The sequence below is a fragment of the Oenanthe melanoleuca genome, chromosome 2 (assembly GCF_029582105.1).
Source record: "Oenanthe melanoleuca isolate GR-GAL-2019-014 chromosome 2, OMel1.0, whole genome shotgun sequence".
Classification (NCBI taxonomy): domain Eukaryota; kingdom Metazoa; phylum Chordata; class Aves; order Passeriformes; family Muscicapidae; genus Oenanthe; species Oenanthe melanoleuca.
This window is the reverse complement of record NC_079335.1, coordinates 11,671,769-11,812,491: the sequence shown is the minus strand read 5'-3', so window position 1 is coordinate 11,812,491 and position 140,723 is coordinate 11,671,769. Positions and strand designations below refer to the sequence as shown.

Sequence of the window (140,723 nt, the reverse complement as noted above, 5' to 3'; positions counted from 1 at the left end):
CTGTTCTGGTGTAGTCTTCCCCATGCCACGAACTTAACTTCTGAGGAGAAGGGGAAGGACAAGAGCATTGTGTATGCTGCATCTCCTCCAGCCACACCTAAACCTGTAGTTTTGGATGCTGGGTGTTTGAAGAGACTTGTGCATGTGATGTCTTACCTGTGTGCTTTGGCTAAAGATGTTTTTGACTAGGAGCTTGAAAGAAATGAGACAGAAATTGTTTATGAAAGGTAATGCAGGCTGGGAATTCATTTTAGCTGTGTAACTGCAATGAATCTGATGTCAATATGAAAAATACAGACCTGGATGGTGAAAGAAACCAAATAACCTCCTCCTGTGTTTAAACCTTCCTTTATTCTGGATTTTCTTGAGAATGTGTAAAACTACCCTTTTATATGTTTTTCCTCTTCACCATTTGTTCCACTTGAACACTCCCAAATCTTGTCTTTGTCATTGTGATAGACCTCAAGGCTCCTTTTGGACCACAAAGAAATGTATTTGGTTTTACTGTGCAGCACTTGAAGTTAACGTTAATCCTTCCCCCAATCCCCTGGAACAAAGCCAAGCTTCTTAATGCTTCTTGGAAAAGGCTTTGGGTGACTTTGATAATCAAGATTGCTTTCTTAGGAGCTACTTGGTACAAAAGATGCCTTTTGGAAATGGTCCTCCTGGTGAAGGCAGGTTGGGGCTGGGCAGAGTGTAGGAATGGAGCTGGGCCTGGGAACAGAGTCCTTGTGGATCTGCAGTGAGGTGCTGAGCTCAGGGGTGGCACAATGGCCTCGGGTGATGCCAGCCTGAGTCTCTGCTCTCAGCTACACAGGCTTTAGGGCTTCAGGGCTGCACATTCCTTTGTCCTTGATTCTGCAGAGCTGCACAGAAGTGAATCGATAGTATCACGCTGAACCAGGGTGATGGAGGTATTAGTTTGTGTCAGCTTTAATATTATATTCAACTGGGAAAAAATGGAAGTGAGAAGAAACTAATGATGAAGGGGAAAGAAAAATAGTCTAGAAAAAGTGTTGTGAGAAGTGGGGGAAGCATCTTTCTGACTTCTTAGAGCTTGCTCTTAAGAGAATAAAGAAATAGAAATGCATCTCTTAATTACCAGTGTTCAAGTACCCTTCCCTGCCAAAATGAGAAGGGAAAGAAGCTAGATGCAGAAATGAGAAGTGCCAAGGTTGTGAGTAGAGTGGGAAGTGGGGAGCAGAAATGGAACTGGAAAGTACTCTGATAGCTTCTTTTTTCTTTCTGAGCTTCAAACAATCCGCATTAATTTGCCTGGATTGTATGTTCACAAGATATATTTTAAAAAAGTTGAAAAAGTGTATGAAGTATTACTCCAGTCATTTGTAAATTAATTCTGATCGAGTAGCTGTTGTACTCTGAAGCCATCTGCGTGTTTAACTACCACAGTGAGTGATGTAAGACTTAAGCAGAACGGGTTTCTAGACACACAAATGTCCTGTAGGTGTCAGCACTTCTCTTGCTATTTTCCTGACTTGCAGCAACAGCACTAGCAGGAAAAAACAGTGGATTTTTTTTTTTGGTTGGTTGGTTTTTTTAAAATTAGAAGTATTCAAGTGGATATTCTTTGCTAGTGAACACTTTTGAAGCAAAGTTTTATATAATTAACAGGAAAATCTCATTTACTGGATAAAGAGGCTTCAGAAAATTGACTTGGTTAAAATGCTACTTGCAGAGTATCCTATAGCTGTTTATAAAACTGTGTAAATGATAGGACTAAGCCTTTGGCAAATATTGAAACAAATGACACTCAGCAGTTGTAATGGGCTCTGCCATATGTGACAGCGTCTCTGAGGTTAAGCATTAGCTCCAGGCAGAGTTCTGACTGTTGTCATGAACATCAAATGAGACATAGGATTTACATACAAGAGGTTCACATTCGTGTTTGTCCATCTGCTGTAAATCCAACAAGGGCAGGCTTACTCCAACCCAGCCTTCCTGGAGCACTGGAGTGCAGCTCTGGAAGGGTGACTCAGCAATGAGTAAATGTGTGTGACAAGTGTCAACATGGAGAGCTTGGGTCAGAGACACCTTGAAAGCAGGAGGATAAACATGGTTTAGCCCAGTTTAGCCCTGTTTACAGAAGATTTATTTTATAATCATGGTTGGGAGGATGGAAGAGTTAATTTAAGCCATCTTTTTGATGCATAGGAAGAAAATAGGCATGGAGTACCCTCTCTCTTGGACTTGGTACTCTCAGCAGTCTGGCAAGTCTGATGATACTAGCATAGCCATTTGATTCAGAAAGAGATTTCATATTTGTGTTTAGAAGACTGCTGAAGCTCAGTTTTGTAGCATTCCATGCTTTTCTTTCTCTACATTGAGCATGGTTAGCAATTTTCCTAGGTTGTCTGTATTTCTGACCTCATGAATTACTAAAGAGCTCTTTTTCCTGACACTTGTTTCCAAGGCAGCTCAAGAAAGTATTGATAGCTGAATTTCCATGCAGCTCTTTCTAAAGTATTGGTTTCTTTGGCTAAGGAGTGTGATTTTGGCTCATATCCTTCATTAGACCAACACTTCTTGCCCTCTTCCTAGAATTATGTAGAATATGTTCTGAGGGGACTGAATGGATATAAGTGACAAAAGGTTTATCCACATGATAATATTTCAGAAGGGGGAATTATCCTGCATTTTCATCTCTAATCTTCAGCACAGATGCATCTGAGATCAATTATTGAACAGATGGCAGGATCTATAATTCAAGCATTCTGTGCACTTGTCTTCAGGATGCCTGTACAGAAAGTAAAGGTGCCATGAGGTATGAGTGAAGCAAGATAAAATAGAGCCAGTTCCTCAGGACAAGATGGTCTGGAGATTATCTTTTTACTTGAGCTTACACATTGAAATAATTAATTTATTTATGTCATGCCTGCAGATTGAGTTGGTGGAGCCAGTAGTTCCTGAGGAGGTTACTGTTTTCAGTGAGGTGAGTTGGGCAAAGGCAACCAGCCCTGTGCAAAGCCAGCAGCAGTGAAGAGCTTGGTCTTGGCTACAAAATAGGCCCATGAGGCTGCATAAATACCTGAAGTGCCCAAGCCAACTTTACAAGCAGTGCTGCACAGGAAAAATTGCTAAAAGGGAAGAACTATGTGGCCCTGAGATGCCTGGATCCTTTTGACTGATGATCATCCATTGATGATCAGACTTAGTCATTGCTCTGAATCAGGTGTGCCATTACTCTGAAGTAATATAATCTTCTTTGCTGTAACTATTATAATTCATATAAATATTATGGAATAAAACTCTGACGCCAGCAATTAGGAAAAAAAAATCAGCATGCCATGTAGGAGAATTGTTTATAGTCCTGGCTCTGAGTTGGGCAGAGCAGCTGCTTTGTTTATCAAGGGGGAAATCTAGCTACTGCTTTCTTAGGCTGCAGAACAACCTGACACTTTTTTTTTAAAATTGACTGCAGCTCCTGGCTTGGCTTCTCTTTGTCTCGCTTTTCCTTCATCTTTACAGGTGCTGCAGGCTGCCATGGCTGTGTGCTGGTGTGTGCCTGCAGCAGTGACCCCTCACTGCCCACCCAGGACCCCAGTGGGTGCAGCCTGAGCTGTGTCCCCACCTGGCCAAATGCCTTCTCTCAGGAATGACCAGCCCGTGTGTTCAGGGTCCAGCTGCCAACAGCTGTGTGTGCTGCAGTCAGTGTTTGTACCCCCATGGGGTGAAAACCATCACTCCCTTTGTGCTTAAAAGGGCCCCCTGGACTATGTCAGCAGCGTCCAACCCTTTTGGACCATCCCACAATGGGATTCACATTTCACTGCTGCCTATTACAGTGGGGAGTGGTTGGCTGGCTCATTGCAAACCCAGCTTGGGGCCATAGCCTGATGGATTAGCTTATTTGTAGACAGGTGTCCCCTGGTTATGCTTTGCTTTTTTGTGGGCTAACAGTCAGGTAATATTTTGTGGGAGTAGGGAAGGAGAGAGATGAGATGGGAAGAAATGATTCTTAATGCAAGGATCTTATTAGGGAAAAAACCCAAGAATTTTTAACGCTCCTAATAGATTTCTATGTGCTTGAGTAGAGAACAGCTTAGGTGGATTTCTTGAAATATAAATTTATTTATTTATTTATTTTTATAAAATATATAAAACACTATGTGGTCTGCTGAAGCTTTACCATGAGGGAAGAAAATCAAATGTGTCCCAAACTGCTCCTGAGCATCTTGGGGCCCTGTGGCCTCAGAAATGGACCCATGGTTGGAAGGGACAGCTGATCACTGGGCAGCTGTGGCCACTGGGGTGTTTAACAACCAGCAGAGAGGACTCAAAGAAGTCTAGTGTCTCCTAAAGGTGTGCACTGAGAAAGGAGGATTTCAGAACTACAGAGCTTATGTAGTCATTACATTTTAAAAGATTGCTCTACGCGCAACAAAAATTAAAAGGTTGATGTTGTCAGAAGCCTTGCAAAGTGTTAGAAAGGGGGGTTATATGCATGGAAAAAATGCAGCAAGCTTATTTTTAACTCTATACCCTTTTTAATTGTTGTATTTGCATCTTTGAAATAAATCTTTCCAATAATAATCACTACAAAGTTTCAATTTTTCTGGAGCAGAGAATTGAGTGGCATATCAGGAAAGGGGTAATTATTCTTGAAAGAGGAGATGTCATTCTGAAACAGGGTTATTTTTAACCTGGGATTAGGTGTCCCCATTGGGTGTTACAGTGCCATACCTGAACTGCTGGTCACTCTGCTGGAGCATTGCTTGCCCCTTCCTCTGTCCTCATGTCTTCTTACAGGTTTCAAATGCTTAAATTTTGCTTTGCTATACATTATAGTCCCTGAGGTTTAAAAGTGGAGCTAAATTAATAGCAAGCTTCAAACTGCCAATCCAACTTTACATGCAAATGAAGGGAAAAATGACAGAAAATGCTCAAGTGCTTCAAAGATGTCATCAGATGAGCTTACCTGTCAAGGGTGTTTTTAATCTCATATGTGTCTGGTAAAGACTGTAGCTATCCTCCAGGGTCAGGCTTGGCTTAGGAAAAAAAAAGAAAAAATACTTTGCAGAACCAGGCTCCTACCTCCAAACTAGTTAGGACTTTTGCAGGTAAACATATTGAACTGCATTGACACATGGGATACAACCACCTCTTTCTGTCTCCCATCCTGTGTTCCTCAATAAATGTCTGCCCCAGGGGTCTCTGCAGAGGTTGGACACCCTGCAATTTGCTCACTGTGCAAAGCTGCTCTATGAAGACCCTTCTCTATGCAGGGACTGGCTGAGCTCAGCTGATTTAAACCTGATTTAAGGGATCATTAAGAATGAGGCTTCGGCTTCTGGGCTCACCTGGTTGTGAGTCAAGGCACTGGAGAGCCTGGAATGGAAACCATGTAGAGTTTGGGGGCAATGCTTCATGGATAGCATGGCCACAGGTGACTTTTGGGGTTGAAATGCTTGTGTTCCCTGTTCCTTCCTTTTATAGTCTTTTATCTTAAAAAATGTTTCAAACAGGAGGGAGTGAATGGTGTATGACACTGAAGTAATACTGGATATCACATCCCACTTGGGAATATTCCCTGGGGTTTTTGGCTTTTTATAGCAACTCCAGTGAGCCAGTTTGATGTCTTCACTTCTCTGACACCTGACATGTGCATACAGCAGGGAGATGGAAAGGTTTCCTCTTGGGTTTCACCAAACTCCCAGAGGAATTTGTGTATCCCTGTTCTGAGCATGGTTTAGAAATACATTTAAAATGTTCACTGTGAGGATATATATCTCTCATCTCCTTGCCATGATCCTGTAACCAGATACCTAATGGTCCCCTGGCTTCAAAAGTCAGTCCCAGAAAAGTGCTTTCTTGAATTATCTGGGACTATTTAGCAATTACAGCCTTAGCATGTTTTACCTTGACAAAATGGTCAAAAATTGCATTTGGGGAATGTCGTGCAACTTTTACTTGCTCTGATGTGAATGATGGCACTGGTGTTTTATACTGGAGGGGAATGAGACTCCTTTGAGACTTATTGCTCTGCAGAAAAAGAAAATGTTGTCCCCAGAGTGGATTTACTTTTTTTCATGCAGTGGGTAGGGGGAAGCTGTGGTGCTGCCTTTGGAAACATATGCTTTGGAGCAACTCAGGAATGCTCAGGCTGTCTGTGCCCAGCCCTGATCTAGATGCTAACATTTCTCTAGGTAACGAGTACAACCACCAGGATCCCAACAGGCTTTTTATCTCCTTCTCCAAACACATCTAAATTCCCATGTAATTATGAAGCTATCGTGCTAATTACAGCTGTGAGAAAAGGTTGTCCCTATCTGCCAGCAGTTCACCTGTACTGCTGAGGCACAGGTCAGGCTCAGGAAGAATTAATTTCACTGTGTTTAGTCACATTAGCAGTTCTAGGCTCTATTACTACAACAGCACAGACAGCCTCTGACAGCTCATTGTGCTGCTGTGTCTGTCACACCTGGGCCTGGGGCTTCAGGGCTTCCAAGGCTGTGTGAGGCTGTCTGTGAATGGGTGATGTGGGGAGCAGGCTCAGGACAGGGACTGCAGCGTTGGGGATAGGAAAGGATACTTAAACCAAATGAAAATGGATTAAAGTCTTCTGTGGTTTGGGATATCTTATTAATATTTAGAAGTAGAGCTCCTAGCTCCAGAGGTTACAGAACAACGCTGTGTATGAAGTAATTTTGCTGCAGGCTTATCTTTGCTCTAAGTGAGACAGAAGACAATGACTGTGACTTAATTTTGCCTTTTTATTTTTAAATAAAATAGGCCACCAATGACTTTGCTATAAGCAATATGTATCTTCTTATTAATAATTAAAAAAAAAAGCTGCACCCATGAAAGTGGCATTTTTAAGGAGTTATAACAAGATCAGAGAGATCTTCTAGCTGCCAGTGCCTGGTACCTACATGGTATCTGCAGAACAGAGTGTTGATGTTCTAGAACTGACTTAGCCCTTCCCTGGGTTGCTGCCAGGGCTCTTGCCAGGGTTTGAGTCAGCAGGAGGTCAGCTGTGGATGAATGGAGGGAGATGAGCCAGGAGGTGTTCAGCTTTGCCCTGTCTTTGTGCTGGGCTGTGTCTGAAGAGCACCAAGCCTCAAAGGAATTAATTTTCTGTAGATTTGCAGACTTGACTGAACTTTTATCTTTAATTGCCCAGAAAGCTGCTGGAAAGTTGTTCTGCATCCTGCATGGGAAGCACAGCCTTGTCTTTGGTGTGGAGAGCTCCCATGTAATGTTGCCTGCTGCTACTGAAAACCAGGAGTGCAGTGGGTAGTTCTGGAAAGCTGGTAGGGAAGCTGTGTATCTGTGCAGTGTGTGAATTCAGTGCCACATTTCTGTTCCTTTCTTCTATGCCCTCTTTCCCTTCTCTGATGTGTCCCCCTGCCAAGTGCTTCAGGAGGAAATGCTCTCAGGTGGGTCTGTGTGTCAAATGCAGAAATGCCTCCTACCCTATCACCCTGCCAGAGACCCTCCCAAGGTATCCACATTGTCTCTTTCTGTCTGATGCAAAAAATCATCAGCAAAAAATCATCTTTGTCCCACTTGATAAGCTGATTAAAACTCCTACACTGAAATGCTGAAGAGCAAAGAAAAAAGAGGTGTTAATGAATAGGCTGGAGCTAATTAAAATCTAAATCTGGTAGCACTGTGGAAAAAGCATAACTTTCTGTTCTGTTAGATTCTGCTTCATTTCAAGGCAGATGATTCCCATGATGTGACTAAAATTGGCCAAAGTGGTCATTGTTCCACATGCTGTCAGACACTCAGCATTTGCATGTCCAGCCAGCCAACATGAATGTCCCCAACCTGAAAAAAGTTGTAAAATATTAAAAAGTCTTTACTTTAATGGATTTTTTTATATTTGAGTTTATTTGAGTTTAGAATCAGCAATATATGCTCACATCATGGGCAACAAGTAGGTTTTCTAAACCACAAAGATGAGAATCAAGCATAGTTACGTGGCTCCAGGAGGAAACACCAAAGTCCTTTTTATCTGTGGCATCAATTCTCCTGCAAGACAGTTTTCTGAAGTTTTCAGCAATAAAAAATGGTTAATTGTATTGCAAACAGCAAAGACTATAAAACATCAATTCACAGCCAAGATCCTTATTTTCTTAACTTCAAAGAGTATAAATTATTTTAAGAAAAGGGGAACTGACTTTTGAAGGTATCCTTTTCGTTCTCCAGAACTTTCTCTCACTAATTCTTTAAATACTTTGCACAGTCAATTAAAATCATTATAACATTATAATCATTATAATTTATTATGGTTCAGCAGCAAAATACACAAGTGGGACTGTGATGGCATGAAAGTGCCATTAGGTTTGGAAGCAACAAGTGAAAATTTGCAAATATGTCTGTGTGATATTCCTAAAATGGCAGCTCAGGGAGACACCCTTTAAACTTTTGAATGGGTTTGGTTGAATGCACTCAGGAAGGTAGCAAGATTAGCAAAGCTGAGCTGGGGCTGTCCAGGATGAGGAGCTGTGTGAATGGTCAAAGCAGGAAGCAGATCTGAAGCACTCATCTGAGTATGGGGCTGAGGCTACATTGATGAACAGGATTTTGTCACTGTATTTTGGAAGTCTGCCATAGTATCTGCAGACTCCAGCTGAGCTTCATGGCATTTTGATGTCATATTTAATCTTTACTTTTTTACCATATTTTTTTAACTTCCTAGTGTGATTTTGTGAACTCTGCCCTGCACTCAATTTGATATTTTTAGCAGACCATGCTGGTGGAGAAATAATGGGAAATAAAACTCAACCCAAATATGTATGAAGCATAGTCATACTATAACAATTTATATCTTTAAAACCTATTAGGCTGCTGTAGACAGAGATTTAGTATAGCTTTATTTTCTGCACAGAAATATTAACTGGTATTACTTGTTTTAGCAGCTCTGGATGGAGTTGCACCTCTGAGAATGTAATGCAGAAAGGATTGGAGGGTTTAGTACCTGCCTGCTAAAAGAGTTTTATTTAAGTGACTGTCTTCCCTGGCATGTAATCCCTGCCTAACACCTGCTGCCTGGTGCTGATGTAGTTCTCTACAAACTATTCAAGATTTGCACAGGGTGCTGGGATTTCTGTAAATGGATCTTAGTTATCTGTTATGAAGAGGTTGAAAAGTCACTGAATTAAGAACTCTAGAAGAGCAGTTCTTAGTTTTACAGATCATTTGAGCGTGACACACACTTTTTTCAAAAAGGAAGGTACCTGAGATGAAAATTATTAGAATAATGCAATTTTTTATTTTGAACAAAGAAAATTTAAAATTTTAAAATCCAAATAATATTTTAAAATTAGACACAAAGTTTTCAATCTTTAGAAATGTATTGATTTGTGATTGCAAACAATGCTTTCTTATGTGTTTGGAGCAGATACTCAGTGCTGAAAACCTAGAAATGTGTTTGTGAGCCTGAGTTGCAGTTGATGGTCTGTTGGCAACAGTGATTCTTTTATATTTGCTGCCACTGAGTGAGGAGGTGAGAAAGGCCATTTTCAGCACAGAGTTTTCTGCATGTATTTAACTGTGTGTGTGTGGTGTCCTGAGTGATGTTGGAATGAAAATCCATCCCCATGGTTCGGTTAAACCCCACTCACCGTGTGAGCTGAGCCCTGGCAGAGCTGTGCTCTGCCCCTGAGAGCTCAGCCCTGGGAACCTCTACTAAAACATCCCCTCTCTGGGCTGTCAGGCTGATGAAGGGTGTCTCATGCCATGGCCAGAGAGGAAAGCATGCAGCATTCCAGATTTGGAGTGCCATAGCAGCGAGGTGAGGGGATGGCAGGGTGTGTGGCAGGGAGCACAGGAGGCTTTCCCACTGGGATGGGGCTGTTCTTCCTCCTCCCCAGAACAGGCAGGGACTGGGGCTGCTCCTCTGTGAGGTAGAATGTCCTGTTTTGGGTATTCCTCTCAGGGGGATGCTCTTGCTTTGAGCTCAGTTCAGCCCTCACCTGCCACAAACAGCAGCAAATCTGCAGTGAGCCTGGGCTGCTGCCTGCCTTGGGCAGAGCCAAGGGCAACCAGCTTGTCTGGTGGGTTTTGGAGCAAACCACACAAATATTTTATTGGCCAAGATGTTTGTGGGCTCTTGCTAGTGTTGTGTTTGATGCCCTTTGGGTATTTTTAGCATCCTCAGGTGAGACAGAGCAGTGGATGGGACAGCATCAAGTACATGAATTATCTGGTCTATGTTTTAGCTGTGATTTCTCTCTGCAAAGCTCCCTGCCTTGGGATTTATGGCTGAAAAAAAATTTTAGGAAAAGTTCAGTAGACTGTTTGTGCTTAGGAATATAGGAGGTTTCATTTTAGTGTGCTGTGAGCCCTGGGACACAAAAATCACTTGAAGGTCTTCCTTTGATCATATTTTATTTATTCTGAAATAGGTAGAATTTCACTTTTGCAGCCTGTCATCCCAAACTCTGAAGACTGGAGTAGTTTTTGCAGCTTCCTGGCCAGATATTGAGGAAGAGATCCAGCAGCCATGCCCTACATATTTTCTGCTGTGCTGCATACCTCTCACATGTGTCCTCCACAGGCCTGGCTTTTGGCAGCTCTTCCTTGGGATAAACACAGACAGTAGGACAAAAAATTAATTTTCTGTGTTCTGCTGCTCGAATTTATCTTGAGATTTCACACTCAGTTGATTAAAAAATTTGCAAATCAATCTGCAGTTCTGTGCAAGGAATAGGATGGCAGAAAGATTCATGCCTGCACCAAGCTCTAATCTGTTTTTATCACTTGCTTCAAAGAGTACAGATAAGTGGTATTTTCTAGAGAAATGGAGTTGATATTTTCCTGCATCAGATATAAACCAGAAGTAAACAGAAAATTGATGAAGAATTTTTATCTAAGAAAAGGAAAAAAATACTTACACTAATATCAAAGTATGTATTTACAGAAGGATGTTATGGTTTATGATCATCCCTGAAAGAATCGTAGTTTTTAAAACTTCAGGCTGAAGGGTCACCCCATTTCTTTCCTGATGCAAACAAGCCTGTTAAAACTGCAGACTGGAGCTGAGACACTTTATTTAAATGACTTTATTTGACAAGTAGTGTCGTTTGCCTGTTGAAAAAGTTCAAATGAAGCAGTCTTCTTTTGCTGAACTATTTGCAGATTTTATCTAATTGTATGCCATTGTGAGATATTTTGCCTATGTTTAAACTTTGGGGGAAAAAAACCGAAACCAAAACTGTTCTAAACCAGGTGTTTGATTCAATTTCAAACTGACCAAGGTTATATTCTTCACTTCACCAGCAGAACCAACCTGCTCCTCTCCTTTAGGTTGGTGACACAAAGGACACAGCTGCAAGGCTGCTGTGAGTGCCCTGTGGATGGCCAAGAGCTGCAGTGAGGCTGTAACTAAGTCAATAGGTTTATCTGAAAGAGGTTTTAACTCTGTTTAATGCCTCAGTTTTCTTGGCTTGCTGAGCACCAGTGCTGCTGATACCTGAAACAATAGTACCACAGCATAGGGAGTGAAGAGCTGGATAAAAATAGGACAGAAGTGAGGTCTTAATTACTGTGGTCCCCACCAGCCTCTTAGGACTGATGCATCAGCTTCACCATCACATCAGTGATATGGATGGCATTGTGGTGGTCAAAAGTTCCTTTTGTTAAGAGGAAAAGAGCAGAAATCTGTATCATTAAAACGGGGTGAAGTGGAAGGACTTGTTTATTTCCTAATTGTGCTGAATGCAAGATTGCTGGAACACTCCAAAGCTAGTATGGTTATCACAATAGCGAGTTCACCAGCAGCAACCCACCTAATCTGATCTGTGACAGTAAAAGAGGTGAAGTGTCTGAAGTGTCTTGGCTTTCAATGCACCAAATTTGTTATGAAAATGCCACACAAATTCCTGGGTAAGGTAGTTCCAAATACAGCTGTTTTTGTGTACTTTGGAATGGTTCTTTGGCAGAGAGAATTTCCAAACAGACTCACAAAATGCATAATATCCTGCCTTTCTGGCAAATATTTGGTTAAATTGGATTTTTTTGGGAATGTGCCCTGTACTGCTGTTGTTGACACTAAGGATTTGTCATTGCAAGTTAGAGGACAAAATGATGGGATGGTTTGAAACCATAGGATCACAGTAGTTTGGGTTGGAAGGGACCTTAATGATCATCTACTTCCAGACCTCTGCCACAGGCAGGGACACCAACAAGATCCACGTACCTGTCTCTAGTGCTGTTTGAAGTAGTTTTATCCCACTGTCACCCAAAATGGGAATTTTATTCCTGCTGTATACTTGAATTAGGATAAACCCTCCCCCCCCACCTCCCCACTAATACTGTTGAATTTGCTGCTGCAGTCATTGCAGTATAACCAGAGAGATAACAGAAATGCAAGGTCTGGCTTCAGCTCCTCTGACCTGTATCTATAGGGACCTTTGTAGTCCTGAGTTATTCAGGCATCTGCTGCCAAGACTCAACCCTGAATTTGTATTATAAATCTGCAGGAGCCTTTAAAACCACAAGAGACGAGATAACAGAGGCTGAAGAAAATCTGGAAAGAGAACTGGGCAGGCAATGGCTCAAGGTTTTCCAATCCAAGGGTTTGCTTTATGGGAGCAGCCTGCAGTTGAATACATCTGCAGAACTGTGCTAGTGAAGGAGACTAGAACTGTGCAGTGGGAAAGCTCCAGCAACCTGGGAACTGCTATCAGAATAAATAAAGATGGTTTTATTGTTCTTAAAGGCAAACTGGTTTTGAGGGTAGCTGACTAGAAAATAAAACAGGAGCCACTGATACCATCCCTCAAAGTCCTGCCTTTGCTCAACACTCAGCCCCTGACTGCCTGCTCGTGTGCTCTGCTGCCGTGGTGCCTTCCTGGGCTGCCCCAGGCTGGGGATCTGCACCTGAGGGATGGGTTTGGCAGAGACCTGAGATCTGTTTATTTTCTGTTTTGGTCGGTTTGGAGAACGTTTGCCTGCAGGCTCTGCACCCAGCACAGCTGAGGGCAGGAGCCCATGGCCAGAGCAGTCACAAGTTTGTGTGCTGGCTCACGGAGCTGCTCCCTGCTGCCACATCAGGGGAGGAGATTCTTCATATAAAGCAGAACAAGGTCAGGAGAGACCAAGAGTCATGTTTACTGTGAGGCACTGGAAAAGATTGTCCAGAGAAGTTGTGGCTGCCCCATCCCTGGAAGTGCTCAAGGCCAGGCTGGATGGGGTTTTCAGCAACCTCTTCTCATGGAAGGTGACACTATCAGCGGCAGGGGAGCTGAAACTAGATGGTCTCTAAGTTCCCTTCCAGCCCAAACAAAGTTACTGGCTTTATTCTGTCTCTGCTAAGTGGATATCTGGCTCCTGAATATACATATATATGATGAACAGATATAGATATGACATTATTTGCAGCCCGTGGTCAGTGTGTTCTGATGCTGCAGCTGAGTTTCTGTGGTGGAAATGAATCTCTAAGAAATGGGTTGAGAGTTCTGCTGGTGCAGCTTCTGAGGGGAAAGGGAGAGAGCAGGAGGGATTCAAGCTCTGCTTATCAAGGGTTCTTTACCAGGAAAGAGAGAAATTAAGTGACAAAGGATTTTGGTTATCCTTTGCAAAAAAGCATCAAGCTTTCTTCCCTCCAGTTCTGTTCTGTGTTTGGGTGAAAACATAATGGCAGTTAAATGAGCTTTGCTAAAGCTTTCATAAACCACATTATCTGTGGAGGAAACAGAGGAGTTAAAATAAAGTCTAGTGTTTTTCCTGCAGACTTTCTTGCAGAGACTCCTACAGATACCAAGGTCTGCAAGTCTATGACTCCTAAATGCAGTTGCTCATTTTGCACTCAGAAATTCCTGCAAGTGGCTCTTTTCAGATAAATCTCACAGATCCTGAATTTTCCTCTATTCCATGTGCAGTCATTTTCACCCAAACCAGTTCTATCTGAAGTTCATTTTGTCAAATTTTCTCTAAATTTTCTATAAAAAGAGCAGAGTTTTTTTTATTTATGTAGCTGTAGCAGCATTTTCAGGTGTACAGTTCTTTTCATGAAGGATCAGTTAGTTATTTTAAAAGGAACCACACAATGAGAAGAAGGAGGCTTTTGGGTGTAGCTATAAATTTCTTAAATATTCCCATTTCCTGGATATAAGTGGTTTGATAAACTACCCCTGCATATAAAACCCTGTATGTCTCCAGGTCTGTATTTTACAGAGATCTTGCAAAAAAGCCAAGGCTGTATGTGCTCAAATGCTGGTGTAAATTATATTGCAGATGACAGAGAAGAATTTCCAATTTTATGGGTTTCACAGTGCTGCTTGGATTTGTTTTGTACTAATTAAATTTTATTACATCTGAAATTTCTGTTATCTTTTAATTATACTAAAATCTAAATTCATATTGAAAAGTGTAGCTTACCAGCCTACACACTACCTTTCACAAAATTGAATTAAATGTCTTGAAAAAAATATAATTCATGTTTATCAAGATGAATGACAAAAGAGCTTATCACCTCTCTCTCTGCTTTTTCTTATTTATATTCCTAGATGCTGATTTTATCTGGCTTTCAGATCCCCAGTGTAGTGGATTTTTCTGGTATAAAATAGAGCAATCTCTTTGCAGGCAAACAAATGTTTTTCTAAATAAGAAATATAAGTATTTGGCTTTTTTACCTTACTCATCAGAGCTGATGCTGTGAGGAGGTTGGGCTGCTTTTGTGTTGATCCTGGCAGTGTTGCTGTGTTCAGTATCTGGGCATTTCTGCTGTGACTTATGGCAGTTCAGAATATTAAATATTATCCCTAACTTCATTTTCTGCAGAATAACTGTCACAAAGCAATGCAGCTTTTTGTGTGCCTCCTTCTTTAACCAGGGCTATAATTTTTGCAGCATGTGTTTGGTGTGGGAAGACAATTTAATGGAGACATATTTCCTCCCATTTTCAAATCAATCCCTTGTGATAAACAATGACTCAAGTCACAGGGAGCTCAGGGAGAGGTCGTATTTCTCGTATCATTTTCTCTTTGCTAGGTCATGGGTGATTTGAGGCAGCAGCTCTGTTTTCCTGTCTCTGTCAGATGAAGCTCAGCAGAATGTTGGCTTGAACATCTCATAGAGTGATATAAAATGAGCATAGAAGAGGTTTGTATAAGAAGTATAATTCACTTTTACCTTTACCATTCATTTTTACTGTATTTTTAGTATAGTATGAGGCAGTGCTCTTAATGAAGATGCCAAACTTGCACTGTGAAATCATCCTGCAATCAGACTGTGTACTTGGTGTTTGGAGACAGATGGAATAGTGTATCCACATTCAAGCTCCTTTTAGCTCTTGGTTTGGGTTTAAAACTCCTGATTAAAGTCCTGGGACCAAAATGCTCTTTTCTGTTCTTTGAACTCTCAGCAGGGAGAAGATGCTGCCCAAAGAGAACTTGGGCCCATGTCTCAGCTCTGTTCAGGCAATTAAAGATCACCATCACCAACTGAGAGAACAAAATCATGCAGGGTGTGAATGAACAGGAGTCTGGTTATTACAATTATCCCTGTTAAGGCTCAGGGTCCCTTGGGGCAGGTTTTGGGAAATGCAAAGCAAAGGGGCAGTCTCTGCCTCACCATGGTCCCACTGTCCATGGGTCACAGCCTGGGTTCACTGTCCCTTGCTGACCCCTCCAAGGCCATCAGCAGAACCTGCTCAAGTTCCTGCCCTGAGGCACACTGGTGCTTCTGGCATTTCTACATGCTTCTGCTTTTTCTGCACCTCAGTATGGAGCTCTGGGCTGCCTCATTCATTCTCCAAAGTGGGAGTTGAGTGCTCTGGGCTCAGTCTATGTGACCATACTCACCTCCTGTTTGCTTGAGCTCATTTTTTTCCAGTTTGTAGCTTTGCCAATCAGTTTTATACTTGAGTGACATGAAAGTGATATGCAAAGAAAAGCCAATGAATAGAAGGCCATGTCTTAGGGTCTATTTATATGGCAGTGCACTTACTGAAGCAGGCCCTGTTTGCTCTGGTTTTTAAGTTTTTTGGGGCAGGATCTATTCCTCTGCACAGGTCTGAAATGGTGTTAAGATAGTGCAGCCAAATTTTGAGTGGGATCTTTAAGGAGTTGTCACTTTTGCTGAAACTGAGACACTCAAGCACTTAGCCATTGCTGAGGCTCTTCAGGGAGATGTAAAATGCTTGTGTTTGTCCAACAGCAGCATCTTTTTGAGAAAGAAGTTTGTGTGACCAAGGAAAAGGTATGAAGTGCAAACATGGAGCCAGGAGTTAACCACTAGGGGCAAGGCTGGTGAGATCCACAAGCACGACTCTGCTGGGTGATGTTTGCCAGCCTTGCCATCTCCTCTGTGCCCTGATAAGGAAAGTGGGTTCTCAGAGTCAGAGAAATCCCCATCCTTGCTTTGCATATTCCATTCTGGATTTGCAACTGAAATCCTGACTGACATACATTTGACAAAAGCACAAGGAAAATTCTCATAACAGTGGCACTAAAATAACAAGGTAATTCCTCAAATTCAGCTCCTTGTTCAATATTGACTCACCTGTGTCACAACACACAGTGTACAGGGGTGTTGACACAACAACCAACTTGGCAGAGTTCTACATTATAGCCAAATTTTATATTTCTGCCTGGTAGATTTGATATCCACTATTCCTGCATAATTTGCAATAATTATGTCATATTCTCTGATTTCTTAGGACTGATTTGACATGTGGGAGCATTAAAAACTGCAGAGCACCTGGAATGGAGTCCCCCAACGGATAAGATTTGGAGTTATTCCTTTTATTTCTCAGCCTGTAGGTGGTTTTGGTGGTTCGGACATGTGGATGGGTTTTGCTTTGCAGCCAAATCATACTAGAGGTGGAGAGGAGTGTTTCAGAAAAGGCTGAGATTCTTGGATTATATTAATCCAACAGTTCAGGCTATTTAAAAAAAACCAAACACAGTAAAAAATGTAAAAGGAGACTACAATACTTTGTTAGACCTTGAATGAGAAAATAATTGCAAAATCAAGATAAACCCAGTCATGGAAATATTTGTGGGAAACTGTGTAGCATTGATCCTGTCCACGTAATGACCTTGTGCCCTACCCACTAGGTAAAAAAAGACAACAACAAAAATGCTTCCAACTTGTCGCTTTGATATCAGAAAAAGTGACATCTCTTCATCATTTTCTTTGACTGAATTAAGCTAGTATTGACTGAGTGGTTTGCAAGAGCTAATGAGAGCTGAACACCATTTGGGATGCCTAAATCAGGGCCAGGTTATCAGATACTCAGAAGTGTCAGTGTGGCTATTTGTGAAGGTATTTGCCATGCCCAAAAGTTAACACAATCATTTGGAAAGCTTGTTTGGAGAGAGGCTCAAGAGGCAAGGTGGGGGTTCCCTGGCCCAGGATAGAGCTCTGGGCAGAGTTCTGGGCAGAGCTCTTCATGGCAGGGCCTCTGCCTCCTTATAAAATCAAATGAGAGGGAGAGTGGCACATCATAGTGGTAAGTGGGGCCACACGAGAAGTCTTTATCAACAGTATTGGGAAATGTTTTTGGGGCTCTGAATTGCTGTGTTTGGGTGACTGGGCATTTTGGGGACTGTAGTGCCTGTACTGGAGGCTGCTCCTCAGACAGTCCCTGGAGCTGCTCTGCAAGGATTCAGCAGGAGAGACTGCTGCCTATTGCTGCTGTGATCTCTTGTTTAGGACCTGCATGCAGCTTTGAAGCAGAGCCACATGGAGACATCACCATTCTGGCCTCATCCTGGTTTGAGACATCACAGAAGAAAATTAAATTAGGAGATAATATGAAAACTGCTTTACAAATTATACTGCTAGTATTTTGAAGGCAAAGCAATGCAGATAAAATACATGGAGCAATTCCAAATCCATTAGCAACGGATGTGCTTAGAAGCCCCATGCCTATTATGGAAATTTGTGGGCAGGTGTCCATAAATTGATAAAAATGCATTCTCTAAGCAATGCTCACAAAGCTGAGGCTGGAACAGTAATGGGGAAGCTATGCAAGGCATCAGCAATTACTATTCTCCATAGCCATACACAAAGAGAAAAAAATACAAAGCTGGTAAAATCAAAATTAATGGCAATCTAACTTTACAAGGAGAAGTGAACGTCTCACAAGTGCCTGTAGAAGAAATTCAATCTGCTTAATGCAGAAATTGAGAAATAAAAATTCATGGGATATAATCAGAGGCTTGGTCTGAGTCAAAGCTAAGTGAAGCACATTTCAAAGGTGTGGCTGTCTTTGCCTTATCAAACCTGTGCTATAGAATAAGGTTTAAATAAAGAAGCATGTGATGTTATATGTTGCATTTTAAGGCTATAGAAGCAGTGAAAAGGACAATGCAACATGTTCCTCGTGTAATGGAGAAGCAAGAGAGAGAGGTTTATTTAAAGAAACACTACACTTTATAGGGTAGTATGTGCAAAACAAAAAAGAAAAGACTCATTGGTCCAAGAAGTCAACATCTCTTTGAAAACATGCTTTAAGCAAAACATCACATCTCTCACACACCCTGCAGGTGCACAATTATTGTTATAATTTCTTATCCTTGAGCAGCTTGAGAAAGGCAAGGCTTCAAGGCTGCTTTTTCCCTGATTCCCAGCAGTATTCAACAACAGTTATAGATTCAGTAACTACCTGGTCTGGAAGGGGAGAATGTATACAAATAATTCTATGGACAATGTTAGCTTTAAAGAGACTTGCTTGTAAAAAATTAGGATCAACAGAGGACAGTAACAGGATAAATTTTGGAAAGGGGAATGGAAGATTACTGTGGGTGATGCTGTGTGAGGTTTTAAAGCATAGAACACATCCTCATGCATATGACCAAGCCACTGAGGCTTGGACGCTTGCCTAGAGGTGGGATTTGAATTATGGACACTGCTGACAGAATTCTGTATAAAGTTGTTTCTGTTGAAATGAAAAAACCAAACCCAAAACAGATGTCTGCTGACATATGGGCATGAAAATGTCACCCACAGGATTTCAGATTCAATTTAAATGAATAAGCTTGTTGTGGATTAAATAAACCAACGGAGGGTATCTGAATGGAATACTAAGAAGTGCACATATGTAAAAAAAATTCTTTCCCTTTTCTAAGGCAACATATCTGAGGAAGGAAGCAAACCAACTTCACCATGTTTTTAATTACAGTTGTGAACCCACAACTGTTTGAATGGTTTATACAGAATTGTTTCACAGAGGGAACCCAAAACATCTATTACTGAGCTGCAGGGGAAGCTGTAAGTATATAAACAAGGAGAATGTTATTTGATTCACATGGACAAAATAAATTCCAGTCTCTTCACACTATGTATAAAAGTGGGAAAGAGATGCATGTGAAGCAGAGATGTCTCTTTGTATGTTACCTTTGGTAGGAAATACTAATTTAAAACATTGGGGAATCCAGGTACAAGCCTTTTTAAGCTGTTTTTGATCTTGTTTTGAGGGCTAAGTGAAGGACATGGAAGCTTTGCCTGTGGAGCAGGTGGATAAGGTGTCAGTGAGCATGCTGCAGGACAGGTTAGCCTGGTGTGTATTTGTGTGATGTCCTTTCTACTTGATACCAGAATCTATCATGGCAGAGTTCTTAATGGTGTGGGGACCTTGTTGGCAGTGGGACTAGCATGGCCTGATGTTTTGAGCTTGAGTATTGAAGAGGAGCTACTCCCTTCATGGTGTTTGTTATTAGCTATGTCTTCTATGCCATTGAGTGTAATCTCAGTATCACACAACTGGGAAGGACTTTTGGGTCTTTATTCCACCCTCTTTGCTGGGCCATGGCTGCAAATGTTAAGTCTGGACCTGACAGGAGAACTGAGGGGATTCCCTTGCTGGATGTCCACACCTGCATGAGCTCTTTGGAATGTGTTAGGTCAGCTAAATGTCAAAATGTTTCTCTACTTCCACTGACCAAGACATCAACATTTAGTCTGCAGACACATGGAGTTAGGAGAGATGAATCTCACCTCTGTCACCCACGTGTGACCTAGAAAACTGTGTGACTTCCAGCACAACTCCCTTCTGAGAGGAAAGAGGAGAGGAAACAGCAGAAGAAAAGTAAGAAATTTGACAGCAGGTTCAGTTCCTCCTTTTATGTTAGAGTTAGCTTGTGCCTAATTGTCTTCCCTTTGCAGCTTTTTTATTAGGTTAGTGGATAAGAGAGGAAATGGATTGTTTTAAGATGGGGTAAGCTGATAAATAAAGTAAAATGAAAGAGAGCCTCCTCCCAGTTCAGCTGCTACAGACAAAGAAAATCCATCTCTGGGGGGTTTGGCCCCCTTCTCAGGGTTTCTCAGGAGTGTGCCCTGCCTCCATTTCCCAGCAGATATTCCTCTTGCTGCTGACTAATTCAGAGAAAAGCAGGGAAGGCTTGGGTCTCCAGGAGACCTCATGCCTGAGCAACTTCCAGCACAAGCTGTTCCAGGAGAGGATGTCACAGGCTTATGCTTTGCCCAGGCTGTGTTAGCCAGGGATGGGCTGCAGCCTCCCTGCTATGCTCCAGACTTCACACCAGCTTTGTTTAGGCAGCATAAAATGTTATCTGTGTGCCTCAGGGGTTCCTGTTCTGAAAGCAGACAGAAAGAGGCCATCAAACTTTGATGGCAGACTGTAGTTGATTTACATGAGAACTCTTCTTCCATTTCAGAGCATGGAAAATGTTTTTATATTCCATATTCTTCTATTCCAATTCTTCTACATCAATAACTGTCTTTTCAGGACTGAATTTATTTATGAAAATTCCACAAATTTTTCCAATAAGCACGAACTGCTAGAGAAGCCAAAGATGATGATCTATTACTGTGAATTAAAAAAACCCCTGTTCTTTAAAAACAAACTGTATTTGAGAACTTTTTGCTCTGTGCTCTGAATGGAGTTATTTTACCCTCAATTTCTCCTGATACCTCAGTGTTACACGGTCATGTGCTAAGTAGCAGAGGCTGAATGGCTTCGTCTGTTCCCACTGCAAAGATGTGTCTTATGGAAAACACTTCTTCAGTGATAAACTGTGAACAAGTCTTTCCTGCTCATCTTTGCCATTCCACTAATGATTTTAGAGGCCTGATGATGAGTGGGCTCATTTGCCTTTTTCAAGTGTCATGTCCAAGCTGTAACTTGTCTGGAAGGCACCCCGTGCCCTTGGTGACCTCAGTCACTCTCCTCTGTCCCCTGACAGGTTTTATTGACTTCTTTTGGGAAAACTGCACAGCATGTTAGACTGCAGAGTGTAAAACTAGGTGTTTAGTGTGGCATAACCCTTTTTGTCACAAAATGAAGAAATGATGGATGCTTCATCCACAAAAGGGACTCTCAGACATGGCCACTGCATAAATAAAATGTTCTTATAATTAAATCCCTGAGTGAATATTCTCAATGAACCTTTTAATTTTTCCTTCTTTCCCCTTTCTGAAGTGTGTAAGAAACTCTGCCAGCTTTGCATCTGCCTGGGTGGAGCCGTTTTCCTCATTGCCTCATTTTCCTCATTTCCCATTTCTGTCCAGCAATGTGCTTTACCCAGACTTATTCTCCTCAGCATTTTAGTGCACCACATTGCATTACCCAAACCCTCCCTTGCTCTATTCAAACTAATAATGATAACCATATAATGAGAACCAGCCACACCTTGTGGCTGCTCTCAGCTAAACTCTCAAACAAATTGCCTTGTCTGAGGTTTGGGACATTGGTGGGTAAACATTTATGAGTCACAGTGTTTCTGCAAGACAGCTGCCTGGGAAGCAGGAAAGTGCCCATGTAATCCCTCAGGCAGGGGGTCTCTCCAAAGAGCAGTGCATTGCTGGAGATGGGTCCAGACACACCTGCTTTCATCTTTCCCCCAATTCTGAAAGAGCAAAGTTCTCCACATTCAATCTTGGGGTAGCTGTTGGGGGGTGGGGGAAGTTAATATGTTCTTCTTGAGTTATTAGTGTCAATTAAAACAAACCCAAATTCCACTGTCTGAGGGCTACAGGAGCCCCAGTGTGGATTTCCAATGGTGTCAATCATTATTTCTCATTGCCAAGACTGTGCTACAAGATACCCTGATATTTCTGTGAGAATGTATTATCCCTAAGATATCAGCAGACTGAAAAGCCTGGTATTTCCTTCCTGCAGACAGCAGACCTTCACTACAATCCCTGCTCTTCAGACCACAGTTATGTTCTGCAGCTTCCTCTGCCCCCATGGTGTTCAAGTGGATCAGACAGACCTCACTGGACTCCTGCACAACCTCCTCCAGGGCATTGAACTGTGCCTCATTTCACTTTCATTTATTTCATTTCCAAACTTAAGGAAATCAAATTAAATTACCATCACAGTAGTTCTAAGCACATGTTTCTACACAGAGATGAATGCAGTTGACTTTGTCCACTTTAAACATTAATTCAGAGTAACTCCTGCCATACAGCAGAGCCATCAGTGGTCTCCCATAGAGCCAGGAGACTGGCATCTTTCAGGGAATTAGAGAAATAAAACCACCTAGGGTGAGATTAATGTCACTTGACCTCATGAAGGCCTCTGCAGCTCTGCTGGGCTCCTCTGCACAGCCACATTAGAAAGGCCCCTGGAGGCTGAATTGAGGACAGCTGAGGATGTCTGTCAGCATGAGAGATGATTCTCCCACCTTAAGATAGGTCAGTATCCTAAATGTAAAGGAAACTACATCAATTCTGTAAGGTAGTGGAGGGGCAGCTATAATATCCACTGAGCTAACTGCCCCAGAAAAATGCCCAAAATAATAAATAATTATGAAGGAAAAAGCTGTGCCCTGTGAAAGACAAACTTTCTTGAATATGGGAGCTGGATTGATTGATATCACCCAGAATGGCTTGGAATGACTTTCAAAAACATTGAGTTTCCATATTTTCTTTTATTTCATTCAGTTTTCAAACTGAGCCCTGCAGCATTACCTACCAAAAATGAGTGGGTCACACTCAGTCCTCCTGAAGTGCTGTATCACAACTCAAATTGGAACAGCATAAACACAGGATCTTGTGCCATTAGAGATGCCATGGAGGCCAGCCCCCACAGGGTTGGTAAGTACAACACAGGATCCATGACACCTACCTATTTCTGGAGCATGGAGGGAGACCAAACAGGGTGTCCTGAAGATGCAGATGGCACTGTCTGCCCCTCTTGGGCTGCACTGCTTCATTTGCATCCTCATTTCAGAGTCTGGGTCCTCTCCTGTTTCCTGATGAGCATTCACCTAAACATACCTAGACCCTTCCTCAGAACTAATTTGTCAGGATAAACACATAACATAACTGGGTAAATAAATGAGGAAACTGCTCACCTGACACCTTCACAGGCCACACAAGGGAACATGTGAGTGGAGAAAAATTGCTTAAGGTTGTGGTTTCATCCAGATCTGAGCCCCCCTGACAGCTTTATCTGCCCTGCTGTCTCTGTTCTCAACTGCTTGATGGGTCTCACTCCTTCCCTCCTGGCTCCAGACTCTCTGGTTCCTCCTGGAAATCAGTTCCAAATTGTCCACTCCTCAGTGGGTACACTGTCTCAGAGGAGTTGCTATAGTTGGTGTCACATATGCATCAGGTTGAGAGCAAAAAGGGGACTGGTAAATGGGAATAATGTCCTCATCCCTTCTCAGCAGCACAGAGCTGTTAAATGGACTCAGGTTGCCATATGAAAACCCATCAATGATAAATGCTACACTGTGGGGTATGAATGTGTCCCTGTGAGTTCTCCTTAGCACTCAGAGCATCTGTGTGAGTAGCCAAGTGATAAAACAGCCATAAGTCCTAAAAAATCATTTAAGAAAATACTAACAAATGTTAAAACTCTTTACTGTTTCCCTCTATCATAATCTGTTTTGAAGAGAGAGCAGCTCCTGTTTGGAGAGACCTGAATTAACCTTCATGATGTAAGACATTCCTCTTTCCAAGTAGCCAGGCTTTTCTTTTCTTCCTCATTTATTCCTTAATACACTCCTTGGCAACATTTAGACATGAACTGCCAAGCTACTGGATAGCAAAATGACTGCATATGCAATGGACTGCTCAGTGAGACAGGTCCCCTCTTTTTGTGCTAATTTTATTAATTAGAACAGTTTCTTTATTCTTTATTAATTTCATGCATTTTTCAATACAACAAAGATTTTTACTTCTGCAGAACCATGGAGCACAGTGTAGCATATGTATGTTATTTATATGAAACATTAAATGATGAGCTAGTTGACACCTTGTGTTTTTGGTCAGCAAGTTGTTCATGTAGTTTAATTAAGTTAAGCAAGACATTGCCTAAACTATGCCTGTGCTTTGTCCCAAAGCCTACACTTGTATCACTTCAAGGACTAATGGAAATATTGCATTGGTTATATTGCTGTGAGACAAGAATATCATTTGCCATATGAATAATTTTAAAATGTTATAGAATGCCTGCAAATGCCCTAGGGAAATAAGAAATTAGAATATACAGCAGCTGCAGAAGCTGTAATTCAGAGAAGATGTGTGACCAGCACCTCTACAGAGAGTAGATTTTATCCTCAACCCATGCTGTAAATCCTGATATGCCTCCACACACCATGCTCAGTGTCAGAATATAGGATCACAGCATGGGATCAGGAGAACAGACCAAGGGCCTTGGGTGGGCTCCAGTTCAACCTCCTGCTCAGAGGAGAGTGATCCATGAGTGCAGACCAGATTGCCCAGGGCTTGGTCCAACCAGGGTTTGAAAATCTGCCAGGACAGAGATTGCACAGACTCTCTGAGCAGGTTCTCATAATCGAGAATTTTTATTTTTTTAAATGTATACAGGGAGCAATAACTCTGAACCATGGGAGGACCTAAACTAAAAAAAATATTGTACCTATCTACTATACCAGTCTCTGATATCTTGGCCAAACTCCCAAGATTCTGTTGATTTTGATGGGATAGTTGTACACTGGGGAGAAAAGTCTGGACTGGTAAATCTGGAGAGAGGTCTATGCATGCAGAGAAGGAGCAGAAGTTGAGTTAGTGCAGCAAATACCTGGACCACACGAAGCCTTGTGAAAGGATATATCACCTCATAACCCAAAAATCCCCAGAATACCCAATTTTGGCATTGTTGCACCCCAGAACATCAGGCTGTTGTGCCTCTGGAGGTTTTTTTATGAGCCAAAACACTGGCTGAGCCATGAGCTGATCCCACCCGACTGCAGCAGCATGGCAGGAGGAGGAAAAATGTCCCTGTAAAGGAGCACTATGAGCCAAAACTTTTGCTAGGCTTCAGTAAGCAGCTAACTGCTCTTGTACACTCCAGTGCTTTGGGAAGCCTTATCTGCAGTGTCTGTCATGAGCATAATGAAGTGTTTGAACAGCCTCACCCTGCTGTGGCGGATCTCGGCGGGTTAATCATAAACACAGGCAGAATCCCTATGGCAGCCACAGCAAGAAGGCTGGGGTGACTGGCATGTGTGGCATGAGCTGCTGAAGACCAGCTTGACACCAGACAACAGGAAGGTGTAGGAGATGGAGGACAAAAAGCCCAGGTAATGCCTTTATTTTTATTTTATTTTATTTATTTATTTATTTATTTTATTTTTTTGGCAGTGAAAATATAAGACATCTGCAGTTAGAAAAAATAAGGTTTAGGAATACCTAGAGACCTAGAATTTCAACATTAAGGTGCTTGCATGAGGGTTTTATTTGAGTCAGCAAGTTATGTATAATTTTTTTTTTTGTTTGTTTGAAAGTCTTCAAGGGAAGACCATTAATTCTACTGAGCTACAAATGGGAAGAGATGAACATCTCTGGCAAGCATATTTTCTCATGTCTTTAGGTCTTTCCTTTCTTGTCCACTTTTTCTAGAATTTCAGTGTCTTCAGGATCACTCTTTTTCACACTTGGTGTGCATGACCCATCAGTGCAAGTTAAGAGAACAGAAATCCCTTGGTCACCCTAGTCCAGGACTATGGGGTTTGAATGTATAGGAGTAATTTCTGTGTCTCCATCAGTTGGCTTAACATAACTGGGACATCTCCCTGTACTTTCATGTTTCTGCCCTGAAGAGGTACTTAGAAACAGCATTGCTGTGTTTCATAGGTAGATACATGTATGCATCAGTTTATCCATTGAGATCATATTTTGATTTCAACAGGATGCATCTAGAAGCAAAATACAACACTTAAACCTTTTAATGCTCAGGTGCAGCAGCTGGAAATAATCTTACTTTCATGAAATTGATTTAATTAATGAGCTAGGGATTAGCTCTAGTTTTTGAAGTGCTTGTTTTTCATAAGGAAAGGTTACTGGCTTTTTGCTGAAAGAGAACAGAGGAATATGAGGGTGTTTGTGTCTTTGAGCATAAGCATGTATACATATATATATATTTTTTTTTTTTCATATGTTTCTGTATTTCTGTTAACAGTAAGGCTATTTAAAAAGGATATCCTGCTTGTAACATATACTCTTGTTTCTACCTCCTTTTGCAGTGGAGCTGAATGTGGATCTAGAAAACAATTTTTGCCTTGGCTGTAGAACAAACGCAGAATTTTTAATGGTTTTTGTAGCTTCTCTGCAGGCTCACAGATGTGGAACTGAGACCAAAGCTTGGCCAAAGTTCTTAGAGAATTTGCCTCAGAATTTTATATAGTTTATTTGAATAGTAAATAAATGGTAGTGATTAAATAAATTTAATGTAGTGATAAATTTTAATTTGTGCCTCACCCTAAATTCAAGGACAATTGCACAAGATTTTTTTGTGTGTAAAGAGAAAGTCATGTTTTGCTTTAATGATTTGCTTCCTTCATTGAAACAATTTAATAATACCTATCTAAAAGTAAATTACATTAGCTCTGGTAAGATTTAGATCAATTTTTCAATTTCTTCTGCTGAAACGTATTTGTTCTGATGAGATATATATATGTGATTTTGGAGTCCAAGTCATTTAGTGTTCTGTGGGACTGATCCTGCAGACAAGGGATATCTCCATTAGAGAAGAAAGAATTTCCAGTTATTATCACATAGATATTTATTCTGCATTACTCTGGAATACCTTTAAAGTTAATAAAAGTAAGTGTTTTCTGAGAAGGGTTTGTCACAGAAGAAAGGCAAGAGGAGGCTGGATAGGATTATTTGGATTAATTTTAGGTGTTGTGTTGTATCCAGGCTGCTTGATGTCCTTGAAGGAAGTATTCCTCCTGAAAACAATTCACATAATACCACATAAGCCTTTGTGGCTAAATGCTCCCTGGAAGAGCCTGTCTGTCTCCACTGGTGTGAGCAAACCCTGGCTCCCTCCCTCAATCCCAGCAATGGTGAACATAGTGGGGGCCTTTATTTCAAGTTTGGAGCTTTATTCCTATCCACTACAGCTCAGCAGCTCTGTTATTATTATTTCCCTGTCAGGGACTGCAGCACAAGGAGAAGCAAAGCAGTTGTGCTAGGGATGAAAAGTTTTGAAATATTGGATATGGAAAATTGCTCCAGGGGTATATTGCTTTCCTCTTTGAGTCACACAAATACCCTCAGCAGGTTTGCAGACAACACAAAGCTGCAGCTGATCCACTTGAGGGAAGGGATGTCATCCAGAGGGGCTTGAGGAGTGAGTCTATGCAAACTTCATCAAATTCAACAAGGCCAAGTGCAAGGTCCTGTACATGGGCTGGAGCAATCCCCAGTATCAGAATTTCAGAATGAGTGAGCTGGGAGCAGCCTTGAGGAGAAAGGTTTGGGGATGCTGGTTGGTGAAATATTGGACATGAGCTGACAATTTGTGCTTGTAGTTCAGAAAGCCAAGAATGCCCTGGGCTGCACCAAAAGAAACACAACCAGCAGGTGATTCTTCCCCTCTGCTGTGCTCCTGTGAGAGCCCACCTGGAGCCACCTGCCCCCTCTGTGCCCAGCTCTGAGGTGCTCAGCATGAGAAAGGCTCTTGGAGTGGGTCCAGAGGAGGCCACGACAATGATGGGAGGCTGGAGCAACTCTCTGGTGAAGGAAAGCTGAGATAGTTGAGGTTATTCAGCCTGGAGAAGAGAAAGGTCAAGGAGACCTTATTGCAGCCTCTCAATATATAGAATAACAGAGAAAGACTTTTTACCAGGGCCTTTAGAGGCAGGTCTAGGGGCAATGTTTTAAAACTGAAAGTCAATAAGTTTAAATTGGAAGAATTGTTTTGATGAGGGCAGAGAGACACTGGAGCAGGTTGTCCAGAAGAGTTGTAGATACTCCAACCTGGGAAGTGCTGAAGACCAGGCTGGATAGGGCTTGGAGCAACCTGGTCTGTGGTGGGGGAGTTGGGCTTAATAATTTTCAACCCAAACCAACCTACTATTCAGTGATTCTGTGAAAAGAAGATTAATTATTCCTCTATATGTTTACATGCAAAGGGGAATATTAGTAATTCCTCCAGAAATCTTTCTTCATATAATAATCTTTATCTTTTTTTCATGTTTGTTTGCTTTTCTTCTTTATTAAATAGTCCTGGTAAAATATGAATGAAATTTGATGCAGACCTAATTCCTCACAAGATGACCAATTGTTATGTGGGGAGAGGCTCCTTGCCAGACTGGTATTTTTGACTGGCCATTTCTATCTCTGATAGTCAAAAGGCTTGTGGCAATTGCAGTTTCTTGGCTGCTTCCAAACATCTCGAGAAATACTGCAATAACCAAAAGAAATTCAACTAAATGTGCTTTTGGTTGACAAAGTGTGAATCATACCCCCAAACAGCAAACTCCTTTGATTTCCACCCTGTGAAGGAGGATGCTCTCAAGGACATTGATGAGACAGAAATATTGAGACATAAAGATGTTACTGCAGGCATTAGTAGGGTTCTAGACATTTTATACAGCCTTTATTTGAGCAGCTTCCCTCTAACAACAGTGAAACAAAGGAGCAATATTGATAAACAATGTTATATTGATGACTGTGGTAAAAGGTGAGAGAGAAGATAACTTGTCCAGAACTTTCAGACCTTCTCTTTTGAAAGATAAAACTGTCTTTGAATTAAGATGTGATTTTGGGAAAGTCTGGACTAATCACACACCTTCTTTTTACAAGTTTTTATTTTCTGGTAGCAAATGGAAAGTGGGTTGCTGCAGCACCAGAGGAGGCTGATTTCCAGTCTAGCTTAAAGGCATTTTTCAGCATCAGTGTGAAGCACATACTCCTAGTTTCAGCTGGGATTTTTTTCCTAGTAGCTGGCACTGTGCTGCAGGATTGAATTTAGGGTGGAGAATAATGTAAAACACAGATGTTTTAGTAGCTGCTGAGCAGTGCTTACACTCTGTCAAGGACTTTTCAGCTTCTCACACTGCCCTGCCAGTGAGGAGTCTGGAGGTGCACAAAAATTTGTGAGTGACACAGCTGGAAAAGCTGATCCCAGCTGATCCAAGGGTATTTCACAGCATAGGGCACCATGCTGAACAATAAACTGGGGGAATTGACAGTGGGTGGTGACCTGCTGCTCAGGAACTGGCTGGGCATCAGTCTGTGGGTGGTGAGCAAACTGCATTGTGCATAATTTGTTTTGTATATTCTATTATTATTACAATCAATAATAATAATAATAATAATAATAATAATAATAATAATAATAATAATAATAGTAATTTCCCTTTCATTTTTGTCCTATTAAACTGCTTTTTTTTCTATTCTCTCCCCCACTCCACTGAGGGGGAGTGAGTGAATTGCTGTGGTATTTAGCTGCCTGCCAGGGTAACCCAGAAGTGTAGTGTGGCACTGATCAGCACTTCCAGAGGGTCACTGCTGCTGACTGACAGCAGCCTTGTGACCAGCTCATTGCCTTTGAAAGCTCCCTGGGATTTGGCTCAGGCAATTATTCTCATGCTCTATAAGTAATTGTTCAAGGTGTTATTATTTTTCTCTCTCTCTTTTATGACTGGTTCAGGACTGGAGACCAAAGGAATTTATTTGGCCTGGTAGGGTACAGGCTATCCATAGTGGAAATCAAGTCACCCTGAAATGATTGCTGTCTGGACCAGAACACAATTACTGCAGCAGCTATTCCATAAAATACTCAATTTAAACTTCATATCTATAGAAATGCTGAAGGCAGCATCCACTCTTCTGGTTTTCAAAAGATATGTCTGTTAGGAAGATAATCCTCTAAAATCATACTGAAGATTAATTTAAAAGTTTAAAGATTAAAGGAGGTTATTCTGGAATATGTGACTGGTAAGCTTTAGCATTTCACAGCCCCACTGAGCCAGAAATAAGAGTCCTTTGCACTTTAAGATAAGTGGGATTTTCATTCTGTTTCAAGAAATGTCAAAATCACAAGCTACTTGTTTCTTCATCTGGGTGCATCTTTTATGTTGGTCAATGATGGTCTTTTCACTTATTTGGACTGGGACTGAAGTAGGGACAATAAGGACAGATTTATAATGGAAGAATAATGGAATTATAATGGAAGAATAAAAAGAGAGATCTAATGTTAGCAGGGTGGGATCACAAGGACATAGGAAGTGAAAAAGTGTTGTCAGTCTGTGAGCAGTGCAAAAATCATAACTTTAATCTCATAGGCATTTGTAAACAGAGAACTGTATTATGTGATCAAGAATTGTCAGTAGCTTTTGGCAGAACTCTGGGAGGACAATGTACATTCCTTATCCTCCACGTTTACCCACCAGGACCCCTGCTCCTGGATGCTGTACTTGTCTTGGTAAGGTGAGCTACAACCTTTCTGAGGCTGGAATAAAAAAGCAGCTCTGTACCAGGTGTAGTGACTTCTGAGCTGCTTTGTGCTCACAGCATTTTGTTTATGGAAACCATCCTGCTTGTCCTCCTGAGCAGTGTTTGAGCTTCATATCTCAAAGCTTTCTCTTGGTAAAGAATCTCACTCTGTGTGTGGGATAAGCTGAGATGCTGAGCACTTTCCTCAGCAAACAGCCTGGTTTTGTTGCTGTGTCAGAAAGGATTTATTTGGGATTAATACTTCCCTGCCCACCTGTCAATGGTTACGTTCCAGTGCAAACAATCTGCTGATAAAACAGAAGCATCTTTGCAAATGTCACTGCTTAATTGACATTCACAGTATATTTATTGTATTTCATCACTGGAGGGTGAAGACCCAGCCAGCAGTGTTGGGGCTGTATTGGTGGGCTGTGTTTTTTGGCCATGAGTCCTGATAGATGCACTGGGCAGAAGGCAGAGCCTTGCTTCCCCATCAGAGCATGCTGCTGTTGGAACTGACAGGGTTTGGTACAAAATAGGGCAGCCCCAAGTGTGTTTGATATCCAAGACCCAAGCAGCCTGCTATAACCAGGAATGGGAGGGGGGAAAGGAATTAAACCACTGTGATTTAACTCATACCTTGACAAGAGACTGACTTGGGGTTGACAGCCACATCCAAGGCATACATCATATTGTGGGCCAAGTGCATCCAGATGGGATTTATGATTCTTCTCCTTTTCTAGCTCCACAATAATTTGCTAACAAATCTTGCTAATGGACTTTGGAAAGTCAAAGACTAAGTATACAGTGAATACTGTAAAATAACAAGCCCTTGGCTGCAAAGCTTGGGCTGTATACTGAGATCTGGCATGGCCTGGGAAGGGTTGGGCCACTGCCTGTGAGAAACAGCTGGGCAAGGGATGCTTGTCTGCCTGGCTTCACAGAGCAAGGCTTGGTCAGGAGCAGCTCCTGCCCCAGGCTTGTTTTAACACTCACTAAGTCAGGTATCATCACTGACTATAGCAGATTACAGACTGACCTGGCAGTGAGACTGCTCTGGGACTTGGCAGCTGAGCAGGTTTCTTTTGCAGACCAGCATAGCCCTAATTCTGTCACTGATGCTTCATTACTTCTGCAGATAAAGTAGTTTTTATGGCTGCAGAAGTAGAACCAAAGGCAGTAGCAGGGTCTGAGTCACTTTGTGCTGCCTGAGCCACTCTGCAACACCTGCTGTACAAGCAGGGGATGGAAGGGGAAGCAGGGGCACAGAGACCTGCCAGCAGTGCTCACCTTGAGCAAAGCTGGGATTACAATTCAGGGCTATTGAGTACCACTCCCTGTGGCCTTTTGTATGTCTTTATCTCCCTGAAATAAAATTTTTTAGTAAAGCAAGTGCTAAAGGTTTGAGTCAGGGATGGTATCAGAACACTGAGGTCCCCCTCAGGGCACTGAATATAATACTTCACTTCCACAAGCACATATTATGTTTCTCAAATTTGAAATATTTTTCTTTATATCAAAGCATCCATCTATTCAATATTCAGGAAGAAATACACTCACTGAGGGTAATCCAACAGCATTGTCCCACACCAGCCAGGTCTTGCAGAGGTTCACAGAGACTCTTCATCCCTGTGTGACCACCTTGCAACCTGCTCCCCAAAGCTGTAGGAAGCATTGGAAAAATGCTCTTGCTATGGCCCTGTACAGCCACTTCCATATCTGCACTTCCCTTGACCCTTGTTCAGCTTTCATTATCACTTACAAAAGTGAAATTCTCTTTATACTTGCTCTTTATACATGCTCTTTATACTTGGCTCTATCAAACCTCTTTATTTTCAGCTAGATGCTTCTGCATTGTTTTTGACATATGTATTTTTCCCTGAAAAATTAGAGAAATCCCATTTATAGGGTTACCCAGTCACTGAGAGAACACCTCAATTTACACTTGCTGAGGACATAGCCTATTTAATGTCATTTTCTAACCAAGTATCACTTTCTTCAAAAGCAATTGTTCCAATACTTTGAGGACTCCCTGCCAGCAGATGATTTATGCTTCTTGTTCTCTGACTTGCCACAAGATGAAGTCATGACTGCTTATAGCTGCTTGCATATGGCAGCAACACACCCAGTTTTACCATGTGGAATCATAGAGTGGTTTGGGTTGAAAGAGATCTTTAATGGTCATCTGCTCCCATTACCCTGGCATAGGCAGGGACACCTTCAGCCAGGTCTGGGTGCTCAGGGACCTGTCCAGTGTGTCCTTGAATGTACAGATGGGGCATCTACCACCTGTCTCAGTGGAACAAATGGCACCAGGTCCCTCAGGGTCTCAAAGGTGACTGAGAACAATATTCTGCACCCATTAAAGAAACTGAACACAAAACAAGTGGACCATTAACTGCCTGGGGTAGCTGGAATGAACCATTTTGTCCTTAGATGCACCAGCCCATCTCTATAAATGCTGTGGTTTTGATCAGAGCACTTTTCAAACCACTGAAGTCTGACACTCTTCCCAAGGGACAGGCAAATCTTTTAAATCCATTAACTGAAGAGACCACTCAAAACTGCACAGCTTTATTGTTATAGCAAGAATGAGACTGGAAATAGACTCTGTATCTTGACTTTCTTCTCATCCCTGACCTTCCACTGGAGGCTGGACTTAGCCCAGGTTTGGTCTATTTCTTTTTTTTTATGACAGGAGAGGGAAGAGGGACTGAGTTACATTTTTAACATACTGACTATTGAAAACCTCCCCTTATGTAAGCTTTCTATTTCTTGACACTCCTAAGTTCCTAAGTGTCCCATAACTTGGTGCCAGGCACAGCCCCCACCTTGATTTATCAGGCAGCTCAGAGAAACACCCACTCTGTAAATACATGGGAGTTTCTGTTCAGCCTCAGATTCATAAAATGAACTTGCCAGCAGGTTCTGTCCTTCTGCTCCTGTGGCACAGAGCAGCCCATCAGGCAGAGGGACCATGTCCTGTGCTGCCTGCCTGTGGGTTGAGGCTCACAGCTGGTGCAGGGCTGTTCCTGCTGGCTGAGAGTGGGAAATGCAAAGTGAACTTCGAGCATGGTGGGGACAAAAAAGAGATTTTAACAAATATTGCTGAGGTCGGATTTACTAAGGGAGGAGAGAAAAGGGGCAAGGCTTGGGAAAGTGTTCCCCCTCATTCAGTGCTTTGTGATGTGTTTTGTGATCTGTGATGGGCAGCTGGTCAGGGCAGGGCTCCTGTGGGGCTCTTTGCTGCTGCTTTCCTGTATGAGCACCACAGCTGGAAACAGCCCCCTTTGTTTCCACCAATTTTAATAGGGTGCTGTTAATCACCTGCTGACAGAAGTTTCACTTTTGGCTAGCACCACCCTGAATCCTGTTCTCCCAACCACGGGGACTGTGCCCCTCAGCCAGCACTTACTGGGTGCCACAGCAATCACCAGGATTATTATGGTGACATTTTTCATTCCATCATTTTGATACAATGGCACGTAAAGACCAGGACCTCACTGTGTATGGGTCAGAGTATGCTCACAGAAAGTCTCAGAGTCTCACAGAGTCTCTGAAAGTCTCAGAGAAAGCCTTGAAGAGTTTTTAGTTTCACTAGCAAAGGATGAGAGGAATGGAATTGTCAGTGCTATGGTCATACAGATAGGAAGTATCACATGGTCTGATTTCACTAATTTAAAGTTGAGCTTCTACATGGCAGCCATGGCTTTTCTAGTGAGTTGTAATAAATTAAAAGGGTGGTTCCTGGAAGAAGACTCTCCACTGTACCATGTGCTCTGCAAACATGGCTTGATTTCAGAGTATTTATAAATACACCCATGGAGTCTGCTTCTGCCCTACTTATTGCACAGCAGCTCTGGAAACATAAACTTCAGGAAACATGGGCTGAAGTTGCACCTGGAACGTGGTCCTTGACAGCAACAAGAACAGGAGATACCTCCCAGCCTTTCCCTGCTGTTACAGCACTCACTTATAAAACACTGTGAGATTTCTTGCCAGCCTTGCCAGTCTGGATGCACATGGACTGAGGAGCAGTGTACATGTTTACATCCACTTAAAAAAGCCCTGCTGGCAGCTCAAGGCAGGCATCCCATATGGCCTGAAGGCTGATTTACACCTCTTTACACACTGAATCTTAACTGTTAAATTTCTTAAGTCTGTAAACGTTTTCTATAGAAAATGAAGCAGTCAAGACAAATTTGCTCTCTGCTTTCTCCTTCAACAAAGTGTCTCAGAAGGAAAAGAAGAGAGAAGAGAGGAGGAAAGGGAAAGGGAAAGGGAAAGGGAAAGGGAAAGGGAAAGGGAAAGGGAAAGGGAAAGGGAAAGGGAAAGGGAAAGGAAATAAAATTAGGTCAGGGCACCTGCTGAACGGTCACCTCAGCTTTTGGCACTAATTGATTCCTCAATGCAGAGCCACCATGTCCAGCTGAGCAAAGGGGATGTTATTGGGTTGTTGGATTGTTTCAGGTCTTATGGGAAGCTTTGCCCAGTTAGAAAACAAGCTGTTTGAGACCTGGATGGTGTAGGGGCTTGCAGCATGGCAAAGAAGCTCTCTGCAGAGGAAAGCAGAGTTGGTGAACATAGGATTGACAGGATGTTGGTGAACATAACTGATCATCCATGGGTGTGTTCTTGGGTGCCCAGGATTCTCTCTCTCTCCAATAGCTCTTTCCTGCTGAGCTGCCAGCTCTGCATACTTGGCTGCAATTTCAAGGACAGGGTAGTGAAACCATTCTGTGCAGATCATGAATCATTTGTCAATTCAGCCTTGCAAGAGAGAATTTTTATTTTTATTTTTATTTTTAATTTTTATTTTTATTTTTTTAATTTTTTTTTTTTTTTTTTTTTTTTTATTTTAAGCCACCCCTCCACTGAAAGGGCTCACTGTCTGCTCCTGGTTTAGGATTTCATGTGGGACCAGGGTGCTTCAAAACCTCACTTTGGTAAAGTGCTTTGGAAAGGCTGTGCTGTGTGGGGTGTCCCAGAGGACCACACATTCTGCTGTCAGCCCAGTCTGCCTGGACTGGGTGTGCTGTTATATGCTATTATCCATGTTCTAATTCCTTCCTTAGCTCATGCTTTTTAATGAGAAAGTTATTAAGACTTTTAAGGGAAGTAGATAGGTAAAGCAACAGGAACTGCCTGTAGCATAGGCATATCATTACCCAAAACTGTGAAAGACAAGGTAGATGAGAAAATATAAGAAAATAAATTGAAGAAGAGTATCCCAGTAAAAGCCAGCACAAGAACTTGGGACTAATTGCAAAATTCAGAAGGATGAATGAAAAATAAAGCCATAATTTTCTGCTCCAGTGGAGAAAACAGAATTTTGCATATGCTTTTTAAAGATACAGGAGCATATGTGATATCTGATTTAATTACCATTTCTCCTCTGAGCAGAGCTGTGCTCAATCACTCAAGTCAAACAAGAGTGTGATGGATGCTGGTGAAGGGCACAGCAGCTTCTGGGCAGCTAGGCTGGGATCTTCTTTAACAGAAGAGCAAATAATCCTGACCTGCAGAGGCAGCCATCTCCCTAAATTCCACTGAAAGAAACAAAAGAATAGAGAATTTTGACCCTGGTTGATTGCTTAGGTTAAGCTGCCTATTGCAGTCTAATTTCTCTGCATTTTTCACTCCAGCAAAAATTACTGATACCTTACATGCTTCAGGTACTTCATCACTGCAGGGAACTTAATTATGTATTTTGGGAATAATGAATCCTCCTGCTGGGGTTCAAATGTTTAATTCCAAAGGTGTCCTTAACAAGATGTTCACCTCCCAGTCATATAGTGTCCTCTTTAAAGCCCAGCTCCCATCAGACAAGGTTAAGAGCAATGTGAAAATGGCCTTTGAGAAGTGCAGAACAAAAGTGGTCTTGTGCCTCTGTAATTTATTATCAGCAAGGACTGAAGTATGTCCAAGAGGAAATGTCAAGGAAGTAGCTGTATTTGCAAGGCTAGAGGCAAGAGCTGTGGCTAATATGATGGTTTATTAACTAAGAATAACAGATATCAAGCCTTTGAACCAGGGAGGTTGGAGGAGTAGAAGGGGGTACCACAATCCAGAGCCTTGTACATTGAGCTGCAATAGAGAGAAGTTAGGCAAGCTATAGGTGGAAAAAGAGAAAAAGAAATTATGTCCTTATTAAAAAATAAATGAGTGCAAATACAAGAATCCTTTAGATAGGCCTATTTTTCCAGAGAGTTGTTGCTAAGACTGTCTGAAATCTAAACTTTTTCAAGGTGCCTTGGTGGGTGTGGTAAGCCTGGTGGGCTTTTAGCTTGGAGCTGCTGTTCAAGAGCATTGCATGGCTTCCACAACAGACTGGCTCCTGCAGATTTCTACAGAGCAAGAGGAGTCAATGTTTGCACTGAGATAAATCTTTATTCTTGTTCAATGTTTACCAGACTGACTAACCAGGCACAACTCTTACTACAGCAAGAAGCAAACTTAAATGTAAATAGAACAAGAGGACACAGCCCCAAATATGGCCAGAGGAGGTTTTAGATTGGATATTTAAAAAAAAAAAATCTTCACTGAAAGGATTATCAAGCAGTGAAACAGGCTGCCCAGGAAAGTGGCTGAGTCACCATCCCTGGAGATATTTAAAAGACGTGTAGATGTGGCACTCAGGGACCTGGTTTGGTGGTGAACTTGGCAGTCACAGGTTAATGGTTAGACTTGATGGTCTTAGGGGTCTTTTCCAATCTAATTGGTTCTAAAAGCTTGGAAAGCCCATTCACAATGTAAAAGGTAAAGACTGAAAAAACCCAGCAGGATGGAGCCCTCAACAGTGGTACCTCAGGCCCACAGGTATGTCTAATACTCTCTGGAAATTATTCCAAGTTTTAAATTAAATTCAGCTAATTATATTTGAAGACTTTTTCTTGAAAGAAAAGAAAATCAACAAGTCCTTTAAGGTTTGTTTTAGCTGCTTCTGGGGTGTGATTATTATTTCTGGTAAGATCTAGTCTATAATGCCTTGTGCTGTCTTTAATAATTTCTAACTGCACAAAGTAATGGAAAGTCCTTCACAGCTCAGCAGGTGAGGGGTCAAGACCCCTGTAGAGAGTAAAGAGCTCTAAGAGGTGCAGGAACAAAAGAAAGGACCTCTCTGCATGTAACAACTGCATTCTTTATTTTGTAGGCCTGTGTTACTATTTAGTAGATCTGTCACCCAGCTCTTGTGTATTGACATAGGAAAAGCTGTTGAATATGACCACTGATTTGCATCTGTTCAGGATGTGGCTTCCTTACTGACATGATTCATGATGCATGAGGATGCTAAATGTCAATAAAAAGTCGCTGGTTTTCTGCAGAAGGGACAGGGTTTGGAGAACCAAGGCAGTGTGTGCCAGGGTAAATGGTCAGGGTTTGCAGAGCTACATTTGCTGTGGTGCTGCTGTTCCTGAAGCCTTCTCAGAATTTAGTTTGAGATCATTTGTGGCAGAAAGTTCAAATTATAGGTTGCTCAGAGTGCATATCAGTATATCTTGTATTTCTTCTTCTGCCTCTAGAGAAATCATTTTTTAAATTAAAATGCTGAAAAACATAGAAGCAACTGTGCCAAACCACTTTCTGCCTCCCAAGAAGGGCTAAAGGCAGATAGTTGGAAATACAGTTTGTGAAACAAGTATGAGCAAGGCCCTCAGTAGTTTCATACCCTTAGAAAGTTTATGAGCTGGATGGGTATCAGACCCTCTGTCCACAAACTCCATGAATGTGTCTGAAGTCTCTTTGAATTCTCCAGCTCAACCACCTTCTTTGCAATGTGTGATGTATGTGTCTCACTGAAGAGTACCTCCTTTGTTCACACCCTTATTTGTTTTAAACTTTTTGCCTGATAATGTCATTGAACACTGTGGTTTTGTGGCCCAGAGAGTGAAACTCCTTTTCTACCCATCTTTGCATGTCAGTCATTATTTTATAGCTCAATTCCAAAGGACACTTCAGTGTGGTTAAACAATACAGTACACCCAGGTGCCTCTCAAAGACATGGTGATCACATTAGATGTGATAACTGGGAATGAATTCACCTTCCTGCTCAAGTGTGCTCCAACAATGGATTAGTTTTTTCTCTATCAGGCTTTATGCTGAATTAGGCACAATTTTGGCAAAAGCCTGTGCTGTGTGCTTTGATCATTCAAACAGAGACATAATAATGAACCTATATCTGTTTCAAATCCATGCCAGGTGACCCAGCCATGCACAGATTTGGTATTTGTGATCAGAGAATGACCAGAGTAGGAGAAACATCCTATGAGGTCAGATCCCATGTCCATCTGGCACTGTGCTCTTCTCCAGCAAAAGGATGTGCTCCAGTGGCAAAAGGATGGGATATTCAGGGAGAGCACATGAGCCTGGGCACTTTCTGTGGTCCATTCCCCTTAGCATCAGAACATTTTTATCATGAGTGTTAATGGATACATCCCCATCCAGTCCTTTTAGTATTTTCAGTCTTGCTTCATCAAGTGTATCCTCATTCTACTGTTGTGTTATGCTAAGAAGCAGCTCTGCTTTCACCCTATTTGCCAGTTTAAATTTACAAAATTCCATCCCATTCCCACTCAGTCATCTCCTCTGCAGATGAAGAGTTACAGCTGTTTCATTCTGTCATAAACTGATTTTTCCCACCTTTTTTCTATGTCTTCTCTGACCCTGTTGACTTATTTGAGATATGGAGACCAAAGCTGCACACAGAATGTGAGATGTTAAACTGGTTTATTCTGTGATCCTGTGTAATGACCTTGTGGAGGTTCACCAGTGCTTTAGAGACAAACTGGCACTTGCTCCTTTCTTCCTGACACCCACCCTGACAACACCCAGCACAGTGTGGATGTTTTTAACTGAGGCTGCACACTGAGCTGCTGATTCAGAGACCACCAGGGATGACTCCAGGATCATTTTCTCGTGTTTAATTGTCAGTTCAGCACTTCTCAGGCATGCTTCATTATTTTTACCCCACTGCACCATCTGAAAAACACAAGCTATCATCTCTTTCTCAGGCTGAGATTCTGCCAGGACCCTCTTTTGATCACACTTCACAGTGTTTTCTCTGCATTGCTGAGTTTTAAGTTCTTTTTGAGATGGGAAGACAAAGCAGCAAGCTGTAGCCAAAATGCAGTAATTTAGTGGCATAAAATGTTCCCTGACATATTTTTATTTAATTTCTTATGCTTTCTAATGGCTGGTTTCAGGTTTTGACTGTTGCAGTGCAGAAGTTTTACACAGAATTATCTGCAAAGAAAGCAAAATTTCTCCTGAACAGCTATTTTAGAGCCTGTTCTTGAATGCACAGAGCCAGTGTGTAGCTAATCCTGACTACTGTGTTGTCAATTTGCAATTTTTTTTTCTTATCGATGAGATATTAATGAGGTGTTAATAGTTGAGACAAGACATGTAAAGTCACAGTTTCACATAGATATGAAATCCCCCAAGATTCAGGGCTGATACCTGTGGGTGTGCCACAGCTGTTTCATAAATTGCAGCTTGTCATACAGGATTCTGTATTCACCTTCTTGAAGAGCTGAAGCTTTCCTGTTGCAAATCCTTGGACCTGTCAAAACAGCAGAACCAGGGGGAAATCAGGAGAAATATAAACAAGTTAAGGCAGCTCATAAAAGCTCCAAGCTTTGAGAGAACCACAGCAGAAATAATGGATTTGGGGATAAAGGGAAGTTCTTTGCTGAAGCAGGATGAAGGATCTGACAGTATACTGAAAAAAGCAACTCTGCGCTGGGAAACAGAGTAAATTAAATGAATAAATTGGCAAAGTCTTCCCTTAACTTCTATAATCCTGAGAAAAGAAGGCATGAAATGAGTACATCAGTAACCACTCATTAAGATTTTTTTTTGCTTTCCATATGCCCAAGATCACAGAATTTATTTTATTCAGCCCTCCTTGATAATTAAATGTAGTGCAATAAATTTCTTCTCTGGAACTTCATTTATTATCACAAATGACATGCTGTCTTAATAAAAAATGGTTCTGAATTAATCAGCTGTGCTTATGTGACTATTTTAGATTTATTAGACTTTTCATTTTGAAGCCGCATTTTTGTATTGTAATTATATTCTATTCATTGGAAAAAGGGATTTAAGTTATAATTCCTTGACTAGTACAAATTGTGGAAGTGATAAAATGAGCCAAGAGTCATTCCTACATTTCAGATTTTTTTTTTCATTTGGAAAGAAAAGAAGAAACATTTTTATAACTTAGAGAAATAGGTTCCTTTTGCTTGTGTTTATTTCATGGAAATTAGAACTATTCGTGTAGATAATTATTCACCTAGTGCAGTACTGTTTGGTCTACTGAAATACTCTTTTGAAGATGAACTTATATTGAAAGAAGTGGAATTTTAAGGAGCAGGAAGAAAATACTAAATTTAAACAATGTGGAGGAGCTCTGAGGTTCAGTATCAGTAAGGTCACTTGAACTCTCATGCTGACAGCTCTGAAGTGGATTTCTTTTGACAACTTTCCTTTAAATTAGACTGAAATTTGCAATTATTTGATATCTAAGAGAATATTCTGTGAAAGAAGTGTTCACAAAGCCTCTGTGATGGTGGGAGCATGAAAACAATTTTTTGAAAGCTGGACGCAGCCATGGATGAACCTTGACAAGAGGAGAATGAAATTTGTGACTCTTTTTTTCAAGGTATGAAAATTAATTCAGAGACCCAGTGGACCTGTGGCACTGATAACAGGAAATGAACACTTGTGTTTGCAGAAATGCAAATTCAACATGGTTTGAGTATAGTCAAATGCTGTGCTATGGTTGATGTCCCACTCTTATTTACTGTTTATATCAGGGAAGCCTCAATGAATCACAGTCCTAAACTAAGGTACTAAGCATTGTACTGTACATATGCAGAGAAGAAAACCTTCTAAATTCAGATTTTTTTACAATGCCTATGTCAAAGAAGCTGGGACATTCAGTCCTCTTTGAACTAAGAAATGTTCTTGATTAGCTGAGATGGCTGATTTTTAATTGCTTCTAATCAAAGCACTTAAAACAGGAAACCTCTTGGTAGCCTGTAAGAATTCTTTCATCTCCCTTCCCTTTGGGCATGAAATTGCTTTATTCTATCTCAAATTAACTTGTAGGATTTAGGAAAGAGCAAAACCTCTATTTGTGCATCATGTAACATATAGGGGCTGAATCTTCACTGAAGTTTGTGGGTAATACCTCAACATGAACAACCTCCAACCTCCCCACAGGTCCATGAGAGGTGAATGAGTTTTTCTGCACCCAAGTCTCTCCTGATTTCCCATGTTTGTGCCTCACTGATAGCCAGGAGGTCCTGTGGGGACCACGGGAGACATTTCCTCATGATGTCTTTGGGGTTCACCTAGAGGTGGCACACAGTTTTGTGCCTGGCTCAGGCATACAGATGGGTATGGATAACTTTGGGGTCATTATCAAATCTGGTATAACTGCATAAGAAGGTCCAAACTTCCCCTTGTTTAAATTTACACCATCTAGGGGAAGAAGGGATGGAATAATTTTCAAGCTTTCAGCAGTTGATTGAATTTATGTCGAAACTCCAGCGAAAAACATTTTGTGGAAATTTGAAGAAAGTTTAAATTTTTCTCATTCCTTCCATGATAACAAACTGTCTACCACAGAAAGCATGTACACAGAACACTTTCAAGAAGCCTAATTGGTTATATTAAGCAGTGTGGATGTTCCCCATGTGCACAGTATTAGGGTGTGCACACTGACACTGGCTGACAAGCAGTTTACATATCAAGGTGATGGAGCCTGCTGTGAAGGATTAATTCATTCAGTTCCCTGAAGACTAAATTTGCTTACTTTAGACCCTTACAGAGAAGACTCTCTCTGCAAATCCCATGTACAGAGAATGCCACCTGCCCTCTTGCTGAACAACACACTCTTCTTCCTCCCAGCTGAGCCTTGCAAGTGACCTGTGCTTGCTGCCTCTCCAGCTGTCAGGGACAAAACTCTGCATTATCTTGGTTATCTTGGCTAAGGTGACCTCTGGGGCCAGGAGGGCCTGATGCTGCTTTGTGCCCAAACCTCTGACATACTAAAACCTGAGACTGAAATCTGGTTTACTTCAAAGAAGGATTTTTCTCTTGACACTATGCAGTTATTCAAAGCTTGGCTAGTTCTCTTCCTATTACCCTGTGGCAACTTCTGCAGTTCTGTCTTTAAGCAGTTTCAAGTGTTATGTAAACATAAGAATCATGAAAGACAGCCCAGTTAATGCATCAGACTTTATTAATGGCCTTTTCCTCCAGTCACCCTCTGACTCTTGCTTTGCTTCAGGCATGTTTTTGTCTGGGTGCTACATTTCCATCATACTGATCAGATTTTATCATTCTTTGGCACAAAAAAGTTGTGCATTTTCTGCTATTGTACCCTACATTGCTGTCATTCCTCTTGGGCTGGCCAGTAAACTTATTTGCTTGCTGTGAATACAGCCTTTAAAAATTTCCAACTTCCCTTTCCAGTTTGCAGTATCTTTTCCTCCACAGCTAGAGTTTGCAGATGATTTCAGATGTTTGAGCACTGGTTGCTATCAGATTTACTCAGCTTGTAGCTGCTTGCTTGTTTTGGCTAGTTGGACTGTGTGCTTCTCCAGGTTAATTTTTATACTTACAATAATTTAGGCAAACAAATCCTCCAATGACAGGGGGAAGAAAAATTTGCTAATTTGCTGAATGTTTGTCACTGAGTGCTTGTGGCCAACAAAGAACCTGAAAAATGCTGCTATTGTGTTAAATCCTTTGTGTTTGGCTCTCACCACTTGGTTTGTTTGTCAGTAGAGTTAATAACACAAAGTTCTGAAGCAGCATAGATTGTTTCTCCCTCTGAAACGTGGCATGTGTATTTTCTTGGAAGAACTGATGCTAGGCAGAAGCATGTCTCTAACATTGAGGAGCCAGCCTTATTCAGGCTTGCTCATTGCTTTGCTGATGAAAGGGAGTGAGAATTATATGGTCTATGTGCCACTGATACCATGGGCATCATGGGTGGGTGTTGTGACCAAGGTATTTACACAAATTACTTCATCTCAATTCCGTGGAAAGCTTTTGCTCTGGATCCTCTAATCTGCCTTTTATCTCTGGTCTTGTCACAGCTAAGGAATGAGATACATGTGTGGGAAGTCAGTAGATTGGAAACTTATATTTGGTTTCTTTTCTTTGTTTCTTGATGTCTTGATTTGAACAGAAGTTTTGGCTCATGTCATGTTATGTTTGCCTGTACATGACCAAATTTTAAAAAGAAACTAAATTGGATGAAGCAAAAAAGTCAGAGCTTTCTCTTGTTTGCTGTCAATAAAAGGAAATTCAGAATATAATGATCTTGGCTAGGAAATTGAAACTCCCTCTTAACAACTCCTTGAGTTAAATTAGAGTGCAGTACAGAAAAAGATTTGAGGATACTGCAATGATCAATTTTCTTTACTTTTTCAGAAAGGGGCTGTTTGGTGGCATGAAGCTGAAGAAGAAGAAAAAAGGCGAGAAAGGGCTGACTATTGCAAACAAAGATGCATTGGGTAAGGCCTCATAAATCAATGTTGCAACAGGGATGAGCAGGTGGTGGGGAATTATATTAGATCTGATTTCATGTGAACTCATTTGAATTGTGTCTCAAGGCTTAGCATTGATAAGTTAGGCAGTAAACTCCTTATCACTCCCAAATAAATAGAGAGCTAATTATTTTTGCATTGACTGTTTCATGAAGTTCACATTCAGATCCTGTGAGGTCATGCTGCTCTATAGGGTAAACTAAAAATGTCAGCCTGCCTCTTACCATAGAGAGATGGCACATTTTTGAGGGTTTTTTCTTCCTACTTTACAGGCAGACAATTTACTACTAGTGTGTAATTCCTCTGGAAGTTCTGCTTCTTTTAGAAACCATGAACACAAAACCTGCACAGGCTGTGGTGGCTGGGTGGGCTGGCTCAATAAAGCTGGCAGCTTTACTCAGTAGTGTGCATGTGCCTGTTGTGAGTGCACATGGGGTGAGGAGACTGGCTCCAGCCACACAGATGTGGCAAATGATATTGCACAGGAGGGGAGCTGCTGCTGCAATCAATGCTGCTCCATACAGACCACGAGAATATCTCTAACTGGGACCCCAAATAAATAAAATATTCAGTTCATGATGATAAATTCACTGCTCTGCCCCAAGTGAGCTTTTTGCTACTAGAAATCAGATGTGAGTTTTACTTCCTTGTCTCTTTTCTTTAGCAGGTGATCATGATGAAAGTGCAAATTTTCTCCATGACACTCTTGGAAGACAGGAAGAGGTGGCAGAAGACCTAATGAACAGTGATGCTCTGTCCAGTGCTTTTGGATCCTTAAGCCCAGATAGGAAAAGGTGCTGTTTCCTGTGTCTTCCCTAATACCCCCCTAAACACCTTTTCCACCCTTCCTGGGAAGGGCTTTACCCTTGAACAAAACATCTGATGGAAAATCCATTTGCTGACATCCCTTCTTTCCCACTCTCCCACGTGTCAGAGTAGAATGCACTTGTCAGTTCAGTGATACCCCCAGGTGCTATCCAGTGCAGGGAGAGATTGAAATGCATCCTGAGTGTGCCTCAACTGTGCTAAGAAACTCTGCTAAACAGAACAAACCAAAGGGAACAGAAACCTCTCTAGAAAAGAGCTTTTGTAGTTGTGTTTTTCATACAGGACAGGAATGCAGCCTAGGGGGGAATGGAGTAAGGTTTGATGGGATCAACAAGTGAAATCATTGCTGTGCATGATAGGTAGCTGCACTGGTTTGTGTGGATGCAAAACATTTCCCTATCAAAAATATATGAGATAGACAGAGATGGTCTCTGCTAATGAAATCAAGCCTAACAGTTCACAACAAGGCTGTCTGCCATAAATAATACTTTTTTACTGCTGAAAAGTCTTTCCAGTGTGTCTCCAAGTACCGGCTCTTGCCTAGAGATGTCTAATGACTTCTTATGTCATTTAAGCAGGGCAAAGCTGGTGACCAGAATTCATGAAGAGGAGATGAAATCCCAGAGCTACCAGGTGAGCAGGGGATGACAGCCCTCATGTGCCTGTGAGTTCCCAGGCAGGCTGGAGCTGAGCCCAGGAGTGTCCCTGGTGTCCCTGTCCCACAGATTGCCATCACCATCATCGAGGCCAGGCAGCTGGTGGGCGAGAACATCGATCCCGTGGTGATCATCGAGATAGGTGATGAGAAGAAGCAAACTACAGTAAAGGAAGGCACAAATGCCCCTTTCTACAATGAAGTAGGTGCTTTCTCCTAAAGAAGACACTTTCTTCAATGGTTCTGGGTGGACTCTGCCATTTGGTAGCTCATAAGGGGATGAATTAGGTTTGTAGCACTTCCACATCTGAGCAGGGAGGTCTCTCCAGGAGACAAAGCACCAGAAATATCTCCCTTGAGTTTAGATCTGTTTGCTCTTTCTCTTCTCCAGGTCTATCCAACCTGTTCCTCGCCCTCTCCAGCACATTCTGCCATACCCTCACTGCTGCTGCAGTTTTTAAAATCATCCATTTAGGGGTTTTATCTACACTGCAACCTCCACCCCCCCACCCCCATCCCCCTCCACTGCCTTTTCTACTATTTCATGGTTTCAGCCTTTCTCTGACATACATTTGCTCCAGTTGGTGACAAATGACACCAAAACAGCCCCCAAACACACCAGATCCTTTGGGTTTCCTTGTGCCTCCTGTCTCTTTTGACAATACCTTCTGGTGCAGACTGAGGTCCATGGGCATTTGTGGAGTAAGTCTTGTGCAGCCATGCAAGGAATGGAGTAAAAAACAAGTCTGGGTCATGGCAGAAACATGTCAGGGGCAAAGAAGGAGTTTTGCTTTGTCACCACTGCCCACCCAGCACCCTCAGTGTCTCACCAGGGCTCTGTGCAGTAACACAAAATGCTGAACCATGCATCTGACAGAGCTGGCTGCCTGCCCAGGGATGATTCTCATCTGCTGTTCCCCTCTTCCCACAGTACTTCGTGTTTGATTTCGTTGGACCGCAGGTGTTGCTGTTTGACAAAATAATCAACATCTCTGTAAGTACCTAGGAAAGCTTAGCACAGTAAGTAAAGGTCATTGTTGTCTGTGTCACTTCAACTCTAAATGATTCTTAATGTAGCTAAAAATAATAATTTTAGGTACCAAGAGTGCTGGAAAGTCAGCATGAAGTATAGGAAGGAGGATAGAGGAGAGAATAAGGAGGAGAGTCAGCTGGCAGAAATTTGAAGAAACATACCCAAAAGGAAGATTTAATCTGCATTTTCAGGAACACTTATTGCTGGTGTGGCAAACTGCAAAGTAGAATGAGAAAATTCAGCTTAGCTCTCTCTTCTTCTCACTGTCTTCATCCATCTAATTTTCAAGTGGCTATTTGATTCAAACATCTGGTTTTTATCAGTTCCTGTTTCTAACTAAATTACCAGAGCTAATGCAGACACTTTTCCTCAGCAGGGCTGTCTGGGAGTGTCACTGGTTGGTTGTTATTAGCATGGGAGTGGGCTCCAAAAGTTTGGTGCTGCTTCCACTCCCCACTACAGCTAAAGTCCCAGCAAAACTATCAGGGAACCTTTTTACCCTAGAAATACCTGAAACAAAGTTGGAGACTGGTATGGGTTGGTCTCTTCTCCCAAATAACAAGTCACAGGACAAGATGAAATGGCCTTAAGTTGCACCAGGAGAGATTTAGATTGGATATTAGGAGAAATTTCTTGTCAGAAAGGGTAGACAGGCATTGGAATAAACTGCCCAGAGGAGTGGTAGAATCACCATCCCCAGAAGGATTTAAAAGGCATGTAGGTGTAGCAGCTGGGGATATGGTTTAGAGGAGGACTTGTCAGTGCTGGGTTCATGGTTGGGCTCCATCTTAAAGATCTTTTCCAACCTAAATGATTTTATGATTCTGTGACATCTCAGAACTGTCCTGATGGAAGACACACATGCTCTTGGACTTGGAGCATTAGATAATGATGTGCAGCTTTGAAAGCCAAGTCTATGGAGCCATGTTAATTATCTTGTCCAAAACTCATCACCACATGTAGCAAAGCTGCTAAGGAATTAAGGTTCTGAGTCTGGACAGTGCTGTATTTGTATTATATATCAGAAGCTGTGCACTTCATGAACTCTTTTTTTGTTCTGCTTAAAGTCCATCCATTTTATTAGATATTTCTCTGACAAATGAACAGAGTGCTACTGCTCCCAGGAAAAGTTCTTTTTTTCTGAAGTGCTTTGTTGATTTCAAAAATGTACACCAGGGAAAGGTCTTTGCTGGTTGAGCTTGACAGAAACAAGGAGTGCTTAGGAGCCATAGGACACATCACTGTCTACTTCCTTTTCTGAGCTGCTTGTAGAGTGACTTTTGCCAGCTACAGAATAAAATGTGTTCATTTGTACATGGACAACTGGACAACTAAGTTTTCAATGCTGGGAGTAAACTGACAAAAGAATCCTGAAGTTCCATTAAAATCCACTGTATCCCACTCAAACCTCAGATAGATGAAGTTCATAACTACATAAGGTCTGATCTCATGTGTGAGGACAGAATTTACACAGGCTGACCATGGCACGGGAGTATCACCACCTCACTGCAGTGACATATCACAGTGTGTGTCCCCATAGGTGCTTCAGGCACGGCTCATGTATCAGCACAGTGCCGAGGCACCAGCTCCTGTGTGCTGCTGATGCTGTTGGGGGCCTATAATTATTTTTCTCTGAGATATGGCCAGTCTTTCCAATCTCACATTCTTTTGATAAAGATTCCATATATTCAGTGGTGGAGGGGAAACTGCCAGGTTTCTGAGTGCACTGGGGGTGTGGGAAAACGTGTCACCATTACCTGCTGCATATCTGCACAGTTTCATCAGGCTCAGCAAACTTACTTTATTTGTAACTGATGAAGGTGCAACACTAAGTAATTAAAGGTTTTCTATGTAAAATGACTTTAGGAAAAAGCTCAGTAACAACAATGAACAACCTTGGGCAGTGCTCATGCATGCTACTGAAAACAGAGATTCATTACCTTGCAAAATAGTTTTGCAGAATGTAATCTATCAGGGGAATAGAAACAAAGAGAGGAAATATGGTGCTGGGAGAGAAGGAAGCCCTGAGGGATGGAAAGTTTCACAGCACTTGCTTAGCATGAATCTTACTTAAGAAGAAACAAAGATTGACAGCCTCCATTATTAGCAATAATTAATGCACTGAATTTGCTTAATCTGTAGAAATGAACTTATCTGCATATGGAAGCTCAAGGAAAACAAAGTAGATTGTTGCCCTTGTCCATCAGTTTAGCAGTTAGTCTATCTGTATTCAAATCCTGCATTTGAGAGAAAAATGAGACTTTCAATTCCCCAGCACCTGCTAATTTCTAGATTTATGTCTTCATCATTATCTTCCTGTACATTTCAGCAAACTTGTAATACCATGGTAAAACTGAGGTGATCATTCTGTGTTAAACCTTTATCTCCCTTACTGAAATATTCCTCAGGGTAACACTCTGCATGTTTGTGCTTATTCAGAAAATCCTTCAGTCATCTACAGTCAAGTATGAAAAGGCACAAATCTTTAATTAGATATGATGTGACATGATGCTCCCCCACAGAGAAGACAAGAAGTGTTTGTTATAAACTTCATGCTCACTTGCTTTGTTGCATTAGAAGAAAACACGCTTAGAAAACAAAGGATGAGGAAAGATGTAGAGTGTTTGATAGAAGCAGTGAGTTATTTCCTCAGCTTTAAAGGCAATGTGTACTGCAGGGAGTGGAAACCTGCATCATTTCACTGGAACAGAGCATTTACATTTCAAGAACAGAGAAGTGAGTTTTACACGTGTAAAACATTTCATGTTTCTGGACAGGCTGTCATGGAGAGGAAATGAGCAAAGAGCAATGAGACAGCATCACTTTGGACTCACCACATACTCTCATCTTGGTTTTGAGTCTTAAAGAAGCTTGTGGGGTTTTTTCCTACAGAAAGGCTATAGCCTTCTTCCCCCTTTAGTCTATCCTGGTTGGATCTGCTGATTTGGGCACTCCCATGTACTTCCTCCAAAGCTGTACTATTGCCTGGCTTCAGGGAGAAACCCAACAGATTTTAAAGCTTCTTCCCAGCCCTGTGGCTCTGATCCAACCTCATATGAGGGAGGGTGCAGTGCTGTGATGGGACCTGACAGCACCAGGGATTGAGGAAGAGCAGTACTTGTGCATGAAGCATTGACTTCACACTAACTCCTCTTCCACATGAAAGTTGTTTAATTTTTCAGCTTAATGGTAAAACTTAAAGTAAAAACTTAAAGTAAAACAGCTCCTTTGTCCACTCTTGATTTTTCAGCCCTAGAAATTGCTTCAATGTTGAAGTGAGGAATTACCAAGGACAGCTGAGTGTGTTCCTGGGTCACAGTGGTACAGTGGCCATAGAACCTTAACAGGGAAGGACATTATATTGCAACTAGACGCCCCATGAATTTTCTGGTGAACCTTGATGAAGGTGTTGGTGGTCTTTACTTAGAAATGTATGTCTCCTGCTCTTGAGAAGTGAAGAAAATAAAGTCACATGACCAATCCAGTACAAAATTGCAGAAGTCTTCCTATTCTCAGAGAAATATCCTTATCTACAATGTGTAGGTCCAAAGAGAGGATGTGATGTACTCCAGACTCCTGAAATGCAGTTGGAGGCTTGATTGTTTACTTCCAATATTTAGATTTAACTTCTGTGGACTTGAAAGAGCTTAGTTTCTCTTTGCAATTTGAGCAAGGTGTCCCAGAAAATTCAGCCTCTTTCAGAGGTTTTTCCACAACCAAGGAATAGGTTTCAACCTTTTAAGCTGTTCTGAAACCAGTGAGAACATGTGAGAACATTTTTTGAGAAATGCAGTTTTAGAACAAATCTTCCCTTAGAAGAAGCCTCTGCCTTGTCTGTAAATTGAACCACATGCAAGCATTTGAAAACAAGACACAGAAATACATAGGTCTGGGAATCATGGCAATTGGAAATTATTAATTAAATTTGAATTAAATTAAATTCATCACTTGGCAGGAAGAATACAGAGACAGACTCACTGGTGCCTGCTTGCCATCTAATTTACATCTATATCACTTCTCTGATTTCATTAATATTGTGGGAGGATAGATGAGAATAGAGTCTCTTGGTCTATATGTACAATCAAATGTTTCCAAGAAACACTTCAATTCTTTCTCCTCCGAGTGTAGTCAGTTTTTATGGCAATTCAGCTATTGCACAGAAAATGATAGGATTTCTGCAGCCTAGTGTGAAGCCAGTTATGTCCCATGTATTTATATTCATTATGATTTACTTTAAACTGCCAGGATAAGTAATATAACTGCACCTGCTCTGAAGGAACATCGATCTAATTCCTGCTCTCTATATCTCAGGGACCTGGAATGAACCTATGTGACTCCACTCAGATGTAATTATATTGTTTTCTAAATTGGCACAGTGTTGGGTAAAGAATATATTTCAAATACTTGCTGTATCTGCTGTGGCTCTGTGCCCCCAATTTTGGGCGGTGCTGGATGTTGCTGCTTATTGCCTATGAGCTAAATGTGATTTTTGGATGCTCTTTCTTAGGCTGACTGGGACGAGACAGTGACATTCTTAAACCAGCTTTTTTCTAACAGGTTATGCACAATAAACTGATTGGGAGTGTGTTGATAGGCTCCTTTAAAGTGGATCTGGGGACTGTGTACATTCAGCCAGGTGAGTGGTTCATTTTCTGCTCTTTTTGTCTATTCAGAGAGATTTGAGGCAGGGAAGGAGAGGAGAGGGAGATGTGCTGCTTTTCCACTTAGATAGTTGTGGTTTACAGCAACTTAAAGCTTTTGGGGGAGTTGTTTCCCTATTTGGATAGCAGAGTCCAGCCAAACTGTTGGAAAGAAGTTCGGCACTGAAAACACCTTGACAATCTGCCCATTGTGGGTGGCACTTTTCAAGAATGGCATTTGTTTAAGTGGTCAGAGTGGGCAGCTGAATGTTCTACAAAACCCAACTGCACTCATTTGTTACAGAGCATCCAAAGCTCTGTCACCTGTGTTGGGGTAGAAGGAGTGGACGGAGGGAGACCAGGATGGAGACTGGCAGGGATGGTGAGGAAAGCACAAGACAAGAGGAGAAGCAGACCATAACAGGAGAGAGATGACCAAGAGGTGACCATGGGTCTACTTGACTTGTCATGCTCAGAGCTGTTCAGTGCTTTCTGAAATTTGAAGATAAAAAAGATCACCTACCTCTCTTTTGGTGTTTTTTTGCAACCATACATGAAACATGTGCCTTTTTCTATACCATAATTACTCAAGGACACAGTCTCTGCTTTGTCTTTGGGAAAGAACATATTTAGGCCACTTTCTGTAGATGTCACATCAAACAGATGTTATAGCAGGAGTGTAGAGTCACTCAGGCCACCCTCTCTGCAGGGTTCCTGTAAGAGTCAGTGGAGAGGAGTGGCCTATCTGAAATGAGAGTCTACACACATGCTCTGGCTGTGTTATCTTGAATTCTGTCCTGCTCACGTTCTAACAGGAAGGTGGTGTCTGAGGGGTGATCTTGAGCTCATATCCCTGGTACACTGTGGTCTCTCCTTCCCACTGCTTTACCCACCCAAGGTGACGTCCAAAGACCTAACATGAGATCTTAGCACCTTTCTTGATGGGGCTGTTGAAACAGGGTTACAGCAAGGGCTGTTGTGGGTGAATTGAAAGATGGAGCTGAACACACTTCTGGCTAATTCTTCCTCTGGTGGCTGTCCACCCTACTTCCCTTTCTCAGCTGTCTGCCAGGGTTACAGTGGCCACAGCACAAACTCAGCAAGAGTTTTGCTGCTAGACTTCTGATATCTTCAGACAATTCTCATCAGAGGTGGCCTTTCCTCATAAGGACTCAGCCTTAGTTCAGCTGCTGAAATCTCACCCAGGCTTACACTGGTCTTTAGTCATTGATCTCTGATGAAAATGAGCTTGTTTCTGACAAGCTCTGGATCAATCCTGTGCTTGCCTTTTTGATCACCAAATATTTTGGACCCTCTAGACATGTCTGATTAACAAGTACATTACAGCACAATACTCCTGACAGCATAAACATTTGATGCACTTTTCTGGGAGTGAAGAGTAAAATACTTGCATGTTTTTATAGCCTCTATTTGAGTGTTTAAGCTTGTCCTTCTTACAGGTCATCAGTTTTGTGACAAGTGGGCACTTCTCACAGACCCTGCAGACATCAGGACAGGAGCCAAGGGGTACCTGAAGTGTGACCTCAGTGTGACGGGGAAAGGTGATGCAATACAAGCTACACAGAAAACAGCTGATACTGAGGAGCAGATTGAAAAGTACTGCAATAATTTGTTTGGTTTTGTTTGTTTCTTTTACTGCTTTCTTCCTTACTACATGTCTAAATAAGTCTCTGCCCTCATGTCATTCTTTTCCTTGTTAACTTGGGGTTAATAGCAGGATAACATTGCACACCTGGCTGTTCTCACGTGCTCAAAGAGAGTTTTTACAATCCTCTCATCTAAATTGGAGGGCTTAGTAGGGTCACTTCTCTGCTGCTGATAGAATTGACCAAGTCCTGTTGGCTAAATTCCAAATTACCCCTTACAGAATGTTAATTGATCTGAAACCAATTAATGATTTCTTAAAGCAATGAAGCAAGAAGAAAAAAATACGAGGAAAGCCTATTCCTTCTCCACTCTCAGATGTGAGTGTATGGATATTTCCATATCCCTAGATAAACTCAAGTCCATTATCATTCTCCTTGTAAAATACAGAAGTTCAAAGTGGTAAATATGCTACCAGCATACTTTAAATTTTACTGAAACAGTATTTCTGGTCAGTACTGACATCCTGGACCAAGTCTGTGACAAGTCACAGAGTTGATGGAGGTCTGGAGAATATGGTCTATGGGGAAAGGTGGTGGTATTGGTTTTTGAGCCTAAGGAGAGCACTGCAAGGAGCATCATGCACAAAGAGGGCAGAGACTGACTCTTTTCAGATGAGTGGCTCTTTTCAGTAGAAGGATGAGAGGCTTTAGAGGTAGGTAAGAGCAATAAAATTTCAGAACAGATATTTTTTTTACCATGGAGATGGTCAAACAAAATAGGGGCCCAAATAGAGTGGGAAATCTCTGTCCCTGACGATATTCAGAATTTTCTGAACAAGGTCCTGAGAACCTTATCTGACTGGACCTCATTCAACATACACAAGTTTGCTGAGTAATGCCATATAATTTTCTTGTGGAAAAATATTTTTTTTTAGTTGAAAAAGGAAATTCATACACCTTTTTGTGTCTGCTCAGGTGCATGCTAACCCAAGGTCACAATGCTGTTGGAAAAAATATCACTTCATTTTCCAGGTTTTCAATTTAAAAAAACAGCTTCCCTTTTCCTTTCAGGAATCTCTTGATCCCCAAAGGCTTTCCATCTGAAAGACCATGGGCCCGATTTTATGTGAGAATTTACAAAGCAGAAGGACTTCCAAAGATGAACTCCAGCATCATGGCCAATGTCACCAAAGCATTCATAGGCGACAGTAAGGACCTTGTGGATCCCTATGTGGTGGTCATGTTTGCAGGTCAAATGGTAATTGGGATCCTCTTGATCACAAAGTAGGCCTTCTTTCCTATTGCTACAGGCAGGTGATTAGTCTGGCTTCCTTCAACTTATGGTTACATAAATTAGGCAAAACATGTATCTTGATAATCAGAAAATGTTCAATTCTTAAATTATGCAGAAGTGAAACCATGGGGACACTTAAGGCCAGCAGATCTAATATCAGCCTCTCAGCAGTAGGTTAGAGGCAGGCAGCAGGAGGGGAAAGAGAATTCTGCAGCACTGTTACTAAAACATTGAGTTACAAGACAGTGATTTACCCAGCTCAGTGTTAGGTAAGTGCTGTGTTCTGGTCTCCCTCGAGTGAAATAAGGAAGCAGGGCTGAAATCAGTGAATGTGGTTCAATCAAGGTTTTAGGGCTGTGTATTGATTTCTGAATTACTCTGCTGAAATTCAGGACCCTCTCAGCTTTCCTGTGGATGGAGTAAGCATTTCAGCAGACTGGCAGTGCTGCCTGGCTTCATTGCTCCTAGGGCAACTTCAGCATCAAACACAGTGTGACAGATTACAGTTCAGAGAGGCTTCTGGCTGTGGAAGAGGCATGTGGAGGAGGTCTAGAGTCTGGTTCCCTTGGGGTACACCATGAAACACTGTGCCAGGGAGCCTGTCTTATTTATTGGTGTAAATAAGACAAGGATCAACATGGAAATTGTTTTACACCAGCAATGCTTTCTGTGTGCAAGGAAGGCTTAGGGACATCTCCAGTTAGTCCTTTTTTGATGTTTCAGGTATGAGAATGAGGTTCTTGGTGCTGATTGTGTGTTTTGTCATGAATCCAAATTGCAAAGTACTACTGTGTGTTAAAACAGGCAAGAGCATGCAGCACCTTCAGGCTCAATAGAGGCCTGAAGAAGACAAGAATGAGTCACTATGTGAGTTTGCACACTGGTGTGTAAAATGTGGTTTTATAGAGAGGGCTGGTGGGTTTTCTGACTCAGTTCTCTCCACTTGATGTGAAAGTGTAAATCCTGACACATCCAGTGACTGCACAGACTGATACAGTCCTGCCATCTCCTTAGGTTTGGAGGAATAGCTCCAGCACCTACCCCTCTTGCAGACAGGCACATGTCCAGAACATGAACCACAATAATCATATGTTATGCTAGATAAATTGCCTCATTTAAGGTAATCCCATTGGTGCACACAGCCTGGCACCTGTAATGAATGTAGTAATTTATGAGAAAAGCTGTGCTGGATCACCACTACCCAGATATTTCAAAAGATGTTTGAAATGTGAAGTTTGTAGCAGAAATGCCAAAGTCTGGCTTTATAGATACATTTTGTGGATAAGGGTCCTGAAGAATTAGATTTTATTCTGGGCTCTGCTGTGTGCATGAGAGAATTCTTTAGCCATATTGTGGTCTTTGATTGGAAATGGAGAACAAAATGGACAAGGTAATGGAAAAGCCAAAGTACTTTCAAGATAGGATATTTGTGCTTTGAAAATGGCCAGAGAGATACTGCTAAGTGCAATTTCTGCTGTACTCATTGCCATTCTCCAGAGTCTGAACCCTCTGGAATTAAATTTGCTGGACTTTCATTTCAGGGCCGGACAACGGTGCAAAAGAACTGTGCAGATCCAGTGTGGCACGAACAGATTATCTTCAAAGAAATGTTCCCTCCACTCTGTCGAAGAGTCAAAATCCAGGTCTGGGATGAAGGCAGCATGAACGACGTGGCCTTAGCCACCCACTTCATTGATTTGAAGAAAATATCAAATGAACAAGATGGTGACAAAGGTAAAGGGGAAAATGTCTATTCCAGGATATATCCTTAAGCTAAAATCTACTTGCATGGGATTTTGGCACACACTAATACTAATTTAGGGATGTCCAGAGTTCAAGTGTTGTTGTGAGACACCTTCTGTTGCTTAATTTCACATTATATTACATTGTGCTCAGCACAGGGAGGCTCTGACATTGTTCTTATTAAAGGGTTGCTGCATAATTTGAAACCATCTTTGTGACTGTGGTAATAGTCTACTCTAATCCATTGGGGATGACAGATGTAAGTTTATAGATCATGTGAGTTTCTGTTGAACAATGAAGCCACAAACTGAAAATCACAAAAAACTAAAGGCAGAGCAGGTTTGTGGTTTTGGTCTACCCAATGGAAACAAAGTTTTTAGGTAAGGCTCAGCTGGTTGCTATCACAGCCCATGGAGGCACCATGGATTAATGTGTTATCCTCTATTTGAGGAGAGGCTCACTATCTGGAGCCTTTTCACTGATGTTTGAGTCTAGATGTATAGCCTTGTTTATTTGTGTGACCTACATGTGGAACATGATCAGTTATCACAGCTCAGTGAAGGCACAGTAACTCCTTAAACCTGCCAATTCAAATGTGTATCTCAGTCCTTAGTCAGAAAATAAAGGAAAAATTTGTATAAATGAAGTGACACAGACTTGAAACAGTTTGACCTAAAGGAGAAGGCTTCCATCCTCTCCTGTCATGTCCCAGTCTTTAGTCTGCAGCAGCAAGCTCTTTTTTCAAGAGATTCAATAGACCTGCTCAGAAATGGGTCCAGGTTTGGTTTCTGGAGTGTTAGAGCCAAGATTTCTTGGAGTAGACAGTGAGGAGAGCACACTAATACCCAACAGAAATGCCACAAAAGGTACTTTATCTCCAGGTTTTTTGCCTACCTTTGGGCCTGCCTGGATCAACCTCTATGGCTCACCCAGGAACCACAGCCTCATTGATGACCACCAGGAGCTTAATGAAGGTTTTGGAGAAGGAGTCTCCTTCAGGGGACGTCTCTTCCTTGAGATTGCCGTGGAGATACTTTCAGGAGGAGCCCGTGAGTCAAAGTTTTCAAGCATTATCAAGAATGTCAAATCATCATCTAAAGATAAAGACTTCAAAGCACTCAAAGGAAAAGACAAAACTGACAAAGCAGGAGAGGACCGAAAGTCAGCTTCTCCTTCAGACAAGATGAACTCCACTGAAGTGGAAGTTGAGCCATTTGATGCACCTTTAGAGGTCAGTATGATATCAGGAGATTGGTTGTAATGTGTCTCTAAACCTGCAAGAGTGGCACTAGTGTGTGTATTTGGGGTCAGGCTATATAATACTGCTTTTTGTGCTCCCTACAATTTCTCAGTGCTTTCACAGTCTCGGGACCTCCCAACAGAAATACAGCACAAATGGAGCATTAATGGGAACCTGTAACTCAAAAAACTCTTGAGTAGGATTTGGTGTTCATAAAACTTAATCTTCTGTCATATTATCCCTTTTGCACTACCTGCATCCACATAGTCCTACTAGAAACTTATTTGACACAGCATCTACTAATGGACAGAGAACCAGTGGGGACAGCTGGGAATTAATAGAGCCTGACTTCATGCATTCATTCAGGAAAATCCAAGTCAATACAGAAGTCAATACAGAATCATTGACATAGAATCTGTGCAAATGCAGAGAGATCGACACAGTCTAGCCTGATTTAGTCGCTTCCTTTAATACTGCATTGAAAATGTGGTGTTAGTGTTAGGCTGATAATCTCTTTAGAAGAAGAGCTGAAAATTATGTTCTCAGTTTCAAAGAGTGTTAAGTGATTTGTTTGCCTAATTCCACCTGTTGTGTGGGATTACATCATGGGAAAATCTGCCTCATAGTGCTTTGAGAAAGTTGGGCAGTTGTGGCAGAGTATGTGGGCTTGGGACCTGAGCCAGTGTTTGAGCAACCCAGTAAATAGGAAAAAAATATTCTCATAACCAATGTTCCTCCCACTTCACTATATCTACAACTAACTGACAGGAGTTTGTGGCAAGGGGGGTTGGCCTCATCTCCTGGGAAGGGAAATGGCCATGAGTTGTGCCAGGGGAGGTTCAGATTGGATATTAGGAAAAATGTATTCACTGAGAGAGTGGTTAAGCTTTGGAACACGTTCCCCAGGGAAGTGGTGGAGTCACTATAGCAGGAAGTGTTCAAATAATGAGTAGATGTGGAGTTTGGTGATATAGTTTAGTAGGCACGTTCAGTCAAATTTGGACTTGATGATCTCAGAAGTCTTTTCCAGCCTTGATGATTCCATGATTCTTGTCATTGATCAAAATTTTGTCTTTTGTAGTGGGAGTTCCCACTCACTTCTTAAGATATTTATGTCCTTTATTAGTTTTGATTCTTGGTCTTTCCACTCATCTCTACAAGTAAATAGGAGAGGAGCAATTGTTCTTTGGTCTGGATGCCCAGCCTTGAGAAGTGAACTTCCCTGGCCTGTGCATTGGTGTTTCTGGCCGAGGGCTGGCTGGAGAGGGTCAAGGAGAGTGTTAGCAGAGAGCTACCCTGGGTAATTGCAAGTTGTGTGAACTTGTGCTCTGCTGTTACTTTATTTACTCATATAATTGCAAATTACCTCTGTCCCTCAGTTCTTCTCTGAAGACTAATAGAGGGGATGTTCAGACATTTGTTTCCATATAAATTTTCTTTTATATGCAAGAAATCCATTATTATGAGTAGCTCAGACACTATGGTCTTGGGCCTGGCTAAATACCCCAGGCAGAGAAACAAACCCTGCTGTAACACCCACCAACAAACATTAATAGTAATAGCGAGGATTTATTTCCAGCTGCTGTTTCTCAGTTTCAAATTGAGAATGTATTAAAAAGAACAGCATGATACAGTGATGCTTGATATTTTTTTGGTTGTGACATTCAGTACTTCGTGCTACAGTAAACAGTAAATGTATTATAGCTCTCTGAAAGGAAAAGCAGGAACTGGAGACATAACCAATAATGCAAAAAATGTCTCATAGAGCCTCTGAGACAGCAGAGGCAAATTATGCATCCCCACAGCACAACTTTATTGACCTCTTCCAACAGCAAGAAGATATTAAAATTTGTTTTCTTTATAATCGGAGATAGATGCATGTGTCATAGTCTCTGAGCCTTGGCTTTATTAGACACCCTTTTCTCTGGGTTTTACACTGGAAAAGTATAAAGAGCTAAAGTTACTCTGGAGCTGCAATCTGTTTGAGCTGTTGACTTTGATATATGATGCTGCTAATCCTTTCACTGAAGACCCTTGATCTTTTGCTGTGTATAGCAGAGGTTTTTCAAAATAGGAGATCATCGGCTGTGTCAAAGAGTGTTTCTGCTTTGCAGAAGTCAGGGAAACAAATATTCATGTAAAGCTGTTGTTTTATTCATTGCCTCACACACATTGCAGAAGAACTAGTGCTGATCTTGCCTAATGGACCTCTTTGCAGGTGTGAAATGAGAAGGATTTGGATGGGAAGATTGTGACAGCTGGGGTGTAAATTTGGGGAGAACTCAAACCATAAAGTATATCTCCTTTGAGCTTAGTCTTGGCTTGGAGTTCATAGCTTGGTTTGTTAATGACCCAAGAGCATCAGAAGTGTTAGCTGGCCCTCCTTGACTGAGAGTCCATGCCAGGCATAAGCAGATCCTGGGTCTCCAATAGGTGTAAACAGAGTCTAGCAGAGCTTTAAATTTTAACAAAAGATCATTGCATTTTTCCTTTGTGCTGTAAAAAATAGTAGAAAGTAAAATAAATGCCAACATTTTCCTCCTTCTTCTCTAATAGATCTATGAAGAGAAATTTGAGGAATTCCTTCTCTTTGGGACATTTTTTGAAGCCACAATGATTGATAGGAAGTTTGGGGACAAGCCAATAACCTTTGAGATTTCTGTTGGTAAGTGTGTTAAGGTCTTATCCAAAGGAGAGTGGGAGCCTCAGGAGCAAAGGGATGATAGGTGTTACTGACTGGTGTGTCTCAGGGCTCAGGAATCAGCTTCAGAGCAGAGTTTACATTTGATTTAAACCCTGATTATAATTTCTCTGGATAACAGTCAATCTGGGCATACTGATGCCTATCTATCTTACTCTTCAAATGCATCATATTAATAAAATTCCTCTCCCTCAATACAGCAACTTAGCCAGTATTTACCCTCTTAATCACTTGGGAGATCAAAGACTTGGGAGATAATTTACCTCAGGCAGAGTTCATTCTGTGATGTCCATTGCAATTAGTCCTGGCTGTGAGGGAGCCCTTTGTGGGGGCTGATCCCTGGCCATGGTCTTGGCCAACCCCATGAGTTACCTGTGGGTCTGTGAGTGTGGTAGGGGGTGATGTACAGCCAAGACTCAAGTTCCAGGCACCACTTTGCCCTAACATCCTCCTGTTGAGTCCTTTCCTCTTCCAGGGGAAAGCAGGACCATAGTCCATGAGCTCCACATTGTGGAGTTAAATTATCCCTGGAAGCAGACTAAAGAGAAAATGGAGACATTTTCATTAACATGGAGTACATGTTTTCCATGCAGAACTCTCTCTTAAGAGAGAAGCTTGATCTGGTCTCATTTCCCTTGCAGGGGTTTGATTATCTCTGCACCAGCCCCACCAAGGGTCCAGGTGAGCCCTGGCACTTCCAGGCTTTGTGCTCATGTCCATGACTGTGCTCAGCTGTAAGGCTTTGTGTGCAGGGAGAGGTGCTGTGAAAAACAGGGGAACCAGTGAGGGATACTGATTCCTGCTGAAACTTAGCAGGAAGCTGAGCTGAGAATTACCAGAAACTCATAAATACTTGGGCAAGAAATTATAGATTCTTGTCTGAATTAATACTTTAAATGAATCTGGCTCTGAATTCTGGACCTGAACATCTATTAGCCACCTGTGTAGCTGAAATTTGGATCCAAACTTGGCAAGTTGGCATTATTTACACAAAAGGCTTAACTAAAAATCCAGATCAGGATGCCAGTGATTCAGCACTTTCCTCTCCTTCAGGGAATGTTTTCTGTCTGTCTCTTTTCAAATCTGTAATTATCATTTTGATGGATGTGCCTCTTTCCCAGCGTTGATAATTGCCCTTTAAGGGAAAATCCTTTTAGGGAAGATGATTGTATCATTAGCAGAGTTGTCTGGCATTAGGCTTGAAGCTGAGGCCTCAAAGTGTTATTATTACCAACTCTGCAGAATTAACATGCAAAATTTACTTGTCCAAAAAAAAGTTTATAACTTCTGAGATCAAACTTTGAAATGATCATCCATATGTTGTAAAGAGGACATACATTTTCTCTGTGAATCAATCCCATATCAGGGCTCTGGAGTGTAGAAATATCTACAGCAGTATTGTTTTGGTTTCTGAATTTCTTTAGCAAAAGAAATTTTGCTAATTTTCTCATTCCTGGGGGCCAGCAGTCAGAGGATCACATCACTAAGTGATGTGATATGCTAAGTATATGTCACATGGGATAGGTAAGGAAGCACTGTTCTGGAACCTGACATTCCAGAGACAAACATAACCTGTCACAGCCTTTATAAGCTGTGGTGTGGTAAAACAGCTAAATGAACAGGAGGGGACAAAGTCATTCCACTGGTATGACTGCCCATTTTCTGTTTATAAAACCTCATTCTTGTTTACCACCTCCAAGTGAGACACCTCCTGTAACCCTGGATCTCTAGGTAACTTTGGAAGTACTGCTGATGGGGTGTCAGCAGGAGCTGGAGGGAAAAAGAAGACACATAATGGAGAAGCAGAAGAAAGCCTTCTGCAGGAAGGGGAAGATGACATTTCTCATGACCTTGGAGTACCCCTGGTATCTACCACACCCCCTGAGAAGCCACTGATCACAGGTGGGAACAGGTGAGGATCTGTGTTTCAAAACCTCATCACGTAGGACTCTGGTTCTTATTTTATAATCCTGTGGGACTCGCTGATGAATCCTGGCAGCATTAAAGAGTGAAATGGAGGCTTTCAGGTCCTCAATTACATCTTTCAGAACTGTAAATTTTCTTGTCTTCACTGAAGTGAACAGGCTCTGATGTATCCAATCTTGGCCCTCATGGGCTCTTGAACCCTTTGTGAAATTGTTGTGTGTTACTACAGCAAAATGCAACTTCTGCAGTTCCATCCCTGGTTTAGGGTCCCACACTGTGAACACAAGTAACACCCAGCCAGAGTCCAGCTCCAGAAGCACAATGTCACATGTGAAATATTGAAATCTGGTCAAGGCAAAGTCACCTTCCCAGAACACTTTCTACAGCTAATAATTACAGATACAGACTTAATAGAGTAGTAACAGAGGCAGGAGGAAATAGTAATTGAGAAAGATATGGAGCAATGCATGAAAACATGCAGAACAGTTCTCCTAAATAACCTTTTTTTATAAACAGAATTGTAAAGGTTTAATTCATTTGAAAGGTGCTAATAAAAAGAAATATTTTATTTGTTGTTTTGGTGGGTAGAACAATCCCTGATATTGGTGACTGCCAAGACCAGATGATATTTCTTTATTTAGAAGGCCAAGCAGTCTATAGCTATAAAAAACAGGAGGAAAATATCAACCCAAATCTCTTTGGTTTCTTGATGTCTCTAAATTTAAAAAGCACTTTCATTATTTTCTGCAATCAATGGCTCCCTTAGATGAAATAAGAGTTAATGAAAGAAAACAAGAATGAAAATATCATGGTAAAAAATTCTGGTTTTGCAGCGAGTAAAAAAAAAAAAAGGAGAAAAAAACTCAGTGCTTGATAGAAAGAAGTTGCCTTTCCTCTTTAGCAGAACTGCAAATTTGGGTACATGCAGAGGGTTATTATCTTCCCTGAGAGAAGCTGGGATTGTTTAGTTTTCCCTTAATGAGAATTCAGATTTAAAGAAGCACTGTAAAAGAATGAATCACCCTTCAAATCAGCTCTTTGCTTCTTGGCTTGCTCCAGTATTAATAAAGTTTTCTCCCATTAAAGATCCTTTCCCCTCAAATTTATGTAGAATGCTGCATCTTTTATTCCCTCCTGTGCTATTTAAAACAGTTTGGTCAGCCACAGATACCAATTAATGAGTTTTTCACTGTCTTATAATGGCATCTTGGTGGTCTCACCACTGGATATTTTTAGTATTAATAAGTACTTAATGGGATATCCGGTAGTTTAGATAAACCTCATTTTACATTCATAAATGAACAATGGAAAACAAAAAGAAGAATATATTTTGGAGATTCAAATCACTAACTAATTAAAGGAACAGGCAACGCAATAAGACTTCTAAAGCAGACACCATAAAACTCCCAGGAGTTTTCCACATTTATGTCAAAACTTAAACTAAGGATAAGCTAAAACTGAAAAAGCAATTCTTCAAAATTGTAATAGTGAGAATAATAGACATGAAATTTCAATTTTCCATTTAAATTTTTTCATGGCTATATACTCTTCTTAGTAAATCCAATGAAAAGTTTCATAAGCTCTATGAATTTCAGGTTAAGATGTTCAGGCCCTGGGAGATGGTTTTGAATTGATTTTCTCTCTTCTGAAAGCACCAAAATTAATGACACCCAAGGCTTGTGTAGCTCTGCTGTGCACCAAATTCAATGGGTAATCCTCACCTTGTTGTAGGTTATTGGGGAGAAAGTAAATGGAAAATTCTCTCTCTTTTGATATCACATAGAGCAGTAAAATGTAGTTATAGAGAAGATATTAATCTTTTTAAATGGAAAAAATCACACATAAACCACTTGGGGATGTGTGGAAGTTTGGAGTCATTGATATGACACTCAAGAGAAAAAAGGTATTTGGTTTCCATGGTCTTGGCTTGGTGATGTAGCACATGGGGCCAGTTCTATCTAAAATCCCTGAGACTGTCTGAGGCCAGTAGAGCCATGGCCAGAAGAACATGAAGTGGTTTGCAAATGTTCGTACACATTGAAAAGGTCTCCATTGTCCCACCCTTAGTGGGGAGAATGAGAAGACCTCTATAGCTAAACCCAATGTGGCTGAGCAGATATGTTTTATGACTCTCTAGTAGAATGTGTTTATCAGGTACCTAGTACCTTTTACAGATCTAATCAAAACATCAGCTTTGTGGCAGGTCTGCAGAGACTGGTTGTGCTGGCCTCCTGCTCACTGTTTTCAGTGCAAGTCACTCATGCAGATGAACACACAAAGAAACCAAAGTTACAAAAAGAGTCAACACGACAACTTGGACTTAAGATCAAAAGTGTGAGAAGAGAGCAGAGGATGCATTTTATCACTGACATTATGAGTTTGGTATTACTTTTACTAAGCAGGCCTTGCAGATCAGTTTCTGACAGAGAATGTCACTCTCCACAAACTCTGAAAAAGAGCATCTTGTGGAAGCAATGAGGTGTTGGCTGCCATGGCTCTCTCAAATGCAGTGTGTGGAACCATTGCTTTTGAAAATGTGATCAGATATTAATCTTTGCTCCTTTTCCCCTTGTAGTTTCCCACCATTAATAGTATTTCAGAGCTTCTCTACATGCCTTTTTATCTGGCTTTTCTCCCACCCTGGAAAGCACTGAAATTAGATCCATTGTCTTAAAACTTTTTCTCCTCAGATCTCACAGGTAGCATAAGTGATGTTTGTGTTTACCTTTTCCAGGATTTACTTGTTAGCACATAAGAACACACGTCCTGTTGTGTCTACAGTTTCTGTGCTCTGTGAGCACCAAACTATTTTTCTTTGCTCTGCCTGCCCTTGAACTGCTCTGCCACATTCATGATCTGCTTCCTACCTGGTTTCCACAGGAATTATCAGTACCTGCCCTATGATGAGAGGAAGCCCTGTGTCTGTGTCAAGAGCTACTGGGGCAACCAGACCTTTCGTCTGTACTCTTCCAACACCCTTGAGAAAATGGCAGATCACCTGGTATGTGGTGACCATCCTCCCAGGCTCGTGTCTTCTGCAAAGTCAGCAGTGGGAGCCCACACTCCCCAAATCAGACCTTCAAAATTTCCCCCAGCTCCATTCCTTGCTGTTAATTTTGTGTGAAAGTAGTTGATATAAGCCCTTTCCTTTTTCTTTCCCCCAAATTGCTTTGAACTATTAAAACTGCTCAAGTATTCCCAACCACAACTATTTTTTTTTGGCCACAGGTCTTCCTTCTTTCCTCAGCAATGTTTTATTCTTTGTAAAAACATTCAAACAAATAAATTATGAGATACAGAGTAATTTTATCTCCTATGGCTCTTTCTCTAATGTCTTCTTGCCATATATTTATGCTGGGCACTCCTAAAAGGACAATATTTGCTCTTAGTTTTTCTAAAACAATGACAGAGACAGAATGGCATATCATCTCATGAGCAGTTACTCTGATGTCCTAGTCACAGTGTTTTCCCATAATTATGTTTTTTTTTTCTACCTTTGTTTAAAGTTGGCTATCAACAGTTCCAAGAAAGTAGGTTTTGGTTTTGGGTTTTTTTAAGTGACTCCTAATATTGAATACTTTAATGTAGAGCACTCAGATTCTTCCCTCATTTATCCATTTATCCATCTCATGAGCAACAACACTGGAGTCATACTTATGCAAGGTTGTATCAGGAGAAGACAGTGACTTATAGCCAAACATTGTGAACTCAGGTATTTGAATATTAAACATCTGACTGCACAAATGTGGAGAGATAATGTTTGTCAGTGTACCCAAACACCCACATGTCTTGCTGAAAATCCAGATATTCATTTTAGTTTTTAAGAACCAATTCCATTCCTCATGGATAACAGTAGGTTTTGTGATGGACCTTCTGTATGGATTCAGGTGAGAACTGAAATTTAAGATGTTAACTCCTGCAGCTTGCTGAAGTTGAGCAGCAGGATTAGAAACAGAACCAAGATGATTTTTTTTCTCCTACCCAGTGGATAGTGTTTCCAAATTATTGATCTTTCTCAAAGAAGTAAGAACAGAAAGTTGCTCCAAGCAGTAATGGCTTGGACAAGTATTTGGAAAGACTGGGAAAAGGTCAAAATACATCATGCTGCTGGAATATTTTCTCTCTGCACTTCAAGTACAGTGAAATATCAAAGGTTCTTTCTGTCAGGCCACAAAATCACCTTTCTCATTCTTGCTAGTCATAAATGGTACTGTAACACTGGCAGAATGACAAAGTGCCCTCCTGTGATAGTGACTTTTTCATGTGTTTTCCATAGGAAGAATCATTAGAGCAAGTAAAGGACTTGATCAAAGTTTCAGAGACTGCAGCTGAGGAGAAAATGAAGAAGACCCTAAATGGTTTTATTAATCAAAGCAGGTAATAACATTTACTAGATGCATACAGAAAATCAAATTTAATGTTGGCTACAAATTCAAGGCTAGACAAGGAAACCGATAATAATTTTTCAAAAGTATAGTAAACTTACTGAGCTATATATTTTATTTATTTTGCTGTAAAAGCAAAGACCTTCCCAAACTGCAGTTTCTATTTAGACAGAGAAAATATTTATTGTTCTTTTCCATGTTCAGTATTGACAATAGATGACTGCCAGTCATTGTCATATTCTTTTGGCTTTCAGAACTCAAAGAATATGTAGTATATGTGATAAGTAGGATTTAATAAAATGTGTGATAGATACACTCTAAAAAAACCCAACCAAGGTTAATATAAAAAAAAGGATGCCACAAATTGGTATAGATCCAGTGAGCTTTTATCAAATTACATGATTTGGTTCAAAATAGATATAACCCCTTATTTCTAGGTATTATTAACTCATTTCTGGGAAGTGTGGTGCAGAGGTTTTGGACTCTATTCCTTGAATCTTATAATCAACATTTTCATCATCTTTGTCTTCTGGTTCATGTACTGCAGCAGACACAGAATATTCGAATGTATTTTAGACATTAGTATTCTCCCATTAAAAATTGCCAGATTTAAAAACTCTGTTATTCCTGTGTCCTAGGGCATTCATGGTCATTGCTGAAAAGAAGCCCAAAGGGTTGAACTACACTGCTTTGGACAAAAAGAGGCTTATGCTGTTCAAGCAAGAGCTGGTATGTGCTCTTCTTTTCCTGTAAGAATTGATGCAGTGATGATTACTGAAAGCACACTACTTGTTTGGTTTTCTTTCTATTTTATTTTTTATTTGATTACACTATATGGGAATGCTTTGTAATTCATATGAATATAGTTTCCATGAGCATTTATTTTAATAAATCCTACTGTGCTTAATAAAGAGTTGTCAGATACACTAAAATTAATCAGAAGATATTGTTTTTAAATACCAAAGGCATTTTAGTAATGAGGTTATTTTTCTCATCCATGCATCTTAAAATGGAATGATGCTGAGTTCAGTGGAAAAGCACCAAATTTACACTGCTGTCAAGCATCTAACTACTGTGGTTGTGCTGAACTTTAAGACTAGTAAAGTCTGGCCTTTGATATTCCTGGACCTGGTAATCTCCTCCAGGGAACCAGTGAGAAGAAACCAAATTGGATGGAGGTCATCTGAATATTTATTACTTTTTTTTTTTACTGTTTGTAGCAGAAAAGATTGTGCCTTCTGCCAGAATCAAGACCCAGGAATTCCAGGTGGCAATCACATGTTTTTTGGGACTTCCATACATGCAGTATAGAGACAAAAAAAGACAAAATGGGGAACATTTAATTTTTATGTTGTCCAGCTCCTAAGAGTTGATAATTTTCTGCTGTGACAAAGAAACATCGAACAAAGTGTCTCCCATCTTCTCTTTTCTACTTGAATCAAAGATTGTTTCTCTTTCAGTTCAAACTACCTGATAACAGATGAAAAGTATTTATTGTCTTTCCTCACTGCAGGAAGCAATGTCCAGTGATGCCAAGGGAATCATTCAGCAGCAGAAAAAGAAGATGGCACTGGATGAAATGATTCGTGAGACTCAGAGTTTTATAGATAAAATTCGATTCTTGGTTGATGAGGTAATCCACATAGAATTCAGAAAAAAATAAAATCCAGGACTTGGCTTTGATTTTCACAATCCCATGTGAAGAATAAGTTCTGGCTTGGTTATCCAAAGAACTCTCCTTCAGATATCTGGAACTCATTCTCTTTTGCATTACATGGAGCTGTTATCAAACCAGGGTAGGAAATGTTGTGTGGTATGGAGAGAATGCATCACAAATATAATTTTTTTAATAAGGTCATCCCATACCTGGTGGCTTGGAGAAGCCAACTTTCTGATATGAACTCATGTCTCCACCTGTATGGACACCTGTATGGATTTGGATTGATATGAGCTCAAGGTGCCTGTATTCTTTAGCCTAGGAATAATTTGGTTGGGCCAAAATCCAGCCACTGGAAAGCTGTGCCTCTGAGAGCTGCTTGTGCTAGCAAACCAAAGAGGACCATGGCTATTCCCAGGCTCAGAGAGCAAGTGGAACAGGGGCATGGTTTGTATCCTACACACAAATTCTCTTTCTTCCTAAAACAGAGTGACCCTGCTTACAGTTCCTTTAGGGAACAGACCCTTGGCTGGTCTTTTTTTCAAACCACACTGAAGCTTTGCTTGGGGAAACATTATGTGGGATAGGGCAAGGCAGTCTCACTGAGCATTGTCACAAGCAGAAAAGATCATCACATGCCAGTGTTTGAGCTTTGTTCTGATCCTTTTTGGTTTGCTGGTATAGATGAAATTAATGGTATTTCCATGGTAGTTACTTATGTGGTCTGTGGTTATTTCCTGGGACAGAGCTATACCCAAATCCTTAATTTTAATTTCTCCTGAAATTACTTATGAAGTGGGTGATCCTTAATCACTGCACAAAGCTCTTTACCTTTAGCTGTAATTAGAAATTGAAGTGTGGGCTGCAAAGCACGAAGTGACAGCCTCATTTAGTTCAGGGGCACATCTGCCACACCACAGGAGCCATGGGGGCATCAGCTCTTAGAGTGTTTCAATAAAAATATGATGGTGGTGGCTCACAGGAAGAATTCAGTTTTCATACAATATGCCTCATTTAACAGCCACAGAATACAGTGCCTGATGTGTTCATCTGGATGATCAGCAACAACAAGAGAGTTGCATATGCAAGAGTCCCAGCAAAAAACATACTCTACTCCCCAGCAAAAGAGCAGAGAGGCAAGGACTGTGGGAAGATTAAAACTCATTTCCTGAAAGTAAGTCTGTGGCACACTGCAAACACAGGTAATGCCTGGGGAGCATTTGGTATTCAGATTTCTTCCAGGGATAGTATTTTACAGATTAATCTTCATAATGTAAAAATTTGTACAGATTTTTATCTGCCATTTATTAATATTTGCTTCTTATATTAATGCTTGTGATTCTTTAAGCAGTCTATCACTGCCAGGCTTTTGATGTATGAGTAATTAATTTCCTCACTGCTTGTTATGGCAAGTATAGAACATTGTTTATCAATGGCTGTATACATAAACAAATAGAAAATGTAGAGCCTCTTTGCTGGCAAAAACATCAGAATGCAGCACATGAAAGTCTGGGAGGAGACTGGTGAGAGATCAGCACTCAGCAACTCAGTGAGGAAACCTATATTCAGGGGTAATACAGGAATTATTTATACTATTTAAAACATGCTTAAGTTTGCACAATATATGTCCAAGATACTGTTATGGGGTTATTCATGTGGAAGGAAAGCCCTAGTGGATATACTCCTACAAGGGCAGTGTGACCAGTAGTACCTACAGTGGAATATTATGCAATGCAATTGTTACTATGACCATCAGGAAAAAATCCCAAATCCTCCAGACAACAGTAACTTCACATAATGACTTTTTAGTAGTTTTTGACCTTGGGCTTTGGAGAATGCTCCAATTAAAAGCACAGCTAAAGAGCAGATAAAAACATCTAAGATCCCAAGATACTTGCCATAGGTACTTGCTAAGCAAAGTACTACTTGCCTGCATGAAATAAAATAATCTGCAATTAACTATCCAGCCCTTTCAGTATCAAGACTTACCTTAGGAACAGACAATATCAAACTCTGAACTTAGCAGATCTAGGTGAAGTGGGAAGGCAGAAAAAGCAGATAATAGGTCAAGATTAGTAACATTTTATAGTGGAAATCTTTTCTGATCTTCCCAATGGAGTAATGTTTTTAGTAATACATGGGACTAACTACTGGAGACCCACAAAACTGCATGAAATGGAAAGTGGGCTGAAGTCTGGGCAAAGTAGGGAAAAATAGCACTTACATGTGTGCAGCTATAAGATAGCCTGCACAAATCTTTGCATATTAGGCAGTATGCAGTTTACACAGACTGTTAGTTGAGCAAACTACTGATTTCTTCCCTAAGAATCACAGAAGTTTCTTGTGCTAAATGAGTTTCAGGCCATTAACTGAAGAAATGCCATTTATCAGTATATCAGCTCAGACCCTTCTGGCTTGGTAAGACTCAGCACTCAGCCATCTCCCTTGAGCTTGTTGGTGATAATGGATTTTTATTTCAGCTCCCAGGCAAGCGCCCTCTGGGCTGGACTGTGCAGGCAAAGGTGGACATCTATCTGTGGCTTGGACCCACCAGCTGTGCCCACAGTGCCATGGAGAATTTGCCTGTAGGATATGAGATTGAATTGCCATCTAACACCAACTCAGGGCACAGTGTGCTGCCCTCAGCTGCCTGCCTGCTGTATAAAAGTAAGGCACTCTTTCTTCTCCTTTTTAACAAGAGAAATGGCCTCAATAGCTCTAGTTCAGTCTGTATAAAGTAACTGTTCTAAGATGATAATGGCTTTGCTTTTTCTCATCAGAAAAGGCTGGCTCCATTGCCAAGTCATCAGTTCTGCCACTGACACCTTGTAGATGTCAGGGAAAAAAAGAACTTGTTCACGTGCTCCCTGTCCCATAGTTTCTGCTCCCTGTCCCATAGATCTGTCTCCTTGTAGAGGAAGCATCCCTCAGTTTTCCTGATAATGCATAGAATATAAAAAAAGTGATGAGAGATACAAATTGGCACATCATAGCCCTGCAGGAGAGACCTACATACTTGATTTTAAGTGAATTCGGATGTCTTGCACAACTTCTGAGTGTCTCAGGTGTTTCTTTAGTGAGACAGCACTAGCAACAGTTCCCCTTGTCAGATCCTGGTTGGAGGCAGCATTCCCTCCTGCCCGTGTGCTGCACTTTCCATGGAGCTGATGGTGCTGTTTCTGTGCCATGATGCAGCCCCACACCTCTTCCAGCTGAGAGCCCACATGTACCAGGCCAGGGGGCTCATTGCTGCTGACAGCACAGGACTTTCAGATCCTTTTGCAAAAGTTACCTTCACATCACGCTGCCAGACCACAAAGGTAAGTTCCAAAACTTTTTCTTTTCTTTTTCTTTTTCTTTTCTTTTCTTTTCTTTTCTTTTCTTTTCTTTTCTTTTCTTTTCTTTTCTTTTCTTTTCTTTTCTTTTCTTTTCTTTTCTTTTCTTTTCTTTTCTTTTCTTTTCTTTTCTTTTCTTTTCTTTTCCTTTCCTTTCCTTTCCTTTCCTTTCCTTTCCTTTCCTTTCCTTTCCTTTCCTTTCCTTTCCTTTCCTTTCCTTTCCTTTCCTTTCCTTTCCTTTCCTTTCCTTTCCTTTCCTTTCCTTTCCTTTCCTTTCCTTTCCTTTCCTTTCCTTTCCTTTCCTTTCCTTTCCTTTCCTTTCCTTTCCTTTCCTTTCCTTTCCTTTCCTTTCCTTTCCTTTCCTTTCCTTTCCTTTCCTTTCCTTTCCTTTCCTTTCCTTTCCTTTCCTTTCCTTTCCTCTTTTCTTTTCTTTTCTTTTTTTTTTTTTTTTTTTTTTTAAACAACTAATCTATGAAAAGACAAAAACTTGGTTTTGCAAGGAGGTACCTAGCAGGAAAAGTTAGATGCCTGCTGTTAAAGAGAAGATCATGAGAGTACACTGCAAACAAGGCAAAACTTTATGTGCTACTCACTACTCCAATAAAAGGTGCACAGTACTAGTTTATTTTAGCTCAGATTCTTTGGGATTACTGGGACTTTGTTGGAAGTGTACTTTTCTTTCCATCTTTATTTATGTGTTTTAAATTTGGACAGTTGTCATTGCTAGGTATAAATGTGGCTCTTTTCCTCTAGCCTATGCATTCAGTCACTGAGCAGAGTGAAGACCTTTCTATGGCATGGCCCTTTGTGGTGGAATGTGGCAAAGCACACTCGTGGTTTTAGAGTGTTAAAATGGAAATGAGCTGGAAACAGAGAGGCAGGAGACTTAAAGGATGCTAAAATATGCCCAACAGGGAGTGGTCTCCCATCTCCCTCAGGAAACTCCAGGGATCAAATGGGTTCCTGTGGAGCCTCTAGTGAGAAGTGGAAACTTCTTCTAGAATTTCAGCAAGAAGGGTTGAAGTACAGCCAGGCAAGGGGGCAGGAGGATGGTCCCTTACAGAATATGGAGACTGACTTTCAAAGGTCCTGAGCCTTTTACAACACCCTGGAGTTAAAATTGGGCAGGAACTCTGACAGTCATGTCACAAACAGAATTTTTTTGCTTCAGAAAAAAATATTTAACTGTCCCATCTAGCCCTTCCTCCTAAAACTTCACAGGAGACTGTTTTAATTTAATTAATTCTAAAATTCTTCTGACATTTTATTCTGTTACAAAGCAAGTTCTGTTGCATGTGTCAAAGGGAGCAAAAGGAAAAATCTTTCTCTAAATTGTAAATGCCTGCTTGTGCTACTTTTGCCTCCGGGTTATTAATTGATTTTTTCCTGTAATGTGATTTTAACTTCTAATAGAATTTGGTGAATGAATCCAATTAAATTAGTGTCTAGATGCACTAGATTCTGGAAAGTAGAATTTGGCCAGGAAAAATAGGTGTTTGTAGGCTCAGAAGTGTTAAGTTTATTCACTGCCTGAATAAAATATTGCAGCTGATTACTTGCATATTTTCATAAGAATGTCAGTCAAGTGCCAATAAATGGTAGTAAAGAACCTTATATCCATTGAAAAGAATGATAACAGATTATGAGTAATTTTGAAGTTGGCACATTTTTCTTCTTTAACTGTTATATTTGTTAAATATATTTTCTGCCTAGACAGTTAAAACTTTCTTTATGATGAAATGCTATAAGCACCCACCTAATTCAAATTACAACAAATTAAAAACTTTTGATTTCTCATGAGTGATTCATGAAAATGTCTTCTTTCTTTTTCATAAAGTTTTAAATGTCATTACACAGAACTAAAAATAAGATTAAAAAATGTGCCCTGGAGAAGTGAAAACTGGCCTCAGTTAGGGCTTTACTTTAATAGAACTTGGAATTCCCAGTTTATTTCCTAAAGCAACAGCTTTCCTCTATCTTCACTACTGAAGTTTGTCTACACAGAGTGGTTGTTATGTATTGATGAGCTTGTTAGGGATTTGTGTGGCAAACAGGGAAATGGAGAAATTGGAGGTACCAGCCTCAAAACAAAAAATTCATATTCTCCTGGCTGGGAGGAGCTGCTGAAAAATGTGGTGTCTCAGATATGGCATTGTTCATGCTGTGGAAAAGGAGGTCAACAGCAGATAAGCATGTCCTGCTGAAAACCAACCGCTCATTAAACATTTCCTCTCTTCCATTAGATCATTCCTCAGACATTATCCCCCACCTGGAACCAGACACTGCTTTTCAACAGCATTGTGCTTCATGGTGACAAAGAGGAGATCACCCAGTTCCCCCCGGAGATTGTCATCGAGCTGTACGATGATGATGCTGTGGTAAACTCAAAATTCTTCTTACTGAACACCTGGGCTCTTACATCCTACTGCAAGAATGAAAGCAAAGCTGAGCTGCTGAACAGGCTTTTAATGGATCACCTTGCTGAACAGAGCTCAGTGTTTCTGTGGGTTGCAGTTTAACATCTGAGAACAGCCCTGAGATTCACTACATGGCCAGGCATGGCCCTGTATTTTCCCCAAGTGAATCTAGCTCCCAAAGATCAGCTTACAGAAATCAGAAGCATCTTGCCCCCAGGTCCCTTGTACACTGCTGTAAATATTGTATCTAACTCTGGATCGAGACCATGTAGACTCTGATTCAGTCTCACTGACTAAATCTAGACCTTAGAAATTTTGGATCCTCTGAAGAGCTAAGAATACTCAGCTCTTCCTCTCCATAGCTGCCTTACATCTTACCTAGGCCTTTCCTTCAGAAGGTTTTTTACCACAAATACTAAGCTCTGCATCATCTTGGCTCCTATAGCCATTGTGAAATCCAAATTCATTTGACCCCTGTATTTTCCTTTGTTTAGGGTAAGGCAGAATATATTGGGTCTACAGTGGCTGCCCCCGTGGTGAGACTTGCTCATCAAAAGTATGAACCACCAAAACTTTGTTACCACCCAGTGCACTGTGGAAGTCTTTCAGGAGGAGACCTGCTTGCCGCATTTGAGCTGCTGGAGGTAAATTTCTCGACAATTACACTTTTACCCCCTGGGGCTCACGAAAGCTGCCATGGCATCAGGGTCCATGACCATCTTGAATTAATAGGAACTGGAGCCATTGGGCCTCACAGTGCCCAGGCAGGGGTCACTGGCCACACACACACCACTGCCAGTCCTTCACACCCTATAACCTCCTTCACCTGTCACTTGCTCTGCCCTAAACTGTGCTCTGGCCTGAGGAACTGTGAAAATCCCATTGTCACTGCAATGACCTGCTGTTTGGGGTATCTCATGACCCTGACTACCAGCCTTGAAGCTCCCAATACTGCTTTCACTCTTAGGAAAATTAAATGGTGAATAATAGGATTGGATTAGGGAGGCTGAGTTTTCAGATACCCCTGATATATTAGAAGAAACATTACATGGTTTCCAGCTGCAAGACAAAAGGAAAAATCAGCCCTGGTAGATGCAGGACTGGGGTCTATCGTGCCAGGATTTCAGAAAGTGTCACTGACATTTTCAGAGCCACCAGTTAAAGGTAACTTCCATCTGCTGAAAACTTACAACAGTTTTTTCTGAAATATGAAATGGGAAAATGTGGAATGTCATAACGTGTTTTACAGATAAAACAGGCTTTTAATCATGATAGCTATTTAAGCTATTAAGCCTGAAACACCATGTGGAAATACTTCCTCATCATGGTGGTGTCACAGGAGAGAGTGAGAGCTTCAGACAAAGTTCATTAGAGAAGTTCTCCTGCTGAGTCACAAGGTACAGAAAGGATTCTCTTGCTTTCTAAACTCCTTCTCAGAGAGGAGACTGAGTGTGGCTGGGTCCAATCTTAGTCCCAGATTGTCAATGGTTTAAATCTAAGGAATTATAGAGGTGTGAGTGAATCTTTCTGTGATTTCACTTTTTGGTGAACAAAATATATATTTTGTTACCTTTTGGGATAAAGAAACATCACTATTTAAGGGATATATTAAAATATATTCCTAAGAATTCTCTAGAAAGTTGACAATTTCATTTCATGAAAGGAAATGAATTCTTGCTATTTCAGTGAGTATCCGTTTGACAAGGTTTGGTCCATTTTCCTGCACATGCTATCCCATTCCATTTTACTGTTTTCACTTTGTTTCACAATTTTCAAGCATTTAATTTCAGCAATTTCTTCTCTTCATTTCACTTTGTTCTCTCATTTTGAGATTTCAGTGAGCATGATTTTGGCCACCTTTGGTTCTTTTCAATGCAGTAATAATTTAATCTCAATCCATTTAATTGTATTCACTCCTTTTCCAAATTTCCTTTGTATTTTTTCAATTGCATTTTATTTTATCCTATCTCCTTTCCTGAGGGTTTGTTACACATTGTTCTCTGATTTCAAGATTTCATTTTCTTTCATGAAATGGAACTGCCAGGCTTCAAAGCACTCCAAGAGCTGATATGCTGTTGGCATTTTCCAACAGCAGGGGATTCCTGATGGTGCTCTGTGTGAGGAAGGAAATAAAAAATCTCTCATTACTAATTTATTCTCATTCTGAACCCATAACTTTTCCTATGACATAGCATTCTTGCTAACTCTGATCTGCAGGTACTGTTTGGTTCAGCTGAAGAATGTACAAAGTGAATGCTTCTTTCTCCTTTCAAAATGAATGCTGTGTCTTGCTGAAGGGATAAAATTAATCTTACAGTGAAGCATCCTGGCATTCAAAGAAAGAGTATGCTAAAAAAATACAGACTAATGGATACTGAGAGTCTTGCTTTTCCTCAGAATAAACTCAGGGTTTATTGATTTTCTTTTAATCAAAAAAACAAAATCCCTTTGTATACCTTCATGCAGGTATTTAACTCTACTGTCATTTGAGTACTAGACTGTTTTTCACCTTTTGTTCTCTGCAGTTATTAAATTAATTGCTTTGGATTTTTACTGATGAAATGTAGATCACACATGCATGTGAATTATTGCTGGTAATTATGTGAATATTCACCTTTGCTGCAGGTGCTGTTCTAGATATTATGTTTTCCATCCATCTCTTCCTCCACCTACAAGGTACCAAGGAACACATCCTTTCTCCCTTATAGAAATTAGACTCACACACAGGTGTACGTACACAGCCTGGTTAAATGAAGCAGAAGATTTCAACTTCACAGACCCTTTGTGAGCTGTATCTCACCTGCTTCACCTCTCAGTAGTGACAAGTTAGCTTAGGAACACTGCTGCACTCCAGAAGTCATGCTTCTTTTCCAGAAGCTATATACACAGTGCTCCTTAGGTACCATGCTTCAAGTGGAAGCTGAGAAGAGCTCTGCCTGTAGGTTGGTCCCTGCTGCCACAGCCTGAGCTTCTGACAGGGCTCATCAGCATGTGCTGGCTTCCACTGTTTTATGTAGGAATTTTCTAAACCAGGGCAGGCTTTAGATCTGTCCTGTTAGGGTATGAGATGCACTTAAATACTCAGCTAAAAATTAGGAAGGTGTTGGGAAATGAACCAACCCAACAAGCTTTGTCACAGAAGGTGCACCAAGGAGGCAGCAAAGCCTGGAGCACAATAAGAGGCAGGGATGGTCATGCCTCAGGGCTGCTGTGGAGTCTGCTCTCCTCCCACCCAGCTGGAACAGGGCAGTCATGAACACCCAAATATGCTCCTGGACGTGGGGCAGGTTCATGTGCAATCACACACAAAGAACAGAAGTGCTGCCTGCCACAAGAGTTTAATACTGCACAGAGAAGATTAAGCCCTACTGTTGGAAAGGTGAATTGGAAGTTCTCAAATGTGAGAGCATGCAGTAATGCAGGAACATTATTCCATAGTAGATGCAGAATATTATGTCTCTCCAGCAAATGTGTGGTTTTGGTGATGTGCATTGTCTGTTCCCCAGCTCTTTTTAACTACAATCACATCTAGAATCTTCCTGTGGAACTCTTCTAAGCAGTCAGGATTATTGTTAAATAAAATTACCATTATGCTTTCCATTTTTAGTAAGTAGAATTACCATGCTTCAGTACATGTATGTCTTTAGGGCAAACTATGTCCTACAGGGTAAAAGGAGCCGTTTTTCAGAAAGGCACATAAACTCAATCTATTGAATACTTTTTCTGCTGTAAGTTTTACCATCACAGAATGAGAGAGAGCATTTCAAGTCACATTCCTTTCACAGCACAACTGTTCTGCTCTGCAACTTGTCTTATAAAACTGCTTAAATTGGTGTGTGCTATGTGCCATTATCAACAGATACTTCCAATACTGGTTTTATTCTTCCAAAAACCATCCTGAGTTACAACTGCTTCATTTTTCAGATTCCTGAGTCAGATCCAGACAGACTTCCTCCACTGGATCCACCAGATATAGCCCAGATTTACCCAGTCCCAGCTAACATTCGGCCTGTTTTAAGCAAATATAGGGTGGAGGTGAGATACTCTGACTATTTCCCTTTCCTAATCTCATCTCCTTTTATTGTCTTGTTGAATGGGAACTGATGATTTTACAATCTTGATCAATAAGATTCACATGAAAACAGCATATAAGGGCATGTGAGGCTGTGTTTCCACTGAGGGGAACAGTGGGGCCGTGTCTCAATCCTGATCTGCTGGGAAGGGACTTCTCTTGTGGCAGAGCATGGCTGGTGGATCCACACTCCGTGCAGCCAAGAAGTGTCCACAGGAGATGGAGAACTTCCCCTTACAAATGACAGCCCTGGAGCTGAAGTTTGGCATCAGCTATCTCACAGGCTTTTTCTGGGTTCCAAATTTCAGGCAAACAGAGCCTTCTGCCTGTGTCCAAATGTCTACACCTTCCCTGCCCTTCTCTCTTGTATGATTTGTGTCCAAAGTATCCTTATATTCGAAAACCAGGAAAAGTGGCAACTTTTCCTATCACTGCAATGCCTGATGCTGCCCAGCCCACTGTTCACAGCCACTCCTACCAGCCCATTTCCCCATGCCAAGGCAGGGTTTCTGCAGGCTAACAGTGTTTCTGTCTGCACCCCACAGGTCCTGTTCTGGGGTGTCCGAGAGCTGAAGAAAGTCCAGCTCCTCTCGGTAGATCGGCCCCAGGTTCTCATCGAGTGCGCAGGGAAAGGAGTCAAATCCTCTGTCATACAGAGCTACAAGAAAAATCCCAATTTCACTGGCCTTGCAGACTGGTTTGAAGTGGTGTGTACAGCATGCTGCCCCTTGCCTGTCTGTTCTTTGGTCAGACAAGGTGTTAATTACCATTATCCTTCCTTTCTTTTCAAATAATTTATTTCGTCTTGATTAAATACTAAGGGATGTCAGCTCTCGTGAATGCTTTAAAAGATTTCTGCTACAACCATGTGATATAAGAAGTTCTTCACGTTAAGTCCCAAGTAGATTAGAAAATATGTTGCAAACAGGTTTTTATTAATAGGTTGGAACCTGTGGGCAGTTAACAGAAATATATTTAGTATTTTTCCTCTTCCTTTCCAATTTTGCTGGGTAGTGTTCTGTTTCCTTGTTTTCTTTCTATTCTTGCAACTTTCTTTTGTGTGTTAGGGCTATTAAGGGGATTGATAATTTCTGGTTTATGAGCTCAGGATCTTCTTGCATTGTCACACCTGCTTTTATGAAATGCAAAGTAATGTATCACCTGTTGGTTGGATTATAAGAGCTGGCAGTTTCAGAACCAGTCACCCTCAGAATAAAACAGTCTGTTCCATTTGCTTTTGAGAAAAGTATATCAAAACAATAACATGGATACTGAAGTACAGTTTCTGGAGTATTTTTAGCTGCTGTATTGTCCTAAGAGCTTGTTTCCCCTTGGTAGTTCAACCTATAAGGCATGTAACCACCCAGGGTCCACATCTCGTTGGGCCACCTGAAGCACATAGGGTTAATAGCCTTCAACACAGATGCAGTGGAATTAACACTCACAACTTCCAACACTATATTCCATCCTTCTGAATGCTCCTGATTCTCCCAGTTTATTCTAACAAGAGATGCTTCAGTATGGGAGCATGGGATTCATCTCAGCAGTACAGTCTGTACAGTCCACTCTGTATTTTAAAGAACAAAGCTTTCTCTTGATTTTGCAGAAAACCTAAATCATGTGTCCTATGCTGAATGCATTTTGCATTATGAACATGTTCATAGCTAAGGAGGAGAAGGGTGGGAGGGAAGGAGGGAAGAGTAGAAGCCTTCTTGCTGTGCATGAGAAATATTCTATATGTGTTCTGTCTTCTCTAGCAATTCTCTCATGCTGCTGTCTGTCTCCTGCACTAGGAGCTGCCTGAAAATGAACTCTTGCATCCACCACTAAGCATCTGTGTGGTCGACTGGAGAGCATTTGGGAGGAGTACTCTTGTTGGAACACATACCATCAATTGTCTTAAGCAATTCCTGTGTAAAGCCCCATTAGGTCCTCAAGGTCAGCCCGACAGAGGAGACACTGCAGAAGCTGAGATAAGTAAGTGTTCAATTCTTGCCCCAAATAAAAAGACAAAGCACCTTCTTTAGAAGGTTTACACTTAGAAGTGTGTTTTATAGTGTTGAGCACGGGATCAAACCCTTAGTCACATGATTATTTGATGATCACCAAATGCTATGACATTATTTCTGGCAAAATCTTACCTAACTTGCAAAGTTTCAAACTCAGATTCACCTGAGCCATCCCAGCCTGCTGTGCTGTCCCAGGAAGAATCATTTTTAGCTGATGACATCTACGCTGAGGTGGAGCAGGGCAAATGGACAGTGGTAGAGCCAGACTCATCCCCCCCAGCACTTCCTGCCACTGAACCAGAGCACGCTGCCTCTGGGCCAGGGAAAGAGAAGAAACACAAGGTGGGTGCAGCTAAAACTACCAGCTAACTTCCTCCTGCAGTCTTGCTGACTTCAGCCCTTCCTTATAAAGTGGAAATCTGTTGACCCCAGGTTTAGAGATTTTGAATATTGATGTTGACACCCACACTATCTTGCTGGCTCTCAAGAGGACTAATTAACAATGCAGCTTTGACCCCACAGGCTTTGGTTACTTCAACTAATAGATTCATAAAATACTTGCAAAATCAAGTGGGAGAAGCCAATTTGTATCTGAACATTTTCATCCCTTGAAACATCATTATGTATTATCTGTGTAGATTTGCCTATTATATGGGTTGTTCCTGTGGCTCCAATGTTTAAAGTCATGGCATATCAGTAAAAATACAAAGATAGCTTTAATAATATGATGATCACAGTGAAGAATCTTGGAATAAAAGACAGAGACAGGAATTCATATTGCATTTTATTTAACTCTTGGAGGCTGAATTTTTCTGTGTATACAGCTGGTCATGCTTAATGTCACAAGTCAGGTGATCAGTTTTAATCAGTTCTAGTGCTTTTGCCATCATTTGGTAGGATATGAAAAAATCCATCCGACGGTCAACAAAGAGAAGAAAAAGAACCATTGCAGATGAATCAGCTGAAAATGTTATTGACTGGTGGTCAAAATACTATGCTTCTGTGTCCAAAATGCAAAAGGTGAGTCACCCAGCATGCCCAAAACCTTCACAGATGAGCAATGTTGTAAAAGAAGATTTAATGCTTTTTGATAATACACTCATAATCATGAGTTTGTCCATCATGTTTTTCTTTTGAAAGGCAAAAGAAATTTTTTCCAGTGAAGGAAAATCTGAAGACAGTAAGTAAATTATTTCCATTTTTCTACTATTTTGTACCAATACTTCCTCAAGTATCACTTCCCTACTATTTAACTGGCAACAATTAATGTCTGGTAACAGAGTGCTGTTGGTCTGCTGGGCTCTTTCCTCTACAGCTGATCAAGGGATAGGTAGGTTAAAACTTCACAGCCAGAGCTGGATTAACATGAATTTCCTGTCATTCAAATACCATGCACAAAGATTAGCAAAGTCAAAGCCCTAAAGGATAAGAGATAAAGATTATCCTGATCTTAGGCTGCGTTTCTAACAGGTTCCAGAAAAGAAACTCCTCTAAATTTTGAATCCAGCTTAGGATCAAGGATGCAGAAACAGCTTCTGCTAGGAGACTTGCAGTTATGTGTGTTATTTCCATAGCTGGAAAGCTTTATCTAGCTCAAGTTTTAGGACTTTTTTTTTCATAATAACTTAAAACAATTGGCCAGAAACAGGCTCTGTGTGCTCTGTGTGTGTGTGTGTGTGTATGTCTGTCTCCATACATATATGTTCCATGGCTCAGCAGGTCCTGCCACAATCAAACTGAACTCTGGAAAATTTTATTTTTGGACAAATATGACTGCTTGAGAAGGCTGGGAAAATAAAGACATATTTACTGTTTACACCGAGCTGCTATTCAGAATGAAACTAATCAACTTTTATTGCCTGAGCTGACCACACTCCTCAATGACTGAGGTGATTTAAAGGTTTATGGAGGTGTTGAGGTCACTCTGAATGGAAGATGTGACCTAAATATCACATGACATCATCTTGGGAATAGCACAGAATGGTGCTTTAGTGATCATCAGGGCTGCTGAGAGATGAGGAGATCAGTTTCTGAGTGAAGCTCACTTGTCCAAATGGAGGAAATATTTACATAGAAAATGTTCTACAAAAATGTGATGTTCATTTACAGCTGTGACATCCACCCACAGGCTATTCAGGCAGTTGTGGCATATTGGTTCTGGCTGATGATTTCAGACCTTGTAAATTCTCTTCTAATAATTTTTGTTACAAATTTTTGCCTGTGCTGATAAGCATTATATATACAAGACATCTCTGACATGAAATATGTATCTCTATGTATTTAGTGCTGTTAAACACGCAGGAATTACTCAAAAAAATGGAAGTAAAGCGAACTCAAAATCCAGATTTCAGCCAAAGAACTGAATAATCTCAGTGTGACTTTTCAGGGCTCACCCTCTTTTTGTTGGGAAATCCCCTCTCAGTGTTTGGATTCTGACTTTAGTCTGGTGTACCTCCTCCCATATCTCACACTTCTAGGTTTCCACCAGGTGAGATTCACCCTATTTTGTGATATCCTTAAGCAGAGAAGGACTTAGGCCATCCTGATATCTGAAGTCAGCTGTCAGCCTAAACAACAGCTTTCAGTTTTAAATAAACCTTAAATTTTATGTGAAAGCTGTTAAGATCTGTTTATTTGCACTGGGAAGGAGTCAGAGAGGGAGGAAAAGGGTGGTCTGGGAGGTGACCATCATGGAGGGGGTCGTACAGGACACCATCACTTGTCCAACAAGCTCATTATGAGGACTGGAAGACACAGAGAGCATTAAATTGCAACCTCTCTGCCTGGGAGGACCAGTGGTGAAAGAGCCCTAGGTCCAGCAGTAGAGGAACAAATAGAGAAAGAGCAAGGGGGAACTCTTTAAAAAATGTATTTTGCATCTTTGTCTGAGGCATTTTATGTGTTCTGCTTACTAAAACATATGTGATGTCATAAATTTCTGCAGATAAGCAGACTTCAGACCACATAGCATTAATCATAGAGGATGAGCCAGACAGAAAGAAGAAGGATAAGACATTGAAAAGGATACAGAAGGAAACTCCAAACCTAGCAACACTGCAGGTAAGAGAAAAGTAAGGCTGAGGTAAGGCTGTTGTTATTCACTGTCTCCCTGAAGTTTGACATCAGCAGCTGAGTTTGGCAAACTCTCCTTACATATATTTCAGATGCTTCAAAATGGATAAAACACATTAAATTATAGTGATAATGCCCTTCAGCACAAGGGGCAGAGAGGAAACCAGGGTCTCATAGGGTGGATGTGGCCCACTTGATCTTAAGCATAGAATTTATTGTTGTAGACAAACCCAGAGAGACTTCAGTTAAATTCATTTTTGTTGTTTTCATGTAAAATATTGCAGTTGGAAATCCCAAATTTCATGTTAGAAATATTGCAGCCTATTAGGAATGTCAAAAAAGAGATGGAAAGCATTGCTGGGATGGCTAATGCATCCTCTCTGATGGGAAATAATACTCAGCTCACTTTAGATTTGGTTGGGTAATGATAGAAGGGATTCAAAGAATGGGTAGTACAAAGTGTCTGGAGAGATGAGAGGTTTGAAAAGATTAGAACAGTTTGGATTAGATTGTTTCTGAATAAATGGAGGTTTGAAACTGCTGTTTCCATTTTTTAAGGGATGGCAGTAGTATAGGCCCTTCTATTTCATGCTTCATAAATTACTGGGGGAGAGTATTGAAAAAACCTGTTCTTTGAAAAATTATTTGGTCCTTTGAGCTATCTTAAGGCTCTGTCCCCACAGCACTTTATTATTGTCTGCTTTACTCTCAAGATTTGACACATTAACACAAAAGAATAGGTCAGTTCAACAAAGGCACAATGCAAGGAAACAGAAGCAAAGAGCAGCACATCCACAATTTTTCACTCATACCAGTGCTTACAAATGTTCATTTTGGCCCCTCCAGATTAACTTTCACCTGCTGTATTAATGTGTTACTTCAATAGTTGGGGAAAGACTTTGGTTAAGGACAAAACTGGTCCTGTTTTAATCAGGGAATTTTTTTCCCCAAGGACTTCTGCAAAACCTTGATTTTTATTGAATTCTGCATTTTGGGTCAAAATGAATTTCTATTCATTCTCTAATAAAAAAGTTGCTATAAATATATTCACTGCACCACAAAATATAAGCATTCCTCTATTTTCAAAGATTTATGAAGGAGACTTGGAGAGTGAATTTAATAACTTTGAGGACTGGGTGAAAACTTTCCAGCTCTTAAGAGGAAAATCTAATGATGAAGTTCATGCTGATGCTGAAGACAGAATAATAGGAAAATTTAAGGTAAGCATTAATGTTGATTAAATGGGCAATAATTTAGAGAATTCAGGTTTTAATACTTATTTCAGGTATGCTAGGGATGAAAGAAATATATATTTATAGTCTGTTGTAAATAGAATTAGTTTTATTATGTGTAGAGTCAAGTTTTTTTCCTTTCCCATTATCTGAGAAAAAAGCATCATTCAGCACCAGGCATTCACTTTTGTTTTGCAATAAGGAATTACAAGGAGTTTGAAATTACTGAAGGGGAAGCAGAGATATATTATGTGGTCCAGATTTCACTAATACAACTTGGTTTTCATCAGTTACAGAACTATATATGCAATTTTGTGTAATTTAAGTGTAGGCCCCCACAGCTACAGCCTTACCCAGGGCTCTGTCAGGCAATCTGAAAAATTCAAAGCCTGAGTAATGTTATTAGGATTTGTTTGTAGTTTAGAGGAACTGAGTAAACTCATTGATATCTCAATCAGCTTGCAATTCAGATTTTGTCCAAATGACTTGTGGTTTTCAGGCAGTATGAGCTACTCAGCAACATGAGTTGGTATTGATTTATATGAGCTGCAAAAATACATTTGGATTCCTGTCAGACTGAGTAAGTTATGAAACTTACTCAATGGAATTATTAATTTGCCAATATACAGTTAGGGTAAAAATATTATTTTAAAAAATTAATGATAAGAAAACTGGGTTTAGAACACCTACAGGTATTAGTTTTAAATAGTCAATAGGCATGGAGGTACTTCTTGTAAATATCTAGATATGACAGTACCATATTGTGGAGAAAAGACATTTTAAAAGGTGATGTTTAGTGCAATGCAGTTTGGGTTCCCTGTGAGGGCTGCCACAAAAGAAGTTGCATGAATTACATTTTTTTCATTCAAATAGTTGCTTTTTTTATTGCACTTGGTCTGTTTTCAAGGGAGATAAAAGTCAATGTATTTCCAGGGTTCCTTCTGCATATACCCAAGTCCTGAGGATGGCAGCTTGCTGGATGGAGGACAGCCCCACATCCTGCAGGGGATACCCCCAAACCACTCTGTCAAAGTCCTCATCAGGGTTTATATTGTGGCAGTAAGTAGACAGATGCTCTTTTAACCTTGAAATAACTTGGATTTTTCTTTTCAACTCAGTTTGCTTTAAGTGTCTTTGCAATGAAGCTTCTGAAAATCCTTATCCTTGGGGTTTGGTTTTTTTCCTGGTCATATTTCAGACAATGTTTCATACTGTAGAAATGAGTGTTCAGAGTATAAAATGTTATACATATTCCTCACAATAAATCTGGTGATTTCTGCAAGACTGGAGAATCACTTTACTTGTTCAAACTAAAAGCTCTGGATACGTAACTAACATAATATAGACAACCTCTTCCAGTCACAATATGCAAATGCAGCAATTTTAATAAATAAAGTTGTTCAAAGTGACACACATTTAAACAAAACCTCATTAAGGGGGAAATGGTAGCATATTTTTGAGGGGCTGTGAATAGCATACTGTGAAAGCTCTACCTGTGAATAAATTTTGGGGTCAATAAAGGTGAAAATACAGAGCACAAGATGAGAGAGAGATAAAATGGGTAGAAGAAACTGGTATTTCAAGGAAGCAAGAGAGTTGTAGGTAATCTAAGACAAAAAGATTGCATGCAGAGACTGTGGCAACAAAATATGAAGAGATTGTTTTACTTCCTGGATGAATGTGAGGACTTAGAGGTCTGTTTCAACCTTAACAATTCTGTGATTCTATAAAGAATTGGTTTGCACTGTTCAAGGATCTGGAACAATATTTGTGAGTAAGTCTTTCTTGAATCCTACCTGCACTTGTGCAGCCAGCCTCTTCCTTAGCATTGCCTCTCCTGCTGAGCTTTTTCTGTCTTAGAGATGGGACAACACTTCCAGCTTTGCAAACTCTCTTCTCCTCCATCTCATCTTTTCGTACATCTTTGCTACAAAACTACAAGCCAAATTTTACATCACATGAAAGCCCCTGAACCTCCAGAACACCCAGGACTGGGCAGGAAAATCCTAATCTTGTGTAGGGACCCTTCTGTATTTAAGCAAACTTCTTGAGGACACAATTTTTCTTCTTAACAGGCATTTAACCTCAGCCCAGCTGATCCAGATGGCAAATCAGATCCCTATATTGTGCTGAGGCTGGGAAACACTGAAATTAAAGACAGGGAAAACTACATCCCCAAGCAGCTAAACCCTATATTTGGAAGGTCAGTGTTGATTTATTTTAGTATTCAGTGTAATTTGTGCATTATCTCCTGCTACCACTGTTGCTAAGTGTTTGCTATATGCTGATTTCTGCCTGTTTGGATGTTTTGTAAGTCTGGTGGTTAAAATATTGGGAATTAGTGTCACACTGTATGATAATACAATATTTCATTTTCATGCCTGTCAAAACATACCAAGTAATGCAATCTGTGAGAAGGTTTTGCAAAATTATGCATGAGAGGAAATGAGGCAACAAATGACAATTTTCAGTGGAAATTAATATAATCATTAAGTTTAAAGCAAAATAAGTATCAGAACAGTGAAGTGTGATTTCACAATATTTGTTGCTGTTTCAGATTGAATAGAATGCTAAGTAAATCTCATATTTCTAGGAAATATGAATTTTTTTTAACTCAGCCTTCTGAATGGGGGAGCCAGGGGGAAGTTGTCAGTAAATATCCAGTTTTTACCATCAATGCTTTATAGTTATTTATAATTTTAATGCTAATAGCTGTGATTTTTTTTTCCCCGTAAATTTCCCTATTTTAAGACGGTTGCAAATATTTTGGAGTGGAAAAACATTAAGATAGGGAATCTATATTATTTTGGACTGAAAGACCCCTAGAATGAGGGGAAAAGTAAAACTCATAGTTCAGGAGATAAAGCTCAGTTTTTTCTGGGCTTTGGAGAAATCTGGAGCCAGTGTTGTGGTGATCAGGATGTCCTGTCTTTCACTGATTTGTCAAATCCCTTTTGCAATCACATTTATATTTTCAACTTCCCATAACATCTCAACAATACTGATTCCTGAAAAATGCACTGATTGAAAAGGGAGTTCTTATCTTTGCTTTTTTGAGATTTATTTAAAACTTTTGCCTGATCATTTTGTTGGGTGCCTCCAAATTCCTATATTCAATATTTAACCCACAGCTTTTGCAAGAAAACAAAGCAAACTTAGATGTCCCTTTTGGGGGTTCTGAAAAATGTATGAGAACTCTTACATACAGCTGTATTAGCATTACTGGATTCAGGATTGGAGGAACAATCTTAGGACAGTACACAGGATTCTAGAGAAGCTGGAGAAAGAATATACTTCTGCAGTGTGTGTTTCCAGCATGTTTAAATATTTAATTGAAGCAAAAGGCACTACCAAAAAGTCCACTGTGTATTAGAAGAGACACCACTCACACATTGTTTGCATGGCATTAATTAGCCTTTTAGGTTTCAAAATTGATTTGACTTCATGTAGGTCTCAATTTTTTCTGTAGATCATTTGAAATCCAAGCTACATTCCCCAAGGATTCGTTGCTGAGAGTCTTGATCTATGACCATGACTTCATTGGGACAGATGATCTTATTGGAGAGACTAAAATTGATTTGGAAAATCGTTTCTACAGCAGACATCGAGCTACCTGTGGGTTACAGAGTCAATATGAAATGTAAGTGCTTCTTCAGGCAGCAACAGAGCTCACAGTGAGTGACTTGACTTGGAGGAGAAATTACAGATGTGTTCCAGATATTATGCTTTCTCCAGCACAAAAGTGTCACAGAGGGTATTTTAATTAAAACTCACCAAAGAGCTTAGTGGTGGCTTTGGGTAGCTGCCAGCCTCAGTGGGAAATGGATATTTTTAAATTAACAGCACTGTTGGTTCAAGAAGTGGTTTAGATGGTAAATAGCTGATGTTTACAACATACCTGCTTGATAAACTGCCTTTGGACAGGCATGAAGGGCAAATGGGAAAAATCTCAGAGAAATTATGCCAGGGCTCTACTTAGCTCTGTGTTGTTCAGCTGCAGCTGGAGTGATTGCAGCAAGGCTGGTGGGACAGGGGGAGCAGGAGCAGAGGCTGCTGACATGTGCCCTGTAATGGGGTGAGTCGTGGGGCAGTGAGGCTGAGCTCCTGGGCCCTGCTGCACTCTCAAGGACCTTGCACATAAAAATTAATTAATGCAGAGAAAGTCAATCAAAAATAACTCCACAGCCCTGGGGTGGAGCACTAACCTGGGATACGTGTTTGGAGCTCTTCTATTATTGTTTCTCATTTTATCTACAAACCAAGGGTAGACAATATCAAAAACCCATCCAGGAACACAGACCAAACCCCAAAACTTCCCTTGCCAGCTGAATCTCCAGTGTTAGATATTTCTTCATGTGTTTATTACAGGTCTCAGATAACCTGAGCTTTGCATCTGAGAGTTGCAGAATAATTCTCCTTGAATGGAGGCAGCACAAATAAACTCAAATCTTTTTGGGTACAAAAGGGAGCAAGCTCTGTTCCTTTTCCTCGTGGGAAGCATGCCCATGCTATTACTTTATGTAAGCTGTAGGCAAGGCAGCCTCAGCCTCTCCTGTGTTTTCAGAGGAAGGAGTGATTGATCTCCAAGGATGTGAGCAGACGCCATCTCAAGTAAGAAGCAATGCTGGACCAAGGAAAAGTTTGAGCAGATATCAGAATCACTGACCACAAAGTGAATCTCTGCATGGAAATTCCTGATCTGTCAGTGCTGTACTCTGTAGGAAAACCTCACCCATTCTCTGTTCCCTCCTTGCAGAGAAGGGTACAATGCATGGCGAGACGCAACCAAGCCCAGCGAGATCCTCACCAAGCTGTGCAAGGACTACAGAATCAGTGGTCCCTTCATGCGGCCAGGAGAGATACAAGTGGGAACAAAAATCTTCAAGGGACAGACAGTTTTCACAGAGGATGAGAATGGTAATGAAGTACAGCATCCTTCCTTTGCAGTGTAGCAGCACCAGGAGCCTGCCAAGGTGTATCTGGAGCCCTGTTGTGCTCTGAGCTCTCAAGTCAGATTACTGGAGCCTGTATCTGCTCTTAAACTCATGTAACTCTGGCAGTGAAGACTCTGTCTGCATCAGCTTTTGCTGTAGCTTAATTGCAAAGAATCTGCAGAGTGAAACAGTTGCTGCTGATGACTTGACATCCCCATGGAGGCTCTTGGGGAATACTTTGGACTAGCTCCTACCTGATCCCAAGGATGGGATGTCCAGGATTGGTTGGAGTGTGGGGGACCCTCTTGGAACACTTGGATCTTCTGGCTTTGTGCTGGTCTGTGCATGCTCTGAAATCCTTCCCCACAGAATATCAGAGCATAGGAAGTCAGGAGGAGTCTTCAAAAAATGTATCCTCTGTCTAAATCAAAACACTGGAATAGATAGACTCAAGAACTGAGAAGTAGAGGGAGGGGAAATACTGTTTTGAGGGGAGTTACTCAAGGTCAGATGAATCTCTGACCATAGTTACATTCCAGCAACTTACCTGCCAGTCCTACCTTACCCACTTGTCTTTCCTCTCTGTTGGGTTTCTCCTCCTCTTGGTTACTGCCACTGAGACTCCCCTTCTGAAGCACTGACACAGCACTCTGTGAGTCCAGCTATCTGTGGGGTCCATGAATCCAGAAGGCAGGACAGAACTTACTGTCAGAGCTCCCAGGTTACAAAGAGGTCAAAGCAATGGGGACCTTGAGTGTCCATATCACACTGGGGTGGAGTGGGACAGGCATCAGTGAAAGCTGCCCCTGGTCAAGGACAAGATTGTCTTTCAGCATTCCTTCCAACCCAAACCATTCTACGACTCAGTTTTGTACTTAGAATAAGAAAAGAGATTGAGGATGGAGCCTTTCAAGGGGGGTGAAAGGAGCTGGTCTCTGGGACAGTAGTGGACTCTGGCAGCCTCCTTATCAGTCTTGATTTGTTTTGACCACGTTCTTCTTGACAATTACAAAATACAGCTCACACCTTGAGTGTACAGGTACTGCTGTTTGTTTTCCTCACCAGCAGATGACTGAGTGTGACTACTAACACCAGGATCAATCAAAATTCTGGTTCACTAAAATGAGCTTGAGACCAATGTCAGATAAGATGATTGAAACCAGAAGCAAGGAAATATAGAACCAGATGGCAAAGACCAAAGGATTTGCATACACAAGCTTTCAATATTGTACAGAAATAGTTTATCGCATCTGGTCTTTAAATAATTTCTCTCCAGATTGCTGTTCTGACAATTACAATTGGGTCCTTATTTCCTGATGGATTTCTCTGGTGGCCATCATTTGGATCTGTAAAACTAACAAAGATTTGAGCTCTAGAGCCTTGTTGAAAAGGGAAAGCAGTCCCATTTCCACTGTACAGGTGGAGAAAATATTAATTATCCATCCAGCTTTAACTTGAAAGGGAAGGAAAAATTTAACTTTGCTCTAGGAACAAAGAACTAGGGTAGGACAGGACAGGACAGGACAGGACAGGACAGGACAGGACAGGACAGGATAGGATAGGATAGGATAGGATAGGATAGGATAGGATAGGATAGGATAGGATAGGATAGGATAGGATAGGATAGGATAGGATAGGATAGGATAGGATAGGACAGGACAGTTGGAACAGACCTACAACAATTATCTAGTCCAACTGCCTGTCCATCACTCCCAGGTAGTCTAGGGCTACCTGTAGCCAATGGGAAGAAATATGTACCTTCAGAGGTAAAAAAGATCTTTAGAAAAGTGTCTTTGAGAGAATGTAGGATGTTGTAGGATCTGTGTCATTGTTGCTGAGGATACCTGACTGAAGAGAAGCCAGAGACCTTACTTTTAGCTGGCTAAAATTAGATGTTGGTGCACAAGAAGGAACCAAGATCCATAATGACATCCTTCCTCACTCTCTGAGCCATTAGGGAGGATTTAATACCTACTGTTTCAATTCTAAATTAGTCTTTTGCCAATGATCTGTAATTCAGACATAGCAACATGCGTAGGAAAGTGATAACAATTTGTTGACACAAATAAATCCTAACCTTCTTCTCACTTCTAATCTAGAAGATATCACTTTTCAAAAGTCTGGGCTCCTTTTGTGTGGAGCCCACACAAAAAGGGAGGAAAGAGAAGCTCAAGAGCTCAAAGGGCTTTCTCAGGTTTCTAACATCCATGCTACTTTCAGTATTAGCACTGGTCCTTCCTTGAGGTGCCATTTTCTGGGATTCTCTGGATATTCCTTCCAGTGGCCAAGGAGAGAGGGTCAGGAGGTGAAATGTTCTTGCCCATGGACTTCAGCTGTCTTCCACTGAGGTGTAATTCAATTTTCTAAGGTGCTCTTTGCTGTTGCCATCACAAAGTAAAAGGAGGCATAGTTAACTCCTAGTGCCTATTTACTGTCAGCTTTGTCAAATCCAAGCATCCTTGTCTTTCACAGGCTTTAAAAATTTTCTGTAAAAAGAGTAGCTGACGTGTTTCTTCCATCTTCCTGCTAAAAACTACTGCTGTAGTAGTGGAATGATTTGCTGTATTTTACAGGAAAACTGCTGCCTGAGTGCTAATCTTCTAACTAACCCAGTGGGTCCCCTTGTTTATGCAAATTAGAAGCATTTCAAGGCCCTTCTTTATTTAGCTGGAATACATAAAACCTTCCTCTTAACTCAAGGAAATTTTTGATGAGTACCTCTAATAACTAATGAAACATATTGCCAAGGGGTTCAATATTATAATTCAGCTCTCATTGTCCTTTTTGTTTTACTCTTTCCTATAGAGGAGCCAGTTGAATCATACGAACATCTCTCCTTAAAGGTTTTACGTGCTTGGGAAGAAATACCTGGAGCTGGCTACAAACTGGTCCCAGAGCACATTGAGACTCGGCCTCTCTACCATAAGGACAAGCCAGGCATGGAACAGGTAGAGCAGCTCAGAGGTGGTGGTGATGGTAGACCCAGGAGCAGTTTTCATTTCCTCCAGTTATTGTGGTTTCTGTTTGTGACTGCAAACCTACAGAGTCAGCACCCCAATGTTGCACCAAATGTGAGACTTTGTACAGTATTAACCTGGAAATTGCCACCCATGTGTGTACACAGACACCCAAATACACAGTAATCACACAAGGTGTAACTGCAAATTCTCATTATATTAAATGCTTTACTTTATTAACAAAACCTCTGCTTATATCTCAGTCTTGGTTCTCCTTTTTCTGTTCCTCACATACTATTTTTGCATGGATTTTACCTTGAAGCTGACAGTGTTTGAGCTCTATTTCAACTTCACCAAATACCAGAAAGAATGAAAGAATATGCACATGAAAAAGATACTGTATAGAAAGTTCCTAGATTAAATCATAGTTACAGGATATTGAGCTGGTTGGTGCTTGTAGAGGAAGTGGTGATTTGGATATCAGAACTGCATTTAAAGCCTTTTAAAGCCTCTGTAAAATAGAGTTACAGGGATGTTTATCTCTTTGTCTTCAAGGGTCGTGTACAGATGTGGGTTGACATGTTTCCTAATGATATGCCTCTGCCAGGACCTCCTGTGGACATTTCACCAAGAAAACCCAAAGGGTAATACTCTGTGCTTTCCTCCCACCACAGTGGCAATAACTCTTCAAAGACTGAATCTTTCTTAAGTGTCTGGAAATAAATAGAAAATTAACTACTAAAACAAACATCTCCAGTCCTGAGGAAAGATTTCTTAGGTTCACATGACTTCAAGTCAAAGAGGAGCATCTAATTTGGTTTCCTCTATTAAACAGCTCAAAGAGCTGTTGGTGATTTTTCAGCAAGAGCTATCACACACCTCTTACAAAGATATCCTTTTTTATCCTTTATCCCTTTACCCTGTATAATAAAGAGATCAGGTGGCTAGAGGCAAGTAATTCTGATGTTATCATCTACTTGTTGAGCTGCAAAAATTAATTCTGGTTTTACTGGCTTTTTCACTGAGATGACTTACTCAAACCTGGTTGAGCTCTTTAAACTGCTGCAATAAGATTACATGGATTTGATTTGCAGCAATTTGTTCAAGGATAAGATCAAGAAACAAATAAAGCAGCAACAGATAGAAGAGATCTGTTTGGAATAGCCTTCTCCTATTTCCTTATGCTGCTTTACATGAAGTACTGCACATAGATGTTCAAGCTAATTGAATATTGTAAAGAAAACACAAAAATGAGAAAGAGAATTCTTAGCCCATCCTGTATTTTAGCAAGGCCTTTCCTCAGAATTTCATGTCTGAAACATCATCAGGTACTATTCCTATATTATTTGATTTGACAAAGAAACAAAGAATCCATGCAGCAATTACTTATTTCAGACCAGAATTTTCTATAAAACTCCTTGATAAAAAGCATTTTCCAATCCAAAAAGATTTAAAACTAATCAAGCCCATAAAATCAAACTGTTGCTGCCATTTTTGTAGTCTGCTATAGCAGGTGAAAATACTGTTGAACATTAAGATGAGAAAAAAAACAACAATATCTGTAGACACAAGTTACACATCCTGCTGACAAATGTGTATTTGCTGCAGTAAAACAGGCTCCAGCCTCTGTAAAACTTCAAACACTTTGTGAAAACATCTCTTATTGATGATCTTTGATTGAACACGACTCAGGTGGGGCATTGCAGATCCAGCTTTCTTTGGCTATTGCAGAGGCTTGGTTTTCATGGAGCTCCTTAAGAGCTCCATAATGTAGAGTATCTGATAACTTCTGAAGCAAATTGTTCCACACCCTGAGGCTATTTCCAAGACAAAACATGTAATATCAGGGAAATTGTATGTTGGTGTTATCAAACATAGTTTGTTTGACTTTTTTATGTATTCTGCAATTCATACAATGACTCAAGAAATACCTAAATATTTCAGTACTAAATTTTTATGCCACCTGCAATACCAATCAGTTTAAGTTTTGAGAACTTTGGATGGCCACCATAAATGTTTGCATATAGGGAGTGGAAAGAATGGAGAAACTTTAATTCCTTTTACTTTTGTTTCTAAAGATGATGCTACCTGCTTAAATACAAATATCTTCAAGCAGTTCCCATCCCTTTTAATGCTCTAGATTGCACAAAATGCAGTGGTTTTAGGCATTTCTTCTAAAAAGCACCTCTCAGGGAGCTCTATTCTTTATTAGCAAGCTGATCACTCTTTTGGAGACTGCTCTGATGAAGTTTTTTAGATCAACTTTGCCTTGTTCCACTGCAGTGTTTTTGTGAAAAGAGTTGAAAATGAACAGGCATATAAAAAGCAGGGAATTTTCCATCCCTCTGAAGCTGGCAGTGCCCCTATTGTTGTCTGTTATACTCCATGAGCTGAGAGGAGCCAACATGCCCACTCTATCACTAGATTCTTGTAAACAGAAGAGACCTGAGACTGATGCACAAATGCAATATTTCTCACTTTATAAAAGCATGGTTTTATAGAGGTTGACTTTAGTGTCTGGCCAGAGCTTTACACACAATCCTTTTTTCTTTTTCAGATATGAACTGAGGGTAATAATCTGGAATACAGACGATGTTATTCTAGAAGATGAAAATATCTTTACAGGGCAAAAATCAAGTGATATCTACGTAAAAGGGTAAAGTCTTCATACTTTTCTTCAAAATAGCATGTAATATTTCATTCAAAAATCAGAGGGAAAAGTATGTTGTGAGAATATTTGATGATCCATTCAGTGGCTTGGCACTTCAAGATCCCCTGGTGACAGAGATGCTTTTCACTGTGTGCTTGCTGTAGGTGGATAAAGGGCCTGGAAGAGGACAGGCAGGAGACAGATGTACATTACAACTCCCTGACAGGAGAGGGAAACTTCAACTGGCGCTTCGTGTTCCCCTTCCACTACCTCCCAGCAGAGAAACAAATGGTGGTTACTAAAAGAGAAAACATATTTTCCTTAGAAAAGACAGAACGCAAAATACCTGCTGAGCTGGTGCTTCAGGTGTGGGACTTTGAAAGACTCTCTTCAGATGATTTCTTGGGTAAGTGTGCAATGGATCTGCCTGAACTTCCTCTGGGGTCTCACCAGACCTGTGTTCTGCAGAGGAATGCACAAAGTGATGTCTGAGCCCCAACTCTTGCTTTTCTCTTTCTGAAGCACCACATTGCAAACTTACACATTTCTTGAAATGTCAATAATTAGGAAACAGATGAGAATGCCAGGGCAATACAAATGAATGGCTGACAGTACAGAGAGATCCTCAGCTGCTAAATTCCTCCATGGATCTCATCTGGAATCATCTGCTATTTGAATGTCTTTGTGTCTGACTGCTCCCTGAGTGTTGTCACATTATTTCCTTCTCCAGGCACTCTTGAGCTGGACCTGAATGGGTTCCCTCGAGCAGCAAAGACGGCCAAGAGCTGTGACCTAGACACAGTTGTGGCAGCAAGTGCAGAAAACAAGATCTCCATATTTCAGCAGAAGCGCATCAGAGGCTGGTGGCCTTTCATCAAGGCTGGGGAGCTCACAGTAAGCAGCTCACTGCAGATGAACAGCTTTTCTTTGAGACTAATATGCTAATTTTGGATTTTGAACAACCACCACTGGCAATCCCTAAGATTCCTCCAAATGCTTTAGTGGTTCTCCATATATTTGTTTCAGAAGAACCCAGGTAACTGAGCACTAAAGTGCTTTTACAGGTGTACTCAGTTCCCTAGGGGGAGGCAGACCAAGAGCTACCAGCTACTCATTTCCAGTAGTATTATAGCCCTCTATAAATTCACCTGCTTTGGTCCTTTTTTAGGGGTTTCTTCCCCTGTCTCTAGACATTCATTAATTTTCCAAGGCTGTTCCTAAAGCTCACCATTCCTTCACATTTCTGTCTATTCCAGCAAAAGAATATTTTTTGAATGGAAAGTGCCACCTTCAAGTTCATTGCCTTATTCACTTTGAAGCTGACTGTTTGCTTTCTGTGAATTTATTGAATGAAGTCCACTTCCAAATCCCAGATTTACTTCCCGATTCTCAACTCTAGTACAATTGATTCCCTCTCTCCCAGTCCACTTTGATCTCTCCTTTGCTTCTACATTTATGACCTTTATTGGCATCCTTCTTTCAGCCCTGTTCTGTGCTGAATCACAGCCAGTGGGCATAGATCAACACTTCAGATAAATACCATCCACAAAGGTACAGGGTAGGAAAATCACAAATATGTGCAAAGTCATTTATCTGTTTTTCATCCTTTACAGATTCTATAAAGTTGATTTGATTTAGCCACTCTGAATTGTAACTGGGATCTTTAAATCCCATCTTCCTTTCATGAGCTGAGACCCCACAGCTCAATGGCTCCAGCACTTGTGACTGGCTGAATTTCCCCATGCTGATGCATTACAACTGGTCCATGTCAGCAGCACAGCTTCCAGCTCAGACATTCAGCTCTGCCAGGATTGTGATAGATAGAGTACATGTCTTCTCAGATTAATTACATTATAATTTACAAAGCAGAAAATACATTTATGGGTCTGGAAGAAAATATCTGACCCCTCTTTCCTACAGTCCTTGAGCATAAGTCAGCAATCTGTGCCTGGATTTTTCCTTTTTGCTCACTCTTCATCTGCAAAGACTGTCTTATTTTCCTTAATCGATTTCCTTTGCCCTCAATTGGTTCCATCATTTCTCCACAAGACAAATCCTGCTGTGAATTAGTGACAATAACCCAGGACTGGCTGCTTACATATTCTCTCTCTGATCCAGGGCAAGGTGGAAGCTGAGTTTCACTTGGTCACAGCAGAAGAAGCTGAGAAGAATCCAGTAGGCAAAGCTCGAAAGGAGCCTGAGCCCTTGGAAAAACCCAAGTGAGTAGGAGCAAAGTCATAAAACTGCTGGGGCAGGGGCATTCAGCAGGAGATGGGGAGGGGCAACCAGCTGGCCTCCTTGCAGGACACCTCCTTGCTGGTCTCCTGGAGTTTCTTCTCTTTCCAGCTGCAGCCTTCAGCAAGTAATTGTCCAGCTTGTGCATGGCCTGCAGGCTGGCTCTGCTGCTGGCAGCACCTTCCAAGTTTGCTGAAACATCTTCCTCTGGAAGTCCAAATAAATTGCATTGCTAAGTGTTTGTCCTCAGCTGGAATTCACACATGAGCTCATTCCATAGCTGACCTGGCACGACATCTTAAATCATCACAGTTTACACATACAGTCAACATCTCAGTGTGCTCATCTATAAAGATCAGATGGATTATATTTATTATATTAATTATAGAACCATTTAGATTGGAAACTATTTTTAAAATCATTGAGTCCAACCATTAATCCAGCACTTCCAAGTCCATTGCTAACTCATGTTTCCAAGCATGAAATCTACATGTCTTTTAAATACCACTAGAAATGGTGACTCCACCACTCCCCTGGGAAGCCTGTTCCAATGCTTGACAGATCTTTTGGTCAGCAAAATGTTCACCATAATGCAGTCTAAACCCTCCTTGAAGCTACTTGAGGTTATTTCCTCTCATCCTGTCATTTGTTACTTGGGAGAAGAGACCAATTCCCGACTGGCTATGGCCTCCTTTCAGGTGGTTTTAAACAGCAATAAGGTCTCCTCTGAAGCCTTCTTTTCTCCAGGATAAACAACTCTGGTTCCCTCAGCTGCTTCTCACAAGACTCATGCTCCAGACCTTTCACCAGCATCATTGACCTTCTTTAGACATATGAAGGATGTGACTTCAAAATTCCATCTCTAATTTTATTGTACTTCATACTCAAAGAATGAAGATTCTCATTTTTAATCATAAGGCTTTTTAATGAGGACATTTAAAGTGTTTTAATGAAGGCAAATTATCTAGAAGGAATGTTCTGTCTTTCAGTATTTGTTACATTAAAAAAGTAACAGCTGAGTTTTTTGCATTCAGAAAAAAGTACTTTTAATCTATTTTGGCTCAAGTGCTTTGTTCTGCTAAAACACTTGAGCGCTTTTTTTATGAGCTGGATAAAAAAAAAGAGGGAGAGAAATTGATGTTATATTTCCTGCTACCAAAGCTTCTAAAATTCAATAATGATAATCATTACACATTCTGTTTAATTTTGTTGGTTTGAGAGACATCTCAGGATAAACACAAGAAAGGAGGAAGCAAAACATTCAGGCTCTTTTTGCAGCTGCTCATGGTACAGGTGAGGGAGTCATCCCATTTTCCCAGCACACATATCCTAAGATATGGGCTAAGGAAAGAGATTACTTGGCCTCCTGAAGGTCCTTCCTCTCCCCATGCAGACAGCCCATGAAGGATCAGACTGAGCACCTAGGCTTTAAAGTTTGGCAGAATAAATCCTAAAGTTACTAAAGCAATATCAGCATATGAATAGTAAAAATTACTTTAGCTAGACACTCACTCACTGGAAAGAAAATAAACAGTTGAAGACATAGCATGCCTCAGTTCCATTGTTGTTTAAAGATGTTCAGGTTTACCAGCTCAGTATCCCCAGGTGATGCAATATGTGGTTCATACATGCAAAGTAGTCACAATCAGCTGGGAGATAAAAATAATTTATTCTATCCTTTGGATGAGTTGTCTTCAGGAAGGAGTGGTTCTTAAGGACCTCATTTCTCAGGATCTCTATGCCAGTACTGTAGATTCACTCTATTCTTTTGTGAAATTATTCTTTCTAATTAAGAAACAAAATAATTTCAAAACAAAAAAATTATTTTCTGGCAGCTATAGACAGTAGCAGACTCTTTAATGTACCAGAGTAAAGGTGGACAAAGATTAAATGTCAGTGAAACATGCAAACAAAGAATAAGGTTCAATGAGAGCAATTTCCTGCTGGCCAAAGCACTATGAGGTTATTCATCTCTTCAATTCTGCTGATCAACACATGATGCCTTTCCGGATGCAGTCTATTATAATAAATATGCTGCTATAGCTGATAATGAGCTCTATTGCCTATGTTGCAAAGGAAACAAATTAAATAAGCAACAGTCTGGCTTTTTTTTTTCAGCCTATAAAGGTTATGAAATGTCCTCAAGCAGTTGGTAAATGCAGAATAAGGGTCTCAAGTAGTTTTAATCTTCAAAGTGTCCAGTTTTTTAATAATTCCTTTTAACCTGGAGGGCTAATTTGATGGTTTGTTTCTGAATCATTTCCACCTCAATAAAAAGCCAGTCTTTCATTAAAAGATATTCAGTTGACATTTTACATTTACAGACTTTCTTTCACATTGGCATTCACTTCCACTGGCTGAATGCTGAGTTCACCAGATAACCAAGACATTGCTAAAAATTCCTGGAACACCTTTCTGGAGTGAGACATGGCCACAGCTTTTTGTGACCCTCAGTTAATTTAATTCTCCTTATGGCTGCACCATTTGCACAGTTACAGTGACATTGGATTAGAAATACCACCTGCCCCAGTTTTGCAGGTGTTGATGTTTTCCAGCACCACTGTGTCCATCAGGTCATCCCATGGAAAAGGCTGGCAGGTGCTGCCTTGGGCAGGGCTGCTGGAGCAGCACAGTGCCCTCCCAGCCCAGGTGTCCTGCCACAGGAGAGACCAGGCCAAGGTTTTTCCTAAATAGAACAGGCCTTCCTCTCTGTATGCAGTCAGCCTTGTTGCACAGTGTGAAGAAACTTCTGGGTATGGTGGAGAACACAGCATGGGGCAACATTTGGAAAAAACCTGGATTGAGGGATGCAGATATTCTCCACTGGAAGAAGGTGGCACTTCTTTATGTACACAGGCAAACCATCTGGGTTTCATTTCATCTCCTGTTTTCATGAGGCCTGAAAATACAACATTTTGGACCACATGCTCAAACTGAGCTGGCTCTGATTATTATGGCACCATGACTATCACTGTGCAATCAGATTTTTTGTAGAGACTCATTACCATTTTTCTGATGCTAAATTCCTTGAAATAATTAGAAAACTTTTGTACTCAAATTTATGACGCCTGCATTTCTTCTTTAGGGGTTACCATGATCCTGGTTTCATTTTTGAACCCTGTATCATGACATAAATTGAAGTATTTATGTGAGCTGGAATTTCATTACAAGTTGTGTGTGGAGCACAGTTCAGGAATGGGTGGAAGAAAAGTGACCCAACAGCTTGTGAACATGGGTGGACATTCCCTCTACTCCCTGTAGTGGGTTCCAAGGTGTTAATGGTCTTTTTTAGTCTCAAATATATATTTTGCAGCTTGGAAAGAGATGGATCTTAACAAAATATTTTCTTTTTTTCTTTCTTCCCTTTTAGCCGACCAGACACATCCTTCTCTTGGTTTGTAAACCCTTTCAAGTGTTTGTACCACCTGATCTGGAGGAACTACAAGAAGTACATCATCATTGGCATAATTCTGCTTATTCTCGTCATCTTCCTGGTTCTCTTTATCTACACACTGCCAGGTGCAATTAGTGAAAGGATAGTTATAGGAAGTGGGTGAGACCTTGGCTCTCATTGTAGTCAATCAAATAACAAAACTTCTGCTAAAAATAAGTCAGGCAAAAAGAATTAATTAACCTGAAACGCATCTCATTCATTCAAAAAAGAAAAGTAACTATTCACATCAGAAACTGGAACTCTCAGAATGCTGGAGTGTCTTCTTTGAATGCTCATTCAGACCCATCCAGTACGTTATCATTCATGTACATTAATGTACATTGGTTATGTATATTAATGATTACATCATTACTGCTGCAGCTTTATTGACATTATTACTGGAAGTGTTGTTATGCACCTAAAACTGAATTTAAGAGTAAATTCTTCAATGCTATGCAGAAATTAATTTCTCAGTCAAGTATTTATTTTACAGATGAATGGTTAAATATTAAGGTCAAAATCTTTGCACAAAGATAAATGTATAATAGTCTTTGCATAGTTTTGTAATTAATTCTTTCAACTGTTTTTCAATGACCTTATAATGCTATGATTATTTTTAGATAAAAGGTATTATTAAAAGAACTCTAAGGTTAAATTGTGTCCTTTGGTGTCATGTAGAATTTACACTGCACCTCTCAGTAAAAATGCTGTGCTCTACAAAAACATCTCACACACTCATAAATGAGCTAAGTGTCAATGACAGTGATGTAGCAGCAGAGATTGAAAGAAAATTTCCAGCTGCAATTTGAAAGTGCTGGTGGTCTCTAGAGGAGAAGGATTAGGAAGATGAAGACTCATCCATGGGCATTGTGGTAACAAATGATCCTTGTAGAGGACAGGGAACAGGGAAAATCCTGCTGCTTGAAAAGCAAAGGTAAAGAGCAATGGAAAAGAGAAGGGCTGCAGAGTAGGACCATGGAGAATTAAAGAAAACAAGGAATAAAACCTTACACAGTTGTCAGTGCAAAAATCCTCATCCTGCTTACAAATATGTAAAATGTTGCCACCTGTGTCATGCACAAGGCAAGGCTTGATAACTCCATGATTCCACTTGGCCTTCAGATTTGTGGTTATGAATTTGAAATAGCCATCCAAATCTCCTCCAGTGCCACCCACAGTTAGATCTGTTGTAAAGATGAAAATGCTTTCCACCATGCACCCCACACACAAAGTGTGAGCACCCTTTGCACATTTCAAAAGGCAAGACAAAGAGATCCTGTAAATGCTGATAATTTTGCCAAGCTCAGGGTGCAGGAATACAAAAGCAGACCCCTTGACAATTCTCAGAAGCCACTGATAAGGGAAGTTTGTTTGTTACTGCTTGTACCTGGCCTGTGCAATGATCCTCTGTGCTCTCCTCTGGCCTACAACACAGCCAGTTGCATTAGTCTGGAAAATGGGTATCAGTGGAACTTCTACAGACAAGACATCTCACTTTTGAAAAGCATTTTAGAGGCTTATTTTGGATGGGACAACTTGCTCTAAAAGTGCCTCTTCCTCATTCCATTGAAGACAAAGGCAGATGGCTAAAGGCAAGGTGGAAGCATCCCATCCCCACTCCATCCAGCAGATACTCTGTTTTCCTTCTAAGTATATACAAATATAACTAAATTATCCAGATATATGAGTGAGTATATTGCAAGTAGACATGTGGCGAAGAAGAACAATGGGTGAGTTTTTGTGTTCTATTTTCCTTTAGAAGTTATTTTGACTGAGAAATTAAAACACAGTTACATGGTTAAATCTGCCCCAGTTGAATGTGAAAAGCTGCTGATGACCCTTGAGTCCCTCTTCACCTCACATTCCTCTGCACCAGCCCATTGGTGCAGTCTCTGCTCACACACCATCTGTGACACATTCCTCTGAAACCACACGTTTAAATTTTGTGCTGTTTTGCAACTGAACCCGAATGAAACAGAAAAGAAAATGTTTCTCCTAATATGTTTCTTCATACCATGAATTTTGGAAATACAATTTTAAAACTCCAATGAGAGCAAATAAAACTATTCTGGTGCAAAAGATGAGAGATAAATATTAATGACTGGAGTATTTTGTGACAGAAAAAAAGGAAATTAATCTGAATTTTTTCCATTGTGTCAGATCAGAGGTTCTGATGTCCTGATTTTTGCAGCATGTTCTGTGCCTTTCCCCCAGTCTGCAAACTGCACTGGACCCACCAAATTGGTCTCAGAGTGACTAATGATTGTGAAAATGACTTTTCTATTTGGAAGAAAAAAAGCCCTTGACAAAGTGATATAAGAATTTGCTCTCTTCACAATTAGTCACAGAAAGTTTTTTGGTTGCCTGGCAGTGCTCCTTATTGCTTTGTATACCAGCTACCAGCTCCAAAGGGATTTTTATCATCTTGGCTGAATAGCCTGCTTGCCATCAGCTCCAAAGTGCACAGCACTGTCTCCTAGACTAATTTATACTTTTTTTATCAGCTATTTGTGACTGGGAAAGAGCTCAACCCACGATCTGGTTCCAGCTTCCCAGACATTTGGCATATGACAGCCACCTTTTCATTCCATTTTCTAATTCATCTCAGTCTCAAGAGCAAACAAATTTTCATGTATTTTCGATGGAGAAATGATAATTTATAAAACTCTGCCAGACAGCCTCTCTTTTAAGCACTGCTATGAAAACTAATCAGAGCTACACTGACTAGCAGAAACTCTGTGTCTGCTTCCTGTATGCCTCTGCCATGGCTCCAGGACTCCAGGTCAGGAGCAAGGCAGAATGATTTCTGGATGTTCCTTCCCTCCCTGTGACTGGAGAGTGGCCCTGGCTGAGCTCTCTGTGATGATGCTGACAGTTCATTAACTGGTTAATTCCAGCATGCTGCTCCTTCAGAGCGACCTGCCCATCACAGCTCAGAACTTTTTCATGTGACAGCTCCTCAAAAGGGCTGTGCTTGACCCCCCAGCACAAGAGAGAACTGCTCCCAGCCGTGCCTCCTCCTTTTGCTGCAGGGATGGCTGGAGCTCTTTTCCAAGCAGCTGGCCCCTGCCAGGGAGCACCTGGAAAGCTGCAAGTGCACTGCAGGAACTGCTGCCTCAGAAACTGGAGTGAAGGGGAGACTGGCAAAGGGGAAGGAAATCACCTCCAATTTACCTATCCATGTAATGGACATTGAATTTAATTTCCATGCATTGGAAAATGCAACCTGAATTTCTCTCACCATTCAGGTACTGAAAACACAGCAGACCTGTAGGTGATATCAACAGGTGCTGTAAGACTTCTTTCCCAAGTATCTTTTAAGGCAGGCACATATAGAAATTTGGTACCCACTAGTGGGCAGAATTGAGAATCACTAGAGATTGGGATAAACTGTAAGATATAAATAAAAATATATAATATACAGATGAGAAACCTGTTGGATGTCTACACTTCTAGGTGGAATGGTCAAACATACAATTGTGCTGTAATCACCTTCTTTCAGTGGATTCCTTTTCCTTTATCATTCTCTGAAGTTCCCATCCATTGAGGGTCTCTGTGTGCCCTCAATCCCTGGACCAGAGCAGTCAGCTACCCTGGGACACCACATCTCAGAGGAATCCTTCCCCACTTTTCTACCTCCAGCCTGAGTGGCTACAGCTGGTCCTGCAGGCTTGTTTGGAAGCCCCACTCTGCATCCTGGATCAAGGCATCTTGCAGCCATGAGCAGTGGTTACAGCTGCAAGATCCTGCTGGGCCAAAGGACATATTCCAGGCACAAGAAAAACCCCACAACTTTGTCATGCCCAAAGCATTCTGGCACAGACTCTATAGATTTGCACTACACTTAAATGTCAGATTTTAGAAAAATATTAGGAAAAGAGACAAATGCAAAGGCTGATGCAAGAGACAAGGATTTATTTGTTTGTTTTCTTATTTGTCAGTGATGTTTCTTTTTCCTGACAGATAAGCAATAGTTAATCCTCTCCAGGTACCTGCACACAGTTCTAATGCACTGCTGAAGCACTGGCCTGTTGATATGAGTGTACAGCAAATAAACATTGGCTGCATTTAGTGCTTGTGATGAACTTTTAATTAGCCATAATAATAAAACCTCACCAAAGCACTTAACATAACACTTTTCAAAAGCCTCTTGACACTATCATTATGCTCTTGGCTCTTGATGTGTGAATAGTTTCACCCAAGAGAACAGCTTTGCCTTCGACCAACAGCTCTCTGGGGCTGGTACCCACCATGGATGCACACAGCTGGTGAAAAGTGCTACTCCATGGCAGCTCCAAGGGCTGTTTTAGTGTGTGAAATTCACCACACAACCATGGTGAATACAGTACAGAAATGTCAATATATTAAGAAAAGAGTGATAACAAGAGCAACCATTTAGGAGAATTTGTTCTGCTCAGTTAGTGCATTTCTTCCCCTTCATTATCTTTATTTGGAAATGGTTTGCATGTCCCAACTCTGCTTTGACTGAATGCTGATGGTATGCAGCTCACACAGACATTCCATCAGCATCTGTGACCATAAAGTGGATTTGCCCATGGCTCTGGAAACTGGATTTTGATGTACCATGGTCGGATCTTCCTGTTCTTGGCACGAGGAGCTGCAGTAGCTATTTGTGAAGGGCACTTATGGACTGGGTATTTAAAATGTGACAATATGGAGGATGGGTTTCAAAGCCAGGCATTCTGATTTTCTCTCCCAGGGCCATGATAGAACCTTAAGAGAGGTGAATATCTCCTTAGCCAGGGCTGTCCATGCAATCCTGGATCAACATCTATCACTGGTGGTAGCTGTGCCCTTGAGGGACACACAGACACATCCACCAGACCTCTTCACTGTGGAGACAACATGAGTACTGACAAAATAGTTGTTGGAGTTTTGGACAGGAAAGACTTTTCAGTGTGGAAAGTGAAGCTGGGTTGCTTTGTCAGCATATTTGTTTCTTTTTCTGTAACATCTGTGATGGGGAGAGGAAAGATGGAAAGGCTTAATGCTTTCTAGTGTCTCCACAGGTTTTGGTCAGGGCCTTTCTAGTTTGTAAAACCAAAGATTGTGCAGGCAGATTAAAAGGGAAAGTTCAGGAAGAACTATATTTGTAGTTCAAATCCTATTATAGTCCTCTAAAATTCAAGGGTCTGTAGAGCCCCTACAGACCCTCAGGTTGAGAGCCAAAGCATCTTTATTTGCAAAACCTTCACTTTCCCACACAATATCTCTAGTTTGGGAGCTGAAATTTTATAGATCAGCTTTAGTGGTTCTATTTCCATTTAGTGGTTAAGAAGTCAGCTGGATTTATGGAAAGGGAAGCAGAGACTGATGAGAACTTGGTTTTAGTGTCTCTGGCTGGACTGTGAGCCATCAAAGTCATCTGCACACCCAGCAGCAGCTGAGTTCTTCCATCAATCTTTGGGGGCCTGTATCATAAATCCAACCCAGAGGGTGGGATCTTGTGTAGCTGAACTCCCTCTTGCCAAAGCCTTTTATTACTGTGTCAGGCAAAGAATTTCCTAGCAGATGTTAGGCTGCCCAAGGTGGTCTTCATTGCAGCCAAAGAGGAAAGTTGCACCTACAGATCTCCTGCTCCTTTGGTCACTGGGGTGCTGATTTAATTCCCTGTGGTATCTCAGTCTGTGTCAGACCCCAGGTTATGCCCACTGCTTATGCCACACACAAAACTTTCTTAGGCACAGAATAAAAGAGGTCTGATAAATGCCTGAAAGGTTGTTCCACTTGGTTATTATTCAGATATGCTAATTTATTCATGGGAAGAAAATAATCTTGCTGCACACAAAGCTAAACCCTGGTTGCTGCAATCACTTACATTTTATTAGCTTCACAAAAAAGTGACAGGTTTGACTTTGAATTTACTCCCACTCATTTTGCTACCCTGCAAGGAAGTTCCTCATGAGTCCCCATGAGCACATGAGGACTCCCAGACAGGTTGGGGCACTGACACCCTGTGAGAGAAATATCAGTTCTCTCTTTGAGTCTGGTCTTGTAATGACTGCAATATTTAACAAGCCCTGCTGATCACACCCTGCTTTGTTAATTGAACCCATCCAGTGGGGCTGAAGGACAAGCAGGGCAAGTGATGTGAATCCTCCCTGTTATTCACCTTTGGGTGACTCCTTGCCTTCAGACCTCTCCTCTGCATCCTTCAAGGGCACAAAGTTTTTTCTGAAGTCCCTGATCACAAGACAAGGTTTCCAAATCAGCTTTCACTCACTACTAAAATTAAACACTCACCATTGCCAAGTGGCCTTCTAAAACTCCTGTTTCTTCTCCCCTGTGCCACCTGTTCCCACTACTGCAAGAGCAGATAAGGCATTCCCTCTTTGGAAGAAAGCAACATCTTGGGTTCTTCTTTCATTTTAAATACTGATGGAACAAGCTCTTCTTCCACAGGCAATGCAAAGCAGACACACACCTGGTTTATCTGTGCTGATCATTGCTTCTTGTGAGGCCAAGTACCCATAGCATGTTAATTACTGGGCCTGTATGATTGACTTTCTTTCAGGTATTGTCTGTAAATTAAAAAATAAAATCAGGTGGTTCACACCTCTGCAGTCCTTGGTATTGAGAAACTTGCCTGCTCGGAAAGAAGTGAAATTCAGTTTCAGAAAATGCATTTTATAAGCAGGTTTGGCAGCACAAATCAGACCCAGACCTGGAACCTAGCTCCTGTGCATTCCAACCCTCAGCAGAAGCATAAAGGAGGAACCAGCTCCAAATTTCACAGCTGATCCTGCCAGCTGCAGGTTTCAGAGCAGCTTGATCCTGACAGGAGCAGGCTTATCCACTGGAGCAGGCTGCCCTGTGGGATGTGTGGCTGCTGGTGTTGCTGAGGCTCCTCAGCCCTGATCAGGGTCAGTGTCAGACAGCAATAGCTCAGTCCAGGTCTCATCTCAGTTCTATGTGTCTGTAGGCAGTTCAGTACACTTTAAAAGTTTTTCAAAGGCTATGGTTGATTCCAAACCACTGCTAGTTTATCTTGTAACTGAATTAAATAAATGTGATCCCTGTATCAGAAAAATAGGCAGTATGGGGTTTTTTTCCAGTGCTTCTAAAAGAGCAAGGTGAATTTGTCAACAAAAAATGTACTTTTAACCTGGGGCAGCTGGCAAGTACTTCATATGGGACAGCTCTTTGATTGCACTGCTTGTAATTACATTAACTCAGAGCTTTTACCAGACTCTTAATTTATGAATGTGCATGACTGTGATCTCCTTTTCTTTAATCCATTAAAATACCTGTCATCACAGGGCAATAAGGTCTTTTATTCAAGAATCCTTGTGAGTTGGTTTTACTTTACAGACTTCACTGAAAATTAAGCAAACCAAGTGGGGCATGTGTGCATTTTCAGGGCATCAGCTGAGCTGTGTGCAGCTCAAATGCATCCTGCTCACATCTTGCAAAGCCCTGATGATGAGACCCACCATCAGAGAAGAGCCCCTGAAACATTGGGATGCCACAGCATTCATACTCAATTAACTAATTTACAGACAATATGGTTTGTGTGGTCAATCATTCCTGGCACAGCTTAAACACCAAACTGAAATGACTCTGTGCCAAAGCATCACACAGGAAAGCAGAACTGCTCTTGCTGGACACAGTGGGAGTTGTGTTTCTGGTGTGTGTGGAGCTTGAGATTGCTAGACTTCGAACAGTCAGCAGACTGAGAGTAAGTAACTTTGCTGCTGAAGGCTTTGGAAAAAATCCTCTGTTGGTTATTATCAAATATATGTACTTCTCATCGTTTTGTATGTTAGAGGAAAAAGAGCACACAGTAAAGAGAGAACCACTGTGATCAAATGCTCTGCTATAAAAAGCTGCAAGTAGCTTCAGTATTTCACGTGTTCAGACTTGTGTAGAGCAGGACTCAACATGAGGGCTGGAGGAAAAAAAACCCACAAGAAACCTCTCTGGGTAAAAAGCCCTTCTCTAAACTCGTGTAGAGTGACTGCAGCCCTGGAGATCAATTTCTCCCACCAGGTGCTCAGGGTGCAGCTCTGAAGCAGTGGGTGGCATGGAGAGGCATCATCCTGGGGACATGAGGACAGGGCTCCCATGAGATGCCCCGTTTGCACAGGTGGGGTGGGGCAGGCACAGGAGGCAGAGCAGAGCAGAGCAGCACACTCAGCTGCCTGTGCTCACCCTCCTGCAGCACCTGATGAAGGATGTCACCAGCCCATCCTCACCAGGAGATCTGCAGATGCTTATCCAAACCTGGATACGAGTTCTGGCTGCAAAAAACACCTTATGGGACATACTGAGACAGGCAGGAGATGCCACAAAGCATTTTTAGTAGCTGCAGAACTGAACCCTCCTAGTCAAGAGCATTTCAAAGCTGGAACAAGGAACAAACAGTATACAGCAGAGCAATTCAGAGTGACAGTGGAGAGAGAGCTCCTGAGTACAGATTGTGCAGCAGCACTGACCCAGAACAAGCAGTTTCAATAAACCTACCAATCAAACCTTCTTGGTTATGAGACAGGGATGTAGGTGCAGCTAGTCTGAGCTTAGTCTCAGCCTCAGTCAATTTTTTATGTCTAGAGGGTTATATAGGCACAATCAATCCTTTATATCCCTTAGGTAAGATTTCAAAGTTTAGCATGCAAGCATCTGTCAGGCTCAAGGAGTAACCTTGAGAGGATCCCTACACCAGGGGAGATGTCATACAGCTGCTGCCCTGCAGGAGATTCCAATGGACCCTGGACTGCCTGCTATTCATGGGTGATTGACTTAGTCATATTTACACTCTCACTCTGTTTTGGGTTGGCACATGCTCAACTAGTCCTTAGCTGTTGAACAAGGTTTATGGCCCTTAATTATTTTGTTGTTCTCTCTAAGCCAGATATGGCCTTCCTGCCCATCACCAGGAGCTATTGCATGAGCAGGAAAAGGGGGAGAGGGAAGCACATTGTCACTGCCAGGGAGGTGGTAAAACCCTTCAAAGAGTTTGAGGCTCTCAGAAAGTTTGCCCTCATAGTTATTTAAATCAAGGAAAAAGTTTGGTCTCTGGTAATGACCAAGGTAATGAAAAACCTTTTAGCTGCTCCCTCTGTACCCCATGGCACAATAAATAAATAGATATTGACTTCTCAGCAGGCCCTCAGTGAGTGGGCAGGTGTGGGAATGAGCAGGTTGGACAGCTCCATCCTCTGCATTGGTGATGGAGCTCTCTGTCCCTGTAGGGAGATAAAGCTCAGCAGGGCCGTGGGTTTCCCATGATGTCAGTACAATAAATGCATCCTACAAAGTGTGAGTCACAGCAATTCAGAAAGAAAGCCTCAGCCTAAGAAGACTCCAGAACTGAGGAGCTGCCTAGGAGGACAGGAGAGCTCCTGATACATTTGCACATTATCCCTCCAAGACTGTCCCTTGGAGTCTGTCTCTTTTTAGAGCAGATGGTCCAATATAACAACAATCCTCAAAACACTTGTGTCTTTCCTCCTACAGAATTTATTTTCTGTGTTTTGATCCTGTCAAATCACTGCCCAGGTCCAGCACAACTGCCCCAGCAGGTACTTCTCTCTCCCCACATGTGTGCACTTCCTCATCTCAGTGCTTGAGATGACCTATCTGAGATAACATGAAGAAAGTAGGAACTATCTCATCTCTCTATTTCACCAAGGAAAAATACCTTTATCCTGCTACCATCACCCACATTTCCATCAATCTCTTTTGGACAATATCAGATATCTGTTTATTCTCTTCAAATTGTGATATCATTGTACATTTTCACAGCTCTTTGATACAGATATTTATTGCATTTCTATTGGGAGTTCAAGCATTGCTGTTCTTCAATAGCAGGAAATTCCTTGCAGAGACTTCAGAGGTCGAGTAGGCTCTTCCAATCTATTAATTATTATTATTAAAGCTGACTAGCTGAAGACTTAAACTGTGTTGCAAAGAGTTGTTTTATCCAAAACAAAGCCCATTTCATCATGAAACCAGCCCAGCAGCAGAGAGCAGATCCTGTTCAGAAAGGCTGGCAGGAGCTGAATTCACCCTCAGGCAGGTGAAGGTGCAGAAACTTTCTACAGCACACTGGCAATAGGAACAGCTGGTTTAGTGATCCTGGCAGACTGACATCAAATAGATGGCAAAGGTTTGTGCTTCATCTCAGTTTCCAAACTCAAGAAGAATGTTTGAAGTAAAAAGAGATAAGGGCCTGAGATAGGTTCTATACCAATTATTGGAAATGTAGCCATCACTTTTTCACTTTTTCATTTACAAGAGCCAAAAACCCACATGTGAGTCATTAAAGACCTTGTGGGCCTTTCACATACTGTTAAATGCACCAAGAGAAGGAACTTGTTCAGCATCTGCCCAAACATCACTTATTTGAAGAGCTGTTAGGGCCTGAGCTCTATTTCCTGAAGCCAGTGTCTTTTGTTTGATAACCACAAAATACAAATTCTGTTGGGTATGTACTGAGGTTTGGGTTTTATTTAAAGTAGCTCCTTCAGTTTGGATTGGATGACTGGGAAGAGCAAAGACTGCAGTTTTCCCAAACCAAATCCTTCCAGTCCAGCTTAGCAATGGAGCCAAGAGAAGTGGCAGAACATTAAATTTGTTGCAACTTGGGCTGAAAGTTTCACTAAAGCTCAGGCCCAGGGAGATTTTCCAGGCTGGAAAATTTTATCAATGACAATTGAGCAAACTTACAAGTTCTTATAAAGGAAATTTTGGAATTAGAAGGATCTTGTCTTCAGGGCAGGTGAGTAGGAAGTAGAACATCTATTGTTCTCACAGAAAGTGTTTTCTGCTTTGCAGTATGTGATTTCTTACATTTCTTTGATTGCTTCTTATCCTATCCATCCTGGGATGGAAGTGGGTATTACTCCTTTCTCCCTTGTAGAAACCTGACATATTTCCAGACCTGTTTATTGTTTCTGAGTCATTGACTCTGAATGTATCCAAATTCATCAGCTCAGACCTCATTCCTGCTGAACACAGCAGCAGGGTAACCTCAGGGGCTGTGCAGTCTAACTGCAAAAGTCACCTCAATAATTATTCTGGTGTGACCTGCTGAGCTGTACTGCTTGGGGAAAGGTGGGGGAGTCAGGCAGATCCAGCCACTTGCTCTGTTCCTGTCTCTTGGCCATGTACTGCAGCCAGCCATGGAGAAGGAACAAAATGCTCAAAGAAATCAGTTTGTTTTCTCCATTGTTAATCCCAGTGGATCTATGAGGCTGTTCTTAAAGCTTTCCAGTTGAAAGGTACTTTGGGAGTGCACAATACACTGAAGAGTGGAAGATATCTTATTGCATCACAAAACTTCTACATCTTTTTTACTCCAACATAACAATATATGCAGAATCTGAGCAGAGGAAACAGTAATAAAAAAACCTCCACTCAGAACTTCAAAGACCAAGAAAGAGGCAGACATTACTTATTTGCATGTCATCTAAATTCTATGTCTTATCCTGACCTCAGGTCAGATAGCAATTATTAAGTGAACTTTGTAGATCAGACAAAAAATGTATCACATTACAGTATCCCCCAAAGACTCAAACTCAGCCTCCCCCTTCTGTTGGTAGTGGATTACTTGTGACAGGCTGGGCAGAAGATGGATTATTGTTATAAATTATTTCATGATCCCTCTTCTGGTGCAATAAAAGGCAGTGATTCAGCTATCCATAGAGTGGTGAATGAAAAGAAATGAACGACTAAATTAAGTGAAATTCTAGAGCAGAAGATTGTTGGTGAAAGATTTTTAAATCCGTTTAAAATTTCACTCAGTTCTTTTTATTTCTATTAAAGTCAGTAAGAAGTCATGATAGAAGCATTCCACTGTGAGAGGTTGCACCTTGACTAACCATAGCCAGTGAAGCTTTTTTGAAGAGTTTCTGGCTTAATCTATTCTTTGATTTAATAAGATTAATACTTTCCCACATTTTCTACAGCATGCTACAGTTTTTTTATCTGTGTCAGTGCAGCATGAAGATATTCCAAGGCTGGAACAGAGGAAATGTGTAAGAGAAACTGGTTTCTGCTAATGGAAGAAATTAACATACTGGTTGTGAAATTGATGTTATGTTGTCTGAAGGGAAATTGTAAGTGGATGTTAAAAGGATATAGGATATAAAAGGATATATTATAGGATATATATAGGACATATTAATTCACATTTAAAGGCTTAGATACAAAGGATTTTTAAGCAAAAAAAGTGTGATATTGCATTAAGCAAGCCCTAGGAGTGACCCACCAAAGAAGAGTCCTAATATGTGACTGAGTGAAGTCCATGAAGGGAACATGTTTCACACTGTCCTAGAACCAGGACTCGAGCACTGGCCCCATCTCTGCAGCCCTAGTCCTGAGCTCAACACCTCAACTCTCTGTGATGCCTGAATCACATTCCACAAATGCCACAGATGTAAATAAGAATGGGGTCCTAGAAAATGGTGTTTTCTAAGGCACTACTGGCAAAATGCTCAACCCTAGAGCTAAACTTTTCCCTCCTTCATCTTCCTCCTTTCTCCTCTTACAGCCCATTTTATGGAGTTTCAATGCTGATATCTTGTCCTGTGAGCCTGTGGGGCAGGAGCAGGCTGTGATCCTTCCCTGCAGGTGTGCACTGAGGGCACAGCAGTGAGCCACAGCTCAGCCAAACTGTGTGCTTCAGTCTGAGACAAACAACACCCACTGCCCACAGCATCATAAATCAGCAGGAAACACCAAACGAATCCCTCGTGTATCACCATGGACAAAACAGCTCAGAATTTTCCAGCACTGAAGATTCAGGAGGGACAGAATGCCAATACAGCCTCCTTCACAGCACCAAGGTTCTCATATCTAATTTATTTCAGTGAGCAATATCTGGCATTCCTTGAGATGCTGAAATTTGGGAAATTTACTTTTTACTCTGAGTTTGCAGCATTGCAGTCTTCAGACAGAAAATTCACCTATTAAAAATGTCAGTCTCTTCTTCCCCCCCCGCCCCCCACCCCTTCTTTTTCTTGCTTTTGAGGATAGTAGGAAAGAAAACAGCAAAAGTTTAGGTGAAAGGCAATGAAATGTTCAAGAAGGGAACAGAGAAAAAAGGTGGACTACCCTAGGAAAAAGAGAAAGTTGTATGTCTGGAAAATGTGGATTGTGGAAGCAGGACTGCACAAGCAGCTTTCCTTCCTTGTGCAGGGGCATGATACACATATACTCTCATCTATAGCTCACACCTAATTCAGAACAAGTGATTTGGCAGACAAAAAGTTCTCTAGAAATTAATAACCAAATAAAATGTTTTTGATCCAGGGAAGAGAACTTATGAAGGAGAGCTGCATGGGAGGCAGAATAGGTGCATGTGGGAGACCAGCCCAGTCCCAGCTGTGTCACTGCTCTTCTGGTGATTTTGGTCAGCTGCCTCCCTCTACCTGAGCATAAGTTAGTTCCACTTGGAGGTTTGTGACTTGTTCGTCCTTGAATTTAATTTTTCTCTGTGGAAAATAAGACTATACAACCAATTTTCCACTTGAAAATACAACATAATTCCTAATTTTTTCCCTCCTCTCTAGGCAGATTTGAACCCTTTTACACATTGGACTAGGATAGAAAATGTGTACTTAGATGGAAACTCAACTCTCTCTCTCTGCACAGAAGTCTTGGAATTTGATGAAAATAATCTGATTCATTCTCCTACCTGAATTTGGTTTTCTTTCTCCCCCCCCCCAGTATCCTGGCTGAAACAATGTCTTTATTTCACAGTCACAAAATTAAATATATTTATAAATCTCCATTTTAAAAAATCAGTGTGAAATGAAACCTGCTTTCCTGTTCTCTGGCTTTTTGGAAAGCAACTCATGAGAAATGCTGCACAGAAGGAGCCATTTGCAGGGCACAGATTTCTTGGCCTCCCTGAGTCCACGCTGTGCACACCTGGGTGCCTTCTGCTGGCACCTCCAGCGTGGAGATGTGGACACAGAAATGAGGCACTGCTCCCCATCTCTGAGCTCCCTGCTGCCCACAGGGAGCCTGGTCACTCCAGCACCAGCACAGAGGCAGTGCAGCTGGAGGTGAACCTATCACCACACCTTTAAAGATTTAAATGTGATTGTGCTCAGATTTGCCCTTCTGACCATCTTCTAGAAAGTTTCAGCCTTGAACCTACATCTTCCTTAAAAAGGATGGGTGTTTATGAATGATGGTGGGTCATGAGCCACAGCCAGGTCATGGGCAGGACTTTATCCTATATTTCCCTCCAGGTCACCTGTCATTGGACACTGCTGGGAACCAGGGAAAAAGCATCCTTGAAGCCTTGGGTTTTTCAGCCTGCTCAAGGACAAGAAATGATAACAATGATTAACACCTGCTGTTGATCACAGAGCAGTACATGTCCTAAGTGATGTTTTGCAGAAAGCATGTTTTCAAAAGGTGTTGCCTTCCTGGACCAATGAGCCTTTTCTATTTTGTTTTGCATTAACTACCCTATATATATTTAAATAAAGCTCTCTCTTTTGCTTCTCCATTGCACGAAGAACTTTGTTGCATTATCCTTTCCACTGCTCCTAGAGCCAAAATGCAACAGTCACCTGCTCAGGTACCCTGCCTCCTTTCTGTGCAACATCCTCAGTGTCCCACTCCCCCCTTCTGCTGATATTCCTCCATCCCACTACTTTTATATAACCATATATGATACTTTTTGAAGAGAGAACTTTTTTGTCTGGTGGTCAATAGTAAGCAGAAGGTGCCAGTAGGATTTTATGAAGCCTGTTCAAGGGAAACACAGTGTGAGGCTCTGACCTGCAGCTCTGTGGGTCTCTAACCCTAGGCAGGCACTCTAGGGCCCGTCAGTGGGTTTGTAAAACCTCAGTGGCTGGGAAATGCAACATCTGAGAGGCTGGGGTGATGGGCTGAGCTGGGGAAGATCTGACACCTACAGAGCCTGCCTTGCCTAAAGGACTAGGAGGGCACCAATTGTCCTCAAGAATTTGGGTTGGAGTATACAAGAAGGTGCACTAAGAATTCAAATTGATGAAACTCAGAGACTGGGCAATAGATGCAATTTCTTGCAGTGTGTTTTCTTGCAGTAGTGAACAGATACTGCAAAGATGTATAAGGGTAGGACACAAGAGCAAACCAGGAAACTGTAGAGCTGCAAAAAGGAAAATTCATTCTCTACTGTAGCAGTAGGACAGAATGAGAGAGAAAGATGACTGATTTCAATTATTATTATGGGCAATTGAACAATTTGAAAGAAGGATGGTAGTTTGGGGTTTTGGGGGGGGTTTTAACTTTCCTCTCTTTGTTTCTTTTCAGAACATCAGGTGGTTTTCTTCTACTCTTACTGCATTTTCAAACTTCTCAGCAGTTTTATACAGTCTCCTGATTTGAGTACTTTTATCTTGGAAGGGTCCTCTGGAAGTCATCTAGTCCAGCTTCCTGCTCAAAGCAGGATATCTCCAAAGTTAGATCAGGACTCTCAGCAGCTTGCATAGCTGAGTTTTGGAGATCTCCAAGGACAGAGATTTTCCATCTTTGTGGGCACCTATTCTTGTGCTGACTGACTAATGCCCACACACACTGGTTTGTCTGTGCAATCTCCCCTCTGTACAGGGACACAGCAAGTGAATATAACAGCACAGGACATCCCTATTTTCCTTCATATTCACATCATGCCCATTTTTAAACGATTACAGGCCTATATATATAAAATGAGACAGCAGTTAATTTGGATACTCCATCATAATTCATTGGGAAAATTAGGCACAATTCAGCTGCTACTGAATTAGCACATGTCCCCCAAAGACTCCTCAGTAGGATTCTACTCAGTACCCAGAACTTTAAGGCATGTCCATCTTTTCAGAAACCTATTTCTGAAAATAGACAATACAGTTATTTCAGTTATTTCCAAGCTCATGCTCGGTCTTTCCTTCCACATTTGGCCAGCAGGTAAGGTATAGAGAAATCTTCTCTCTGGATAACAAAGGAATCCATTCAATCAATCAGCTAGCTGACCTTTAGACCAGCAAAGCCTGAACTCTAACATTGCTTGTTCTGCTTGTGTTTTTATGAAAAGCAAGCATGATCCTGGAATACAGCTTAGTCAGTTCATCAGCACTGTGAGATGAGAGAGCAGCTCAATCACATCTGAGCTACTCCTGCTAAGAGAGGCTTATGTGCCTTGTAAGATAATGTTGGTCCACTGGAACAGTCAGCACATGGCTTTCAGACTTGGCTGAACAGAAGACATAAAAATCCTTTTCCTCTGGGCTTTGTACTTCCTCTCAAGATTTTTTTGTTGTATTTTTGCTTGTATATTTGTTTGTTTTCACATTCCTATGAATTTAAGTGTGAGCTCATCTGAAGAAGATGACATTGGAATAGCCAGAAATTGTGCTTGTACAATTAACTGATTTCAAGCCCAGCACGGCTCAGGGAGAGCTGATTCTGTCCTGCACAGAGAATCACAAGATTGATATAAAAACCAAACATAATCCTTCTTTACACTTCAGTTTACTGCTTTAGGTTTTTTTTTGACCTGGCCTGCAAAGCTGGCATCTCTGTAAGGCTTGACAAGATGAAAACTGAATTGATGATCAAGAAACCATCTGTCCTTTATCTTCCTCTCATGGCATATATATGCAAATAATTGTCTTGATTTCCAAACACAGTATTAGCTTCCCAGTATGATTTCATCTTTCCTTGATTATGTCAGGGCTTTTAATCTCAATAACTAATTTAGCCAAGTGGATATGATTCTTTAAACACACCCCTCCTCCCACTCCATTAAAATTTAATCTGAGATTTGGGGTTTCTTTAATCAGGTAAAAATGGTAATATTTTAGCTCCCTGTTTCCCCTAGTTAAATCCAAATGGCCCTTTAAGGCATTGATAAATGGTTTCTGTGGTACTACAGCTATCACGAGGGACTCAAATGGGATTTGAGAGTAACTGCTTCAAGAAGATGTATATCCCAGTGGCTGTACAGGCAAAGATGGAATGACTGTAATTTCTCCCTGCCAAAGACAGCTGGCTGTGCTGAGACAAGGTGTCTCACAATCTTATGAGATTCTTTTTACACTGTTTACCCTGGAGATATGGCTGGGGTCTTCTCTACTGGAAGACTAATGAGTGAGCAGTCATTTGTTTTATGTTTATCATGCAAGACTGTAAAACTGAAAATAAAGTGAAAAGTAATATGACATTTTCTTGCTACCTAGAGATCTTGGCTCTGCAAAATTCCAGTCCTACAAATGCTGTTTTCCAAAATATTCCGGTGAAGCAGCTAAAAATGAATAAATAATTAATAATAATCTGTGGTAACTCAGAGCAGGGCATTTCTTACATGGGATTGGCAATGGCCACACTTGGAAAAACTGTGTCTCTTGAGAGATGTACACTGGAATGTGATGGGTAGGAAGGACTGAGCTTTCAGAAGTTACAACACTCTACAAAGTAGTTTCCTGTTTGCTTGTTCTGTTTTTCCTGTTTAGCCTTAATCAAGGCTAACTAAAGCTCTCTAACTCAGAGTGATATCAAGACCAAAAAATAGTCCTTTCATCTTGTTTTCCCACTCTTTTACACAAGTTATGGCTGGCAAATGTCCTTTGTAGTCAACTACCTTGGGGAACTTTTCAATCACAAAGTTTGCCAAAGACATTAGATAAGACCTAGAAGTTACACCCCAGACCAAACAACATCAGTCTCATCTGTACCTTGGAGCTGAATCTGAACATGACATTTATCACAAGGCAGCAGGTAGTCTTGATAGTGTATCAAAAGTAATGCCAGAGAATGCTGACATTTATCACAATGAAGAAAATGCAACTCTCTGCACATCAGTCTCTAAAACATTGACATCTGCTGCCAAGCTTGTCATCACTGCATTACCTTTGTGATCAATAAGGAGGAATGGGTGCTGTTCATCTCATCCAGCACAGGCACCATGCATCAGCCTGCTAACTGCAAAGGGAAGCTGAGTGTCTAATTCAAATGGTGATTATCCTGCTGTTGAGGCTCTTGGTGTAGCCTCACCCTGAGCACTGAGCACACCCCAACAATTAAGAAGGAAAGGAAAGTCCTTGAGCATGTTCAGAGGAGGACAACTGAGCTGATAAAAAGGCTGGAAGGCACATCCTGTGACATGTCCTGTGAGGAGTGGTGATGGACTCTGGGCTTGCCTAGTTTGGAGAAGAGGCAGCTGAGCACAACCTCATTGCTACAGCTTCCTGAGGAGGGCAAAGAGAGAGGGCAGAATTCTTCACCCTGAGATCCAGTGATGGGATGTGGGAATAGTTCAAAGGTGCACCATGAGAGGTTTAGACTGGATAGTAGGAAGCATTTCTGTGCCAAGAGGGTGGCCAAACACTGGAAGAGGCTTCCTGGAGAGGTGGTAAATGCCCCAAGCCTATCAGTGTTTAATAGGCATTCATATAATGCCCTTAACAAAATGCTTTAACTTAGTCAGCCTTGGGATTTGTTAGGAAGTTGGACTGGATGATCCTTGTAGGTCCCTTCCAACGAAAATATTCTGTTCCATGTTGTTCTGTTCTATGCTATTCTATTCCTTTCCTATCCAGTGTCTAAAGACTGGCACAGACACTGTCCTGGAGTCCTTGTTTTGCCCTTCTGCCTCAGAGACCTCTGCCAAAGAAAAATGAGATGCCAACTTACAGACTTCACTGAAGTGTTTTGAGAAGCACAAAAGTCTCAGGAAAGAAAGGAGTTACTGTTATTCATTTCACTTACAGACGTCATAATAACAATTTTCTCCCATGAGGGAGAAGAGTGGAGGCCAAAGATCTTTTGCCAGTGAAATCCCTCAGCAGGATGGTGCAGGAGGAAGATGCCAGTCAAGCCTTGTCCTGAACAGAGCTTACCCTGACATGCAGCTGTTCCTCTCAGAGGAAATATGAGAAGGCCAGGACAGAGGTGAAGTGAGGTCCCAGGTCCCCTGGGCTGGCTTGCTTGGCAGTGCTCTGCTAATTCTAGGTAGGACCCAGAAGATACTGAAGAAGTTCTTGTTCTAGTGCCCACAATATAAAACCCCTTGTGAGAGATTGAAATGTTATGGTAATTGCTTAAATATTGTTCAAGAAGCTGCAACCACCAAAGTCCACTCCCCACTCAGACTTGCCTCCTGGTAGGAACTGGACTGTGGGTCAAGCCACCCCAGGTCTCAGGAGAAGAAAGTATGCACAAGGAAAGCCAAAGGCAGCAGCTGTCCTGACAATCAGCCCTGGCTGGGCTCCTGGTGGGGGGGGGTCACAGCCCACAGAATCATTTGCTGATGCCACACTCCTCCCCAAGCAGAGAAGGAAAGTTTTTTAGTGCGTGGTACAACCACTGGTCAGAGGGAGTGAACACCCATCCTGCCTTACACAAACTGTCTCCATTGTAAAACCCCCACCATGGGAAGGCCACATACACACAGGACATTTATGTGAGAGGCAGCTGAGGAGTGACATAAACCATCAAAGACACCCAAAGCACCCCCAGATTAATTTCTGAGGCCTTGCACCAGGGGGCTGCATGTGATGCCAAATGATGCAGCAGATCCAGAGTCTGTTGCAAGAGACAGTTCCAAACCTCCCCCAATAAGGTGAGGCACCTGGGTATTCCCACCCAGTCTGAACATACATTAGTCCACTGAACTCTGTACACCAAGAGCAGAAGAGAATCCAGAGAATGGTGATATTTTCTACTTAATCTGTCTCTCTGTCACTGTTGTTCTCTTTCCTCCACTGCCTTTTTCTATTTCTTTCTCTCTCTCTCACATTTACTGTTAAATACAATCCATACTATTGACTTTGGCATATGGTCTTATTTACACCTTAATAAGGGCAGAAGAATATTTCTAACAATTTTAATAACTGGATCCTCTACCTTCTGCCTCCTGAGTATGGAAATATATGCACACATATTGCTTTCTTTAACAGAGAAGCAATATGTGTGCAGATTTTGCACTGAGCAAAATCCCTTTGTATCCTGTCTTGCACTTTTGAGGCTTCATATCCATATTTTCTATCAGTTGGAGAAAAGCTCTTCCAAATCAATTATTCAAATCTGTCTCTTTATAAGATGCATTAGTTTACACCAGAGATGTATCTACCTTTTCCTGCCTTTGCCACAGAAAAGGGAGTAACAAGAACAGAGATACTTCTTTACCATAAGAGGAAACAAAAGAAAAGTGTTCATCCCCCCTGAATGTGCACACAAGGTCATTACTGGCATTACAACATGAAAATATTAAGATTGATTATCTCTTTTTAATTGCACAAACAGAAGGTGGCATCATAGATTATGACTAGAAGTAATTTGCCAGATAGACACTGCAATAGCAAATGAACTTGAACTTTCTTTGAAATTGGAAAGGTAGTCACAATAAATATGCTACTGTTTACACCACCTACCCATGGGCTATCTGGGGAAAAGCTATTTGAGCAAAATTGGAATATGCTGCAGAACAGCATGCTGGCAAAATAATCTCTCTTAATCCAGTCTCCTGCCAAGTGAATTTAGTGAAGAAATATAGATCTGAATAAAGAGATAGACTTCATTTAGCTGTGGCTGAAAATACAATGACTAACATTTTTCCTTTAAAAAATTGTTTTACAGAATTCAAACTTCTCTCTTGATTCCTTATCACACAGCTACAGGTGAAAATGCTTGTCCTGTTATAAGATTTCAGATTTCCTGGTTGGTTTGGGATTTTTCAGTTTGGAATACAAGGTCAGAAATGCTAGAGTCTCCCAATGGTAGAAACTGCATTTCTGAGGAAGTCAAAGGATGGAAATGAATTGGAAATGTCCTGCCCAGACTCTGATTTCAGGCCTACTGCATGTATTCCATACCCCCCATTGAACAGTTAAAAATTTACAAAATGAACACATTTTGTGGAAAAAGAAATAATAGAAATTGCAAGAAGTTTTCAGAGAAAGACAAGGAGAGCAGGGTACATCTACAGAAGAAACTAAGTGGAAATCAATCATCTACATACCAGAGATGTGCAGCTGAAAACCAGAGGATTTGTGGGGAACTCATCTATGCCCCAGAACTTTGTAGGCTCATATACTGCTGTCAATGCCTTTTTCAGTGGAACAGGAAAAGGAGCAGGAATAGACTGGACTGCTTGTCCTCCTGGTGTTACACTGCAAAGTCCAGCTCTGGCAGCCCCTATTGCTGTGTGGGCAGGGAAATGTGGAGTGTTCAGGCATCCCTGAAAACACAAAGGTACAGCAGTCCAGAAAAGAGACTTGGTTCAGGCAGTGCTGCCCCAAAGGCATGGGTCATAGCCCTCCCACTGCTAGCTCAAACAGATCACTGAGGTGCCCCAGATGACTGTAAAACATTTTAGTTAAATAAACCAGCATGGGGCAGGAGGTTATAGTGACTGGGCAGTGCTGGTCTGCACAGGCCAAGGTTTCTCAGGTTAAACTACTCCTTTCCATGTGATCAGATGTGGAGAACAGTATGTCAGAGACATTCATCTGTTTTTTTCTTAATAGTGGTTACAGATATGTCAGTCTAAAGTCAATGTCTAATACACACTATATAAATCATATTTAAACTGCTTACTTTTTCTTTCTATTGGCAGTTCAGGAGCTCAGATAGAGAAACAAGCACTATAGTCATCCAAACTTAGGAATGATGTATCTTTCCCTGTGCAGCAGAGGTACTTTTGACACAAAAAACTATGTCCACTCTTTTTGAAATGAATTATCTGCAAAATCATGTACTTTGACAATATGTTTATTGGTTTGTATATAGCATATAATCAGTGAAAATTCTTTGTTGTTCTTTTTGCAGTGCATGGAGCTTTATTTGCTTACACTGATGGCAAATTCCTGCACAGTGTGTCAAGGCTTTTTGCTAAGAGCCCCTGGGAATCACTGATAGATTGCTCTGGCTGTTGTATGTCTGCTTCTGCCTCTTCCCATTTCTGACATAATCTGGTTACTTTAGGAATAGATCCCTTCCCTGCCAGAGGCAGTTGTCTCCAAGTGCTAGCAGGGATGAGGATGAGTCTTTCAGAGCCCTGGAGAAACTAAAAAAACCTGTGACATAGGCAGTAAATTGCATTTTACATTTGAAAGAGTACCTGGCCTCTAAGTGACCTTGCAAACTGTGGGTGCAAAAAGAACATCAGCACTCTAACTGGAGAAGAGGCAATAACTCATATGGCACATTATCTTAATTTTTCCATGAAAAGGGGTGTTCTGTGGGAAGGCAAGAGATTTCCATGAGCTTTCCTGGCTTCTTCTCAATCTCAAGAAACAGAAAGGTTGGATGAAGAGGGTAATTTTCCTCTACCTTATCATTTCAAACAAGAATCTGCTGCAGCCACCTGCTTGTCTCCAGGACTTTCTGTTTTGCCTGACAACTTCTATTTTTAAACTGGCTGAATTCCTCTCAGTAAGGCATTGCCACAGCCACTGACACCCCTCCCAGTCACACCTCCTAGTTCTGCCCTGCTCTCTGGATTACATTTCCTCATACATTGTGGTCTTGTTGCTATTTTATGTCTGTTTCTCCAGTTCCTCCATAGAACATGCTGTGTGGAACTGACATAAAGGAACAAAAACCAGAAATATGTCCCAGTTCCTTTTGCCTTCCTCCAGGCTACATAGCACACTGGATTTTTCTGCTCCCTATTTTCTTTCCACTTCCTACCGCTGTTCTTATTTTAGACATTATCTTCATATTTGATTACTGTAGTTTGCAATTGTGCTTGACTTAATAGTGGAAAAAACCACAGCTGTTCAGTGTGTTAGCTTGCAAATGCTGATAGCTTTCACAGTGACTTATACCTCCAGCCATACTCCCCTAACACACTGGAAAAAGGTCATTTGATCATTACTGCTCATTCTGCACATGACCCTAAGCCCTGTGTGGCACACACATGATCCAGGATCTCATGGTTCTGTGTGTTAACCATGAAAGAATTTTTAGCACAAGTCAACAATGGATTTGTTTCTCGTCTGAAATTTTTTAGTATTTTGCTTTTTCTCAATTATTCTGCATGTTTCCTCTGAGTGAGTGAGGGTTCAGTCAGTCAGGATCAGCCTGAGCATTCAGCCAGGGCAGGACACCATGCTCTGCTGCAGACCTCCTCACACAGCACACATAATGAGGATTGTAATAAGATTTCAAATGCTGTGTATAATTGCAGTGTACATATCTCTTAAAACATATCTCTTGGTTGAAGATATTTTAAACCTGATTTTACTGTAATTCCTTTCTAATGCATCCCATACAATCACACATTTGTGGCCCACTTTCCAGAATCAAGAACCCCTGCCACTGAATTTTCCTATGATTCTATAAATGTGGTGAGAAACAATGGCTTTGGGAATCCAGGTGAAAATCTGAGGGTAGATAGCTCATGACCAAAACCTCAGCTCTGAACACAGGCCTGAGAGAGCCTGTATGTGGTCTGAGGACAGTGTCACTTGAAATCAGATGGTAAATTCAAACCAGCAGGGATTTTGTCTAGTTTTGTGTTGTTGGGCTTGGGGTTTATTCCTCAGTGTTTAGCACAGCCCAGTGCTCAAGACAATAATAAATGTTGAAAGGAAGTTTGTCACATGAGTTCAGGTCAAGCCAAGCCCTAATCCTTCACTTCCCCAAAGTCTATGATTTCTGTATCTTTAATCATCTATCTGGCAACATGCTTACCTATAATCTAAATAAAGAACAGAAAAAGGAACTTAATGTTCACTGCAGCATTCAAATCCTTTCCAGTCTCTCATTACTGCTCAGTCTCTGCTTAAAGGAAAATTTGCTCTAACCTACTGATAACTTAGTCTTTTAGGCAATTACAAGGTGCACAATTTTATACCATTAGGTAGAGAGGCAAGTCACCCTGTGAAAAAGCTCTGTCCCCATTCAACCCTGATATCATAAAATCATTTAGGTTGGAAAAGATCTTTAAAATCATCAAATCCAAACGTTAGCCCAACACTGTCAGGCTCACCACTAAACCCTATCCCCAAATGCTACATCCACATGTTTTTTGAACAATTCAAGGGATGGTGAGTCAGCCACTTCCCTGGGCAGCCTGTTCCAATGCTTGACAACCCTTTCAGTGAAGAAATTATTCCTAATATCCAACCTAAAGCTCCCCTGAAGCAACTTGTGACCATTTCTCCTAGTCTTATCACCTCTTACCTGGGAGAAGAGGCCAATTTCCACTTCAGTACAGCCTCCTTTCAGGTAGCTGAAGAGATTGATAAAGTCTCCCCTGAGCCTCCTTTTCTCCAGGCTAAATAAACCCAGATCCCTCAGCTGTTTCTCATAAGATTTCCCCAGACTCTTCTCCAGCTTTGTTTCCCTTTTTGGACATGCTCCAGCACCCCAATATCCTCCTTATAGTGAGATGCCCAGAACTGAACACAGAATTTGAGGTGTCACCTCACCAGTGCTGAGTACAGAGGACAATCCCTGCCCTGGTCCTGCTGTTTCTGATCCAGGCCAGGTGCCATTGGCCTTCTTGGCCATCTGGGCACACCCTGGCTGATGTTCAGTGGCTGTCAGTGTTCCCAGGATGTACATGGCTTGGTCCCACACTCAGCAGGGTCCAGCTGCTGTGCAGGTCCACAACCACCCTGCAACACTGGAAATTTTAGTACCAAATCACCCCAACTTCACAGCAGTAAAATGAGACACCAAGTCTCCAGTGTTCAGTGCATGGCCACTGCTCACAGTCCAGGTACATGGCCCAGAGAGACAAAAATTGTAGCAGAATTAGGCAGCAGCTTGTCAGGGGATGAGCTTTTGTTGGCCTTTAGTCAATGGCCTTTATGTAGCTAAATGTTCCTGCTTTAATACTCCTCAAGAGAGGGCTTTCTTACCAGCTGCTCAACCCATTTCATCATCTGAGACACGGTTTGTTTTGCATATTAAAGACCTAACATATCTTGGAAAAAGCTCTAATGCCTCCAATTTGTGTGCAAGGGTCTTGGCTTAACAAAAGCCTTGGGCACCCTTGTCTTCATGGCAAGCCAAAGCCAGCCCAGAGCCCACACAGCTCCATCTGGAATATGACATATATTTACTTTATAATTGTTAGATCTGGGTTTTCTTAGAGGCCAATGAACAATGGCACAGCCTCTGTGATTGGACTTCCCCATCCTGCAAGGATTTTCTGGAGGCTGTCCCGCATCAGCTGTGTGGTTCCCTTGGGTCTGCTCCAAGGTGGGTGGAGAAGAACACCCCCCTTGGCACTCCACCTCACCCCACTGCTCCCAGGAAGCTCCAAGCACTCTTTGATCACAAACTGGCAGCATTTACTGTGCCAGAGAGGGTCTGTGGGCAGTATCAAATGTTCCCCAAGACGTGTGGAGGTCACGTAGCTCCCAGCTCACAGGGACACAGGATTGTGCAATGTGTTGGGACATGCTCAAGGACACTTGGGCAGTCACTGCTTTCTGCTTGCACAGCACACAGAGGAATGCAGGGGCCAAAGCCAATGGGAGCAGCAGGAGGGGCACAAACAGAGTCAGGACAGTTCTGTGGCACTCCATCCTCTACTGTGTCAGTTGTTAAAGTCCTTTTTCCCCATGTCAGATGGAACTGCCTGAAACCTGCAAACACCAGGAGCCCCTCTGAAACATGCTGTGGGAGAGGAAGGGGCTGGTGCTTGCTAACTCTCACACTCTCAGAGACAGGAGGGGCAGCATGGGGGCAAAGAGGATGGGGAAATCCTCTCTATTCAAGCATTTGATTATAACAGTTCCTCAAATCTTTTAAATACCTGTCTCTTCTGCACACAAGTTGTGAGGGGAAGGCAATAATGATTTACAATGGTGTGTCCAGACTGTGTGAATTCTCTTGCCATAATTAAAAAACCTAAACTACAATGTGTCTTTTTAATGCCAATTGACTGGAGCTTCTATGGTGGAAAAACTGGTATAGCTATGTCCTACAAATCTTAGAAACTGAGTGATAGTGGTAGGGAAAAACCTAAAGTCACCTTCACAGGTACCCATGGTCATGGTCCTGCACATCAGAGTTAATAGATGCTTTTATTCACATTCAGTGGTTACAAGATCAGACCCCACTCACACAAGAAAATGTACAGCCCATGCACGTGACTGTAGTGGCTGTACATTTGAGTCAGGGCTATGTTGTGCACATTTCCAAAAGGAAAAGTAATGTGCATAATCTGGAAGAAGGGTTCAACTTAAAGAAAAGCTTTAAGGCTCTCAGCTAATTTAATTCTGTTTCAGAGCATGGTTACTATTAACTTACTTTTACTATCTAAGTACTTTCCTACATAATGAATGGTACTGATGAAAATCAGCATGAATTTGTGGTAATAATTTTATAGACTTAACTCTGGAATTTTGAGGGTGTGGGATTTCTGTAGGATTTCTGGTGGACACCTGTGTTCATATCTCCAGTCTTTGGACAGGCATTTGAAAAATCACTCAATTTTTTTCTTATTTATGTGGATTGGATGATCTAAAATGATCCTAAGCAACTCATGGTTCAAATACATAGTGTGTTAAGGAGCTTTAACTGGAGGATTAACAGCCAGGATTCTTCTGATTAAATACTGGTGTCTGTGCATCCATGTCTGCACCTGGACTGCATCATCTAGACACCCACAGAAGTCTGCAAAGTAGACTAGAAAGGTTTAATATTCAGTTTGTTTCTGTCTGCAATGGTGTTTAAATAAGCAAATTACTCCCCACAGGTCTGTCTTCCTTCACTAAGAGATCAATATTCAAGAATATTCTCTGAGCATCCAAAGTGATTTTGGCAAACCTTAGTAAACTTGGCTATTAATAACTATCAGTCAGAAATATCAGTCAGAAAGTAATGGGACAAGCTCTCTTATATGGTGCCTAAAGTTGGTCTATATTGTCTCCCACTGAATTTTGACCCACTACCTCCCCTTTGGGGCTTTATTTTGTAGTGTAATAATTGGGACAGTTCAACAGACCAGAGGTGACTTGTTCCATTTCTACTGTTTGGTTACTATCTGAGCCAGACAGACATTCTGAAAAATCCAACCTTCACCTACAACAATCATTTGAATATATTCATATGTAGCCATTCTACTCTGTATCTACAGACAGAAACAATTTATTCTGCATTCAGAAAATTAGACAAAGTCTGTATAGAACACAGATTTCTAAACATGCTTACATTTATTTTCCTTCTTTTTGAGTCTTACAACCATATTATCAATTATACATCTTAACATAGATTGTCTTGGGGATTGCAGGGTCACGTGGATCCTCAATGGATGGCTTGGCCAGAGAAAAATACACATATTTGAAAAAAAGAGCCATTCTTGTCCTTGCAGGATGTGGAGGAAGCACAGGACTGTGATCTTAAAAATCTACTTTAACAATGAGATGAGAATTAATTTCCCAATGAGAATAGTCCTTCAATTTGTTCTTCCACACTACAAATCAGCTGAAGGAAGCTGGGGAGAAATTTTGTGGCATTGGTAAACCAAAGATCAATCAGCAGCAACAGGCACGTGTCAAAACACACTTTATAATCTGTGTGTGGTCTAAGCCAGACCACTAAATATGAAAACAACAGAAAATGTGGTTTCAGCAGCAGCTGAGGCAAGTTCCTCACACAGACATGTTTGCAGCACTGACCACAAAGAGAATAATAAGACAGTATTAACAATGCCCTTTCCAGTCAGTGCTGTCTTCATTCTGTTTGCATGGGACCAAATATCTGCTGTGCCATTCTGGTCCATGCCCAAAATCTGACAGCAGAATCATGCAGCCATCCAACCCAGAGGGGGAAATGTGCAGGTACTTGCTGCCTTCTCTGCTCTCGAGTGCTGAAGCAGGAGCTGCCATGCAGCAGCTCAAGAGGATCTCCTGCTCACACAGCTGTCTTCAACCAGCTGCAGTAACCACAAAGTGATGGTTAGTTCTGAAAATTAAGAAAGTTAACTCTGAAAAATAGACCAGAGTTGAGAATTAGAAAGTCAAACAGGAGGACCTTGCCTCCAGATCAGGGACCTCTGATTTGAAGGGAGTCTTTCTATGGCAAAGCACTTTTTGCAAGCTAGATGATCCCATTGCCCTTACACTGCAGCTGTACCAGAGATGGGAATGAGGCAGAAGAGTCATGGCCCATTATCTTTTCCATCTATACCAAAATGTCATGAATTAAAAAATTTATGGGTGCATTTTTCATTTCTGATAGGATGCATCTCTCATGTGCTCTCAAAACACGTTTTAGTCATCTCTCATACACATCCCTTGTTGAAGACAATTATTTTCATAAAACAGTGAAAAAATAAAACCAACCTGCTTTGACACAGGGCTATAAATTGGCTGGGGATGATTTCTTGGAATCCATGATGTCTGGGTTGTACACTCCCTGTCAGAGAGAGCATTTGTGTGAATGGTCAGGAGCAAAAATGGGAAGACTTCATGAAACTAGAGGTGCAAACACCTGCTTAATAGTTCACAAACAACACAGAAGTGAGAAGCAGTTGTTTGAAATTCTTCTAGCTGCCAACTCTCATGGCTTCACAATGTATTTTTTTGAGATGGGTCAGATTTGGCAGTGAAAAAAATCTCATAATCCCATATTTACATGTAAACTGTTCCCATTCTAAACCTTAGTGTGGAGCTGAGACTCTTCTTCCTCTCTGGAAATCTCCACAGAACAAGATGTATTTCTGGAAGTCTTTTTTTACTCAAACACATGCTGTTAGGCTTCGTCCAAGAGTCCAAAGGAGGAAGCCTAAGCTCCTTCCATTCAGACTGTCATAATGAATTATTTTACATTCATTGCTGGATTTAATATTTATGCATTTAAAGAATAAAAAACAGATGGCAAGTGAAAATAATCCCATCAGCTTTTTTTATTGTTAAAAATAATTGTTTTTTTATTGTTTAAAAATAATCTTTTGGGGGTGCATCCCTTTCTTGTTTATTAAATGGTTGGCAAAATTGATAATGGCTTCTCTCTTCAGCCTGCAAATATTTTTCCATTTATTTTCTATCTAATACAAAGCAAAGAGATCAGATAAAACAGCCAGTGGGATAAATCTAGTGAACAGTATAAGCATAGCATTATCAAAGGCAGTGGCTCTAAACTGTACCCTTTGATCAGAACCAGAAGTTCATTTAACCCCACAACATCTTGTGTTAGTCTTAGTGTTACCAATTTCGGTTTAAAGACGAGGAAAAAAGGTACTAAGAGGGTACTAAAATCATTATGGTCATTCAGTCTTACAAAGAGCTGGGAATTTATGTGGTTTTAAAAATAAAGATCTTTGAGGCCATTTCATGCCCCTATTACCAATGACTGCAGTAGCAAGTGATTTGGAAGATCAGATTTTTGGTGCTGAGGTTTTTCCCTCTGTGCTGTGTGGTGGCAGCAGGAGGGGTGCAGTTCTGATGAGTTTCCACCTAGTCCCCTGGACCCCCAGTCTCAATTGGTTGTGTGACCCCAGGCTGCCCATGTAAACCTCTTTCACAAACCTTTGTCCTCCCACAGGCTCTGAAAAGGGCTGCACTGAACTCATGTGTGCCACACCAGTGTCAGAAGCAAATCACCTCCTTATTGTCATCATTCATGGGGGTTTTGCAGTCCCTCATGTTGATGTCTTATTTCACTAAGAGGCTGCCATTTATACAAAAATGTCCCATACAGCCTTTGGACAAGCAGGTGGTTTCACCATTTTGAAGGGGGTTAGATTTCACCTTGGAAACAAACCAGGCTGTAAACTGACACAAAGCTCTTCCTCTGCCAAAAACTTAGCTAAGAAAAAAGGAACAAGTGTCTCCCCAGCCCTGATATGCCCCTACTGTCTGCCTGTTTATGAGTCCTCCTCATGGGACGCAGCAGGACGTGGAGGCAGGAATGCAGAACAGCTTCAGTGTCAGTCTCACCCAGGGGCTGCCTGCAGGAGCACCCCAGAGCTGCCCCAAGACTGGGAGGAGAGGATTTGGCACTACCAGCAGCAGAGCACTCTGTGGTCCTTTCTAGGGAGCAAGATGAATTCTCCATAAAATGAAAAACTGGTCAGAGCTTATAACCACTGGATACACTGGTCTCTGGATAAAGAGCTCTCTTATGAATGGTTTCCATATTAACGCTTTGGGACCATCTTTCTGAATGCTAATCCCAAAAGTTAAAACAAATAAACAAATAAAAAAAAACCCAACAAAACCCAAAAAACCCCCAAGAACCATATGTACAAACGGTGTCTTTAAGCTATGACATCTAGGAAAAAGATATCCTTTTAATTTGCATTCTGTCTGATATTTGTGTGGACACTACTGAATTCTTGTGGAAAAATCCAATTTAGATTTTCCCCAGACTGTTGGCTTTCTCAGCTCCAGCTTGGATCTTTCCCAGGCTGGGGACTTTTCTCAGAGACAAACAAAAGAAAGAAAAATAAATAACACAGATCAACACCTGGTGTTAACTACCAAACCATGTGTCTCATAATGTTTTACAGAAAGCATGTTTTCAAAAAAGTGTTGCCTTCTTGAACCAATGAGCCTTTTCTACTTTGTTTTGCACAATCTATCTTATATAAATGCCATGGCTTTTCAATAAATCACCTATTCTTGCTACTTAGAAAAAATCATGTGTGTTGCTGTGTTATTTGCCATTCCTAGTCAGATAGTGACATATTTGAGTCATGACATTTATTTTTTGAGTTTTACTGCAAGCACAAGGAATCAGGAGCTCAGTCTCTGTCAAATACAACCATCCAAGTCAGGAACTGGGGATATGGGAAAACAGCCACCAGAAGATTGGAGGTAGAACTAGTCAATCATTTCAGACATCTTTCTGAATAATAACTGAAAACAAACTGAAAATTTTGCACTTACTCTTGATATATAGCTCTTCTTTGGCTTTTTCTAATGTCTTCAGCCACTTTGTTATCACTTGTCTGTTCAGGACTCATACCAACTCAATTAAGAGTGTTGCTTTGGACTATTAGATACCATTCACCAGGGATAAAAATATGAGTGGAAACAAAAGGTTAAACATTAATTTAAATATGCTAATGTAACTTCCTCTTCTTCCTGCACTTTACTCACATTACATAAATCATGGTAACATCCAAATGCAGTCTATCAGGAAATGAAAAGGTTGTTGCAATCCACAATCCATCAAAAACAAGGATTAGAGTTTTATCAACCTAGGATATGATGATATAAATTTCCCAGGAAATGTGAAACTCATACCAGTTTTAAACTTTAACACTATATTTTATATCTGCTATGAAATGGCATATGGAACTATGATTTTAACAACTTATTGCTTTATTAAAAAAAGTTGTATTGGGATCTGTTCAGGAGAAACTTATTAAATTAATGTCCCATACATTCCCAGCTACTCTGTACCAGTATGAGTGAGAGACTTATAGGCTTCAAGGCTCCCAAAAACTCTTACTGAGACAGATAAAACTGTCCCATGAAGCTTCATGGTCAATTCTTGTAGTATTTTACAAACATATACATAGAAATGTTTCACAGAGCTCAAAAGGATGCCTGTGGTTCAGGCTAGAGGTGCAGGGTGCAGGATGTTGGATTCCTTGGCAGAGGCACTAAGCATGGTTTCACATGGATCAATTACATACACAGGATTTTGAATGCTGGAATTGCCTCCTTTTTACTGGTTTCTACAGTCACTTTTTCAGCATGGAAAAAGTTCATCTCAGATGGATGTTCAAAAAACTTTGAGTTAGTCAACAATAATTAAGTTTTTGTTTACAGTCTGCTTGGCAAGTTACACTGCAGTAACTGTGGGAGTGGATGCTCAACAACATCTCAGAATCCTTTAACATGGGAAAATTATTTCCCTCAGCTCCTTCTTAGAAATGTTGAATATCCAGGAGAGGATGTATTTATTCAGACAATGAATTACAACACCATGCTGACAGTTTAGACAAAGGCCCTTTCTCCTACATAAAGCCAAAATGGTAGAAAGACAGGGTCACTCTGCGTGGTGCCTCTGTTTGGGCCAGTTTTGTGTATTTGTAGGGCTGAATGTACTCAGATGATAAAAGAAACAAATTGCTAAGAGCTGGAGCAGTCCCTCTAACCAGACATTAAATGATGGAAATTTTGGATTATTCTCAATATAAAACCATTCACATCTTCCTTTCAAACACATGTACCAACAGGGGACATGCAGCTCCTTTATTATTTTCTCTTTACTGTCTCTCTAGTGAGAGCTTCAATTCCCAGGCTGACTGATTCTTCAGTAATTAATAGTTTGAAGTTCTTTATCCATCTCAGCAGACATCATGACTCAGAAAACTACCTACTCTTCTGAATGGATTGTTTAGGCAAAGCAGTTCTATCAGTCACCCATGAAAACATGTCCTGTTTTTTCCTAACCACATTGCTCATTTGGACTTCCAAACATGCTCATTCTCATACAGGATGAGAATGGAGGATGGATGAGCAGCTAAGGGGCAGACAGAGGACAGATAGGTCAGGCTGGATTCCTCCCTCCACCTCTCCAGTGGTGGAACCAATCTACTTGAATTAGACATGGGGCTTCCAAACCAAAAAGCCATTAAAAGGTATATATGTGTCTTGCACAGATGGGAAAACAAACAGACAAAGGAAGGGATATAATGAGATGTGTCTTTTAAATTTACTTCAACTGAAATTATAGATTCTGGCTCCAAAAAGCCAGGACCCACATTTTCAAGGATCTCAGGCATGTAGCTTTCACTGATGTCTACAAGACCACCAAGAACAGTTAAACTCCTGCAAGGCTGGGCTGCTATCTCTGGCCTTTCCCATCCAGCAGTACTACCAAGAGGTGCAGAAAAGGGCTTGCAAATATATTTGCTGTTGTTCCACCAGTGACCTACCAGGCAGACTGAAAAGAGCATTACTATTTTGACCAGTTGCTGAATTTACCTGAAGAAGTATTTCCAGGGTGCTGAACAATTTTGCCTTAGGTTCATTATGTATAATGATACATCTTTTCAAGATAACTATTCTGGTGAAACAGTTCCAAACGGGTCAGTGTTTGAGTCAGGATCAAAGAAAATCCAGTTGAGTCACATTTGCCGCAGTCTCCAGAGTAAGAAAAGGACCATGGATCTGCTGAAACAGTGTCTGGATTGTGTGTCTGAGTCCTTCCCCTGCCTATGGCACTGCCACCCACCTGCTAAATAGCAGGGACAATAGTTGTTTCCCTGGTAGTGCTCATAAAAGAAATTACTAAGAGCTTCTAGAAGTACCTGGTGCTTTGAAGGAGCTATTACAGAATTCAGCTGGGATATGTGCTAAGATTTGAATTGATCTGTCTCTGTGAAACAGCTGGAAAAGCTAAATCTATTTACTGACTCCCAGAGACTGAAGTAAACTGACACGACATGTGGATCTAAACAGCTCTGTCCCCATGAAATTAATGCTGTTGCTCTCCCTCCTTCCTAGCTACAATAACATTTGTGATTAGTTTTGACAAAAGCACAAAACAGAAATAATTTTGGCAAACCAGTTATTCTTGTGAATAGTGCTTCTCAGCAGTAATCTTTAATATGTTTTTTTGACTGATTGCTTACTAAGAAGCAGACTGGAGTCTTGCAAGTCTGCCTTGTGGTCTGTTCTCATTTGCTTTTATTTACCATTTTATTACACCAAGCTGGGTGCTTAAATTATAATTCTGAAGCTTAAGATGGTTTTCTTTGATTATTTTTAATCTAGGTGTTCATATGTTGTGCCCACATCCTAACATTTCTATAGAAACACTATCAATTTAATGTAAAATTATGCATAGTAATCAACTGAATAATGTTAGCTTGCTACTTGCATATCATTTTCATGCTAACTGATCAGCAAATTATGAGCAAATCCAGTGAGACTCCTGTAAGGATTCATGTTTCTTAGAAATGCATGCTGCCAAGAACATTCCCAGGTGAGGTGAAAGTGAATGGCTGCATTAAAAAAAATCTTTGTTCTGGCTAAAAAGAAAAAAATATCAGCCCCTGATATAATCCTTTCAAGATTTCATATAAATATTTTAACATCTCTTTGCTTGCTTTCTGCTGCTTGAGCCTGTACATTTTGTTCTGGTTGTATTTTCAATTTCCCCCATCATGGAGAAGAGGCTTTTAAAAACAGAAAGAAGGGTGAAGACATTATAAATACACAAGAAATAAAAATTCCTAAATAACACCAACTGGAAACTTGGACCAACACTACAAGGTTCAACATCAGAGGAATCAACAGATTCTTGATATTGCAAACTATGTGATTTACCCTCACTACAAAAAGAGTGTTACTCAGAGAGAAATAACTGTTCATCAGCTAATAGATGTCAGTGCACTAAAAACCCAGAAAATAGAACTCACAAGGCAGGAAAAATGTCTAGCTTTTTTTCCTACAGTGTCACTGTGGCATTAGGACCCAATAAACTGAGGAAAACATGTTTTCCTACATATATTCTGAATTTTTAAATTCAAACACTTTTTTATATGCTCCAAGAACATGTGGGGTAAACTAACTGTGAACAGCAACAATATCTTCATATCAAATAGGATCAAACTTCAGAACTTCAACATTCCTTTGTTTTCTTTCTTCTTTACTGGTGATCAAAGCAAGGAAGGTTTTATGTGCTGTGTTGTTTTAAAAGAAGGGAATTTTTAAATGTGGATCTAATCCTCAGTCAATTGTTAATCAGTGAATACTTGTATGTGACCCTTCAAATTTCTGCTGTTGCATGAGGAAGAGAGAGAGACATATACCATGGAAGGAGGTCCCTGCAGGTACAAAATTTGAAACTTTGGTGACAGCCTTGAAAACCAAACCCACTTTTCACCCCTAAGAGTGAAAATAATTTTTTACTCAAAGGCCATTTTCCACGTGGACATTCATTATGAGCACCTCTATGGGTGCTCCACAGTGTTACTATATGTTTAGGCCATTTCCCATATTTAGGTGCACTTAATGCATTTCATGCATTTATACCATCTGAATACTACTGTGGGGAGATAATTTTTCTTCCCTTCTCCCCTTCTGAAGAAAGTGTATCCACTGAAGTCATGGTGCTTTGTCCTCAGCTGTGTAATGGTGAGCCCTCATATGTGTTCACATCTAAGCACTTCAGAAAAAAAAAATATTTACTGCCTTCTTCTGCTTCATTCTGTGTCCCCAAGTTGCTGGGCAGGATCTGAGCTTCCTTTGGTCAAAATAAAATCAGAGTTGTGCTCCTGGAGCACCCCAAGCACCCCTGCTGTTGGTGAGTGTTTGGTCTTCAGAGCCAGAGTGGAGCAAATCCAAATTAACCATCCTGAGACAATTTTAATGTGTTTAAGCAGTGCTTTGATGATGTCTTAGACAGAAGCTTCAGCCAGATAACCATGTCTGCTCTTAGTTCATTATTGTGTCAGCTTATCCATTCCCTTTCAGTCTATTTTTACTTTTGACCTCCTTTAAGAAGCCCAGCTCTGAAGTTGCACTTCCTATGAACCAGCATGCTCTCTTCTTTGTTATAAATCTATGACCTAGTCATTCAGCTGGGTTCTACCTGTGGCACAGATTGTGAGAAGGAAAGAACCCTTTCCTCTTTTGTACCATCCACTCTCATTTTCACTCCAGACTGCAGTCCCATTTAAAGCCTTTCCTCCCACTAAAGAGTGTGATCTTCCCTGCTGCCTTTCTCAGTTCTGTTTCAAGTTGTACTCTATCTGATCCACACACACTATTCCACATATTGATGTATTAGATGTATTGATGCTTAATCAGTCTCTGTTTCTGGAGGAAACCTGCTTTGGTGTTTATTTGCTGCACTGGTAAATCTGGCAGCACCACAGCACTCTGACACCAGATTTCAAGAGAATACCAAGAAAAAAAACCTCAAAGCCTGAAATAAGAAAGAGGCAGAGGCACAAGCACAAGAGGGTTGTCTGCATAATCTGATGATTAAAAGATCTAGCAAAGCCAGAGAAGAGTTGGGAGGCAAAGTGGTGAATTTGTAGTCCAGGGATCATCTCAGTTTGCATGGCAACTAATTTCCAGAGTTGCAAATGATTGAATTAATATATCTATTAAAAAATAAATCTGTTTAACAAGTTTTCTATGCCACGTAACTTTTAATTAGTTAAAGTCTCAGCACTGAAACACCAAATTATGTGTTAGAGAAAGAAACAAGCAGTGAGCCTGATCCAATCTTACTGAAATGCTTTACAACAAAATGCTGCAGCAACAAAATATTATGTGACTGTCTGGAAGTGAGAAATCACCTTTTCCAAACTCATGTATTTCCATTAAGTGCATGATTCTGCCCTTTTATAGTCAATAGGATCTTTGTCATCATATTCAAAACACATCAGTTAAAATATTTTCTCAGGAATATTTTCAAATCCTAACTTCTTATGGAAGAGATGTTTATAATTCAGGTAGATGACAAGTTCAAAATGCATTTCTGTGTTTTCTCCTGCTTTGTCACAAGTAACTCACCCTTCTTGCTCTGCAATGGAGATAAGTGTATTTTTAAGCATTACCAAGACCACCCTAAAGCTGTTTCAGAAGTTACTACTTGACACTGACTATGAGCAAACATTTATGTGTATATTTTAAAGCTACACATTAAGATTAAAATTGCAGCCATTACAGCTCTAATTCTGAAGTGTCATCTCACAGCTAAGAATAACTTCTCACTTGAACTTTCAGAGGGATTATGTACTGAATATTTCCCAGATTCTGCAAACTTCCAAAACTCCTTCAAGTGGACCTTTTTTCAAATTCTCATCTTCATCTGCAGTTCTTGTGTATGAAAAGCTGTGCATGGATGATAATGTCATGAGAGGGATAACAACAAAAAAAAGGACAATAGTTAAAGAGGGACCTGTGCTTGGAGATAATTTACTGTGTCTAGCTCTGGCTCCTACGATTCAAAAAAGACATGAACAGACTGGGTAGTGTCCAAAGTAAGGCCACAGAGGTGTTCAAAGGGCTGCAGAACGTGCCCTGTGAAGGAAGGTGGAAGGAGATCTCTCTTTTCACACTGAAGGCGGCTCAGGCTTGTGATGGAGACTCATCAGACTCTTTGAATAGTTAAAGGGAAGCTACAAAGAGGATGGGAGTGTCTTCACAAAGGCACCACAAGGAGAGAAGGTCAGCAGGTACAAGTTGCACAAGGGGAGGTTCCATTTCCTTATAACAAAGACATTTTCTACTGTGACAAAGATCACACACTGTAGCAACCTGTGCAGGGCTGTGCTGCAGCCCCATCACTGAGGGGTTTGTATTGAGGTTTCCTGGCTGGACCAGGTGACCTTTCAAGGTCACCAGCCAGGGCTTGCTGTGTGACTAGAGAAGGATCAGGAGCTGGTGTGTTCCTGCTCATGTTTAATATGGTCATCAGATCACTGGAGAGTTCACAGACCCAAAATGAGGCCACCCAAGGCCCACCAAGGCTCCTCACACTGAGACGTGTGATCCTTACAAGAGTCTGTTGTTTTCCCAGGGGTTCTCTGGGAGGACAGAAGGACAGACAATAGCACTATAAAGATATATTTTTTCTTCAAGACTGAGTGAAACTTTTCTGTTGTTTTTCTATGTGGAAGCAGAGTTTTTGAGAGAACTTATTAGAGCTGCTTTCTCCAGCTGTGTGCAAGGTTGGCTCAGCACCAACTCAGCATGGAAACTGCCTCTCCTTTTATTCCCATATTGCAGCTCCAGGAGAAGCCTGCTCTCCCTATTCTATCAAACCAAGACCCACATTAAGATGATGCTTTTGTGTGTAAGCATCTGATATCTGTCAGGTCACAGCTCAGTCCCGAATCCCCTCAGGCTTCTCTCTGCTCTCCAGCTGCTTTCTTGTGCAAGTGGCTGAATAAGCAAACATCAGATGAAAATCCCAAATTTTCATGAATCTTCACACATAGAAATACTATAGCTGATTGGGGTAGGGTGTGAGAAATTGGTAAGGGTCATAAGTGGGCAGCAAACCTTCAGAGACACAGAAATCTGATCACCTCCAATACAGAGAAATGGAACTGAATTCTCCCTCCTGAAGCTCAGCTCTTTATAATTTTAGATGCATTAAAATGAAATTAAGTGATCTATTTTTGTGCAGCTGTCTTGCAGAGGACACAGATACATCTGTCTTTCAGGCTGGCCAGTTAGGAAAGCAGTGATGCACTGTCATCTTATTGCAATGGTATGTCAGGTGACACAACAGCATCAAACCTATTATTATGTTTAGCAGCACACTTGGTTTAGCTGTACATCTTGCTCTTCCTACCTTGAAAGCAATTTCATGTAAGGCACTTTTGTATTCTCCTTCTGAAAGAGTTTGTTCTAAAGGACTGCTGTGGTAAAATAAACACAGCCTGCTTCCATATTCTGCCACTGGGATTTGATAAAGAATGGCAGTAAATGTGCATTCCTCTCTGGTCCAGGTAGCTGGTAGGATTACAGACTTCTATTACAGTTTAAAGGAATAAAAGTCTGTGTCTTCAGCAAATTCTGGTTCCTAATTTCTGATGGAAAATTAACTTTTCCACAAGGATGATTTCCCCATTTCTGTTCTGAGGATTTTGTGGGAATTCCTATCCTAGACACAGGGAAGGACTGAATTCCACTGCATCTCAATTGAACAAAAACTGTTGAAGTTAGAGAAAGGAGATGTTTATCTGGGTATGTTGCTATTCCTGCAGCTGTAGCTGCTAATACAAGCTGCTCAGAGCTCCTGATAAGGCCAGATAGATCTCCTGATGAACGGGCAGTGTAGGAAACAGCAGCTCTGAGGGTCACTATGGTGCTCAATCCCTTTCTTATGGGGATCTGCATAATTATCCACCAGGCTCCAAATGCCCTGTGGGAGGAGGGAGTGGCAAGCCTGGGTGGGCTGAACTCTCTTCTTGCCTCCCAAAGCAGCTCCTGAGCTGATTTGCTAAAAGGAAGCAGCTGTTGTGCTTCTGCATTAAAAACTATTTCAGTACAGCACCCACATGCTTCCTTGTTAGTGTTTGGCTGCCATAAAACCCAGGGATGGACCCCAGCTGGCAGCTTCATGGCATGGCAATATTTTGAGAAAAATCCTGTTCTGCTAATGCCTGAGCAGTATATATTACTATTATCAACTTTATTGTTACATATTATTCTAACCTGTTACAGTAAAATTATCCTTCCCCCAACTAATTTAAATTAGACAATTTAGAGGATGCTTAACATTTTATCATCAAAAAAAGACTTTAAATAACAATTTTGGCATTAATTTAGCTGCTTCTGTAAAAAAATGGGAAATAAAAGATGTTATCAGTTTATTTGTTTTCCCCTACAGCACAATCTCAAACTGCCAGCTCTCTCAGAAGGTTGCACAATGCTGGGCAAAATGGGAGCAAGAACAACTGTAAACACAGAGCAACCTCACTCCCAGCTGAGAAGATGCTTTCAGGGATCTCTGATAACTCCACCTCTCCTGTGTTTCATTTTTCACCATTTAAGAGGTCAGGAGCTATGTGTATCTTCCCTTTATGCTTTTCCTAATCCAAGCAAGTCAAAATCAGACCCTGTCTGTAAGAAAAAATCTGGGGACAGATTTTAAGAGCAGCACCTCTCCTCTCCCCCATCCCCCCACAGTAATTCAGTGATGATGGTTTCTTGCAGAAAGGCTTGCACATTTTTCTTCTTGTCTTTTAAAATTCAGAGCAATCCCGAGGCTCCTTCCTCTACTATCAGTGATATATTCCCAATATCCTCATTAGCAAGCTTTGGGAGAAACAAAGAAAAAAAACCTTTAGGAGATATAAGATGGAGAAGAAGGGAGAATACAGCAGAAGCTCCAGCCAAAAATCTAAGAATAGCAATAATTCAACCCAGGCTAAAAATATCTTCATTTCTAGTGACAGGATCCAGATGTGGAACAAATGCCTGTTTATGTCACTCAGCTCTGACCCAAGCACATGCAGTGAAGAGCACAAGCAAAGAAATGGCAATTAAGCAGAGTTATAAAACTGACTCATGGGCTCAGAAAGCAGCAGCATTTCAGTTCCCACAGCAAAGAAACCCATCTAGCTAGGCTCACCCTTAATAAAACAGGTCAGTGCTTTTTATATCTAAAAGCTTTAATAGCTCATGAATGTCAGACATCCTTTGCCAGAAATTAATCTCTGCTTTGCAAAGTCCTTTCAGCTCCCCATGTCAGCCCTGAGCTCCTGAACTCACTGCAACCTTCCTGATTTGTTTTTGGCAGAGAGCAGAGCTGCAGAGCTGACAGCACTCCTGGCTGGCTGCCCCAGTGCTCTGCCATCCCACTTGAAGGAGCTCTGGGGAGGATAGTCTGAGAGGGCAGAAGAGCAAGGGGAAATTTCTTTTCCTGGAAATAGCTTTGCTGACTTGCAACTTCCCCACGCTGGTGGTGTTATTTGTAGCATATCCATGGACCTGATGGATAAGGCTGCAATTATGATGGGTCCTAATTGCAGGATGCACATCCCATTAGGAAAGATGGAGGCAGGGAAGGAATATAGCCTTGCTAAACTCACCCTTGGAAATGCATTTTAAGTGAAATCAAAATGCTTCACTTTCATAACACTCCTGCAGATCTCCCCATCTGAGCTGAGTGCCCTGGCAAGATCTAACA

At 41.1% G+C, this 140,723-nt stretch overlaps 1 protein-coding gene across 1 annotated transcript; it reads left to right on the top strand.

The window, feature by feature from the left end:
- The first annotated feature begins 25,339 nt into the window (after nucleotides 1-25,339).
- On the top strand, nucleotides 25,340-100,841 carry FER1L6 (fer-1 like family member 6). The gene is made up of 41 exons (XM_056485546.1): nucleotides 25,340-25,433; nucleotides 44,029-44,111; nucleotides 44,812-44,938; nucleotides 45,551-45,605; nucleotides 45,698-45,829; nucleotides 46,559-46,621; nucleotides 51,218-51,296; nucleotides 52,761-52,917; nucleotides 53,979-54,165; nucleotides 55,743-55,935; nucleotides 56,826-57,175; nucleotides 59,741-59,849; nucleotides 61,617-61,797; nucleotides 64,692-64,812; nucleotides 66,088-66,188; nucleotides 66,835-66,925; nucleotides 67,710-67,829; nucleotides 68,875-69,027; nucleotides 70,334-70,520; nucleotides 71,049-71,173; nucleotides 73,432-73,566; nucleotides 74,100-74,249; nucleotides 77,530-77,640; nucleotides 78,223-78,384; nucleotides 79,471-79,654; nucleotides 79,844-80,028; nucleotides 80,584-80,706; nucleotides 80,827-80,866; nucleotides 82,631-82,746; nucleotides 83,847-83,978; nucleotides 84,924-85,049; nucleotides 86,066-86,193; nucleotides 87,460-87,630; nucleotides 88,747-88,907; nucleotides 91,730-91,872; nucleotides 92,437-92,525; nucleotides 94,439-94,537; nucleotides 94,696-94,937; nucleotides 95,262-95,425; nucleotides 96,650-96,750; nucleotides 100,137-100,841. The coding sequence occupies exons 1-41, from the start codon at nucleotides 25,414-25,416 to the stop codon at nucleotides 100,321-100,323; spliced, it is 5,583 nt and encodes a 1,860-aa protein (XP_056341521.1). The 5' UTR covers nucleotides 25,340-25,413; the 3' UTR covers nucleotides 100,324-100,841.
- The last annotated feature ends 39,882 nt before the right edge of the window (nucleotides 100,842-140,723 follow it).

Bases quoted from the DNA above. Each gene is read 5' to 3' on its own strand.
- FER1L6 (XM_056485546.1), top strand. From the start codon at position 25,414: ATGGAGGACAAAAAGCCCAG. The intron at 61,798-64,691 runs GTGAGGATCTGT...TGGTTTCCACAG, and splicing joins CTGATCACAGGTGGGAACAG to GAATTATCAGTACCTGCCCT. The intron at 87,631-88,746 runs GTAAGTGCTTCT...CCCTCCTTGCAG, and splicing joins TTACAGAGTCAATATGAAAT to AGAAGGGTACAATGCATGGC.